At 41.2% G+C, this 144179-nt stretch overlaps 3 protein-coding genes across 5 annotated transcripts; 2 read left to right on the top strand and 1 right to left on the bottom strand.

Moving 5' to 3' along the window:
* Positions 1-17781: 17781 nt before the first annotated feature.
* Positions 17782-93083, bottom strand: LOC114665071 (zinc finger protein 329-like). 3 transcript variants are annotated; one of them, XM_051926450.1, is made up of 3 exons: positions 93010-93083; positions 85790-86289; positions 17782-21612 (listed from the first exon to the last, which is right to left on the bottom strand). In XM_051926450.1, exons 2-3 carry the CDS (start codon positions 86253-86255, stop codon positions 20729-20731), a joined length of 1350 nt encoding a protein of 449 aa, XP_051782410.1. In that variant the 5' UTR covers positions 86256-86289; positions 93010-93083; the 3' UTR covers positions 17782-20728. The 3 variants fall into 3 exon arrangements, with proteins under 3 accessions (XP_051782410.1, XP_051782406.1, XP_051782400.1); XM_051926446.1 differs by lacking the exon at positions 85790-86289 and adding an exon at positions 48610-49112 and having other exon boundaries at positions 93010-93073; XM_051926440.1 differs by lacking the exons at positions 85790-86289; positions 93010-93083 and adding exons at positions 48610-49112; positions 68617-68750.
* Positions 93084-126204: 33121 nt separating this feature from the next.
* LOC114669409 (gastrula zinc finger protein XlCGF17.1-like) lies at positions 126205-128278 on the top strand. The gene is made up of 2 exons (XM_051927133.1): positions 126205-126746; positions 127083-128278. The coding sequence occupies exons 1-2, from the start codon at positions 126305-126307 to the stop codon at positions 127700-127702; spliced, it is 1062 nt and encodes a 353-aa protein (XP_051783093.1). The 5' UTR covers positions 126205-126304; the 3' UTR covers positions 127703-128278.
* Positions 128279-129894: 1616 nt separating this feature from the next.
* Positions 129895-132188, top strand: LOC114669497 (piggyBac transposable element-derived protein 4-like). The gene is made up of 2 exons (XM_028825743.2): positions 129895-130319; positions 131489-132188. The coding sequence occupies exons 1-2, from the start codon at positions 129895-129897 to the stop codon at positions 132186-132188; spliced, it is 1125 nt and encodes a 374-aa protein (XP_028681576.2).
* Positions 132189-144179: the final 11991 nt, after the last annotated feature.

A 144179-nucleotide genomic window follows, 5' to 3' on the forward strand; every position in this document is an offset into this window, starting at 1 on the left:
TAATTGTGCCAATCCACCCAATGATCCAGGGACCACAGGGCACAATTTTAGCCATACATATTAATTTAGAGTGGACTTTACAAGGTCCTACAGAAGCTGCAGCTAATGACCACTTATACATGCTGACATCCATTAGTGCACCAGTATCTGAACTTATGAGAAATGTAGATCACCTATGGCAGATGGACACACTCCCCTACATGACTGAGAGACCTGCTACTCAATCGAACTTTGGCATAAAAACTGTAGAGCTGTTACAGCAAAAATTATGGAAGTGAGTTTCAAAGGAGTGCAATGCTATGCAACCCCATTATTGTGTAAGAAAGATGGGACCCATTTTAACGCTACAAAATAGCCAGTATTACACTTACAGTCTCTTTCTAGGAACCCAGAACTAATTAAGGTTTAAAATGAGCAAATCCAACAACTGGTAGATTCTGGTCATGTAAGTGTTCAGACTCAAGCAGAAATTGGAGCCACTAAAAAGTATTTGCCTCACCGTATTGTGCCTCATAGTAACAACTATAGGCTCATCTTTCATTGTTTATTTCAGCATGAAGGATTGGTGCTAAATAATCAATTAATGTCAGGCCCCATCTTTGTTGAGAGTGGTTCTCAGGCTTCAGGAGCATTCAGTGGCTATCTGTGGGGTCATTAAAGCAGTGTTCCATCAAGCTCGCTTTTTGGCTGAGGACCAAGCCCTACTCAGATTTATTTGGAGTAATATGAACAAAGACAAACCACCAGAGGTTTATGAATGCCAGATGTTATGATTCAGCATTACATGTAGTGCTACATTTGCCCTGCAGAAACATACACAGGACCATAAAGAAGGTAATGAAGATGTGTCTGAGTTGACTCCATTAGCATTCTATTTAGATGAGTGCTAACAGAGCTGACTATCAAAGTCTACATCCAAGCAGTTCATTTTTAGATTAAAGAAAATGCTTGGTGAAGTTGGCGAGGTTTCAGATAAGACAGTGGGCTAGTAATCGCCAAGAAATGATTGAGGAGCTGCCTCCAGGGGTTAAATCAGAACTGTGAATTATGGGTTTTTCAAGGGAAAGCAGACCCTCTGAAATCCACACTTGGATTGTGTCGGATCTGTAGTGTAGACTATTTAGATTACAAACATTGCACTATTGAGCCTACTTTACCAACTGAGACATATTTATAAAGTCCTTGATATTCAATGCAACCCTCTCGGATTCCTTGTTCCATACATTGCAAGAGCAAAGATACTCATTCGGGATCTTTGGAAGGCTAACTTGGAATGGGATGCCATTATTAAAATCTGAAGCCTTGCACAATAAAGTGTGTGTGAGAGAGTTAACTAATTGAATTGGAACAAATAATGTTGCCAAGATGTTACACAGCTTATTGTGCTGATGATTCAGAAGTTATGAGGAAACTTCACATTTTTTGTGATGCGTCTGAGCGAATTTATGGATTACTGGCATATCTTCACAATGTGGATGATCTAGGCCAGGGGTCCCCAACTCCAGTCCTGGAGGGCCACAGTGGCTGCAGGTTTTCATTCTAACCTTTTTCTTAATTAATGACCTGTTTTTGCTGCTAATTAACTTCTTTTGAATTAATTTTAATTGACTTGTTTTTTAAGATTTGTTTTCCTGAATTTTTTCATCACGCCTCTGAATTGCTTCATTTCTTTACTTAAATAGCACCCAAACAGAAATGAAATGTGAAGTGAGTGAGCCAACAGAAGGCCAACTAAGTCGGGGCCTCAAACTCCAACCAATTTCACTCCAACCAGTTGCTTAATTAGGCACCGATTCTTGTTGTTAATTAAACCCATTCTTTAATTCCATGGCTTGTTGCTGCTCTCATTGTGCAATAGCAGACATTTCTGAAATTGCTGATTTTCTGTTTCTTAAGACCACTGGTAAAATGTTTCCTGGACCTGAGCAGATTAGCATTCTTGACCTACACCTTTTTTTTTTTTTTAGATATTGTATGATGGACACAGTTTGCTGGTCATGTTTTGGTTTATTTTGTATCTCATTATTGTTTGGTTACTAATTAAGGAAAAGAAACAATTAAGGGGGCTTAGTCTTCAAGAGCAAATCGATTAAAAATGAATTCAAATTAAGTTAATTAGCACCAAAAACAGGTCACTAATTAAGAAGAGGGTTAGAATGAAAACATGCAGCCACTGGGGCCCTCCAGAACTGGAGTTGGGGACCCCTGATCTAGGCCATGCTCATGTTAAGATTCATAATGGCACATTCAAGTGTTGCCCCGAAACATCAAGTTTCCATGCCAAGACTAGAGCTTTGTGCAGCTCTCACTGGAGCTCAGCTTTCCCACCTGCTATTGTCTGAACTCACGCTGCGTATTAGAGAAGTGTGCCAATGATCAGTCAAACTGACCAATCAGATTGGCTGAGAAATCAAAGCAAAAGTGACTAATTAGACCAAAGCCAAACTGACCAATTAGATTGCTGAAAGGAGCCAGACACACTTACTGTAACTGAGTGTTTTATTATATAGCAGATAACACAAGAACGAGAACGTGTCTAACAATCTATAGCAGACTGACATTAGTCCAAAGTAAATTTCCATTCTGAATTTGTGTATTAAATGTTAATGGATTTGTAAAAATTACTAAATTTCTTTGGATCTATACAGCATGTCAGTCTTTAAACATCAAAACAATGAAGCATTCTGTAGCCATGTGAGGCTCATTTGGAGGCAAGTGAGAATTATGCACAAGAGCACACTTAAGAATCAGTAGAATATTCATTTATATTCAAACACATATTGTGCATTTAGCCACCTACAGGAAAGCTGAAGCTTCTGTCACTGGTGTGATGCCCCAATGTCACTCGTGCTGAAGGAGTTTGTCCTCCTCAGAATATCTGATTGCACAACACAACTGACCACAGATGTCAATGTCGTTTAAAAAGACTGACGTGTGCTTGGATGCCACGAGTGATTTCAAGTTTACCGAGTCATCTTCTCGTGAGCTGGGTGGTGCCGTTATTCACACACGTGCAGTCTACTGCACCTTTGAAACCGGTGTTTGGGAAACCTAAAGAACATTATCTAGTGTCACCGATATGTACACTTCAAATAGATTTACTTACTATAAAAAACAAAATCACATGAATGCAAACCATCCTATTTTTGATTTCCCAGCATCCCCAGTGACATCCCCTTCCTTACAGTCTGTTATTCAGTGTGGTCTGTGCTGCCAATGCCTTTGTGGTGCTTTCAAGTTTTATTTATTTTTCGCTTAGTCTTCAGCAGAGTAAACTGGCGATGTGTGTTTCTGTGGGTATAAACCTCCAGTGCCTCACTTCACCCATTTGTGCGCAGATCACCCTTCTGTGCAGCCATGATTATGCACTGATCCCCTGGTCTGAGCTCACCCCTTAGAAACCATCCACTGGCATTAGGACACTTCTACAACCAATGGGAGGCAGGGAGGCCTACAGACAAAAAAGACCCTCCCCTTAATCAGATCGCCAGAAAAACATCCATCCATTATCCAACCCGCTATATCCTAACTACAGGGTCACAGGGATCTGCTGGAGCCAATCCCAGCCAACACAGGGTGCAAGGCAGGAAACAAACCCCGGGCAGGGCGCCATCCCACCACAGCACAAAAACATTTAATTTTTTAAAACAAACATTTTGGGGGAAAGGTAGGCAACATAAAACAGTGAGAAATGGGTGTGTTGCATCTCGTGATATCACAGGCAACAGAAAGGTGGGCAAGATAAGCCTTGAAATCTGTTCAAGTTTATTGTATACCATCTAGGACTTCCACCATGCTAAAAGAAAGAAAATATCTAAGTGGTGCTCAAAAACACAATCACAAAAATGTAAGAAACAAGCCGTTGTCAAACTACCTAAGTTAACATCTCTGTTTAACAGGGAGATGTGACCAGTGTCATCGATGGACAAGATCACGTCAGGTTATTTTAGCATCAGCTTCTCCTTGTTTTCTCTGTCCACCTCTTCACATTACATACTGACTATGAGATTATTAATAGAAATGTGTAGCGTGACCTGCCAAACCCAAACCCAGATAGAAGTGACAATATGCAGTATTTGAACAGAAATATGTTGTAGAAGGGTACAGCCCGGACACAGACAGGCAGACACGTTGCAGTCCATCACCACACGTTTATTTACACTATTATTATACAAGTCACTAAGTGCACCTCACAAACCCCCACTGACTCCCAAAGTCCTGGCTTCTCCTCTAAGCCGTCTCTTCACTGCACACACACTCAGGGCCTCTCCTTGCCGCCTCCTCTGACCTCGTCCACCTCCTCACCCGACTCCAGCCTTGATTGTAGGGCAGCGGCTCGTTATATAGGCGCCTGATTGAGGGCCGCACCCGGCCACCTGCCACATGACTCCCCCGCTAGCTGAGACCTCTTGGGACCAGCGAACCATTCCGGGAGGACGGGAACCCCTCGGCGGCAAGCCGACACACTGTAGCCTAGGGCCCGATCCTGTTAATACAAAAAAAAAAACAAGGGCGGAGGCGTTGCCCTGACGCAGCCCCTCGGCTCGTCCTCAGCTGGGCCAACGCTCTCGGCCCCGATTGGCGCCCCGATGCTCCCTTTCTCGGCTTCCCAGCCCGAGCAGTCCGTGCTCCCCGCCACGGAATCACCAGTGGGATCACGCTCTGTTTCCACCTCTCCAGCTGCAGGATTCTCCTCTGCCTCCGCAGAGGACGGCCCTTTGCGAGACACGCGCACCCAGCAGCATGTCCTTGCTTATCGGAGGAACTGGCTTCCCCAAGCCGCTTCCTCCGTTTACTTTGTGACGCCACAGCGGTTCGGATCTGCCCATTGTAAGAGGGCAGACCCAGCCTCGCTGGCGTCCGGAGCTTAACGGGGTCGGTCTCCCTTACCTTCCCCGCTGTGCCTCTCCGTCCAGGAGCTCCTGCAGTGCGCCGATCCTCTTCTGCCTGCGGCTCTCGATCCGACGCCACTGCCATCCCTCCTGAGTCCAGCGTCTCCGCCCGGAGGGCACATCGCTCGGCCGGCGGCAACAGCACAAGGCACAGCTGTTTTTGCAGCTCCTGCAATATCACCGCCAAAGAGAGAGAAGCAGCCGGCGGTGGGCTTACCTTGCGAGTAGTTCCACTCACCGACTGCTCTCTGTGGGCGCTTCCCTGCGGCCCACTCGGGTTTCTGTGAAGCACGGGACGGACATTCCTTGCTCTCGCCTCCGACCACTCACTGGCGAGAGAACAGGACACGCTGCCCAATCCCGTGCCTGTAACGAGGAGGGACTTCCTGGCGGCCATCTCGCTCTCCTCTCTCTCAGGAGAGCGTCTCTCTGGGCAGCTCCACTGCTGCTGCGGCTTCCCCAGTTGCAGCAGCTCGTTCCCGGCAGCGCCTTTTGTTGCTGCCGCGTCCGTGAGCCGCCCCTGCAATACAAAGTCCAACACTGGACCGCTAACGGTCCGCGACACTGTATTCCCCTGCGGGGTTCGGTGCACGCCGCCCCTGCGGCACGTGGGTGAGCTCGCCTGCTGTGCCAGGCCTTCCATAGACAATTTGTTGAATGCAGGTCCACACCTTGTGCCAGGTGCAGCATCCTGCCGACTACGCCACTGTAGAAGGGTACAGCCCGGACACAGACAGGCAGACACGTTGCAGTCCATCACCACACATTTATTTCACAAGTCACTATTATATACAAGTCCTTACGTGCACCTCACAAACCCCCCCTGACTCCCAAAGTCCTGGCTTCTCCTCTAAGCCGTCTCTTCACTGCACACACACTCAGGGCCTCTCCTTGCCGCCTCCTCTGACCTCGTCCACCTCTAGCCTTGATTGTAGGGCGGCGGCTCGTTATATAGGCGGCTGATTGAGGGCCGCACCCGGCCACCTGCCACAATGTAAAGAAAAAACATGCAAGTCCCAAAATGTTTTATTTAAGAACACAAATGTTTTATGTTTGGAAAACATCTGGAATTAATGCACGTAGAAAACTATATAGATAACGTCTTTGCATCTTATGGACAATTACTCTTCAAACTTAACTTCCCATCAACACAACTTTCCACTACTTGCATATCAGAAACTTTGCTAAAAGGATCCTTCCCAATTTTCCACACCTCCCATTCATTTCTACTCCGGAAGAAATGCTGATCAGTCTTGAAGATCCCAGAGTACCATGGGGAAAGGATCTTTCACTTAACATCTATGGAAAGGAATGGGAAGCAGCCATACATAGAATACACTCTAGCTCCATATGTGCAAAGCATTCAACCAGTTAACTTAAAATCTTTTATCAATCAAATCTATCTTGTTTAAAATTGTCCAAAATGCATCCAGGGTAAGATCCAACCTGCGAGTATTACAATTGAGTTCCAGCCTCACTGGGCCACATGTTTGAGGAGTGCACCAAATTAACAACATTTTGAGCAAAGATCTTTGAGTGCTTACCAGACTGCCTTGGTGTCAAAATCACTCCAAACCCATTAACAGCTATGTGTGGTGGGCTCACAGATAGGCTTAAAGTGGAGAAGGGCAAACTGATTGTAATTACTGACACTACACTAGTAGCATGCACACTTATCTTACTCGGCTGAAAGAATCCCAGCCCACCTGTTATAAGTCAGTGGATAACTGATGTTATACTGTATGCTATTGGAAAAAGAAAAATCAAATTCTCACTTAGAGGATCTGTTCAAACCACTTATATCAGGGAAAATGAGATTCTCCCTTCTTTGTTGTTTTGTAAAGTTTTACTCTTGCTGTTGGCTCTCCTCTCTTTTTCTCAAGTGGGGGTTAAATTCTAGTTTTGTTAAGTTATTTTTTCATTGTGTAAGTTAAACTAGATCATATTGAATTTTTTTCTTCAAATAAAATGAGTAAAATTTACAAGCCACCACCAACCCCCCATACCCTACAACACACACACACACACAAAAAAAACAACCCTTCATACTCCCTTTCTTCGTTAACTTCTCAACAAAGGCTTGGTTTGTTTATTTTCCAGCCAGGAGTGAACCCCATTCTTGCGTCATTAAGTCATTATTGCACTGTCACTTTTGTTACCCCATCCTCCCATCCCACAACCCTGGTCTAGATAGGGCAGGTTAGAAGATGACATGACTTTTCTTATTCTTTTTTTTTCTTCTTGCATTGTCCAGACTGTGCCATCTTTCTCGTGTGAAATCTTATGTGTCTTTGAATAGGGAATCGTTTTCCACATTCAGAACAACCATATGGCTTTTATCCAAAGTGAATTTTACAATGATATTGAAGGCCATTGTTGGTGGAAAATAAATTTCCACATTCAGAACAATAATGTGGGTTCTTATCAGTGTGAGCTTGCATGTGTATTTGAAGAGAGCCACTGGTGGTGAATATTTTTCCACGTACATATGAGTTCTTGTGTGAGACTCAAGAAAACCATTTTGTGAAAATTGTTTACCACACTGAAAACAACAGTATGACTTCTCTCAGATTTTTCCAAATTTTTCTGGTGTGCTCACTATCAAAACACGAGTGAACCTCACTCTTTAGTCAAGATGGTCTAATTGTACTGCTTACTCTCACTCTCTTAAATTTGCTGCAAGGGCTCACCGTAGGACCTGCATTGTCCCTAATAAGGCTGCATTTTGCAGTTCATAAGGAGTTATTGTAACTGGTAGTACATCAAGATGGGCCTGAAAGTTTTTCTTTGTAAGTTGTCCTGTTAACCCTAGAACTATTTTTGTTTTTTTTTTTTTTGTTCCACATTTGGCATAATTCAAACTGCATTTCTTGGTACAGTCATCCCTCCTCGATCACTGGGGTTGCATTCCAGAACCCCCTGCGAAAGGTGAAAATCCACAAAGTAGAAACCATATGTTTATATGGTTATTTTTATATTGTCACGCTTGGGTCACAGATTTGCACAGAAACACAGGAGGTTGTAGAGAGACAGGAACTTTATTCAAACACTGCAAACAAACATTTGTCTCTTTTTCAAAAGTTTAAACTGTGCTCCATGACAAGACAGAGATGACAGTTCCGTCTCACAATTAAAAGAATAGAATCATATCTTCCTCTTCAAAGGAGTGCGTGTCAGGAGCAGAGAATGTCAGAGAGAGAGAGAGAGAGAAAAAAGCAAACAATCAAAAACTGATAGGTGCTATTCGAGCTTTTAAGTATGCGAAGCACCGTGCAGGAATTATGTCGCTTGATAAAGCAGCTGCAAGGAAACCCAGCAAGGAAGGGAGCAATTTGAAGATAATCTTTCAGCATTTTTAGACGAGCGTCCGTATCCTCTAGAGGTGCGAACAGCCCCCCTGCTCACACCCCCTCCGTCAGGAGCAGAGAATGTCAGAGCAAGAAAGAGAGAGAGAAAAGCAAACAATCAAAAATCAATACGTGCTGTTTGAGCTTTTTAAGTATGCAAAGCACCGTGTGGGAAGCATATCGTGCAACAAAGCAACCACAAGTAAGCCCAGGAAGGAAGGAAGCAATGTGAAGGTAATCTTTCAGCATTTTTTGAGGAGCAGCCGTATCTTCTAGGGGTGCGAACAGCCCCCCGCTCACAATATATTTGAGGAGTTTTATTTAATACGTAATACGCGCTCTGATTGGGTAGCTTCTCAGCCATCTGCCAATAGTGTCCCTTGTATGAAATCAACTGGGCAAACCAACTAAGGAAGCATGTACCAGAAATTAAAAGACCCATTGTCCACTGAAACTCATGAACCAGCGAAAAATCCGCGACATATATTTAAATATGCTTACATATAAAATCCGTGACAGAGTGAAGCCACGAAAGTCGAAGTGCGATATACCGAGGGATTACTGTATTTTGTTTTTTGTCTCTTCATTCTTAGAACTGAGTAACCACTAGGCATTCAGGCATCCTTAGACTGTTTTTCCTTGATGCTTATGTCAGGTTTTCAGGCCTTTATTTTTCTGTCCGTTGGTATTGGTGTGTCCCAAGTGAACAGCAGCTCTGCATTTTCCATTACTCTTATTTTTTTTTGCGTTGTTACTTTAGAGGTGTTGAGTTTTGCTGCACAATGCTGGATCCTGTTTATTGTAGTTGAGTCCATGTTGTTTTCTTGGTTCTGCTTTATTTCTAAAATTACCTTATTTACCTTACTTATTGTAGTTTGCGCAGTTAGGTTTTGTGGTATTCTTGGTAATCTCTCTTTTGTAGATTTCTGTGTACTTATCTGTGTCATTTAGGTCTAAGAGTTCCATTTTACTTTCCCAAATTCTTTGACCTCTAATGATGGTCTCATTTCTGTTCTTTCTTGACTGTTCTTATTAGCTTGTGTGCTCTTCTTGGAGTCTCGGCAGCTTTCTGTTGGCTTCTCCTTTTATTGTTTTTTCTCCCTCTATAATTGGGGATGAGTTTATTTTGGATTTTTGGGAATAAATTTTTGGATTTGGACTTTCATCTTTTCTCCTTTGTGAATAATTCTGTGGTCCTGAAGGCTATGGTTGGTGGTTTCCACATTCAGAGCACTGATATATTTTCTTTTGTATTTGACTTTGAATGACATTTTTGGAAATGGATTTGCTTTTAAACCTTTTCATCTGCTCCTGGTGGACTGTGGTCGAGTTGGAATTGTGTACTTGAAGTTCACTGGTGATGGTACCTACCGTCCTTAATTTCATCAGTGGCAGAGAATCTCCTGTAAAGAGGCTTGTATCACACTCTCTGACCCAGATAAAACATTATGAAGACTTACTTGTATGGAAGATAAAAATTTATATATTAGCATAAATAGCATAAATAGCCATAAAAGTAATTAACAGCTCCTAAAGCATTAGATTTAGCTTAATTTAGACATGACAAAATAAGATACAGCAAGCAAATAGTTAAATAAAGACATTAGTTATATTGCATTTTCTAGTTAAAGCTTGAAGGAAAATTACCAATATTGGGAAAGGAAGGATAGAACAGAAAGAGAATGACGTACAGAAACTACCCGAGGACAGAAGAAGGGAGAATATGGAAACCTGTGTTCGGAAGGTTAGGAAGCTGAGCAATGATACCAATGACATAATATAGAAAAATGGTTCTGGTAGGCATGTGAGAAGCCAGCTAGAATAGTGAATCAGCAGAAACAGCAGAAGGGACTGCTACTAACAAGGTCAGGATGATGTAATGCATAAAAAACAAAATTAGTATATTCATGTACTAGTATAAATAAATATAGAGAAATATATAAGCATTAACCTTAGTGTAGATATTACTGCAAGCCAGGCCTACCTACCTATGTGAATTTCCCCTTGGGATTAATAAACCTACCTACCTACCTACCTACCTACCTACCTACCTACCTAATAAAAGCACATGCCATATTTATTTTTAATTAAAGCTTAGCGTTGAGCCACCAAGTATAAACTAGCATGCCAGCCAAGGAAGGGGAAGTGATAAGAAAAAGCCCAAATATGGACGAAGGAACTTCTGCCCAGCCAAAGCCAATAGAAATGAGCAAAACAGAAAGTAAAATGAACAGTGAAAAATACTGGGGAGCCTGCTACAGGGAAAGTCAGGAGATAATAATGGTTCCCATGAGAACTCGAGGTATCGGCTGGGCAGGTGCAGAGGGGAGTCAGAGAAAAGAGCAAATGAGCTAATCTGAGCGAGGTCGGAATGATAAGAAATCTATATATATATATATATATAAAGGAGAGTTGAGATCCGTGTGACTGTGTTTGTGGAGGGACGGAGAGTTAAGGCGGGTGTTGGAGTCACGTGATCATCTCCCCTCCCATTCACCTCATTTCATTCACTTCATTTCGCTCCGAGCTGAGCTCCGCAGCTGACACGGTCTTGCTGTCCTTTCTCCTTTACTGTTTAGTAGACGCGGTACTTACTGAATAGTATTTTTTCTTATAGTGTTTCTTAGTGTTTAGTTGACGCGGTGTGCCGGTGTTCCCAGCGGTGTTGCGGTTTAGTGTTACTTTCTACTTCGTTTTTGTACTTTAGTGTTTAATAATAAATAATAATAATTAATTACAGCGCTTTTCTCAGTACTCAAAGCATTAAAATAGTGAGTGATACTTAGCTGATAGCAGTGTAGAAGCAGCACAGCACAGCACAACGCAGCCAGTAAGACAGGCGCGTGTGGTAGCGTAGGTGAGCGGCGATAGCAAGCAGCAGAAAGCACAACAGCAGGAGGAGGAAGCAGGATTTGGATGTTCCAATACACAGCTATAAACAGTAACGCTTGGTAATTTCAGGCGTGATCGCCCCGGAGTCATAAGCCATAAACCACGTTAGTATGAACATCAGATCAGTTCCCGGTCGTAGAGTACTGTAAGATGAAACGGGAGCAGATCAGCATAGTGAATATAATCACGGAGACAGATCATCCCGAGGTGCTAGATCGCCAGGTACAAAGAAATGTTCATAGGTCTCGTCCCGTGATCCACAGACTCAGCTGTTCTCAGTAAAGTGGAGTCCATAAAATCTGTAAATTTTAAGCCAAATCCATGCAATTCAAGTCAGCTGTATCCACAAACTATATGTACAATAAACGAAATAAAACAAGCAAAAGAAAATGCAGAATTAAGGCAAATTTTGCGAAAAGTTTTGTTAACAGGGAGGAGCGGCAACAACAAGCGTGCGCCAGCGTCCCCTCACCTGCTACAATAAAGCAGTTATAATAAAGAAGTTTAGTAGACTTTTACTTTATCTCATTTAGTGATCTTCTCGGCAGTGTTGCCGTTGTCACAGGTGACTGGGTGTGGTCGGCATTCGGCTGCCTATAAAAGGGTCAGCCTCCCGACAATCAAGGCTGGAGTCGGGTGAGGAGGTGGACGAGGTCGGAGAAGGAGGTGGGCGAAGAGAGGTCCTGTGTGAATAGTGTGCGGTGAAGAGAAGAGGCTAGTGAAGGAGCCTGGACATTGAGAGACTGTGGGGGGTGTTTGGTGGCGGTGCACTTAATGACTGTAAATACTAGGAATAAACGTGTGGTGATGACTAAACCCGTGTCCTCCTGTCTGTGTCCGGGCTGTACCCTTTCACACCGTTTTTTAGTGTTAGTGTCTACTTAGTGTTTGTGTTTAGTGTTATGGAAGGAGTGATCTTACCACTGTCAGATTTTACAATGAATGAGTTGGTAAATAATGATTATTTATCAACAGATCACATGAGCAAATTCAATGAAATTTTAGCTGCGCATACGATTTTCCAACCTCAAGAGGTTTTGCTAATGTGGACTCCTGACATACCTATAATGCCCATTCCACAAAATGCAAAACATATTCAAATATTACCTTCTGCAGCTACTGAACGAGTGACTCACTGGATGTGTACCTATTATGATGGTGCTGTAATTCATGTCTATGACAGTTTAAACGCTGATAAAAAATTCAACCTCACCGAAGAGCAGCTTCGTTTCCTTCATGCTTTGTTTCCTTACAAACCTCCCATAGTTTATGAAGACGCACAGCAACAATTAAATCATACAGATTCTGGTGTATTCTCAATTGCATTTGTTGTGTGTATTTCTTTAGGTATTGACCCAAGTGATCAAGTTTTTACTATTTCTTCAATGCGAAATCACTTACAAATAATTTTTGTTACTCGACAATTGCTTCCATTCCCTGTCGAAAGTAGCCGACGGGCGACACCAGTTACAAGTATTCAGTGCGTTCAAAGACCTGTACGAAGTACGGCCACTGACACAGTCACTCATAAAAGGGGAGATGACTCGGTGCAGGAAATGGGTATTGAAACTACCTTGGAAGACATGCAATCAACGAGGCGATTAAACGGATCTCTAGAGACGTCTTCTAGGTTGGAAAAAAAGCACTTGGCTGCCAAAACCATATATATACACATATATATATATATATATATATATACACACATCTATATAAATAAAAATGTAAATGTTCGTTTGTTCAAAACCTTAAATCTCCGAAAGTTCTTCATCGATTGCTTTGAAATTTTGACACAACATTGCATTCAAATACGCGCGTGTTTTTATATACTTATTATATAGATGTCACACCTGTGACATTTTGATGCCAAAAGTAAGGCATCTAAAAATAAAACAGGTTACTGCATATGAGACAACCATCATGGTACACACACAGCGCCTGCAAAGTGCTCTTCTGCCTCCCTGGCAAACAGGTCCCTGCCAAGCAACTCTCTATAAAATGTTTAATGTTCTTTTGCATAGAAACGGACAAACAGGGGAAGGTCGGGGGGTTTAAGAACTGCTGTTACTCTGTATTGTAAAGCACACTTTTGCCTACTTAACTTGCGCCCACAAAATACCTGCACTTTGTCAGTGATGACATAACAACACCAGCCAGTAATTCACATCACAGCTCAAGTGAGACGTCCGTACAGCGTGTTAGCATTCGTGTGTTCAATTTACAAGCAGGAATGAAACTAGCAGGCTTCCTTCTTTAGTGTTTGTGTATCAGTTATTTGGAAAACTGCATTACTGGCCATTTTATTTTCAGATCATTTTTGTTTAGCAGGTGAATTGAGTTTCCCAATGACTTTGAGAAAGTTCGTCCTCAATGATTAAGTTTTGGTTTTGTGTTATCTCCTCCTGCTTAGTGTTTTGTTTTGTTCTTGTACTGTACTTTGCATATTGCCGCTTTAAGAAAAAGCATTTTACATTGTTAAGCTTATAATGTTTCCCACATTGTTTGCAGCAGCTATAAAACTTAAGTGACTATAGAGTTTACGAATTATAACACAATTTTTCTAAAAGATGAGCTCATGTCTGTATGAGGTTTATCTTTTGTTATATATTCTCATTCTCATCTTTAAACACGGTATGTGGCAGCATTTGAGATACGCCATTTCTTCCAAATATTTTACTACATGGCCTGTTCTCATTAAAGTTGTGATGTTCTCATTAAGGCAGCTAAAAAAAATCCTATATATAAGGCAACGTATAACTGCCCGTGAGTGAATATCGTTTCTTTCTTTCTTTCTGCAAGAAATGTGTCTGTCAATAGCATTCATACAAATGAGAAATGATTTCCATCCATCCATCCATTATCCAACTATATCCTAACGACACTATATCCTAACTACAGGATCATGGCGGTCTGGGGCTGATCCCAACCAACGCAGGGCGCAAGGCAGGAAACAAACCCCAGGCAGGGCACCAGCTCACCGCAGAGAAATGATTTCTCTTGCGGGATTTCACTTTCACCAAACAACAAATCGCTTAATTCTCACAGATAGACCTCTTCATTGGGAAGAAACACTACTTTTTTTTTCCCTGGTGGCAACAAGAATTATATGATCTACAAGTCTCCAACTTAAAGTTTAAATCCAAACAATATAATTAATATCTTTTCGCTATTCCGTAATTTCACCGAGTAATAATTTCTGTTTGTTTACGCTAATGAGATCTTTACTATCCTTTTTTTGAGACTTTCAAATTTTCATACTCCCATTATCTCTGACCTGCTCAGCATGTGTACCGTGCCAACTTTTTGCATTCTTTACGACATTCTACTTTGTCATCTACTCTTTGTCTTTTATTTCCAGCCCCGGGCCTGGTTGAATCTCTTGGCACAAAGTCTCGTCTTGTGGGACGTGAGTTCTTGATATTTTTTAGTTTAGAATTTAAAAATGAAATAAGAATCTGAAAATCTAATAAGCATCACATTAAAGTTTGATAAATTCTGAAAAGAATGATACCAAACATATATATGTAGGTTTTAAAATAAGCCCGATTTAAAGCGTAACTAAAAAGTCACATAAAATCATTACACTTTTAGGCTTAGGATTTTATATGTAGAGTAGATTTATTATCACACTGTTACTTTCTTCCTACTTCCAGTATCATGTTTACATCTGTTCTTTCTATTAAGATCCTGTCACAACCTGCTACTTTTTTTTTTGTCCCTTTAGATATCATTATCATATCATATCAATGTATACTGGTCGGTGGTGCACTGCCTTCATTTGCACCACTGTCTGTCTTTGCATTGTCGTGCAGTGTTTGTAGATGCTTGCACACATGCACTTTACCTTAAAATGAGTAGTTTGTCTGTGGTCTTGTGTTCCATACAGTCCTGGAGGAACATTGTTGTGTTTCACTGTGCACTCTGCTAAATGCATATGGTTGAAATGACAATTAAAAAGCTACTACTACTATTACTACTATTGCTACTACTGCTGCTGCTGCTGGTTGCATTGTGCTTTTATTCTATTTATTTTATTTTATGTTTTATTGTAAAACACTACAGCATTTCCTGCGGTGGGTTGGCACCCTGCCCAGGATTGGTTCCTGCCTTGTGCCCTGTGTTGGCTGGGATTGGCTCCAGCAGACCCCCGTGACCCTGTGTTCGGATTCAGCGGGTTGGAAAATGGATGAATGGACTACAGCATTTCTGATATTGTTTTAAATGTGCTCTATAAATAAATTGACTGACATATTTGGATCTGAATTTAATAATGCACTGTTTAGTTTCCAGTAAGCTGTATTAGTTTTCTTTTTATTACTTGCTTTATTTAAAGTCAGTGGTATAGTACAATGATTTGATAAGGGAGAAGGTGCAATTCTCTGAATTCTCGATGTATGGAATCAAACAATCTGAGATTAAAGCACAAGTGAATCCCACTGTGGCCCCTGATTGTCTCTCATCCACTTCACTTTACTCGCTGAATCACATTTTTTACTTCAAAGCCCCCAGACACACTGCCGGCTCCCGTTCACTCCCTTCTGTTGTGTCCTCCTCGAGTCGCTGAACTCAAAGAGACGGCCATGCCACACGCACAGCACTTTGATTTCTGCCTTTCTTTCGCCTTTAATCAGTCTGTTCAGTTCAAATTATAAAATTAAATATATAAAAAAATTTTTTAAGTAAAATGATTGTATTGGGGTGGCACGATGGCGCAGTGGTAGCGCTGCTGCCTCGCAGTTAGGAGACCCGGGTTCGCTTCCCGGGTCCACCCTGCGTGGAGTTTGCATGTTCTCCCCGTGTCTGCGTGGGTTTCCTCCGGGCGCTCCGGTTTCCTCCCACAGTCCAAAGACATGCAGGTTAGGTGGATTGGCGATTCTAAATTGGCCCTAGTGTGTGCTTGGTGTGAGGGTGTGTTTGTGTGTGTCCTGCGGTGGGTTGGCACCATGCCCGGGATTGGTTCCTGCCTTGTGTGCTGTGTTGGCTGGAATTGGCTCCAGCAGACCCCCGTGACCCTGTGTTAGGATTCAGCGGGTTGGGAAATGGATGGATGGATAATTTTATTTACTTTAGTTATAAAGGCACTGGAAAGCCTTTAAAAATTTTTTTTTTAATTTTATTGTAATCATTCCATACAAATAGATAAATTTTTACAAAAAATAGGATTGAAAACAAATCAACCCCCACTCCTGAGAAATTTTCTTTACATACAATTTTCATGGTTATATGCAACTAAATAAAATTGTGGGGCGCACATAAATTGATTTAAACAATTTTTGAAACTTATTTAGCATGCTGGGGAATTAGAATGTTGTTTTTTTTTATATTTTATAAAGAAAGTAGCTATTAAATTAATTGATTGAATGAATTCATTTATGTGTGTTCCACGATTTTATTTAGTCGCATATAACCATGAAAAATGTGGTTATATAAATTTTTTTTTTGCTTTTTAGTGCATTTATAACTAATGTGTGAGCAGTTGATTTTACTGTTTTTAACTCTGTTTAGTTGTGTTTACTATGTTTTAATTAGTTTCATTTATTGTATTTTATTTACTTATTAATTTGTTTTTGTTTAAAATTTATTTTAGCCTATGTTCAGCACTTTGGTCAGCGGCTGTTGTATGTAAAGTACTTTATAAATAAAGTTGACTTGACTTGACTTGATAATGATTGAAGATTTGTGCTTAGAAATCACGAACAAAATTCTCAATCAATTAGGAATGCCATCACCGAATCAATCTGCTGCTGCTTCATTCGATGTAGAATTGCGTCGTGAACAAAATTACAACACGGGTGATCTTTTGTCATATGTGCAATCAAATATTCCTAAGCTAACGCTTCACCAAAAAGGCATTTACGATCAAATAATGCAAACTGTCAATAACGGGGTTGGAGAAATCTGGAAATTGGGAATGGAAAGGTGCCGGTTGATCTGACCTCAGGACGAATTTCATTGCCTCATAACTTCTGCAGTTTAGTGACGTCAAAAGAAGAATTGGTTGAAAAAGTATTTCCCAATATTCAAACCAATTATAAGAATCATGATTGGCTGAGTGAACGAGCTATTCTTGCGGCCAAAGACAAAGACGTCTACGAACTTAACTATTATTCAGGCTAACATTCTGCACAGACAATGGAACAACAAAAAATATTGTATACCCACAAGCATTGTGAAATTAAGCATATTAGAAATGTGCGCTTTCTCTTTTCTTTCTTTTCCATTTAACCAGATTGAGCCACATCAACGCGTGGCCGGGTACATATATATATATATATATATATATATATATACACACATACACATATACAGTATACATACACATATACATCTATACTAATAAAACGCAAAGCCCTCACTAACTCACTCATCACTAACTCTCCAACTTTCCGTGTAGGTAGAAGGCTGAAATTTGGCAGGCTCATTCCTTACAGCATACTTACAAAAGTTAAGCAGGTTGCACTGCTTAACATAACTACACGTAACGGTCATAATGGTCGACAACGTCTGCCATGTTAAACTTTCTTATTTATGGCCCCATCTTCATGAAATTTGGTAGGCGGCTTCCCTGCACTAACTGAAACCAATGTACGTACTTATTTCGGTGGTATGACACCACTGTCGGCCGCCATATTGAACTTTCCAACGGTCTTTGTTACTTAATGGGCCCATCTTCAAGAAATTTGTTACGCGGGTTCCCAACGCTAACTGAATCCTACTTACGTACATATATACGTCCATAGCCTGCAGCTCAGTCCACACTCTGCATCCTCCAGGCACTCCTGAGCATAATCTAATTTTGAAGGTTGGGGCACCAATAATGTTACTGAGAAACTTACAGCCACCAAAAGAACCTAATTGAGGCAACTATTTTTACTGGCGGTGGCTCAGGGGAGAGAGTTTTTATTCCTCGCATCCCCGTTATACCCTCTGATCTCCCATTTCAATTCAAACACCTCCAATTTCCAGTAAGGCTCTGCTTCACAATGACAATTAATAAGTCTCAGGGACAGACCCTACAAATGGTTGGCATTTTTTTGAGGCAAGATTGCTTTTCACATGGCCAACTATACATTGCATGCTCAAGAGTAAGCTCAGCGCACAGCTTGGTCATATTACAACCGGAGGGGCAAACTGACAACGTGGTATACAAAGAGATCCTTAACAAATAATTACTGGTACATTTTCCCTCAGTTTATTATTTAAAATTTTAAAGCAGTACTTCGCCGCTGCAAAGCGTAGGTATTTTGCTAGTAGTTGATAAATCCCGCATCATGAATGCAAATCTAAAAAACAAAGAGAAATGACACAGAACCAGTAGCACTGCTTTCACACTGGATGCCACCATTTTGTAAAACTGAGCAGAAAAGTGCGTATGCAAGGTGGTAGTCTGCCATTAAAATGTGCACGGCTTTACGCCAAGTTTAGTTTTTATACATTTTGACGTGAGTGTGAAAATGGGCATGCAGAACAGTTTTGTGCATATGCACCATTTATACATGAGGCACCAGGACTTTATAAGATTAAGTGCAGTAGCTGATGTGTATGCAGTAATTTTCTTGCTTTACATGTATGCTGTGCAGATTATTATTATTAATAACTTTTATTTGATTTTATACACTTTAATTCTCGAGGGGAAATTGTCTTTTCACATGACCTTATTATAGACATCATTTTGTGCCAGGTGTAGGATTTCAAGGCTTTATGGCAGGACATCAACTCTGAGTTGGTTTGCAGCTTGAATTAAAACAAATTAATTAAACTCTGAGGATCTATTTCATTCATCATTTGTACTCCTTAACAGCAGTGTGCCTTAGTGCCTTTCCTGGGGTTTATTTCTCTAGATGTTCTTGGTGTGCTTACTATCAAAACAGGAGTGAACATCACCCCTGAGTCAGGATAATCTAGTTGTATTGCTTTTTTTCTAACCCCCATAGATTTCCAGTAAGGGATCAATGTTAATCTTTGTTCCTAATAAGGCTTTTTTTGTAATTCATAATGCTTTATGGTAATATCCATTCTGTAATGTGATCATCTGTGGTACTGGCATTTTTGGCATATTGCTCAGTGCATATTTATTGTATCTTGTGTATATACACCTTCTGCCATCAGCACCTCACAGCCAGCAAACAGCTGAGTAACTATTTCCATCTCTGTTTGGCAGATTCAACACCTACTGTACCTCCTTATGTGTAGGCCGCGGTCTTGTTCAGCCATTGTTAGGCACTTACCTCTTAATTTTAACTTGCTTCATAGAAGCCATCCATGGGAAAGCTCTTGGTCTATGTGGGGCTGAAGCAAGCAAGTCTGCATATATTCCATTATATATGTGGTCTTTCCAATTGCACTTCCTCATTTGTATTCTTGATTTTGCTGTCTACACAGGTGCACTGCTGCTGTTTGCACATTAGATGGCCACATCTCTGTCATGTCTTTATTTCTTCTGAACACGATCAGCACAAGCAGCAGGGATCCTGCTATCACATCCCCCCGGCAATGCAGCTGAAGTTGTCCCACCTCAAGTCTCTTTATCTGGGTGTGAGGTGCCTGGAATTGGATAGGGTATATTATTATTTGCAATATATACAATTGACATGTGTTTTGTGTCTGCAGCAATCTTTGTAAATGTAAGATGACAGGAAATGCAAGGCAAGAAATGCTGTACACATACCTAAAACAGAAACTTTTTCCATGTTATACTAATAATGACATGAAGTGCATAATATGTGAAGACTTTAGTCCAAATATCAAATAAATACATACGGTTTTATTCAAGAATATAACATTTTCTACACCTTCCTTTGCTCCCAAATATTTGTAGGCTTCTTCTGGGTTCAGATCTTTAGTGACACACTCCTCGTGCAGTATGATGTTTTTGTTTTGTCCGATTTTTCCATTGATGAAGGTAGCCTTTGTGTTTACATATCCAGTCTGAATGTCATTTTAATGTCGTAGGATTTATTTTTTTTACCAGGTGAAGCTGTTCCCCTAATTGCCTGTTGCTGTGGCTGAATATCTTCAAATTATCAACAAACAGAAGGTGTGTGACAGTCTCTGGGTTTGGCTCATTCAGGGTGCTGATATTGACGTAGGTTAAGGGGGAGTAGTTTTATGGTTTGTAGTTTGGTCCAATTTTGAAATTTGGAGTTCCAGTAGTGAGGCAGTGTGGTGTCACCTGCGGGTGCTGCATTAACACATTTTTACATTTGGCTGTATCCTGGTGCAGTGTAGTCAGATGTTTGAACCTGAAGTTTGTTATGGCATCAGAGCCTGTTGTCATCTTCCAGTTGACAGCAGATTTAAGGGTGCTTTCAATGTCCTTAGAAGTTACCTCAGGCCATTCCATTCCCTTAATTTATTTGTTTTCAATGTGTTTCTGGATTTGTTGGATGGTTAGCCAGTCTGTTCTTTGATTGTGCTCTTGGGGATCCCAGTCTGTTCTTTGATTGTGCTCTTGGGGATCCACATATATGTTTCTCCAGAATGTTTAAATTTCTTTTTTCTCTGGTGGTGTACAGTGGTTACTTTCATGGTGCTTTTGCCTAACATTCTATAAAACTATTTTGGATTTTCCCTGAATAATCTGGTTTGCACCATTCCCTATCATTTTTGTTGGCATATTCTTAGTTTCTGAGCACATACCAGTGTAACACATATGTGGGTTTGAAGAGCACTCTTTAGTGAAAATCTTTTGCCACATGTAGAACACCCATATGGTTTCTCTCCTGTGTGAACTCTTGTGTGTATTTGAAGATAGCTACTGGAGGTGAATGCTTTGCCACATTCAGAACAACCATATGGCTTCTCTCCAGTGTGGGTTCTAGTGTGTGTCTGAAGAGCACTCTTTTGTGAAAATCGTTTGCCACATTCAGTACACTCATATGGCTTCTCTCCTGTGTGAATTCTTTTGTGTATTTGAAGATATTTACTGGAGGTGAATGCTTTGCCACAGTCAGAACAGCAATATGGCTTCTCTCCAGTGTGAATTCTTTTGTGTATTTGAAGATATTTACTGGAGGTGAATGCTTTGCCACATTCAGAACAGCAATACCGCTTATCTCCAGTGTGAATTCCTTTGTGTATTTGAAGATATTTACTGGAGATGAATGCTTTGCCACATTCAGAACAGCAATATCGCTTCTCTCCAGTGTGATTTCTTGTATGGATCTGGAGATTTCTCATTCGACTGTATTGTTTGCCACATTCAGAACACTTATACTTTTGTTGTATTTGATTCAGTTTACCATCTCTAGATTTAAATGTGCTCTGCTGTTGGTGGACTGTGACCGACTCTGAAATGTGCTTCTGAAGTTGACTGGCAAGTGCACCTGCTGGTGCCAACTTCATCACTGGTACAGAATCATCCTGCACATCTAATCCAGATGTTATTTTTGTGATGTTTTCATCATCTGCAGTCTGCTGAGCTCTGCGATGAAGAGAATTCTGAACTAATGATGAAAAGTCAAAGCTGTCATTGATTGGTAAAGCTGCAGAAAGAAAACACATGGAAATAAATGATGAGCTTTTAAAAAGTACTGAAAGAGAAAGTTGTTTGGTGTCAAAATTATTATTATACTTCATATTATTCATTCTGATGTGATTGCAACACTAGGTACAAAAGAAACAAAACACTGAAAACATTGAGTCATAAGTAATAAAGAAAATTGAAAAAAAACTGTTGCAGCTGTTAACTGCCTTTCTTTATTATATTTAAATAAGACTTACATCAAAAGCATTACCAAATTACTTCAATTGTCTGTGAAAAACATGACCAGGCAGAAGAACAAAGTAATATGTGAATGGTGTCGTAGCCATTTGAAGCTGATTATTAAAATGTTTAGAATAAATCTCAGCAGAGTATTCCATTCTCACAATGTCCAGCAAAACCCTAGCCACAAGGGCTGTTAGCACTGCTTCCGGACAGCCCAGAGACTTGGGTATGTGGCCTGCATGTTCTTTCAATGTTCTTCCTACTTATCCTTTTTCACCTTAAATCCACTCATTTCTAAAGTTGAGGTGTTGCTGTTTCAATTTAGAAAATCCTGGCAGTGGAGAGGGTATCCCGATATAGTGGATATTATTTTGATAGGACTGGTGAGCTATGTTGGGCTGAATAGCCTGTTCTTGTCTAGACTGTTCTTTTGTTCTAATGATTTTTTTGGGACACACCTGATTTGAGAACCTACATGTCTTACTAGCTGTTATCATGAATGGGAAAGACATGAAGAATTAGACGAGTTTATGTGAATGAAAGAAGTCTGCAGACATGGAGGAAAAGTGCCTCACCACAATTTACACGCCCAAAACACCCCCCTATTTTACTGTACAAGATGAAGCCCATCTATTGTGGAATTTGTTCAATTACTCAGACACTTGGTGTGGTTATTTTGGAAATGTTACAACAGGCTTGTTATGACTAGTAAAATGTATATTGTGGACTGTGCAAAGCTTCTGTAGTAGGGATGGCTGGGTTCTCCCTAATGTTATGAGCAGTATTCAATAATTATATAAAGATGATTTAAAGTTAATTTAACATTGGTACAAATCATAATGATGTTTACTGCACCCTAAAACTAGAACGGTGTCACCATAAAATGGATTAAAATAAATGTCTACCAGTAAGCACCATCCTCAATCATTCTTTTTCTTCCATATCCTAAACAGTGTCTGGGCATGTGTTAAAAAGTAATGTTTCATTTGTTTTCATTGAGCGCTTTGAGTAGTGAGAAAAGCGCTATATAAATGTAAAGAATTATTATTATTATTATTATTATTGTTGCTTATCTCTATTACACTTAGTAATGACAGGCATGGGTAGAGCAGCATTGGCTTTTTTTACAAATGTATGGCTTTACTTTGATAACAATTTTGTGTCATCAGTTAATTTTAGAGTTATTGTCAAGTCCACTCAGTGCAACCTAATTCCGGTCTTCACATTTGACCAACATGGCTGCCACTGTCCTAGTCCAGTGGCACATGTTACACTCCACAACTTTCGTAAAATATAACAGCATTAAATAGAACAGGTAGCAATGAGCAAAGCAGAGGAGTTTCCTTACACATACAGCTTTACAAAATCAGTGATTATATTTGTTTCATGTGTGATTTTCAAGCTCTTTAAAGAGAGTTTTGTTTAGAGAAATGGCAGTCTGACAGATCAGAAACAATCTTAGGCAGATGTGGATATGTCAGAGACAACTATCAGCTGTGAGCTGCGGAGCTGATCGCACCTCCAGAGAATACAGACACCCCTGGGAAAACCCCTGAAAAACATTGACAGACTACCTTCATTCCTCCTTACCTTTCTGGCGGCTCTGTTGCGTAATACAGTGGTGTGAAAAACTATTTGCCCCCTTCCTGATTTCTTATTCTTTTGCATGTTTGTCACACAAAATGTTTCTGATCATCAAACACATTTAACCATTAGTCAAATATAACACAAGTAAACACAAAATGCAGTTTTTAAATGATGGTGTTTATTATTTAGGGAGAAAAAAAATCCAAACCTACATGGCCCTGTGTGAAAAAGTAATTGCCCCCTTGTTAAAAAATAACCTAACTGTGGTGTATCACACCTGAGTTCAATTTCCGTAGTCACCCCCAGGCCTGATTACTGCCACACCTGTTTCAATCAAGAAATCACTTAAATAGGAGCTGCCTGACACAGAGAAGTAGACCAAAAGCACCTCAAAAGCTAGACATCATGCCAAGATCCAAAGAAATTCAGGAACAAATGAGAACAGAAGTAATTGAGATCTATCAGTCTGGTAAAGGTTATAAAGCCATTTCTAAAGCTTTGGGACTCCAGCGAACCACAGTGAGAGCCATTATCCACAAATGGCAAAAACATGGAACAGTGGTGAACCTTCCCAGGAGTGGCTGGCCGACCAAAATTAGCCCAAGAGCGCAGAGACGACTCATACGAGAGGTCACAAAAGACCCCAGGACAACGTCTAAAGAACTGCAGGCCTCACTTGCCTCAATTAAGGTCAGTGTTCACGACTCCACCAGAAGAAAGAGACTGGGCAAAAACGGCCTGCATGGCAGATTTCCAAGACGCAAACCACTGTTAAGCAAAAAGAACATTAGGGCTCGTCTCAATTTTGCTAAGAAACATCTCAATGATTGCCAAGACTTTTGGGAAAATACCTTGTGGACTGATGAGTCAAAAGTTGAACTTTTTGGAAGGCAAATGTCCCGTTACATCTGGCGTAAAAGGAACACAGCATTTCAGAAAAAGAACATCATACCAACAGTAAAATATGGTGGTGGTAGTGTGATGGTCTGGGGTTGTTTTGCTGCTTCAGGACCTGGAAGGCTTGCTGTGATAGATGGAACCATGAATTCTACTGTCTACCAAAAAATCCTGAAGGAGAATGTCCGGCCATCTGTTCGTCAACTCAAGCTGAAGCGATCTTGGGTGCTGCAACAGGACAATGACCCAAAACACACCAGCAAATCCACCTCTGAATGGCTGAAGAAAAACAAAATGAAGACTTTGGAGTGGCCTAGTCAAAGTCCTGACCTGAATCCAATTGAGATGCTATGGTATGACCTTAAAAAGGCGGTTCATGCTAGAAAACCCTCAAATAAAGCTGAATTACAACAATTTTGCAAAGATGAGTGGGCCAAAATTCCTCCAGAGCGCTGTAAAAGACTCATTGCAAGTTATCGCAAACGCTTGATTGCAGTTATTGCTGCTAAGGGCGGCCCAACCAGTTATTAGGTTCAGGGGGCAATTACTTTTTCACACAGGGCCATGTAGGTTTGGATTTTTTTTTCTCCCTAAATAATAAAAACCACCATTTACAAACTGCATTTTGTGTTTACTTGTGTTATATTTGACTAATGGTTAAATGTGTTTGATGATCAGAAACATTTTGTGTGACAAACATGCAAAAGAATAAGAAATCAGGAAGGGGGCAAATAGTTTTTCACACCACTGTATGCCTCTCGCGTGGTACTCCGCTTACTTAAAAAGCCCGTACGGGCTTCTTTTAGTTTGTTAAATTGATTGTTTGCTTCTCCTTCTCTCTCTCTCAGACTTCTCCTGCTCCTGGCACATATTCCTCCGAAGAAAAAGATCCCCGTGCTTACTTTTAATTGACAAACAGAGATGTCAACTCTTTCCTATCAAGGAACACGTTTGAAACCCTTTAAAAAGAGACAAATGTGTGTTTGCAGTGTTTGAATAAAATTCCAGTCTCTTCAACCTCCTCTGTTTTCTGTGCAATTCTGTGACCCAAGTGTGACAAGTGGTACCAGGAGTGGTTGCACAGATGGATGCACATTTGTATGCCGAATACATTTTTGAAATCGCCCAGAATGTTCCACTCCCTTACGATCCGAAGGATGAATTAATTCCCCAACAGAATATTCCACCTCCGCAAAATATTCGGCGAATCGTTCCACTGCCTCCGCTACCGAACAATGCTAAGGATGTGCTGACGAAGATGGATCCTTCTGATGACCCAGGGATGTTTCTTTCGGCTTTTGAGCAAGTGGCGACTTTGTTGGGATGGGACAAATGTCACTGGGCTGTTATCGTCACCCCTTTTTTGTCTGGTGACGCCTTACTTTCCTTATGAAATGTACCTGCTGATAAGCTTGGTGATTATTATTTTCTGAAGGAGCAAGTTCTTTTGCGTAAAACCACTACCTTTTTGTCTAAAGGTTTTGCACTTTACAACTGGAAACTGAATATGGACAGTTCCATCTGAGCATAAATACAAGATTTGATTCATAAAGTGCATTGCTGGTTTGAGGGGGACAAGATGGAGCGAGTCGTAGAAAAGGTTGTTATGAACATAGTACTGTTCGGGATACCTGCACTTCTCCGAGAGGAGTTTCTTCGTCATAATCTTGAATCACTGACGATTTTATGTCAACGGTTAGAAGGCTCGCAGACCGCTTGGAGAAAAAGAGGTGGGTTTGGTGCCCCGTATGCTGTGTTACAACCTCCGAGAGACCGCCCAGGGCATTCTCGTCACCTTGACCGTAGACCTGAACATCGTCAACTTTCAGCACCTGATCATCGGATTTCGTCGGGAAAGCCTCCAGGGAACGCAGTTACTAATGAGATGCCTGTTTCTGGAGAAAGCAGCCGTGGCCATCGCCGAGGATATTTCGGCAGTGGTGCTGAACGTTTCCGGTGCGACCAACCCGGTCACTTGGCAAAGGAATGTCGCCTTTCTCCAACTCAATCAATGGAAGTTGGTTTGGCGGAGGTTTCTTGCTCAAATATTCCAGATTCATCAAAAAAGAAAGATGGCTTATTGATAATCGGTGAAGTTTGAGGGCCGCAAGATGACAGCGTTGTTGGACTCGGGCAGTGACCTTTGTGTTGTCAGACGGTACTGTCTTGACGACAAATACCTTAGTAACACTGAAACTGTAAAGATACGTTGTGTACATGGAGATGTTAAAGACTATCAGACATTACTTCTTCCTTTAACTTATAAGGGTCGTCACTTTAAAGTTTGGTCTGCTGTTTTGGACTCATGCCCATGGCCTTTACTGATAGGCAGAAGAAATGCCCTTTTTCCTAGACAAATGGCTGAACATCGCTCACCAGTCATCAAGTCCCATATTGAGCTTAGTGGGAGGGGGGAAGAAGAAGGAGAACTAGTGGCGGTTGGGGAAAATCTAGAGCCCCAATTAGATATTGAACCCGATCTCTCCAGCGAGTCTAAGGGAGACACCCCCCACAATTTCCCAGAATGGCAGGGAGGCCCTTCTACATCCTCTCAGATTGCAAATGCCTCAGAAGTCAAACCGAGTACTAGCGAGCAGTCAGATTTTGTGCACTTGCAGCATGCTGATGGCTCATTAGAATATGCTTTTAAAACAGGCTCACACTGCTAGTGACTCCTATTACCAAGAGAGTGATACCGGGGGCTTGAAAACTCCACACTTTCTAGAAAAAGATGGTTGTCTTTTCAGAGTGGTTTCAGACCATTTAATGGGGGAATTTATTGAACAACTAGTTGTACCTGAAGTGCATAGGGAAATTCTTTTGCAGCTGGCCCACTCTCACATCTTGGGAGGGCACCTGGGGGCTGATAAGACCAGAGAGCGGTTATCAAAACGATTTTATTGGCTGAATATGGGAAAAGATGTTGAACGGTTTAACAAGACTTTAAAACAAATGATCAGACGAGTTGCTCATAATGATCCTACATCCTGGGACTCTGTCCTGCCTTTTGTTATGTTTGCGGTGCGGGAATCGCTGCAAGCATCCACTGGCTTGAGTCTGTTCGAGCTGTTATTTGGCAGGCGCCCAAGAGGCGTCCTGGATGTTGTATGGGAGGAATGGATAGGAAATGAGTGAACAGCTCTCGGGCTGAGCTTTGAAGATCGGGTAGTTTCGTTACAAGATAGAATTTTTAAACTTTCTTCTATTGCTGTGGAGCATCAACAACACGAGCAGGAAACACAGAAGCGTCTTTACGATAGGCGCAGTAAGCTTCAGAATTCAAACCCGGCGATCATGTTTTAGTACTGGTTCCGTCTGACCCGCATAAATTCCTAGCTAAATGGCAGGGCCTGGCTATTATCAAGGAGCGTATGGGACCAGTAAATTACAAAGTTAGAATACCAGGCCGGCGCAAACCATTCCATTCCAAATTTTACACGTTAATCTCTTAAAGAAATGGTATGATCGGCAGGGTGTTTACACTTCCTTAGCAGCTGTCTCTCAGACCGATGTTGCCATTGGTAACGATTTGACTGGCTCACAAAAGACAGAATTATTAACCTTGATTGAACAGAACGCTGATGTTTTTTCAGACTTGCCAGGCGTCACTAATTTAGCAGAACATAAAATCACTACTGAACCCGGTGTCCGGGTATAGATGTGGCCGTTTCGAATCCCGGAAGCACGAAGAAATATTGTGCGCGAAGAAGTCAAGATGATGCTGGAGCTAGGTGTAATTCGAGAAAGTAAAAGTGACTGGTGTAGTCTGGTTGTGTTAGTCCCAAAGCAAGACGGTTCGGTTCGCTTCTGTATCAATTTTAGGCGCTTGAATAAGGTCTCTAAATTTGATGCTTATCCAATGCCCCGTGTAGACGAGCTGTTGGAAAAACTGTGTCAGGCGACCTATATCTCCACCCTGACCTCACAAAGGGTTATTGGCAGGTGCCTCTAGAGGCTGACAGTTGTGGGAAAACAGCATTTGCGACTCCTGATGGACTTTATGAATTTACAAGACTCCGGTTTGGTCTTCATGGGGCCCCTCTAACGTTTCAGCGTATGATGGATCAGATATTGCGTCCACATTCTGAATATTCTGGGGCGTACCTTGATGAAGTGGTGATTTTCAGCAATTATTGGCATTCGCATTTAGAATGTCTTCAGGCTGTCCTTAACAGCCTGAAACAGGCTGGATTGACTGCTAACCCTAAGAAATGTAAACTAGGTATGTCTGAGACTCATTATCTAGGTTACTCCATGGGCAGGGGTTTACTTCGTCCACAATAAAGAAAAATAGAAGAGATGCTCGCTTACCCCCGTCCTAAAATGCAGAAACAGGTACGCGCTTTTCTGGGGCTTGCGGGTTATTACAGAAGATTCATCCCTGACTTTGCAAATAGGGCTGCTCCTCTCTCAGAGCTTACTAAAGGAAGAAAAAACCGTCCTATTTTATGGACAAAACCTTGCGAACGTTCCTTTTCAGATTTAAAAACCGCTTTGTCTTCTTATCCAGTGTTGCGAAATCCCGATTTCTCTAAAGATTTTGTACTACAGACGGACGCAAGTGCATTCGGAGTAGGCACGGTCCTGTCCCAGGTTTTCGTTGGGGGAGAACACCCTATCACATACTTGAGTAGGAAATTACTCCCCAGAGAACGTAATTATTCAACTATTGAGAAAGAATGTTTGGCGATTAAATGGGCTGTAGAAGCACTACGGTATTACTTATGGGGACGAAATTTCACATTAGTAACTGATCATGCTCCACTTCAATGGTTATACCGTCAAAAAGATACAAACTCCCGTGTCATGACATGGCTCTTGGGCTTATAACCTTAGTTTTATAGTCAGGCATCGATCTGGCTCTGAGCATGTTAATGCTGATGTCCTGTCACGTCTGTTTGAACCTGGTCTGGAGGATCGCTTGATTCACGGAAACGTGAGTAAAGCTGAGGGAGGGGGTGTGAGCTTCGGAGCTGATCTCACCTCCAGAGAACACAGACGCCCCTGGGAAAACCCCTGAAAAACATTGACAGACTACCTTCACATTCCTCCTTACCTTTCTGGCGGCTCTGTCGTGTAATATGCCTCTCGCGCGGTACTCCACTTACTTAAAAAGCCTGTATGGGCTTCTTTCAGTTTGTTAAATTGATTGTTTCCTTCTCCTACTCTCTTTCAGAAGTCTCCTGCTCCTGGCACATATTCCTCCGAAGAAGAAGATCCCCGTGCTTACTTTTGACAAATGGAGGTGTCAACTCTTTCCTATCAAGGAGCACATTTGAAACCCTTTAAAAGAGACAAATGTTTGTTTGCAGTGTTTGAATAAAATTCCAGTCTCTTCAACCTCCTCTGTTTTCTGTGCAATTCTGTGACCCAAGCGTGACACAGCAGAAGATTTCATGAACAGAAATACAGAGGCCACACTGGAAGATGTAAACCACTCGTTAACCATAAAAACAGGACGGCCAGATTACAGTTGGTGAAAGGGAATTCAAAGAGCCTGCAGAATTCTAGGAAAACATTTTGTGAACAGAGGAGACATAGATGAACCTGCATCAGAGTGAAGGCAACAGCACAAGTATGGAGACGAGAAAGAACTGCCAAAGATCTAAAGCGGGCCACATTATCTGTTAAACATTGTTGTGGGGTGTTATGGCTTGGGCAGGTATGGCTGTCATAGGTCCTGGAACACTTCTCTTCATTGATGATGGAACTGCTGACGACAGTGGCACAATGAATTCTGAGATGTGTAGAAACATATGACCTTCTCAAGTTACAGTAAATGCCTCCAAACTCATTGGACTGTATTTCATCCTACAACAAGAATGATCCAAGCATATTGCTAAGGCAACACAGGAGTTTGTCAAAGCTAAAAAAAAATGGTTCGTCTCGTCCGTTTATAGGATATGGACGTCTGAAGCAGAGCTCCGCTAGAAGCGGCTTTATTTTCCCACATATTTCATATTATTCACAGGTATCCTGTATTTACACCAACCAAAGAACTTCCACTACAATATACAAGCATGAGTAACAAAAAGAAAAGTCAGAAAGACCCGGAAAAGAAACTTAAAGCCGCTTCAAAGTCTGGACAGACATCCGCCCCGAGTGCAAGGTATGGCCTCTCGGAGACTGACCTGGAACAGGCAGACGAATGCGCAGATCTCCTGGGATCCCGCTCCATTGTATCGTCTCCAGTCGAGAGTGAAAATGGGAGCGAAGGTGCAAGTGATACAGGTCGCGATGGATCGCCGACTTCTGAGGATCATTCAAGACTAGAAAAGGCCCTGCAGGATGTGCTCTCATCTACTCATCACGAGCCCGCAGCACCTGCTGTAACAGGACCTGCATTTCCACTCGCGGAGCACGAAATCCGAAGCGAACTGTTCGAACTGAAAGAGATGATTGCTACACTGGCTGGAAAACGCATCTATTTAAACGTTTTGACGTGAACTTTAAAGGAGAAATTAGAGGAACACATCGAAGAAAATAGATCCAAACTGAAAATGCTTGCCGACCAGATTAATGACGCTACAGATCACCTGGATGACTTTAAGCAGGCATTCACAGCTCGAGTTGAAAAAGCGGAACAATTGGCGTCTAACGGCAATGATAAAGCCACAGCTGCGAATTCCAAATGCAAAAAACTCAGACAGACTTGTGGCCTTAGAAGATGGGTACAGAAGAAACAATATGAGAATTGAGGGTACACCTGAGAAATGAGAAACCTCAAGCCCAGTGAAATTTGCAGTAGAATTACTGTTTAAAATAATTGGAGATGATTTTAAACTCGACATTGAGATAGCAGCTACTTATCGCACATACAGGTCAAGTACCTTTAAACCTAGGTCTTTTATTATCCGTTTCAAGCGACTACGATGTAAGCTTGATGTGATGGCACTTCTCAGACACAAGCAAGACATTACATTTGAAAATAATCTTATTCGTATTTTCCCCGACTTCTCACCATTAACAGCTGTAAAACGTGCAGCCTACTTTGACATTAAAAAGTTGCTACAGAAAGCTGATATCAAATACAGCCTCCTGTATCCCGCCAAACTGAAAGTGGAAGTTCAAGATCAATATTATATTTATTCAAGCAAGGAAGAAGCTGAAAAGAAATTAAAGAAGTTGTTTCCGACCCTCTTTTGAAAATTAATAAGGAGCCATATTCTGTCATGGCATAGGAAGGACCTATCATCTGCTCTCGGATCCATTTTTAAAGAGACTGGTATTATAATTATACATCCTTTTCTTTATCTGGACATTATATGTTTATGTCTTAATTAGAGTTATAGACGTGAGTGTGGAAGTAATTCAAGTAGGATTTTTTTTTTTTTTTAAACTACCTTAAAGTAGACAGTTTAACATCATACTCTTGGTTTATTGCTATTTCTACTATTACATTAATACTATTACATTAGGAATTACCATGTTTATCCTAGACTACTTTTTAAAATCATTCCCAGGGTTCATTCTTTTTTTTTTATCTTAATATCTTAAAATTGCTTAAGATTATTTTAAGCTTAAAGACTGTTAATGATTATATTTTCAGCAGATAGTATTTAGAATTCAGCTGCAATAGATATCTCTTTGTTTTAATTCTCCAATGTCGCTGCGGGGTGGGGTTTGTTTTGTTTTGGACGTGCTATGTCTCTTCGTATGTCAGAGGACTGGGACATCGCGAAGTGGGATCAAGCCTCATGTGGGGAGGCAAAATGGGGGTGGGGTGGGGATATAAAGGGTGGAGAGAAGGAGAGCAGGCTATATCTAATCTATTCTTCTAATCCTTATAAGTATCAATGCAACAATAGGCTAAAATGCAATAACTCATGGGGACTCTTAAAACTAAGATTAAAACTGCCTCATTACCAGTTAACTTTGTGAGCTGGAATGTTAAAGGCCTGAATCACGAATTAAAGAGAAAGAAAGTATGCTCTCACCTAACAGGCTTAAACGCTAAAATAGTATTTTTACAGGAGACCCACTTACTAAGCAAGGATCAGTTCAGACTACAAAAAGACTGGACTGGCCAAATGTTCCATTCTAGCTTTATAAAGAAAACTAGAGGGGTGGGAATTGTCATACACAGTACAGTTCCATTTGTAGCATCAGATGTAGTATCGGACCCTGAAGGGAGATCTGTGATGGTCATGGGCAACTTATATAACAGTAAAATGATTTTGATAAATGTTTATGCACCCGATGTCAATGACAAGGAATTCATGCAAAATTGCATTCATTCCCAATGTGAACACTCATAAAATTATAATGGCTGGGGACTTTGTGTTTTAAATCCACTTTTAGATAGGACTCCTGTGACAGGGGGGACGACATCTAATACTGCAAAGACAATTACACAGTTTTTAAATGATCACAACTTATCAGACCCCTGGAGGTTTCTTAACCCAAACTCAAGAACATATTCGTTCTACTCACCAGTGCATTATAGCCACTCAAGAACGGATTATTTTTTTTATAGATAATAATTTCCTGCCTACAATAAAATCATAAAAATACGACACAATTGTTATCTCCGACCATGCCCCTCTAGTCTTGGAGCTAAAATCATTAAGCCCCTCACGCTCACCTCGCAGATGGCACCTTAACCCTCTTCTATTGGCAGACGAGAACTGCACAGAATTTATATCCAAACAAATCAGCTTCTTCCTAGAGACAAACATGCCCACAGAGGTTTCTGCAGGAACACTCTGGGAAACTCTAAAGGCCTTAAGAGGACAGATTACTTAATTTCTATCACAACTAGGGGGCTCCGACCCCTGATCGCTTCGCTCGCCAACCCCTGGTGTTGGGAATGAGAAAGAGCATGATGTATGAATGAGATATAGAATAGTGTGAAGGTGTAGATGATGCAAAAAGAAAGCAAACAATAAAGTGTGTGGCACAGTGTAAAGGTTTATTGGAAAATTTCTTTGCACACGCCGTTTAAGTGTAAAAGGTAATTCCAGGTCAGAACTTGTAAGGTCAATGAAGATGGTTATTGTCGTGATCAGAGTCAAGTTTGTCAGAGCTTAGAAAGAGTTGTGTCTCTCCAGGAAGTAATGCAATGACTTGGGTATTTATGTTTTCCACATTAATATTTTTTGGACATAATATAGTGCGTTGTGTTAAAAGGGGCATTTGGTCTAATGAGATTGCTGTTCCAAATCTGTCTGTAACTAAGTCGGCGCAGATAAAGGCTTGAGGAATTGTAATAATATCTGGGAGAAGTCTATCTGTATTGGTGAGTGTACCATCTCCCAGTTGTAATAACCAATTGTTATGATCTGGATGTGGACATCGCATGTTTTGTACTAACTATATCTTTTGAAAGCAATGCCAATTGTCTGCGTATTTTAAGGTGCACTGAACAATAGGTGAGCGCATGGCATGTGGAACAATAGCTAAGCACTGTCTAAAATCTCCTCGTAATAAAAGTACCTTTCCTCCAAAGGGAAGATTATTATTCATAAACGTTTGTAGAAGTTTATGAATGGTGTTGAGTAAGTGAGTGGATGCCATTGTACATTCATCAATAACAGTTTTGCAAGACGGATGTCATGTGCAGTGCCACTGTTCATGTTCATAGTGGATATCGATTTGTAGGATCTAATGCAGTTCATAAAGTTTTCACTTTCAGGTACATCGTTAGTTAGAAGCTTCTGTAGATATTCAGGATATGAATGTAAAGGAGGCAGTCCAATTTGACCGTTTTGATAACAACGTGTAAATTCATTACTTGTATTGCCAGTTGTTTCTTCAGGGAAGTTAAGTGAATGACAATGATTGTAAATGACATTCATTAATCCCAATGAATTTTCCTCAATAGTGGACTCATCATTGAACGCGTTGTCAGCCACCTTTATTTATTTTGTCCCTTCGCTGCCGTTTCTGTATGTCTGAGGTGGGAGGTGTTTCGTTTTGAATCCGTGCCTGTTTCGATGCAGCACTTTGAGACGCGCGCTGTATGCGTCTACGTTCAGTGTGTCTGTCCATACGCGCTCGTTTCTGATAATGTGTTAGTTGAGCTTTGCGTTTTTGGAGCCGAGACATTTTTTCTTCCGGAGGTTCAGAAGCGTGTTGTAAGCGCCGCCGTGTATTTTGTTTTTTCATGCGGGTTCGTGTGTTTGGTCCCGTTATCCGAGCCGTATCGTTTTGTACCTGTGATCGTGTATTTATGACTTGTTTGTTCTTCAGCGTGAGAAATATGGATAAGTAATAAGGAGGATCGCACTCACTGTTAATATGGAGCCTTTTCTGCAGTTGAACGGTTAATAGTGCTTCAGTGTAAGGAGATCCACCTATGCTGCATAGTGTGAAGGTGTTGAGATGACGTATGTTTAATACGGACGGGCACTCACTGTTAATATGGAGCCTTTTCTGCGGTTGAACGGTTAATAGTGCCTCATTGTAACGAGATCCACCTATGCTGCATAGTGTGAATTGTGTTTGGTCCCGTTATCCGAGCCGTATCATTTTGTACCCGTGATTGTGAATTTATGACTTGTTTGTTCTTGAGCGTGATAAATATGGATAAGTAATAAGGAGGATCGCACTCACTGTTAATATGGAGCCTTTTATGCGGTTGAACGGTTAATAGTGCCTTATTGTAATGAGATCCACCCATGCTGCATAGTGTGAACGTGTTGAGATGACGTATGTTTAATACGGACGGTTCATTTAGAAATGGGGCTGTGTGTGTAGATTTGTGCATATTTGCGTTGTTGATTTGTTTCAGGGTGCACCGTTCCAATGCAATGCAATATTTGTCCACATATGCGAAAGCAGTATGGGCCATTGCCTTTTGCTGGCCTAATATTTACTGCGGTAGATGCAAAAGCAAATGAACTATTGTAGGATCTAATGCAGTTCATAAAGTTTTTACTTTCAGGTACATCGTTAGTTAGAAGCTTCTGTAGATATTCAGGATATGAATGTAAAGGAGGCAGTCTAATCTGACCCTTTTGACAACAACGTGTAAATTCATTACTTGTATTGCCAGTTGTTTCTTCAGGGAAGTTAAGTGAATGACAATGATTGCAAATGACATTCATTAATCCCAATGAATTTTCCTCAATAGTGGACTCATTATTGAACACGTTGTCAGCTAAGTGGCGCAATCGTTTAGCAGGTGTCTGCGGACGGTTCCTTTAGAAATGGGGCTTTGGGTGTCACTTCTTATTGATGTTAGTGTGTTTGTGGGTCTGAATCGTCGTTGTTGTGAACGTTTCGTGTGCCATGTCCGTAGTCTGTCCCGTTTCGTCTCTAATGGGCTTGGTGTGGCGGTCACGGCTTCTTTTTTTTGGTGTGGTAGGAGCTTGTTGAATCCTCCTCTTTGTATGTGTCCCGTTTCGTGTGCAATGGGATTCGTGCGGCGCTGTGTGCTTTGCCGGCGTCTGGGGGGGATGTTGCTTGGAGGGGGTGGTGGGATTGGTGGGGCGCGAGCGTCTTCTTTCTTTTTGTGTGCCAGGGGCTTGTTGAATCGTCCTCTTTGTGTGTGTCCCGTCTGCTGCTTGTAGGGGGGAGGGGGGGCCCTTGGAGGTGGGTGTGGGATTTGTGGGGCGCGAGCGGCTTCTTTTTTTTTGTGTGCTAGTTTCGTGTGCAATGGCTTTTGTGCGGCGGTGTGTGCGTCGCCTGCATTTGACTCCTTTTTTCTGTGCTCACTCCTTTTTTCTGTGGTCGCGGCCGCCTCTCGCGGCGCCTCATTTCTTGGGGCGCCTGCGCAGTACGTCTTTTTGTGGCTACGGCCCATGGCCGGATGTCCCTACGTCCATCCGGTTTAGCATTCTCGGTTAGTAATGTGGATTCCTCCTAACCCATTAACAACTGTGTTCAGTGTTCTCCCAGACGAACTTGAAGTGGAGAAGGACAAGCAAACGGTGATTGCATTCACTACACTTTTGGCATGCGTCTTATTCTGTTAAATTGGAAGAATCCTAACTCTCCTCTGATAAGTCAGTGGGAAACCGATGTTTCATATTATTTGAAATTGGAAAAAATCAAATTCTCAGTTAGAGGATCTGTACAAAATTTTTTGAAAGCCTGGCAGGATCTAATCAATATAATGATAGATAGATAGATAGATACTTTATTAATCCCAAGGGGAAATTCACATTATCCAGCAGCAGCATACTGATACAATAAATAATATTAAATTAAAGATTGAAAATAATGCAGGTGAAAAACAGACAATAACTTTGTATAATGTTAAATGTTAACGTTTACCCCCCCCCGGGAGGAATTGAAGAGTCGCATAGTTTGGGGGAGGAACGATCTCCTCAATCTGTCAGTGGAGCAGGACAGTGACAGCAGTCTGTCGCTGAAGCTGCTCTTCTGTCTGGAGATGATACTATTTAGTGGATGCAGTGGATTCTCCATAATTGATAGGAGCCTGCTGAGCGCCCTTCACTCTGCCACAGATGTTAAACCGTCCAGCTCCATGCCAACAATAGAGCCTGCCTTCCTCACCAGTTTGTCCAGGCATGAGGCGTCTTTCTTCTTAATGCTGCCTCCCCAGCACACCACCGCGTAGAAGAGGGCGCTCGCCACAACTGTCTGATAAAACATCTGCAGCATCTTATTGCAGATGTTGAAGGATGCCAGCCTTCTAAGGAAGTATAGTCGGCTCTGTCCTTTCTTGCACAGAGCATCAGTATTGGCAGTCCAGTCTAATTTATCATCCAGCTGCACTCCCAGATATTTATAGGTCTGCACCATCTGTACACAGTCACCTCTGATGATCACGGGGTTCATGAGGGGTCTGGGCCTCCTAAAATCCACCAGCAGCTCCTTGGTTTTGCTGGTGTTCAGTTGTAGGTGGTTTGAGTCACACCATTTAACAAAGTCATTGATTAGGTCCCTATACTCCTCCTCCAGCCCATTCCTGATGCAGCCCACGATAGCAGTGTCATCAGTGAACTTTTGCACGTGGCAGGACTCCAAGTTGTATTGGAAGTCTGATGTATATAGGCTGAACAGGACCAGAGAAAGTACAGTCCCTTGTGGCGCTCCTGTGTTGCTGACCACAATGTCAGACGTGCAGTTCCCAAGACGCACATACTGAGGTCTGTCTTTAAGATAGTCCACGATCCATGCCACTAGGTATGAATCTACTCCCATCTCTGTCAGCTTGTCCCTAAGGAGCAGAGGTTGGATTGTGTTGAAGGCGCTAGAGAAGTCTAGAAACATAATTCTTACAGCACCACTGCCTCTGTCTAAGTGGGAGAGGGATCGGTGTAGCATATAGATGATGGCATCCTCCGCTCCCACCTTCTCCTGATATGCCAACTGCAGAGGGTCAAGGGCGTGTTGAACCTGTGGCCTAAGGTGGTGAAGCAGCAGCCTCTCCATTGTCTTCATCACGTGATGTCAGAGCAACAGGCCGAAAGTCATTCAGCTCACTAGGACGCGATACCTTTGGGACTGGGGTGATGCAAGATGTTTTCCAAAGCCTCGGGACTCTCCCCTGTTCCAGGCTCAGGTTGAAGATGCGCTGTAGAGGACCCCCCCAGCTCCGATGCACAGACCTTCAGCAGTCATGGCGATACTCCATCTGGACCCGCTGCTTTGCTGGCACGAAGTCTCCTCAGCTCACCTGCGCTGTTGTAATTATGGGTGGGGATGTCTCTCCTATGCTGGTATCAGCAGAAGGATGTGTGGAGGGTGCAGTACTCCAAGGTGAGTGTGAGAGTGGGTTAGGGTGGTCAAACCTGTTAAAGAAGATGTTCATTTGGTTTGCTCTCTTCACGTCTCTCTCGATGGTGGTACCCCGCTTCGAGCTGCAGCCAGTGATGATCTTCATCCCATCCCACACTTCCTTCATGCTGTTATTCTGCAACTTCTGCTCCAGCTTTCTCCTGTACTGCTCCTTCACCACCCTGAGCTGGACTCGGAGTTCCTTCTGTACGTCATGTGGTTGCAGGTAGGACCCTCACTTTTGGTTTGTAGTGAGGCTGAAGTAGAACCAGGTTATGATCTTATAACCAGGTTATAACCAGGTTATGATTTTAGAATAAGAGAAATAACTATTACCGCATTTAATTCCCTTCTCCATCTCTTATTTACCTCTATATTTATTTCTCCCTTTCTTTTATTTATTGTTGCCTTATTAAAAAGCCCTAAGCAATTCTCCTTTGGCTTAGCTCTCCTTCTCAGGGATGGGGTTTGATTTGTCTTCAATTTTGTTTGGTTATAAATTGATCTATTTGTATGGAATGATTACAATAAAACTTAATAAATAAAATTAAAAAAAAAAAAAGCTAAAAAAAATGGAAACTTCTTGAATGGCCAAGACAGTCACCCGATTTCAATCCAATTGAGAAGACCTTCCATATGCCAAAGAGACAATTTAAGCGGACAAACCCCCTAAGCAAGCAGGAGCTAAAGATAGCAACATTAGAAACTTGGGAGACCATCACCAGAGAAAATCCTCAGCCCCTGTTGATGTCTATGAATCGCAGACTTCAATCAGTTCATTGCATGTGAGGGATATGCGATAAAAGTCTAAAATAGGACAACAGCTTTAATAGACCAGACTTTGTTGTTTCCCAAACATTATGGTGCAGAAAAATGGGGGGACCTTGTAGAAAGTGTTGTAAGCATTAATTTATGCAAATCTTAAATGAGAAGCTGCAAAGTGCACTTTAATCATATCTGAAATTGTTTGATTACTGATTTTAAACTTTGGAGCAGAGGGTGAAATCAAGGAGAATTGTGTCTTTGTCCCAAAGGGCTTTGTATACACTTTACTAAAGGTACACTGTCCTCGGACGACTTTAGAACATTAGAACAACCTTGACGAGAACAGGCTATTCAGCCCAACGAAGCTTGCCAGTCCTAACCCCTTAATCCTTCTAAAATAACATCAAGTCGAGTTTTGAAGGTCTCTAAAATCCTACTGTTTACCACACTACTTGGTCACTTTTTCCAAGTGTCTGTGGTTCTCTGTGTGAAGAAAACCTTTCTGATGTTTGTGCAGAATTGACCCTTAAGAAGTTTCCAGCTGTGTTCTCATGTTATTGTTCTCTTCAACTTGTTATTGCAGGTCCTACTTTTAAGAAACTACTTAGCAGGAAAAGTAATGTAAAATCTAAAGTCCTTAATGACTCTACAGATCCCTATGTAGTTCTATTCATATAGTGCCATTATTTAAAATAATAATAACAACAACAGTAGTAGGATGAAGAATAATAGTATAGAAATCCCTCACTATATCGCGCTTCGACTTTCGCGGCTTCACTCTATCACGGATTTTATATGCAAGCATATTTAAATATATATCGCAGATTTTTTGCTGGTTCGCGGATTTCTGCAGACAATGAGTCTTTTAATTTCGGGTACATGCTTCCTCAGTTGGTTTGCCCAGTTAATTTCATACAAGGGACGCTATTGGCAGATGGCTGAGAAGCTACCCAACCAGAGCGCGTATTACGTATTAAATAAAACTCCTCAAATATATTGTGAACACGGGGGCTGTTCGTACCCCTAGAGGATACGGCCTCTCCTCAAAAAACGCTGAAAGATTACCTTCACATTGCTCCCTTCCTTGTTGGGCTTACATGTGGCTGCTTTGTCAAGCGATATGCTTCCCGCACGGTGCTTCGCATACTTAAAAGATCAAACAGCACATATTGATTTTTGATTGTTTGTCAGAGCAAGAGAGAGAGAGAGAAGCAAACAATCAAAAATCAATATGTGCTGTTTGATCTTTTAAGTATGCGAGGCACGGTGCGGGAAGCATGTCGCTTGACAAAGCAGCTGCAAGGAAGGGAGCAATGTGAAGATAATCTTTCAGCATTTTTAGATGAGCGTCCGTATCGTCTAGGGTGCGAACAGCCCCCCTGCTCACACCCCCTCTGTCAGGGGGGGCTGTTCGCACCCTAGACGATACGGACGCTCATCTAAAAATGCTGAAAGATTATCTTCACACTGCTCCCTTCCTTGCAGCTGCTTTGTCAAGCGACATGCTTCCCGCAAGGTGCTGGGCATACTTAAAAGCTCGAACAGCACGTATTGATTTTTGATTGTTTGGTTTTCTCTGTTTCTCTCACTCTCTCTGACATTCTCTGCTCCTGATGGAGGGGGTGTGAGCAGAGGGTCTGTTCGCACACTGGCCTAGAGGATACGGACGCTCCTCTAAAAAATGCTGAAAGACTACCTTCACATTTCTCCCTTCCTTACAGCTGTTTTGTCTAACATCCCTATTGATTTTTGATTGTTTGCTTTTTTCTCTCTCTCTGACATTCTCTGCTCCTGAAGCGCACTCCTTTGAAGAGGAAGATATGTTTGCATTCTTTGAATTGTGAGATGGAACTGTCATCTCTGTCTTGTCATGGAGCACGTTTAAACTTTTGAAAAAGAGACAAATGTTTGTTTGCAGTGTTTGAATAAAGTTCCTGTCTCTCTACAACCTTCTGTGTTTCTGTACAAATCTGTGACCCAAGCATGACAATATAAAAATAACCATATAAACATATGGTTTCTACTTCGCAGATTTTCACCTTTCGCGAGGGGGTTCTGGAACGCAACCCCCGCGATCGAGGAGGGATTACTGTACATGAAAAGTTCATATTCTCTTGTTTTAAATCTTTGTGGTTTTGAATGCCCAAGAAGTGATGCAGACACATCGGTCCGGATGTATCTGGGTGAAGCAATCTGCACGGTGCACCCAAGGAAGCAAAAGAAGCTAGAAGGCCACTCTGCCTTCCAGGTTCTACAGAGATGGGTGTAGAGACTGGGTTTCAACTACAGTAAGTGATTCCTCGCATGAACAATAGGTGTTCTTTGAAATCAGATTACCACATTCCCATGTTTCACCTGTCCTGCTTGGTCCTTCCTGCTGTGTCTGGCGGGGCATCTGGATGCCTTAAGCAAGGGTGGCTCCCCTGCACAAAGCGAGGAGTTAACTTTAAGGTTCTTGTGTGCCCGTGTCTGAAAGGCTGCACTCCTCAACCTGCGATATCTGTTCTGATGGTGGCCTTGTTGAACTCAAGATCCATCACAAATAAGATATTTTAAATGATTTTATCAGATCTCATGGCTTGGATTTTTTCTTCCTATGCAGGAACTGGGTTAGTGCAGGTGAGCGGGGTGTTTTAAATTGGCTTGTTCCGGAGGAATTGCTTTTGTTTAAAAAACCTTTATAGCGGTTGCTTAATGCCTGCAGAATCTTATAAGAGCTGATCAAAGTTGGAATTCATGAGCCACTACTCTGTGCTGTACTATACGGTCCTCCTACAGCAAGCATATAAGATTTTTCAGACTTTCTTGATATGACTGTGCACAAATGGGATAGGGTTTTAATTGTGGGGTGTTTGAATATTCATATTTGCTGTCCTGACAAGCTGCTTGTGATGGAAGCTTTTAATCTGACTCAAGTCTGTTTTTAGCAGAACGCATGAACGTGGCCACACGTTGGATCTGGTTTTATTATATGGCTTTAATATCAGTGACTTGTAAATATGTGCCCCCTGTATTTCAGACCATATGCCTACTGTGCCAACATCCTGGGTTCTGTTGGGAAGTGTCGTCCTCCACCCTGTTACTCGCGAATTATCAATAATTTCACTTTGACCCAGTTTGGAGAACTTTTACTGTTCTCCCTTCCATAATGACCACAGTAAATCCATTTAAAAATTCTACTATGGATGAGTTGGTGAACATTTTTAATCAAAAACAATCCTGGACTTAGTGGTCCCTTTAAGCATAGGTAATCCAGAGCAAAGTTTCAACCATGGCTCAATAAAACCACTAGAGCGCTCAGACAAGACTTTAGAAGGGCAGAAAGAAAGTGTAAGAAATAAACTAAAATATTTTTTAGATGTTTTCTAAGAGGATGTTAAGTCAGCTAGAGAAATACATTTTTTTGACTTGTTTTGACTATGGTGGCCCCAAAGGGCAAGCAACAAAAAATGTAAAGAAGATGTGAAGCACAGAATTAAATGTGGCTCCCACAATTAAACAAGGTGACACGCACATTCAAACGAGGAGACATGCAAAATTAAATGTGGTGCAGCGCAAAGTTAGAGATGACACACTCACAATCAGAGGGGTGATAACAAGTAAAACTGTATGGAATGGGTAAGAAATAGATGTCCGCATGTTGATGTACACTTTCGTGTGCATACACCGGAAACTATGATCACCAACAATTTAGTTGAAAAAAGATTGCTATATTAACTTTCCCTCACTCAGCACAACACTTAACTGGAAACTTTCCCTGTGGACTGACAGGCAAACCTTGCCACCAATCAGTGTTGTCCTTTTGTTTTGCCATGGAACCTACCCTTTCCGCACTCTTTTACTTGTCGTCACCTCTCCGATTGTGAGCGTGCCATCTCTAATTTTGCGTGGCACCACATTTAATTGTGTGCATCACCTTGTTTACACCTTTAAATTTTTTGTCAGTTGCCCTTCAGGGACACTGTACTTTTCAACACATTAAGCACTTTGACAAACACACCCGACAGTGACAATGGTAAGATATCCTTACTGAGTTGTGATATGTTCCTGAATTTCTTTGTTAAGATATCTGCATTGATGTATGTTCTAGTGGTACACTAGTAGTAGTTACTCCAGCATGCACCCCCCCCCCCCCCCCCCCACTTAAATAACATTCAGCCTATTTCACTCTCTTACTTATGTAAAGTCGTCTCAGATTTCAAACCCTCCACACATCCATTAGACCCTATTCCTTTTTGGGCATAGGTCCTTTTCTGTAAATTATAAATAGTTCTGTTACTTCAGGACAAGTACCAGCGTTTTTTTTTTTTTTTTTTAAAACATGCAGTTTTGCACCCTCTCTGCGAAAAGGCAGGTCTTGACTCTACCGATTCGAGTAACTATAGGCCAATTTTGAAACTTCCATTCCTTTCCAAAATACTGGAAAAAGCTGTTTTTCAGCAACTGTGGCTTTTTTTTTTTAAATGAATATATTTGATATTTTCAATCTGGTTTCTGTACAAAACATAGTACAGAGTCTGCACTTATTAAAGTAACAAATGATCTGAGGCTGTCAGTAGATTCTAAAAAGACTGCAGTATTAATGTTGTTAGATCTCAGTGCTACTTTTGAAATTGTAGATCACCACATTCTTCTAGAGTGCCTGGAAAACTGGACCAACATTTCATGCTCTGCTCTCAAATGGTTCACTTCTTTTTTGGAAATTAGAACTTTCTCAGTTTCTTTTAATGGATCATCATCTGACACTGCCCCCCTCTTGTATGGGGTTCCACAAGGGTCAGTGCTTAGCTGTTTTTTTATTTTCATTGTGTATGTTACCCCTAAGCCACATTGTAATAAAGCATGACAGTTGTATTTCCCTTTGAGATCTGGCAGCTGGGATGCACTAAAATGCCAGTTCGACTACCTAAATAACATTATGCAATGGATGGCAGGTAGTTTTTTAAAAAAATGAATGACAGCAAGGTGGAAAGTTTAATTTTTGAATCTACGAGTCTTGTTAATAACAATCTGTGATCTAGGGTCACGTTCCGTTATGTTAAAACCCTATGTGAAAAATTCTGGTATCGTTTAATGCCGACATTAAATTTGATAAGCAAATAAAGTTGTTAATGACTCTTTTTATCAACTGAGAGTATATAAAAAAGGCCCATTTTTTTACAAGATTTTGAGACATTAATCCATGCTGCTATTTGTTCACATCTGTGAAATTTAGAGTCAATTTTAAAATTGAAGTTTTGCACAGGTTAGCTCCAGCTTACCTCACTGACCTCATACACCCGACTGTCCTCATGGAGTTCTGAGGTCAGCCAATATGCTGCTGCTGCTTTTTGTGCCAAGCAGTCATTTGAGGTGTAAAGGTGGAGTAGTCTTCCTCGCCATGTTCGATCAACCCCCACCACTGAGTGTTTCAAATCCAGGCTAAAAACTAATTTGTGTACTCAGGATTTTTAGGTGTCTTAGAAGTGTGTTTATTTGTATTTTTGTTTTTATATTACCCATTTCTTGTTGTATGTTTTCTTTATTTTTTATGAGTTTAAAGTTGGAAAGTACTTTGGTCAACCACTGGTTGTTTTAACATTATGCCTTATAAATACATAAACTAAACTAATAATAATACATTTTATTTATATAACTCCTGCATCAAGGCAGATGGGACCATGCAGAGCTTCTCATCTCATGCAGCTTCATAAAACCAGTAGTCACAACAAAGCTTGAGGGTGTCTGGAAAGTGAAGTTAAATTTCAGCTTTCAATGTTGATGAAACAAATCTGCAGGAGGGCTGACGAATGAGACAAAAATGAAAAGTTGACCGCTCACAATAATATACTACATGTATGTTTGCGATTTGTGTGTATATTTCTTTTTTTGGCAGACTCGAAATGTAATCTGCATCTCGCGTGGTGCGTCGAACATTTAAAAGCCTGTACAGCAGCTGTCTTTGTCATCTACTCTGTCTTTTATTTCCAGCCCTCGGTTGTAGTTAAATTTCTTGGCACAAAGTCTCGTCTCTTGGGACGCAAGTTCTTGATATTTTTTAATTTATAATTTAAAAATGAAATAAGAATCTGAAAATCTAACAAGATCACATTAAAGCTCGATAAATTCTGAAAAGAATGATACCAAATATATATGTCGGTTTTAAAATAAGCCCAATTTTAAAGCATGCCAAAAAAGGTGACAAAAACGTAACATAGAATCGTTGCACTTTTAGGCTTAGGAATTTATATATAGAGAGGAGATTTGTACTCTGCATTAAACGAAGAGCTAACGAGTCAAGGACACGTATGAAGGTTTTGCCTATGAAAGGGACAACAAGAGGGGAGGATTTATTCAAGTCTTTCACTGAGCTCGCTAAAGAAAAAAATCTACCGATGGATAAACTTATTTCGGTGTGTACTGATGGTGCTCTGTGCATGGTGGGGAAAAACAGAAGATTTGTAGCACTTCTTCGTGAACATGAAAAGAGACCCATCCTAAGTTTTCACTGCATCCTACATCAGGAGGTGCTCTGTGCTCAGATGTGTGGCGAGCAGCTTGGTGAGGTGATGTTGCTGGTCATTCGGGTGGTCAACTTTATTGTTGCCCGAGCTTTAAATGATTGCCAATTTAAAACACTGCTGGATGAAGTTGGGAATAATTATCCTGGTCTGCTTCTGCACAGCAATGTGCATTGGTTGTCAAGAGGGAAGGTGCTCAGCCGTTTCGCGGCTTGTCTGAGCGAAATCCGGACTTTTCTTGAAATGAAAAATGTCAAGCATCCTGAGTTAGTAGAACTTCAGGAGCCACTCAGTGTTAGCTATCTCGTGGACATGACTGAACATCTGAACCAGCTCAATGTGAAAATGCAAGGCGTTGGAAATACAGTCTTATCCCTTCAACAAGCCGTGTTTGCATTTGAAAACAAGCTAGAACTCTTCATCGCCGACATTGAAACAGGTCGTTTACTACACTTTGAAAAACTGGGAGAGTTTAAAGATGCATGCACAGCAAGTGACCCTGCTCAACATCTTGATCTTCAGCAGCTAGCGGGCTTCACATCTAATCTCCAGCAGTCATTCAAAGCGCGCTTTGGAGAATTTCGTGAGAGCACTCATCTTTTTAAGTTCATCACCCATCCACACGAGTATGCAGTGGACAGCGCCGACCTGAGTTACATCCCCGGTGTCTCCGTCAGAGATTTTGAGCTACAAACTGCTGACCTGAAGGCCTCAGACATGTGGGTGAATAAGTTCAAGTCACTGAATGAAGATTTGGAAAGACTTGCACGACAGCAAGCAGAGTTGGCGAGAAAACACAAGTGGGGAGAAATGAAAAAACCTTGTCAAAACTTGGAATGCGCTTCCCGTCACATACCACACACTGCAGCGTGTGAGTATTGCTGTACTGACAATGTTTGGCTCTACGTATGCATGTGAGCAGTCTCTTTCACATCTAAAGAACATTAAGACCAACCTACGATCACGTTTAACGGATGGAAGTCTCAACGCCTGCATGAAGCTTAACCTCACCACGTATCAACCAGACTACAAAGCCATCAGCAAAACCATGCAGCACCAGAAGTCGCATTAATGGTAAGAAGTACTTTATTCATCATTGGTTAGCAACAGCATAACAACGTTATTAAAAAGAATTCAGAGACTTATTGTACTTTAAAAGTGTTGGTCTTACATAAAGTGCACACATTTACTTGTATTTAGTTTTAAACACATTGTATGGCTCTAACGGAATTACATTTTAAAATATGTGGCGTTCATGGCTCTCTCAGCCAAAAAGGTTTCCGACCCCTGATCTATCATAATACATGGACTCTTGTACATTGTTCATCTATCCTGCAAATGCAAATGTCACTAGGAATACATACAAAGGTATTTGTAGAGAAAAGATCCAGGAGAATTTCATATTTGCTCTATGAGAATTTGACTCCTCGTCAAACCTTTTTGAATCCTCAATTAAATGATGGTACATTACATGACTTTATTATTGGCAGAAATCGTTAGGTGACATTAGCCAGGTTTCCATCCAAGGAGTTTTTGCGAAAAAATATTTAGCGCTTCAAATTTTTTTACCGATATTGCTGATGGAAATGCTAATTATCGATAAAATGTTGTACATGTCGACATAATATTTTTCCGTTTAACTTTAACGCATAAATTCCATATCGATACTTCAGATGTCGCAAAAACTACATTGGAAACACTTTTTGTCGGAAAAAAGGGCTTTAGCGCAAATAAATGTGTCACATTTTCATCACGTGCAATCAAAACGAGAATGGCGGAGCGGTTCTCATGGTCTGATGAAGAGAGGTTTTTTTTTTGATTAAACATCGTTATTTTGTATTAATTCAAATTTCAGTTTAAATTAAAAACCTTAAGGGAAGCAGGTTAATTCAGTTGTTATCGCACTGAGAAGGGATGTTGAAAGGTAGGCTCACCCTTACAGATCCGATGCTGCAAACACAGCTGCATCATGGGCACTTCCAGGAGTGCCAACGCAAATGTCTCGTATCATGCACCTGTCATCAACAAGGGCCTGGAGAACAATAGATGGCCACCCTTTGCGATTAATGTAATCGCGGTAGCCTTCCATCGGGGGAAGAATAGGCACATGCGTGCCATCCAGCGCACCGTAAATCTGTGGCACAAGATGCACCAAGGAATTGCGGTATGCAATTTCATTGGCCCCCGCTACAGTCGGAAGTCTGATATAACGCCGCATTAATTTTTCTTTAATAGCGGTGCACACAGCATATACACATTGATGGACGGTAGTTTTACTAACCCCGAAAGTTTCTCTAACTACTCTATACTCGGCGCAGGTTGCCAGCTTGTAAAGGGCGATGGCAATCTGCTTTTGGGTTGGAACCAGTGGTCGGTGGCAACCTGTGATGGGTGCAACATCAGGACTGATGAATCCACACAACATCTCAAACGTCGGCTGTGTCATTATAAAATGTTGCAGCCAGAGATTTTCTGTTAAGTGTCTCTCCACCACCTCCTCCCAGAAGGTCTTATTCCGTCGTCTCTCCCATACCCATGGGTTTCGTCGCACTGGGGTACTTTCTTCGAGCTCTAGGGTTATCAGACAAGCAACTGCTTCATTCTGCTGTCGTCTTCGGATATTATGTACAATTCCAATTATTTGTGAAACTGAAATAACAGTAAGCTGGCAAATTTCAAAAAACTGTCTGAATAATCTCTCCATTTCTTTGTTTCTTTGTTTAGTGGAGGGGGTGTAACGTGGAAAACAAAAGGTAGATAATTTGCGACATACACAAAATTATGTATGGAAACGGCTCAAGGGCAGATTTTTTTCGCGATACAACAAAAGTTATGCGACAGTTCGTTTTGCGGGGGGATGACGTCATCACGCATACCATTTTATCGATAAAAAGCCAGTTTGATGGAAACAGGCTGGAGACAGCAAATTTCGCACATTTTTTTTTACGTATATTCTGTTTGTCGATAACAAAACGTCGCAAAAAACTGGATGGAAACTTAGCTACTGACATTTTACCTCACTGCTCTGATTGCGGACTTGTTTTATCAACATCTGCATGCTGCCCACCTGACCCCACTCCTGTTGACATTTTTACTATGCTTAATGCTGGTCAATGCCAGCCATGCTAGTTTTTAAGCAAAGTAAAGGCGATGAATTCTGCTGCCATAAATGAGTTTGTTCAATACAAAAATGAACGGTTCAACTTAATAGCACAAAATGCACAGAACACAATAAGACTACAATTCTGAGTCAAGTGATAAAAGAAAGGCCATGCATGTCGGGTCAATCCCGTCAGTCCACAGCCTCAAGGTAAGTCTTGTATTTGAGCACCTACCTTCTTGAGAAGGTCTTGAACCTGATGCTTTGGCAGTTATCTTCATGAATATTTCCTGATTTACCTGGACAGAAGGATGCTGTATGGCGGCAGGAGCCTCTTCATCTGGATTAAAACTCTGCCAGTCAGATTCATGCTTGAGGTCCTCTTTCTTTGTAACACTAACAGTTTCCTTTTTTTGTACATTAGTATAATAAGACATTTGTTCAAAGTCTACCGTAAAGTCTAGAGGTCCACAATCACAGTCATCCTCCTCCTCCTTGTTCATGCAGACACTCTCCTGTTCAAGATGTCCAGACCTCCATTTACAGTGCTCTTCATCAACTTCTATGCCATTCATCATAAGGAGGCCCCAGTGCAGTGTGGGATCTGTCTCCTCCTTTACATTGCACACTTCTTCTAAGATGCCTTCGTCATATTTGTGCTGCAAATATTGAGGTTCCTGGACAGCTGGGAATACCTTCTCCATATTGGACAATGTGAGATAGAAGCCTCCTTGTTATCTGTAGAGAGAGAAGACTAGAATTGAGAACTTCAACCAAAAAAAAAAAAAATCATAGTTTATTCTTCAAGTCATTCCTCACACTCATTACAGAGATATTCTTCTTAAGAACTGGTGCTGTTGGCGGAATAGTTCTGATGTATGGGGTCTTGTGGACTTGGGAGAGAGATAGAATGGGAGAGATAAAGACACTGTCAGAGGAGTTGGGGTGGGGTGGGCTTGAGATAGAGAGACCATCAAAAGGAGGATGGATCCCAATTTGGATCTTCACAGTTCTTGAAAACGAATGCACATCGTGTGATCCCCAAATGAGTGATGTGAGGTAGAGTGAGTATATAAGCAATGGGCATGGATTATGGGAGCTGCATGGAATGGAGCGGTGGAAGAAATGAGCAGCCACTGAGGAATGAGACAACCTCCAGTAAATCTTTCATGATAGATGGATAGAGAGACACTGCATTTGACAGTGTTAGGCTGCCAGCATCAGTAATGATAAAATATCAGCCAAATTATGATATGAAGAAATTGTATATACACAGACACTCACTTTTTTTAACATCTCTTGAACTTCTGTAAAGTTTTAATTTCCCACTGGGGACAAATGATTTCTATCTAATCTAATCAAGTGTAATCTAAAAGGTAGCCCCTGCCTCAATCACACCACCTTGCAAGTTCAGTGTTTCATGGCCACTGTTCTAAAAAACCAAAACATAAAATCACAAGGAATGACATTAGAGAGTATGTCTCACATCTTGGACTAACATGGACTCAGCCTGCTCCAGTCTCCATATGGAGAAAATGCAAGACAACACAAATTAGATGGGGAAAAGCAGTAGATAAACCACACAATGCTGGAAGGCAGCACGTTCACAGCAGACCCGGCGATGTATGAAAAATACGCCAAAACACAGTTGATTTCTTTTGCTTGATACAAAGAAGATATCCAAGCGGAACCTACAGCAAGGCAATGGACATGCAGATAAGTCAGGTGTGGGCCTGTGGAAAATTGAAAACTTCTCTGTCGCAATTAGCAGGCAAGAGGAGAGGAAATGTAGCCTCGCCTTAAGAAAAATAGTACTAAAAATCTGTAATCAACTTCTATTTTACTTTTGTTGCCACAAGCAAGCTTCAGAAACGGAAAGCACTACTTCCTTATTCAAAACCTTTGCTTCTTCAAAGTGGAAGCCACAAAGTGGTTCAGGTTTCGACTCCTGCCCCTTCACTTTCATTTTAAAATGCAAGATCTGGCCAGGTCATGTCATTTTTTTAACCTACTTAATCCTGAGCAGGGTCAGGGAGGGGACCAGAGTTTATCCTAGCTAGCTTGGGGTGCAAGGCAGGAACAATCATTCATCGGTATGTCATCGTGACCCTAAAGAGGGTGGGTGTCATTTAATTACAGTGGTGTGAAAAACTATTTGCCCCCTTCCTGATTTCTTATTCTTTTGCATGTTTGTCACACAAAATGTTTCTGATCATCAAACACATTTAACCATTAGTCAAATATAACACAAGTAAACACAAAATGCAGTTTTTAAATGATGGTTTTTATTATTTAGGGAGAAAAAAAAATCCAAACCTACATGGCCCTGTGTGAAAAAGTAATTGCCCCCTTGTTAAAAAATAACCTAACTGTGGTGTATCACACCTGAGTTCAATTTCCGTAGTCACCCCCAGGCCTGATTACTGCCACACCTGTTTCAATCAAGAAATCACTTAAATAGGAGCTGCCTGACACAGAGAAGTAGACCAAAAGCACCTCAAAAGCTAGACATCATGCCAAGATCCAAAGAAATTCAGGAACAAATGAGAACAGAAGTAATTGAGATCTATCAGTCTGGTAAAGGTTATAAAGCCATTTCTAAAGCTTTGGGACTCCAGCGAACCACAGTGAGAGGCATTATACACAAATGGCAAAAACATGGAACAGTGGTGAACCTTCCCAGGAGTGGCCGGCCGACCAAAATTACCCCAAGAGCGCAGAGACGACTCATCCGAGAGGTCACAAAAGACCCCAGGACAACGTCTAAAGAACTGCAGGCCTCACTTGCCTCAATTAAGGTCAGTGTTCACGACTCCACCATAAGAAAGAGACTGGGCAAAAACAGCCTGCGTGGCAGATTTCTAAGACGCAAACCACTGTTAAGCAAAAAGAACATTAGGGCTCGTCTCAATTTTGCTAAAAAACATCTCAATGATTGCCAAGACTTTTGGGAAAATACCTTGTGGACTGATGAGTCAAAAGTTGAACTTTTTGGAAGGCAAATGTCCCGTTACATCTGGCGTAAAAGGAACACAGCATTTCAGAAAAAGAACATCATACCAACAGTAAAATATGGTGGTGGTAGTGTGATGGTCTGGGGTTGTTTTGCTGCTTCAGGACCTGGAAGGCTTGCTGTGATAGATGGAACCATGAATTCTACTGTCTACCAAAAAATCCTGAAGGAGAATGTCCGGCCATCTGTTCGTCAACTCAAGCTGAAGCGATCTTGGGTGCTGCAACAGGACAATGACCCAAAACAAACCAGCAAATCCACCTCTGAATGGCTGAAGAAAAACAAAATGAAGACTTTGGAGTGGCCCAGTCAAAGTCCTGACCTGAATCCAATTGAGATGCTATGGCATGACCTTAAAAAGGCGGTTCATGCTAGAAAACCCTCAAATAAAGCTGAATTACAACAATTTTGCAAAGATGAGTGGGCCAAAATTCCTCCAGAGCGCTGTAAAAGACTCATTGCAAGTTATCGCAAACGCTTGATTGCAGTTATTGCTGCTAAGGGTGGCCCAACCAGTTATTAGGTTCAGGGGGCAATTACTTTTTCATACAGGGCCATGTAGGTTTGGATTTTTTTTTCTCCCTAAATAATCAAAACCACCATTTACAAACTGCATTTTGTGTTTACTTGTGTTATATTTGACTAATGGTTAAATGTGTTTGATGATCAGAAACATTTTGTGTGACAAACATGCAAAAGAATAAGAAATCAGGAAGGGGGCAAATAGTTTTTCACACCACTGTACACCCTGCGGTGGGTTGGCACCCTGCCCAGGCTTGTTTCCTGCCTTGTGCCCTGTGTTGGCTGGGATTGGCTCCAGCAGACCCCCGTGACCCTGTGTTCGGATTCAGCGGGTTGGAAAATGGATGGATGGACCACTGTACACCACATGTAGGAATTAACAGATTTTGTCAACTAAGAGTCCTTAATGAAACCAATTTAAATGTCCATCTGTAAAACAGGTCATCATTTACACACACTCGGTCCATATACACACAGGGAGAACATGCAAACTCCATACAGACCCCGAGCAGGGTGATCATCACACCTGAGCTCATGGCTCTATGTGACAGGAACACATGCTGTGCCCCCACCGCACTGCCCACATCAGTGCTAAATGACCTGAATAAAACTAAATGTGTACGTGTAACATCAGGTCAGTCAATTGCACCAATATCATAAGTACGTGTCTGCTTAACCTTAGGCCGTATGTTATTGGGATTAATAAAGTATCTATCTATCGAAATAAAGCCAATTCCACCCAGAGTGTCAGCAGTAAGTGTCTGCAGCATTATGTTTGCATAAATGGTGGGTGCAGGCCGGTGATGGTGAGTGCTGCAATTCCCCCCACATTTGGCACACAAACATAACCCCCCCCCCCCAATTGCCATTACTGACTGAATATTAAAGCCAGGTGGACACTTGAGCCATTAGACAAATTCTCCATGGTTCTCATTTTCAAACTGGTGATATATTTTAAGTGCCATTCCCCCCAATGACGTTTGGTAAAAACTGACAACTTAGCAGGACATCAACAGTATAAGTCACTAGAAAGTAATGAGGCTTCAGTCTCAGTTCTAGAAGGGAAGGCAGACTTAAGACGTTCACCCATCAGCCCCCGAGCACTCCTGCTACCTGATGGGAACTGTAGTCCCCACATCAGGACTGGCATTTGGGTTGCTCCCACCTACCTGAAACCCCCCTTTCTCCTACCGTTAAAACCCCTCTCTTCAATATGCCATATAGTCGGCACATTAAGTTGGACTAATGACAACATGTGCAAAATTTAAAACTGTTTGCCAACTCATCACTTGTAGTGCCTTTCATATATTCTCACAGGTGGCGCAGTGGTAGTGCTGCTGCTTTGCAGTAAGGGATTGTGGGTTCGCTTCCTGTGTCCTCCCTGTGTGGAGAGTGCTTTGAGTAGTGAGAAAAGCACTATATAAAATGTAAAGAAGTATTATTATTATATATCTCTGATCATGGGGACATGCTGCATGTTTATTAGCATCTGTAAGCGAGAATTCCACTACACTCTGGACAATAAAGACCCCATAAAAGTGTCATATGAAGGTTATAAAACAGCATATCTAATCATCCATCCATCCATCCATTTTCCAACCCGCTGAATCCGAACACAGGGTCACGGGGGTCTGCTGGAGCCAATCCCAGCCAACACATGTAAATGTCAAAGTGCAAAGGGCCCTGTCTAGAGAGACACCAGAGCAGGTCATGTGGTTTAATGGTTTGTCTATTTATTCAGAGTCCTTGGATATCAAGTGATATCTTATTACAAGCCCTCCTGTCCCCCACACTAGTCAGTCACTTAGTCCACGCGTCTGTGCTTTCTCAGCGTAAACACAAACTTTTTAAAGCGTGTGTGAAGTCCGCCCTTGACACGTCACTCTCATTGTCCTTGTAGAGGAATTTCTAGTGCAGTCTAAACCAATGACACTTCCGTCCATTCTCTCAGTTAACGTTTAGCATGCCGAGGTCAGCCACACTCCTACTGGACATCGGAGCACGTCGCCAACAAACAAGTGACAGAACTGAACAGATTCTACACCATTTTCACAAATGTCTCTGACATTTTCCAGTGACATGTATAGCCCTCTCGACCACATCGACGCGAAGACACTGAGGAGCAGAGATGGGAAAGTGATACCGAATCGTCGAAGCTTGCGTCAGTCAATCTGAAGCGTACCGAGTCGAATCACTGTGTCTGAGCCCGAGTCGAAACACGGCTGTCACGTGACCCTAGTGATGGGCCGCTCGATACTGAGGTTTTGACACTGTGTCGAGCTTTTGAAGCACTGGAGCTCGCCGCTTCAAGGCTTGTTTCAAATGCGCCCGTCACATGATTTTGAGTCAGCTTCGAACGTCATCAGTGCTTCACAGCGCGCTTCATTGGTTTGACAGCTTTGGCGCTACATTAACAGATAGCCTATATAAAATGCATCACTTATTCAACAGTGTTGGGTTGTTTGGAGAGAGAGAGAGATTTGGAGAGCTTTGGTGACAGATGGAGACTAACAGCGGAAAACAGCGTTCAAAAGTTAAATAGTATAAATGGATGAGGACCTTCGCAGAATAAAATGACCACAGACTTTTCTGACCTTTTACCGGTGACATGAGGCTGAAACAGTGAGTGCAGCTTCGAGTAGCATCCACTTGCAGAGCCACGGCACCATACGTCACTGCAGTTGTAGACCCGCAGTTACAGACCCGTAAGGGACGTCTCCGTCGTTTCAGGACCGACTTTGTAAATTGACTTTTAGAAGGTTTCAGCAAAGCCCGGAAGGTAACATCGGGTCAAAGACTCATTCAGAAACCAAATAATGCTTTTTTTGAAAACACAGCACCATCTGTTGGACGTAAAAGCAACACACGCTATACTAAATATTTTACGATTCTATTTCAATGTTTCGATCAAATACATTTGTAAGTACGTGAATAAAGGCAGCGACATGGCAGTTTTTGGCGTGCAACCAGAAAGAAGTGATAGGAATAGGGTGATACATATCGATGAAATCACACAGTATTAGGCTGGAAGATAGATAAGCAGCAATGAAGCTGTATGGCGAAGTCTTTCATTTCCCATACATGAACGAAGTCCAGATGTTGTTCACTTAGCAGTACATCTAGAAAATGGACAACGCGTTTATTTCACAGCTGCAAATGTGCAACAAATTACCCTGAATCCACCGACTACAACATTAACTGCTTTCTTTACGTTATGTCAAAATGATGTGTTTGTGAAAACACTGCTGTATTCGGAAGTCCCTACGTATTACACATGGAATGCGAGTAGAAGATCATTTGAACAACGCAAGCGAGGAGAGCGAGTCAACGGACAACCTGGCATATTCAAAGAAACTACGATAGACAGACTGTACACCGTGCATCCCAATCAAGATGAATGCTTCTTTGTTCACATGCTGTTGGTAAATGTGCCCGGTCCAACGTCTTTCCAGCAATTGAGAATTGTCAACGGCGTTACACATGCCACTTTCCGAAATACATGTCAAGCTCAGAATTTATTGGAGAACGGCCGACACTGTGATGTATAAATTAATGACGTGTGGAACACGTCACATGCAAATCAAATTCGTGCATTGTTTGCAATCATATTGACCACCTGCTCTCCTTCATCTCCAACAGTTATGGGAGAAATATAAATCGCACATGGCATGACATTTTCCGTCGAATACGCAAGTAAAATTCAAATATAAACATGGATTTCACAGCAGAAATCTACAAATAAGCGTTGATAATGATTGAAGTTTTGTGCTTAGAAATCGCGAACAAAGTTCTCAATCAATTGGGAATGCCATCACCGAATCGATCTGCTGCTGCTTCGTTCGATGTAGAATTGCGTTGTGAACAAAATTACAACACGGGTGATCTTTTGTCGTATGTGCAATCAAATATTCCTAAGCTAACGCTTCAGCAAAAAGGCATTTACGATCAAATAATGCAAACTGTCAATAACGGGGTTGGAGAAATCTGGAAATTGGGAACGGAAAGGTGCCGATTGATCCGACCTCAGGACGAATTTCATTGCCTCATAACTTCTGCAATTTAGTGACATCAAAAGAAGAATTGGTTGAAAAAATATTTCCCAATATTCAAACCAATTGTAAGAATCACGACTGGCTGAGTGAAAGAGCTATTCTTGCGGCCAAAAACAAAGACATCTACGAACTTAACAATATTATTCAGTCTAACATTCTGCACAGACAATGGAACAACAAAAAATATTGTATACCCACAAGCACTGTGAAATTAAGCATATTAGAAACGTGCGCTCTTTTCTTTCTTTTCCATTTAACCAGACTGAACCACAGCAAAGCTATCTATATAGATATACTAGCAAAATAACTGCGCTTTGCAGCGGTGAAGTACTGCTTTAAAATTTTAAATAATAAACTGAGAGAAAATGTACCAATAATTATTTGTTAAGGATCTCTTTGTATACCACAATGTCAGTTTGCCCCTCCGGTTGTAATATGACCAAGCTGTGCGCTGAGCTTACTCTTGAGCATGCAATGTATAGTTGGCCATGTGAAAAGCAAATCCACAATCGGTTTCGTATTCTGTTTCGTACCTTATCAATTGTGTTATTTGTTTTTTGAACAGGATTGATTCATCGAAGTGATCACTCCTGCTGCGTTCAGTCACTTCACGTGAGCCACTGTCTTGTGTGATGTTGCGATGTCCATGGGTTTATTTAATGACCCGGCAGTTAAAAGTTTCTTGCTACAGCAATTTGAACTCTGTTACGAAGTGATCCAAACTGTCATTTATACCTCGTGTCTTCTCATTAAACTTGTATCTCGCGAATATGGCATTGCAAACGGCAGCGGGTCAGTTCATGTGCTTACGTGGGAGGCGTGATGATGCGATATATTTTGATATATATCAAAATACCTGCGCTTCGCAGCAGCGAAATACTGCTTTATAAATTTTATTAAGAAGAAAAGTAAACCTTTCTAAATTGAGGGAAAATGAATCAATAATTATTTGTTAAGGATCTCTTTGTATAGCACGTTGTCAGTTCTCCCCTCTGGTTGTAATATGACCAACCTGTGTGCTGAGCTTACTCTTGAGCATGCAACGTACAGTTTGCTATGTGAAAATCAGTCTTGCCTCAAATCAATGCCAACCTTTTGTAGGGTCTGTCCCTGAGACTTATTAATTGTCATTGCGAAGCAGAGCCTTAGTGGAAATTGGAGGCGTTTGAATTGAAATGGGAGATCAGAGTGTATAATGGGGATGCGAGGAATAAAAACTCTCTCCCCTGAGCCACCGCCAGTAAAAATAGTTGCCTGAATGAGGTTCTTTTGCAGACACGTGACCTGAAGTCTCGTGCCGTCACAAAGTTTCAGTGGCTGTACGCAAATCCACAATCGGTTTCATATTGTTTTCGTACCTTATCAATTGTGTAATGTGTTTTTTGAACAGGTTTGATTCATCGAAGTGATCACTCCTGCTGCGTTCAGTCACTTCACGTGAGCTGATCTCTTGTGTGATGTTGCAATGTCCAGGGGTTTATTTAATGCTAGCTAAGATCCGGCAGTTAAAAGTTTCTCGCTACGGCAATTTTAACTCTGGCACAAAGTGATCCAAACTGTCGTTTATACCTCGGGTCTTCTCATTAAACTTGTATCTCGCGAATATGGCATTACAAACGGCAGCGGGTCAGTTCACGTGCTTACATGGGAGGCGTGATGACGCGATATATTTTGATATATATCATAATACCCGCGCTTCGCAGCGGCGAAGTACTGCTTTAAAATTTTTATTAAGAAGAAAAGTAAACTTTTTAAACTGAGGGAAAATGAATCAATAATTATTTCTTAAGGATCTCTTTGTATACCACGTTGTCAGTTCGCCCTTCCGGTTGTAATATGACCAAGCTGTGTGCTGAGCTTACTCTTGAGCATGACATCTAATGTGGTTTGTGCCCTTCAGAATGAAAACAGTTTGCATTCACCTTTTTAATAAAAGGCGAGCTTTTAAGCCTGAGAAATCACCCCGTAAATGCACACGTTTAATTGCACATGTGTTAATATGTATGCTTACACAGTATTAAAAGACACTCAACAACGTCATTTACCTTTGTTCCCGCGTTTGATAAAAGGCGAGCTTTTAAGCCTTAGAAATCACCCCGTAAATGCACACGTTTAATTGCACGTGTTAATATGTATGCTTACACAGTATTAAAAGACACTCAAAAATTAACGTCATTTACCTTCGTTCCCACGTTTGACTCGTGCTGTAAATCTCTTCCTTGTTTTTAGTTCACGTGATTACGTAGGAGGCGTGATGACGCCTCCTCCATTAGAGTATATGGACAAAAAACAGGTTCCAGTTATGACCATTACGTGTAGAATTTCGAAATGAAACCTGCCTAACTTTTGTAAGTAAGCTGTAAGGAATGAGCCTGCCAAATTTCAGCCTTCTACCTACACGGGAAGTTGGAGAATTAGTGATGAGTCAGTCAGTGAGGGCTTTGCCTTTTATTAGTATAGATATATATGTATATATACATATATACATATACATATATACACGGCATTTGTAGTCTGAATCACAATCTGAATGTATGGGTGGTTACCTACCAGGTAACGCTTGTGGTTGGCCAGCAAGTCAGCTAACATCCACCACTGTGCCCTCAGTTGTGAGAAGCAGATCATAGAATGTTTGAAAATAGTTTACTGTCAAATAATGCAAAGAGTACGCGACACGTGTTTCGCCCTAATTCTGGGCTCATCAGGCATACACACTCACTGCACACCCTTACGGGAATCGAACCTCGGACGTCAGCGCTAGAGGCGAAGCCCCTAACATTACGCCACGGCGTGTGGTTCATTTATTTGACAGCATGTAGATCGGGGTAATTACATTCACGGCATTCGTAGTCTGAATCACAATCTGATTGTATGGGTGGTTACCTACCAGGTAACGCTTGTGGTTGTCCAGCAAGTCAGCTAACATCCGCCACGGTGCCCTCAGTTGTGAGAAGCAGATCATAGAATGGTTGAAAATAGTTTACTGTCAAATAATGCAGAGTACGCGACACGTGTTTCGTCCTTATTCTGGGCTCATCAGGTGTACACACTCACTGCATATAGCCAAATTCCCACGCTTCGCAGCGGTGAAGTATTGCTTTTAAATTTTAAAGAAAAGAAAACCTTTTTAAATTGAGGGAAAATATACCAATAACAATTTGTTAAGGATCTGTTTTTTTGTGAAGCTGCCATGACACAGCCTGTCCGCTGTTTTATAAACGAACGCCATATAAGGCCGTCCTTTCTCCTTGCTTAGCGGTTCTGTATTGTTTTATTGTTCATTTATTACAATTGTTATAGCTATTGTGTAGGTATTTGAGACTCACTTTTCTGTTCAGGTACCCATTTCCTTTATGTAATCCGCAGATTCTCCACTATTTTGTGTTCGTTTATTACGATTATAGTTATTTATTGATTCCCTTCTTTAGCTGACTGCCTGCTCATATAAGGCGCTCTGCTGTTTTTTTGTGAAGCAGTCTTTACACAGCTTCTCTGCTGTTTTATAAACGAATGCCATATAAGGCCATCCTTTTTCCTTGCTTCGCCAAGGAAGCAGCCTTTTTATTTAATCCACGGGTTCTCCGCTGTTTTATTCTTCGTTTATTACGATTGTTATAGTTCTCTTTGTATACCACGTTGTCAGTTCAGCACTCCGGTTGTAATATGACCAAGTTGTGCAAGCTTACTGTTGAGAATGCAACGTATAGTTGTACAGGAGAAAAGCAATCTTGCCAAACTTAATTTAAACTTACGGTTTACACCGTGCTTTGTTTCCGCCGTTGCTGCACTTATGAATATGCTTGTATGCGTCACTCGCTCTCTTCTTATTGTTTCGCTGCCTTCTCAATTGTGTAATGAGTGATCACATGTGCTGCGTTCAGTCATGGTATTGCAAACGGCAGCGGGAGCGTTTCTATAAACTTAATTTAAACTTACGGTTTACACCGTGCTTTGTTTCCGCAGTAGCTGCACTTACGAATATGCTTGTATGCGTCACTCGCTCGCTTCTTATTGTTTCACTGCCTTCTCAATTGTGTAATGAATGTTTTCTTCAGTGCTCTTTGGGGCTCTTCCTTGTTTTCTACATACTGCATTCACAGTCAGTTCACGTGATTACGTGGGAGGCGTGATGATGCGATACGCAACTCCGCCTCCCACGGCCAGCGAGCTGCAGTCCATTACAGTATATGGACAAAAAAGAGGTTCCAGTTATGACCGTTATGCTTTGAATTTCGAAATGAAACCTACCTAACTTTTGTAAGTAAGCTGTAAGGAATGAGCCTGCCAAATTTCAGCCTTCCACCTACACGGGGAGTTGGAGAATTAGTGATGAGTGAGTCAGTGAGGGCTTTGCCTTTTATTAGTATAGATTTATATATATCTGCATATAAATATCTCATCTATATATATATATATATATATATATATATGTATATGTATATAGATAGATATATATAGATATATTTATATGCAGATATATATAAATCTATACTAATAAAAGGCAAAGCCCTCACTGACTCACTCATCACTAACTCTTCAAATTCCCATGTAGGTAGAAGGCTGACATTTCGCAGGCTCATTCCTTACAGCTTACTTACAAAAGTTAAGCAGGCTGTATTTCGAAATTCTACACGTAACGGTCATAACGGTCGACAACGTCCGCCATGTTAAACTTTCTTATTTATGGCCCCATCTTCACGAAATTTGGTAGGCGGCTTCCCTGCGCTAACTGAAACCGATGTACGTACTTATTTCGGTGGTATGACACCACTGTCGGCCACCATATTGAACTTTCCAACGGTCTTTGTTACTTAATGGGCCCATCTTCAAGAAATTTAGTACACGGGTTCGCAACGATAACTGAATCTTACTTACGTACATATATACGTCCATAGCCTGCAGCTCGGTCCACACTCTGAATCTTCCAGGCACTCCTGAGCATAATCTAATTTTGAAGGTTGGGGCTGAGAAACTTACAGCCACCGAAACTTTGTAATGTCATGAGACTTCAGGTCACATGCCTGCAAAAGAACCTAATTGAGGCAACTATTTTTACTGGCAGTGGCCTAGGGGAGAGAGTTTTTATTCCTCGCATCCCCGTTATACCCTCTGATCTCACATTTCAATTCAAACGCCTCCAATTTCCACTAAGGCTCTGCTTCGCAATGACAATTAATAAGTCTCAGAGACAGACCCTACAAAAGGTTGGCATTGATTTGAGGCAAGATTGCTTTTCACATGGCCAACTATACGTTGCATGCTCAAGAGTAAACTCAGCGCACAGCTTGGTTATATTACAACCGGAGGGGCGATACAAAAGAGATCCTTAACAAATAATTATTGGTACATTTTCCCACAGTTTATTACTTAAAATTTTAAAGCAGTACTTCGCCGCTGCGAAGCGCGGGTATTTTGCTAGTATGTATATAAAAAGACGCGCGTATTTGAATGCAACGTTGTCTGAAAATTTCAAAGCAATCGGTGAAGAACTTTTTAAGGTTTTGAACAAACGAACATTTGGTTTTGGCAGCCAAGCGCTTTTTTTCCCCAACCTAGAAGACCTCTCTTGAGATCCGTTTAATCTTCCAAGGTAGTTTCAATACCCATTTCCTGCACCGAGTCATCTCCCCTTTTATGAGTGACTGTGTTAGTGGCCGTACTTCGTACAAGTCTTTGAATCCACTGAATACTTGTAACTGGTGTCGCCCATCGGCTACTTTCGACAGGGAATGGAAGCAATTGTCGAGTAACAAAAATAATTTGTAAGTGATTTTGCATTGAAGAAATAGTAAAAACTGGATCACTTAATAATAATAATAATTCATTACATTTATATAGCGCTTTTCTCAGTACTCAAAGCGCTATCCACACAGGGAGGAACCGGGAAGCGAACCCACAATCTTCCACAGTCTCCTTACTGCAAAGCAGCAGCACTACCACTGCGCCAATACCTAAAGAAATACACACAGCAAATGCAATTGAGAATACACCAGAATCTGTACGATTTAATTGTTGCTGTGCGTCTTCATAAACTATGGGAGGTTTGTAAGGAAACAAAGCTGCTCTTCGGTGAGGTTAAATTTTTTTTAGCAGTGTTTAAACTGTCATAGACATGAATTACAGCACCATCATAATAGGTACACACCCAGTGAGTCACTCGTTCAGTAGCTGCTGAAGGTAATATTTGAATGTGTTTTGCATTTTGTGGAATGGGCATTACAGGTATGTCAGGAGTCCACATTAGCAAAACCTTTTGAGGTTGGAAAATTGTATGCGCAGCTAAAATTTCGTTGAATTTGCTCATGTGATCTGTTGATAAAAAAATCATTATTTACCAACTCATTCATTGCAAAATCTGACAGTGGTAAGATCACTCCTTCCATAACACTAAACACAAACACTAAGTAGACACTAACACTAAAAAAACAGCAACACCACCGGGAAGAACACTAAAGGAGATAAAGTAAAAGTCTACTAAACTTCTTTATTATAACTGCTTTATTGTAGCAGGTGAGGGGACGCTGGAGCACGCTTGTTGTTGCCGCTCCTCCCTGTTAACAACACTTTTCGCAAAATTCGCCTTAATTCTGCACTTTCTTATGCTTGTTTTATTTCATTTATTGTAGTTCGTGGATACAGCTGACTTGATTTGCATGGATTTGGCTTAATATTTACAGATTTTATGGACTCCACTTTACTGGGAACAGCTGAGTCTGTGGATCACGGGACGAGACCTAAGAACATTTCTTTGTACCTGGAGAGAGAGAGAGAGAGAGAGAGAGAGAGAGAGAGAGAGAGAGAGAGAGAGACTTTATTAATCCCAGGGGGAAATTCACAATCTAGCACCTCGGGATGATCTGTCTCCATGATTATATTCACTATGCTGACCTGCTCCCATTTCATCTTACAGGGAACTGATCTGATGTTCATACAAACCTGGCTTATGGCTCAGGGGCTATCACGCCTGAAATTAACAAGTGTTACTATTTATGGCTGTGTATTGGAACATCCAAATCTTGCTTCCTCCTGCTGCTGTGCTTTCTGCTGCTTGCTATCGCCACTCACGTACGCTACCACACCCGCCTGTCCTACCGGCTCCGTTGTGCTGTGCTGCTTCTACACTGCTATCAGCTAAGTATCACTCACTATTTTAGCGCTTCGAGTACTGAGAAAAGCGCTATATAAATGTAATGAATTATTATTATTTATTATTAAACACTAAAGTACAAAACAAAGTAGAAAGTAACACTAAACCGCAACACCGCCGGGAACACCGGCTCACCGCGTCTACTAAACACTAAGAAACACTAAGTAGAAACACTAAAGGAAAAAAATACTATTCAGTAAGCACCGCGTCTACTAAACAGTAAATCAGTAAAGGAGAAAGGACGGCAAGACCGCGTCAGCTGCACAGCTCAGCTCAGAGCGAAATGAAGTGAATGAAATGAGGTGAATGGGAGGGGAGAGGATCACATGACTCCAACTCCCGCCTTAACTCTCTGTCCCTCCACATACACACAAACACAGTCACACGGATCCCAACTCTCCTTTATATATAAAGATTTTTTTTTTTTTTTTTTTTTAAATCAGAAGGTCACTTTATTTTAACAAGCAATGTAAATAACCTGTTTACTCTTTACCCTCAGATCACATTCTATTTGTTGCAGAACTGAATATTTTCGTTTTCTACACAATACTGTAACATCTGTACAGTTCCGCAGGCTAAAATAACACAGTGAGATACACAAACGCACTCACTATGCATACATACTACAGGTACCGTCACAGGTACCCTGTGGACTGGGCTGTACATGCTAGGGTCTTTGGCACATGTCGTCCCAGTAGCATGTGAGGTGTCACCAATGGTTTACCCTGCTCCTCAAGATGGCTCTTTCTCCTTCTCTCTGTTCTAGTCTCAGTTCAAGGTTTTCCAGATGGCAAAAGTATTTTTTTCTGAGATGTTCAATATTTTGAAAAAATTGCCTATGGCCAGCATCCAGCGTAATGTTTTGTCTAAATTCTCCACTGCTCTTTTTGTAGCATTATAGTCCATTATTGTTTCTATCCCTATGCAGGTCACATTGTGAACCAAGGATGTGTTATTTGTTTAGAACAACTTTAATGTTTTCACTGGCCTATTCTGTGTGGCCAGCAGTTGACATGGGAGCTCTGGCTTATTTTTCCTTATTGTGCTAAGCATCGTTCCCTTCCTCTTGAGGAGCTACTGTCCCAGTTTGTGTAAAAATAAGTTATTGCATGTGGCGTTGTGTCCATGCAGCTTATGTCTTGTCCAGGGCAACCCTCATGCCTTAATTTCTCACAGGAGTTCCTTCATCTGACTTCCCTTTGTTAATGAAATGACATCCTCTGCTCTTCTGTATCTCTATGCTTCCCCTTGAGCAAGTTTTTCATAGCTTTGGACTGGCTTATCTTTTTATGCAGATGATGCTTATTTCAGTGATCTGTTTCAGTGTTAAAAGTGACACTTCATCACAGCTTTCTCAGCTCACAACTTGCCTCAGTGAAATTAAATTAAAACCTGAACAGAGTAAAACCTTTTTAAAATTAAATTGCAACATAACTGAACTCCTGCAAAGTGGCACTAAAGTGCAACTAAAGAAAACAAGCTCCTCTTCAACCATTCATCAGACCTTCTTTTACTGCAAAGAATCTCGGTGTCACTTTGATTCCTCCTTTTCTTATTTCACCCATGTAAGCCAAATTAAGAAACTTCCACCTGTGTCACATTCCTTATGATTGCTCATTCCTCTCCTGCTGTTCTAATGCTGAGAAACTTGTCCCTGCTTTTATCACATCCCACATTGATTATTGTAAGTCACTACTGGCAGGTGCCATTTCTAATCATATATCACAGCTCCAGCGGATTCAAAACTCAACTGCAAGAGTCCAGACACAAACCAACAACAGCGAGCACATCACAGCCATCCTGCTGCACCTTCACTGCTCCCTGTGTCTTACAGGGCTGAATATCAAATTCTGTTATTAACCTGACCACTAAAGGTCCTCTGATTCTGTGCCCCTCACTAACCCGCACTCTGTGGGTGACAGCACGGCCTTCAGCTGTATAGCACCCTGACTGTGGAATGACTTCCCGACATTACTGACATCAGCTGACTCCATTCATTTGTTTAGGAAGACATTAAACAAACCTGACATTCTGCCCCTTATTTCAGTTTACCCCCTCTGTCTGTTACTCATGTACTCAGGGTTTGCATTTTTGTCACAAGTTATGTTATTTGTTCAAGACTTTTTTTCTTTTAATGGCCCATCGTTTATAATAAGTGACCAAAACTAGAGTACTTCAATATAATGCAATTAATAAATAGCATAATTCAGTGTAGAATATGTATTGCCGTTTTCTTCACATACATGTTTAAATATATTAGATTGGCTTAAATGTTAATTCTAAATTGGTTTAGAACAATATTGCGCACATGCATACAATATTTTAAAAAACGTAATCACTTTTATTATTAACATCCCCTGACCATCACTGAATTGTACTGTATACTTCACTTCATTTCATGAATGTAAACAAAAAACTGTTTTCAATTAACACAGATCTTCATGATTTTAATTTTGTCGACATGTTAAATGGTTCCCACAGACCCGAAAACGTAAAATATTAACATTTCAAAGAAACGATCTGTATAGTTTAGTTTGATGTATGACACGACGTGATGGCAGAAACCCTGTGAACTGCACAATGATGCGTATTATTTGGTTTGATGTACTTTTTTATTCCTTCTCATTTTTATCGCTTAATTTCTGAACGGTCCTTCACCCAATGTTACTTTCCGGGCTTTGCCAAGACCTGCCGAAACCTTCCAAAAGTAATTTGTCAGTCCTGAAACGACAGAGACGTCACTTCCAGGTCTACAACCATAGACATAGAATTACTAGACGCCGCATGACCAGCAGCATCGTATGTCAACATCGCCGCCATATTGCGAGTGGCACTGCTGTGGCGTGAAGTAAAGAATAATGTGCTGCATGGGATTGTACAAACCGCTGTACGCTCCAAACTAGATCCCGGGGGATTATATTTCATAGGTAAGGCTGAACAATTGTTTTGGTTATATTTGGCCATTAGAAAATCCAGTTTTATAATCTTAGCACTCAAGGTCACCTTACAATAAAATTAAACAACATTTGTAAAATGAAAACAAGAGAATGATAAATCAAAAAGCAATAATTAGCAAACAAACAAAGATAACTGGCAGTAGCAGTGCAAAATCCAAAATTGGTATGCCAGTTTGAAAAGATTTTTGAGTGCAGTTTTAAAATGTGTTATTGAATCGAGCTGACGAATATGAGAGGGAAGAGAATTCCAGAGTTGAGGAGCACTATGAGAAACGCTCGAGCTTCCATAGCACAGAGTTTGACGTGTGTTACAGAAAGTAGAGCTGCAGATGTGGATCCGAGTCAGTGAGAGGAGTGTACAGTAAGTCTGTAGGAGATCAGTGGGGTTGTGGAGAGCTTTAAATGTTAAGAGCGGTATTTAGTATTGTATTCTGTAGTTAACAGGGATCCAGTGAAGTTGAGAGAGAATAGGTATAATATGTTCAGTGGATTTAGAACAGCAGGTTATTATCCTGTCAGCAGAATTTTGAAGAAGTTGTAAGCGATTGATAAGTTTTTGTGGGATGCCAGATACAATAGCATTACAGTAATCTATACGTGAGGTGAATAGAGCATTAACCAATACTTCAGTACTGTGTTGCACAAGAATAGGACATCTAGAAATGTTTTGTAGATGGAAGAAGGCAGTCTGAGAAATGTTACTTATATGGGAGGAATTTAATTATAATTATTATTTAATAATTGCCATTATTAGTGTATAAATGGATATAAAATAATTACATGTAAACGATTCGCCAAAATCAGTTGTATGTAAACGATACGGTTTTAAACATTGTTTTTTCATCAGAAAACCCCGTTTCCACGTCTACCTGTATTAGTTTAAATGGCACTTTTGCCACTCGCAATAGGGTGTACGTGCTGATGTATCGTGTCGACTGGACAACACAGTGAATGCGGTGTCTATGTCTATGTCTACAACCGCGGTGACGTATGGTGCTGTGGCTCTGCAAGTGGATAGTATTGGCAGCTTCACTTGCGCTCTTGAGAGTTTGCCTTGACCTCCGTTAAACATCAGATGTCGCTGTTCATTCTGGGGCTGAGGCTTCAAAGCTTCGAATCTTTTTCGGCACAAGTAGAAAGAAAGCATCAAAACTTCACGAGGCTTTATTTTCCCATCACTACTAATAAGCTGAGACAGCTGACCTAACGACGACGCTGTCCACAAAGCACGCACATCGCCAACGGGCACGACTACGTGAGCCATGGCGCATACGTGAAATCAAATGGCAAAGTTAACGAGTTCAGAAATAACGTTGACTTTTGACCTATTGTCAACAATACGAAATAAAAAAAGAATAATCCATTAAGCCATAAATGACATATCTGTGGTCTAATTGCATTTGGAGAGATCGCGAGCCACGTTATTTTTATTGGTTGTTCTTTATTTTCATGAAGAAAAACTCTGACTTCTTTTTGTGGGCGCTAAGTAAAAAAAATCAACAGCCGCTCCGCGTTTCTCTCCAAACGAAATTTCACGTGATCCATCATGGCGGGTTCCGAAGGCGTGTGCACACACCACCTACAGCAGGGGGTGTCGAACTCCAGACCTTGAGGGCCGCAGTGGCTACAGGTTTTCATTCTAACCCTTTTACTAATCAGCGAGTAGTTTTCACTGCAAATTAACTAATTTTCCATTCATTTCAATAGCCCTGTTTTTAAGGATTCAGTCCTCTGAATTTGTTTCTTCATTAAATGGCAGCCAAACAAATGAGACGTGAAACGAGCCAACAGATGACCAGCTAAACTGGGATTTCAAACTCCAACCAGTCTCTTAATGAGAAGCTGATTCTTGCTGTTAATTAAGCCCATTATTTAATTCAATGGCTTGTTGCTGCTCTCATTCTGCCACAGCAGACATTTCCAAATCTGTTGCTTTTTCTGTCATATGGTAGCTTGTTGTCTCATTATTGTTTAGCTACTAATTAAGGAAAGAGACAATTAAGGGGCCCGAGTCAAGTTAATTAAAACTAAAGCAAAATAAGTTAATTAGTAAAAACGGCTCACTAATGAAGATGAAGGTTAGAATGAAAACATGCTGCCACTGCGGCCTTCGAGGACTGGAGTTCGATACCTGTGACCTACAGGCTGGCAAGTGAGAGACACGGGAGGCTTAGTCAGTCTGGGTGACGTGCACAAGGTTAAGGTTACGGGCAGACAGGGGGCGAATGAAAACGGCAGTGGGTGGGCACAATTTCGGTCACTAGCGAAGCTCTAAAGCCAAGGAAGGCACCACGGATTAACGAGAAAGAAAAGAAACCCCGAGCTGCAGCGAACGTAAATCTTTAAGAAAGCAGACAGCGCTATTACCGCAGATGTGCAGCCATAATGCAGAAAACCACGAAATAGAAAGGAACAGAAGCTGCGCGAAGTGTGCGGACATTTATAAAGTTTGAAACGGGGGTGTGAGGAGCAGTGCGGAAACACCTATGAGGGTTTCTAAGGACTGGCTGCCCAGTCCTCGCGTCTTCTCGTTTATGGCGCAAATACGTACCTGCCCGGGTATCTCAATCCGCGTCTTCCACTCGACTAATGATGGGCCGTTCGATACCGAGGTTTCGACACTGTGTCGAGTTTTAGAAGCACTTGTGCTCGGAAGGTCGCTTCTACGCTTGTTGCAAATGCGCCCATCACGTGATTTTTGAGGCACGCTAGCGTGATGACGTCATTGATATATGTGCCATAGACATAGAATTACAAGACGCCGCATGACCAGCAGCATCGAACGTCAACGTTGCCACCATATTGCGAGTGGCACTGCTGTGGAGTGAAGTAATGAATAATGTGCTGCTTGGGATTGTACAAACCGCTGTACGCTCCAAACCAGATAATGGGGGATTACATTTCATAGGTAAGGCTGAACAATTATTTTAGTTATATTTGGCCATTAGAAAATCCCATTTTATAATCTTAGCACTCAAGGTCACCTCACAATAGATAGATAGATTTCACATAAAATTAAAACAAACCTCCATCCATCCATTTTCCAACCCGCTGAATCCGAACACAGGGTCACGGGGGTCTGCTGGAGCCAATCCCAGCCAACACAGGGCACAAAGCAGGAACCAATCCCGGGCAGGGTGCCAACCCACCGCAGGACACACACAAACACACCAAGCACACACTAGGGCCAATTTAGAATCGCCAATCCACCTAACTAGCATGTCTTTGGACTGTGGGAGGAAACCGGAGCGCCTGGAGGAAACCCACGCAGACACGGGGAGAACATGCAAACTCCACGCAGGGGGGACCCGGGAATCGAACCCAGGTGTCCCAACTGCGAGGCAGCAGCGCTACCCACTGCACCACCGTGCCGCTAAAACAAACATTAAAATTAAATAAAATAAATAAATAAAATTAAACAACATTAGTAAAATTAAAACGAGAATGATGTCCTGCGGTGGGTTGGCACCCTGCCCAGGATTGGTTCCTGCCTTGTGCCCTGTGTTGGCTGGGATTGGCTCCAGCAGACCCCCGTGACCCTGTGTTCGGATTCAGCGGGTTGGAAAATGGATGGATGGAAAACGAGAATGATAAATCAAAAAGCAATAATTAGCAAACAAAGATAACTAGCAGTAACAGTGCAAAATTCACAGTTGGTATGCCAATTTGAAAAGATAAGTTTTGAGGGCAGTTTTAAAATGTGTTATTGAATCGAGCTGACGTATATGAGAGGGAAGAGAATTTCAGAGTTGAGGAGCACAATGAGAGACGCTCAAGCTCCCATAGAACAGAGTTTGATGTGCGGTACAGAAAGTAAAGCTGCAGATGAGGATCTGAAGGAGCGAGAGGAGTGTAAGTCTGGAGGAGATCAGTGGGTTTGTGGAGAGCTTTAAATGTTAAGAGCGGTATTGTGTATTGTATTCTGTAGTTAACAGGGAGCCAGTGAAGTTGAGAGAGAAGAGGTGTAATATGTTCAGTGGATTTAGAACAGCAGGTTATTATCCTGGCAGCAGAATTTTGAAGAAGTTGTAAGCGATTGATAAGTTTTTGTGGGATGCCAGATAGAATAGCATTACAGTAATCTATACGCGAGGTGAATAGAGCATTAACCAATACTTCAGTACTGTGTTGCGCAAGAACAGGACGTCTAGAAATGTTTCGGAGATGGAAGCAGGCAGTCCGAGAAATGTTACTTATATGGGAGGAATTATTTAATAATAATAATAATAATTTATTATTATTATTATTTAATAATTGGCATTATTAGTGTATAAATGGATATAAATAATTTCATGTAAACTATTCGCCAAAATCTGTTGTATGTAAACGATACTATTTTAAACGTTATTGTTTTTTCATCAGAAAACCCGGTTTCCGCGTCTACCTGTATTAGTTTAAGTGGCACTTTTGCCACTCGCAATAGAGCGGACGCGCTGACGTATCGTGTCGACTGGGCAACACAGTGAATGCGGCGTCTATCTATATATGTCTATGATCTGCGCAGTCAGCAGCCGATTTGGTCACTCATTCGTCTGCTGAACTTCTTTGGCTCAAAGCATAAAAGCAGTTGTCCCTGCTGTAGCAGTAAGGTGTGCTGATGTGAGTTCAAATTGTAATTGGGACTCACGTATCGTTCTTGCCTAAAGTTAAAATAAGGACTTTGTAAAAAAAAAAAAAAAAAAAGGTTCTGTAGTACGTGTCTAAGTTAACAAATATATTTTGGAGACATTATGAACAATTTACATGGGCCACCTTTTTCCTTGGTGTGGAATCGTGTCCACCTACAATCTATAACAAACTGATGAGCATATTTTGCGTAAGGTAGCACGTATTATACCAATGCAGAATCTACTCTACCCCATGTCGATCATATCAGAGAGGCTAAGAAACGATTCACTAAAGCTGACGTTGTCATTACACTAGTAAATGCGCAAGACACTCTCGTTAAACGTGTTTACTATTCAGTGATTCACAGATCTGTAGCTGATATGTATTATTGATTTCCAAAAAGCAATGTGAGTAAAAGCATGCGCTGCATAACTAATCACAACTGTCTTTAAAACAGAATCAGCGCCATCAGCAGTGTCTTCTGCAAGTTTAGGAAAGCCTAGGGATTTCTGCGTTAATGAGACAAAAAAGTTGTAAAGAAACTTTGCGAATTCATCCAGAGGTGGACATAAAGATCACTCAAGTACTGACAAGAATGAACTGGATAAGCACATCTGGAGCCAAACTTTCAAAAAAGCTCCTGACTTTGTCAGCAACATCCTTTCCTTGTGAATGCATCTTATCAAAGGCTGCGCTGGGGGGGTTAAATAATTAATCTTCCGAACTACAGCACAACAGAGTAAATCATTGATGTAAATAGAATTATTGAAAGACTAAGCTTTTGTCGTTTCTGTATTCTTAAACCATCTTCCAGTTCCACAATCCCCCGCAGTCACTGTCACATTTAACGTTCCCTGCTCCTTACCTGTCTTGTTACCCAAAGCATCAACACTCAGTTTCATTCAAGGCTTTATCGTCTTTCCTTTCATACACATAAAATAAAACACATATTTCCTCCACATACTTGTCCAATAATAATAGTAAACTGGTAGGTGCCTTGTCTCCCATTACATTAGCTCGTCTGCCACCCCTCAGTTGCAATGGCACACGTTACACTCTGGGGCAAATGCAATGGAGAATACCGACAATGTACACCTTCAGAAGTGGAATAAATCGAGTATATAAGTAGCACATTTCAGATAAACGATGAGTTTTGTTAATCATAAACAATGCAACATAACTATTATATGTGTTATATTTATTCTCATCAAACGTTACATATCTAAATAGGAAATGAACATGGGTATTATGTTTATAATCGTTCTCATTAAAATACACTGTCAAAATATTTTATTGAGCAAATTGAGACACATTGGCCATTAGGAAATATAAAAAAGCGTGTGCACTGTCATTTAGGACAGAATGCATTGTTAACATCATGCACTCTCTACTGACACGATGTCACAAAAAAAGAAACAGCACAGTCCATGCAAACTCATATCCTCTTTGATTTTTGACCTTATGATTAATTGTCAATCTATAATAATAAAAGGCAAAGTCCTCACTGACTGACTCACTCACTCACTCACCGACTGACTCATCACTAATTCTCCAACTTCCCGTGTAGGTGGAAGGCTGAAATTTGGCAGGCTCATTCCTTACAGCTTACTTACAAAAGTTAGGCAGGTTTCATTTCGAAATTCAAAGCGTAATGGTCATAACTGGAACATATTTTTTGTCCATACACTGTAATGGAGGAGGCGGAGTCACGTATCGCGTCCTCACGCCTCCTACGTAATCACGTGAACTAAAAACAAGGAAGACATTTACAGCATGAGTCACACGCGGGAACGAAGGTAAATTACGTTAATTTTTGACTGTCTTTTAATACTGTGTGAGCATACATATTAACACATGTGCAATTAAACGTGTGCATTTACGGGGTGATTTCTCAGGCTTAAAAGCTCACCTTTTATCAAACGCGGGAAGAAAGGTAACTGACGTTGTTCACTGTCTTTTAATACTGTGTAACCATACATATTAACACATGTCCAATTAAACGTGTGCATTTACGGGGTGATTTCTCAGGCTTAAAAGCTCGCCTTTTACTAAAAAGGTAAATGCAAAACTATTTTCAATCAGTTTATTGAAACGCTCCCGTTAAGGATTGCAATAACATATTCGCGAGATAAAAGAACGAAGTAGGGGGAAATGGAGGAACAGCCGCAAACAGCGAAGAGCAAAAAATTAATTAAACAATTGAGAACGGAGCGAGTTAAGCATACAAGCATGTTCATAAGGGAAACAAAGCACGGTGTAAAACGTAAGTTTAAATTAAGTTTATAGAAACGCTCCCGCTGCGGATTGCAATAACATATTCGCGAGATAAAAGTTTAATGAGAAGACACGAGGTATAAACGAAGCACACGCCGTGGCGCAACGTTAGGGGCAACAGTTTCAACCATTCTATGATCTGCTTCTCGCAACTGAAAGACGGCACATGGCGGATGTTAGCCGACTTGCTGACCGCAACGTTAGGGGCTTCAACTATGGCGCTGACGCCATATCTCAGTGCCAACACTTTGCAGACTGTACTTAAAAGACACGCCCTCCTCACTGGACAGTTAAAAACACCAATCAAACTAACGATGACATCAAGTATTACCCAATCAAAAGTAGGAAAGGAGGCATCTTCATAAAATGCGTGTGGGATGATTTGCATGAGACGCTGCTTTAAAAAAAAAATTATAAAAAAAATACGGCATAAATCCCGTCCAGTATTGATTCAAAACGGGACGCACAATTTCATTCTCAAACGCGGCACGATTCCGTATTTTAAAGGACGGGTGGCAACCCTACAGTGCCAGGTAACCACCCATACAATCAGATTGTGATTCAGACTAGGAATGCAATGAATGTAATTACCCCGATCTACATACAAGGCGAAAGTCTTGCAACATTCAAAGATGATGGTTTGGGATAATTTGTACTTATTAAGTACAACATTGAACATAAAAGAGCTTATGAAGCCTTGAACCGAAAAAAGCAAGATCTGAGAGATCGTAAAAAAAAAAAAGGAGGTAATGTCGTTTTACTCGCTGTAGATTTTACTCAAACATTACCAGTTATTCCACGAGGGAGACCAGCAGATGAACACAACGCGTGTTTAAAATCCATGCTTCTCCCACGGTCGGTTATATGTCGCGTGTTCTCGGGTAGGTACACCAAAAAATGTATACATTTAAGCATGTAATGGGCAAAGAAAAAATGAGGTATACCCGAAGGTACTGCAGTAGTACTCAATGTAACTTTACTTCTTAAATGTTAATGTTTTACTGTTTAATAATTTATACGCTTCTTATATATTGTTCAAATTCTTTTATGAAAATACCAGTGACAGTGCAATGCACGATAACATGGAGTGAATACACCATACGCATCTGCCCACGGCCGCCCTGGTGTGCGCAGATAGGAGTTGATTCTAAAATAAAATAAACATAAAAAGAGTAATACAATCATCACCCATAAAGCGGATAGCAGACGTGATGTATTATATGTGTACCAGATTTCAAGTCAATACGTGAAACAGTTTGCAAGCTACATGTGATTTAAAATCCTGGACAGACCAACGAAAAGCCACGGTAGCAAATTATTGAAGAAGATTTTACTGTTTAATAATTTATATTTATATGAAATGTGCTTCTTATATATTACTTCATATTCTCATATGATAATGATGTTAATGTTGTTTATATTGATTTCTATGTTATTGTAAGTGCATCTATGTGTGTATATGTATGTATGTATGTGTATATATATATATATATATATATATATATATATATATATATATATATATATATAAAAAATATATATATAAAAAATATATGTGTATATGTATATATAATATATCTGTATATGTGTGTATATGTGTGTGTATATGTATATATATATGACAGCAACACTCATAACAATGACAACACAATTACATTGACAATCATGTTACGTTATTTTTAAAATGTTTCCTTTACTTTTTCATAACCTCTTTAACACACTACTTCTCCGCTGCGAAGCGCGGGTATTTTGCTAGTATCAAATAAATAAAGCAATTTTAAGCAGATGACAAGTCTGCTATAGTCAGTTCAATTAACGCACCTTTTAAAAAGGTTGCATATAAAACAGAATCTCAATAATGCAGGATTCACAAGTAGTAACAAATAATATGTGACACTGAGAAATTATAATTCCTAATAATGGGAACAAGTAAAAACTATGACTTCCTGAAATGGACACTGTAAACGTAAGCATTTCAATAAATAATTTAGGAGGCTTGTGTGTGCATTTCAATATCGATTTAAGAACTAGGTAGGCCACCTGTTGTACTATAAACAGTAGCTCAAGCAGCACTTAACAGTAAATCGTCCAACAACTAAATATAAGTGAATGAAACAAAGAAGCCGCGCCGCTGACAATGAAGGTTCACACTGTCATTCTGCATGTTTAGAAGGCGCTGATTGGCTGAAACTGTTTATAGCGAATTGTCCCAAGTTGGAAGTGCCGTATAGCGATCAGAAACGAAAAGACACATTTAGGCATGTTGGACAGTAGTTTGTTTTTCTACAATACAAATTCAGTACGACAGCAGGGTCTCCAAACACACTAATATTAAGTTTATTATGTTTTACAGTGAAACTCTTTACATACACAATATAATTAGGGACGTGTACCCTCTGGCCGACTGGTGGCCCAACCTTCCCTCGATAGCTCGATTCGTTTGCTATCTGTCTAAGTCGGAAATTTTTGTTAAATGGAGGAATTGGAAAAAAAAAAACTTTTCACAAGAATAGGATCAATGACTCGAATCTCTGGTGTTTTTACTGAGAGACAGTTACAATACCATTGAGCCACCTAATCTGGGTACTTAACGAGCTCTGCACAACTGAACTACTACTACTGTTCTTACACAGCTGAGGTAGACAATATAGCCTATGTTGTTTGACATATGCACGTTAAATTGGTTTAATTGACACGAGAGTATCATTGTTGTATTCTCCTAATGAAGACGAAAAAAATATATTTATAGATGTATACTATATGACGTATGGTTTTGAAGAAAATTAATCGTTGCATAAAAAGGATGCACAAATTACCTAATCCTTTTATATATATATATATATTATATATATATATATATATATATATATAAGTTGATACAGTATATGACAATATACAGTATCTTTGACACTATGTATCAGACAAAGTAAATCACAGCAATCCACAATAACAATAATGAATTCTCAGAAACTACCTGAATTGTCGCTTCAGGCCGTCACTTAACTATATCAACTGAAGTGTGCAGTGTCAATACAAATTACAAAACTTTAACAAGAGAGTTAAGTGTCAGATAGACTCTCAAAAATATAGTGGTCAATGCCTTTGAGTGTGTTGAGGCTTCACAAAGCCTCCTTTAACTGCTCATGTCTGCTCAGTGCTTCGACCGCCTTGACGATTCAGTAACCAGTGTGCATGTCTGCTTGGTGCTCCAAACTGCGTGTCATGATGCAATCTCAGTGCGCATGTCTGTTCGATGCTTCGAACTGCGTATCAACCCAGTACGCATGTCTGCTCGGTGCTACAAAGTGTGTGTCATGATGCAATCCCAGTACGCATGTCTGCTCGATGCTTCGAACCGCGTATCAACCCAGTACGCATGTCTGCTCGGTGCTACGAAGTGCGTGTCATGATGCAACGCCAGTGCGCATGTCTGCTCGATGCTTCGAACTGCATGTCAACCCAGTATGCATGTCTCCTCAGTGCTTCAAAGCGCGTGTCATGATGCAATCCCAGTGCGCATGTCTGCTCAATGCTTCGAACCACGAGTCAACCCAGTACGCATGTCTGCTCAGTGCTTCGAACCGAGTGTCAACCCAGTACGAATGTCTGCTCGGTTGCTTCTGTGAGCGCTGAAGTCAGAAAACGACGAGAAAAAACATCAATTTAAAATTAAAAGCAATTTCTTTATTCTTGGTGAGAGATTGTGAGACTGCCCCCCACTCCCCAGCTCAGCTCACTGATTTGAGTTTTGGGCAGATTGAAAAAAGAAAAAACTGTTCACCCTTTTATCACCTAGCTTGTTCATTAGCCAAAGAGAGAACATAAAAAAATATAACAGTTCAATTTGAGGTCATCCATAAATATTAGGGGACATCTTAATTTATGACATAGGAATACAGTAAAACAAAACACTACCAGGTGCCTACATTATCTAAAGAATGTAACCTTCTCAGTACCCACATAAACCCATTTTAAGCAGTTTTCTTAAAGTTCATTGCATTAGTTATAAAGAGATTACATTCTTATAATTTTAATATCTTCACTAGATTATATTTGTTTGATAGATTAATAATCCTTATTTATTAATTCATAAGTGACTTGTTTTCTTATAATATTAAATAAGAGTAAAGAAAGATCACATTGATTTATAATATCACAGGGTGTTCTGTTAATATCAAGAGGTTAGCATTTTCACATAGAAGAATATAAATCAGTCTCATATTCTGTGCATAAACATAATTCCTTTCCTGCCTAAATGCAGATAAAATTATATAGAAGTATAAAATAATATAGTTCTCTGCAGCATGATTAATGCAAAATACAGTCATTGGTATTTTGTGAGTTAAATACTTATCATCTGTGGTGGGTTAGCTCCCTGTCTGGGGTCTGCTTCCTGCCTTGGCCCTGTGTTGGCTGAGATTGGCTCTAGCAGACTCCCACAACCCAGCTGTTAGGATATAGGATGGATAGATGGATACTTATAAACATTACAGTTAATGTTTTTTCTGCGTTCTCACTTCCAAGTGTGTTTCACGATGCAATCCCAGTGCACATGTCTGCTCGGTGCTTCGAACCAAGCTTGATGATTCTAGTGCGCATGTCTGCTTAGTGGTTCGAATCATTATTCATCGAGCTCCTGTTTGAAGTACATATGGCATCAGCAGAGTTCAAAAACTCGACAGAATTGCCAGGCAAAATAAATGTTTGTGGATGATCAATACATGATTGTGATAAATAGACTGATCAATAAATGATTGTGCCTGATAATACTTAGTGGCAAAAATAAAACTACAAATTATGCATCATACAAGTGCTGACTTGTGCATAATGCTGCAAAGAAGAGCTTTAGTAATACAGGTGACGACACCTCTCTCACTATAATACTCTCATAAATATCCATTCTTTGCCTCGTGCAACGTTTTCATGCAACACTGAACATACGTCATATAGTATACATCTATATATAATTGTTTTCGTCTTCATTACATACATACATACATAAAAGAACATACATTATATACATCCATTCTGCTAAAATCAGTAGTGGTGCAGTGGTAGCATTGCCGCCACATAATAAGGCATGCATGAGTATGGGTACCACGTCCACCAAGTGTGAATTGTTACCCAAAATAATCTGTTTTTCTTTTTTTTTTAATTTAACAGCAGATTCCACCGTGGACTGATAGAGAGCAAGGAGAGTTATCAAAGTGGGTTTGGATTGCCATAGGCAGCCAAGTTGCACATACCCCTAAGTAGTATTATGTCAGGGTCATTCTGTCAAAATGTCGATCAAAGATGACTGACGACCCCGCCCCCTTTCCTCTGATTGGTGGTTTTAAATGATGCGCCCCACCCCCTTTCGGTTGATTGGTGAATTACAACCTGTCCCCTCCCTAACCCCGCCTTAACACCACCCCTCCACCTAATTGGTTAGGCAATGTGTCAAGAGCAGTTTGATGGGTGTCGGTCCCACCCAGACTCCCAACCCATCCACCTGATTGGTTAGGCATTGTGTCAAGAGCAGCTTGACAGATGCTGCCTCTACATTATCCCCCAGCCTGTCAACACCTGTTTGTTGACTGGCCCCCCCCACCTCCCTGACCCTTCTCCTGAGGTCCTTTATATCAAAAGAACGACCTTGCCTTGAGCCCGAGGCCTGATCTACATGTCCAGACATGAATTGCCCACCTCTGAGAGGTGAAAAAAACACAATCAAATAAGTCCCCTCCCTTCTGAAAGTTGTGTATAAAGAGCAGTTCATCTTCTTCGACTCTAAAAAAATTGAATCTATTACCAATGCCCCAGTGAAGCGTCGGATCCATAGGGTCTATCTGAATGACCACCTGAAAGGTGTTAAAAGACATTTTTTGCCCGAGTTTCTTGAAGCTGAAGTGGCAGACAAGGATCAGACTAAGTCATGCGAAACACTTGCAGAATCAGGCGATGATGAAAAGGAAAACTACCCGCCGCAGCCTTTAGTATTCAAGGCACGCTTTTCTGAAATTTGAAGCAGCGGATGAGTAATGGACTAAGTTGTCTGAAACATCGACAGATTCCAGCGATGACGAAATGGAAACCCCACCTTTATTCTATGCCACGCTCCTCCCTTTTACCATAAATACTCAGCCTGCTATCAACCGGACCCAGATCAAGGACCCAACAATTTTAGAACTCGTCGAAGCTTTTAAAGCTCTCCGCATATCGGCAGCTACAGACTCTGAAATGACGGAGGTCAGCGTAACAATCTCAGGGGGGCTGCCTGAGGCTCCAAAGCCTGAATCTTACCAACTCTATAACTCGGACAGGGAGTTCGAGATTGACTGCATTTAAGACAACCAAGAATCTGACCCACTGTTTTTTAGTGTACGGCCTGATTACAGTCTCTGGTCTAGAGACATTGAGGCAGACAGTCTATTCCAGTCTCCAGGACCGGTGATGTCTAACCCCGTCTCCGCTAATGGTGCTCAGACAGATACCACTTACCTAGCTCCAGGATAGCCGTGGGTGAACAGACGTTCCACAGGAACCAATGTCGATCGGACTTTCTGAGACAGATATGTATTGCCCTGATGGTGTGCTGCCTGAAACCTGGAAAAAGGCCCAGCAACTTGTTAAAGGGCTGATGACGTCTCTGCTGGACATTATTGTCTACCGCGACCAGAAAAAAGAATGTCAAGGCTGCGAGATAGACCATCCCAGCCAGACAAGACATACCTGCCACTTTGAACCTGAAAGCGCCTACCGCGTAGGATGCTTTCAGAAGATTCTGGAGATTTTCTGCAAGTCTTGGCTGAAATGACTGGTGGTAAAAGTTCTGGGGTATTATGATATTTTACTGCCATTTCACAAAATACACATAGTGATTGAAAAGACTGTTGATAAACTTGAAAATACCTACTCTATTCATGATGCTGTAATTCAGTCATTTTATGAAATGGATGAACACTCCTACTCTGTAACCCGCCGTATGGCAAATGAGTTTTGTAAGCGTAACCTCGATCATGAGGGTTGTATGAACCCCTGGGGTGAATATGACCTGGAATATGCTGATGTGGCAGAACTTGTTGGTAATTCTGAACCTTAAGCCATACCAGTCTGAATATCTCAGACTACTAAATAAATGTTTTCTAAGTTGATAAGTTGTGTCAGTGTCTGTTTTATCACCGGCAATGGAGCAGGTCTTGGAGAAAATATATTATAACTCTGAGAACGCAGAGTCCTTGGGGGGTAAAGAATCCTTGAAAAGAGCTCTCTTGCAATCGGGTCACAATATTAGGGACCAAGAGGTGTCTGAGTGGTTATCGGGGCAATACACCTACACGATACATAAACCGGCCAGAATACATTTTAAAAGGAATAAGGTGTATGTTTCCAATATAGATGAGCAATGGCAGATCAATCTTGCGGATATGACAAACCTGGCCAACTATAACCAAGGTTACAAGTATTTATTGACTTGTATAGATATTCTTTCTAAATATGCCTGGGTCAGGGTTCTGAAAAACAAAATGAGTAAAGAAGTAATGAGGGCTTTTCAAGAATTTTTGGAGAAAGGTAGAGTTCCCGTCAAACTTCAGACCGATAGCAGTAAAGAGTTTCTCAATCGACACGGGATAAAACATTTTACCACCACTAATGAATTAAAGGCTTCGGGGGTTGAGAGATTCAACCGAACTCTGAAGTCCAAAATGTGGCGTTATTTCAGCTCCCGGAATAAGTGGTCCTATCTGCAAGTGCTATAGGATTTGGTGAAATCTTATAATCTGAGCTATCACCGAGGCATAAAAATGGCCCCTGCCAAGGTGAATAGCTCCTGGAAAGTCTTTAAAACATTATACGACCTAACTAAACCCAAAATAACCCCAAAATATAAATTCAAAGTCGGAGATATGATGAGAGTATCAAAATCCCGGAATCCTTTTACAAAGGGATATGGACAAACATTTTCAGACAAGGTATTTACTGTTTTTGAACTAGTCCCAAGGGATCCGCCTGTCTACAAGCTCAAAGATTATGACAGCGAAGACATTATAGGGTCCTTTTACGACGTGGAGTTACAAAAGATTCGAGGTACAGACGTCTTCAGGATTGAAAAAAATTTGGCGAAAAAAAATATCAATAGAAAAAAGCATATTTTGGTTAAATGGCTAGGATGGCCCGAAAAGTTTAACAGTTGGATCCCTGAAAGCTATGCGCAAGACGTTAAATACTGAGAATCAAATATAGCATTTCATTAACTGTGTGTTTACAATGGAGAGAAAAAGCTTTTACGTTGTTCTTCCCAGCGATTCTTCCAGGGATGTTTTCCCTAATAATACTATCATGAATTTTACCATCAAATTAGCCGCCCTAATCGAACTATAGGGCAACTGGGAAGTTGGACTGGTCGAAATTCAGTATCCGCACACCTGGAACACCCTAGACAAACCGGATAATGACTTTATTGTTGTGTCCCCGCGAATAACCAGATTTTATACTATTCCTGCAGGCTATTACTCTAGGATCGAGAAAGTTACATCCAAGATGAATGAAGGTGTGACAAAAGAACCAAAAGCCGTCGAGGCCAGTAAAGCAGTCATTACGATACCGGAAAACACTGTGTGATTCCACTACAGCGCTCTGGAGCGAAGATTCTACATTCTAAACACTGTGAAGGATGAAACTCTTCATGTCAGGGAGCAGTTGGGGATGATTCTAGGAGCTCATTCGGACATGACCATAGGCCTTGTGAATGAGACTCCTTACCCCGCGGATATCAGAGTGGGGTTTTATACCTTGTACGTCTACAGCGACATTGTGTCTCACCAAAGAATTGGAGACAGCTACGTCCCTCTCTTGCGATGCGTACATATTGAGGATGAGACAAATAAGATTAGCACAATCACCTATGACAAGCCACAGTATGTTCTAGTCAGCAAGACTCAGTTTGATACTTTGACCATTGAAATAAAGACGGATCAGAACAAAGCAGTTCCATTTCAGTTTGGCAAGGTCATAGTCAAGTTACATTTCAGACCCTCTAAGCGGTGTATACACGACTAATACAGATATGAGATCTTACCTGGACCCTAGCCCTTACGTGCATTATTATGAATCGTAAGCAGGCAACGGCCTCCCCGAGTTCTCTCGGGCACCCATGATGTATGGTTCTGGGATTGACGGAATATTTCGCAGTCTGTTTAGAAGAGTGTTGCCTCTCTTGAAAAGAGGATTCAAAATTGTCAAATCACACATTAAATCAGCTGCTAAGAATATTGTCAAGATCTGGTGGCTGGGGCCATGTCCGGAGCTGTGACTCGAGGAAGCGAAGAAAATCAAGGGGGATCGGGTCTGATGGTGATGAGGAAAACTAAGCGTAAGAGACCTCCCGGGTCACGCGCAGGCACAATCATTAAAAAGACGCACCGTTCAGCTTTTACATCATTTTCTTCTCTCCACCACAAGGATAAGTCCGGTGCCCGCAGAAAAAAGAAATCGAAAAACATTTTTTAACTCAAAATGTCTTTCATTCATCGAATGTCTCAAGAGTGTGTGAAATCCAAACTGGGTTTGTTTACGGTGCCCTATACTCAGACTAGCGTAGAAAAAAGCATCTACGTCGAGGTTCCTCCTCTCTCAGCTCTATCCGAAGTCTCCCGGTTAGAGTTTCTGATTACTGGGAATGGTGAAGACTACTTGGACCTGAATAACACGCTTTTACACGTCAGATGCAAAATCGTCAAGGCCGATGGAACTAATCCGGCCCCTGTGGCCAAGGTAGCCTTTGTTAATTATCCAATGGCCGGTTTATTTTCACAAGTGGATGTAACCCTGGGAGATCGCTTAATATCACAGAGTTCCAGCCTTTACCCGTACAGGGCCATTTTCGAGGGACTGCTAAATTACAGCAATGTAACTCTCAAGTCCCAATTTGGAGTGGGTCTTTTTTACAAAGACACAGCCAACGAACACGAAAACACAGCCTTGGATGGGCTGAATGAGGGATTCAAAAAAAGAAACGGTTATTCAGCCCAGGGTAAAACAGTAGAACTCCTTGGACATATTCATTCTTACCTATTTTTTCAAGAAAAATTAATTCTAAAATTAATTATAATTAGATTTGTTTTGTCACAGGATTATATATATTTATATATATAGTTTTCTCCATTACAGCATCACTGGACCTGCCATCAGGTGCTTAAGAGTACTACTTCTTGGGCAGATCCTACCATGGAGACATGTCAAGGGTTTACCAGATGGGCATGGCGGTGCCTCAAGGATTGGTGTGGGGTCCTGTTCTCTTCTACCTATACACCTCTTCACTAGGCCCAGGCATCCAGTACCATGGGTTGTCTTATCAGCACAATGCTGATGATACACAGCTATGCATGTCAGTTCCTCCAGGCAACCACACAGTATCAGCTAGAATCTCTACATGTCTTACTGATATTGAAATCTGGATGAAGAAACACCATCTCCAGGACAATCTGGCAAAGACGGACCTTCCTGTCATTCCAGCTCAGCCATTATCACTATCACCTGCTTTCCTTCAAGGATCATGTGGCTATGGTATCTTGGTCTTGCAGATTCACTCTGTACAATATCAGAACATATCTGAGAGAACATACAGCACAATCCCTGGTCCAGGCTGTGGCCTTGTCACATCTGTACTACCCTAACTCTCTGCTGGCAGGAGAATTGGCATTTGTCACAGAGCCACTGTAGAGAATTCAAAATGCAGGGTTATGTTTGGTGTTCAACCAGCTGAGGTGGGCACATGTCACTCCTCTCTTCAGATCACTATACTGGCTTCCTGCAGTGGCCTATATTAATTTCAAATCTTTGATGTTTGATTACAGAGTAGTCAGTAGGTCTGCACCTCTATAAATGGAGACACTTGAGGGCCTAGGCTGCTTCTTTGCCACTCGGGTCTTCTAGTCAGTGCTGCACTGTCCTGTAATGTTTGCACATGCACTTTACGTAATAATGTTTGTTTCTTCTGTAGTCCTGTGTTCTGTGTAGCACCATGAACCTGGAGGAACGTTGTTTCATTTCACTATGTACTGTACTAACTGTATATGGTTAAAATGACAATAAAAAGCTACTTGAGGTGACTTGTTGGATGGCGCCTAGTGATGCCACCTCTGTGTGCTATCAAATCTCAATCCTTAGTCTTCATGTGTAGCTCCTGTCTAACGGAACGAGATGTCCATCACCAGTTGAAACTCTGAGACCCCCAATATGTTTGAGAACTGATGTTTAACTGATTTTAGCTATTAAGGTTTTGCAAATCTGGAAATTTGAATGTTAAAAATGCCTTTAAATGCAAACCTGTGGCACCACTTGGCAGATCTGAGCACAATCCGATAGTAATCCATCTTACTCTCACCTTCATGCCTGTTATCAGACGGCCACAGCTGTCATTATCAGCCATGCCAGTGTTTCTTGTGTGTGCCTGAAGGGGGTTGTTGTTATTTTTTTCTACTGTATATTTCTCAAGCTTTTGAGAAGTCTTGATTTCATTTTGTGGACAAATAAAGTACAAGCTATCATAAATAAATAAAATTCATAAATAAAGAACTATCTATCATAATACATGGACTCTTATACGTTATTCATCTATCCTGTAAATGCAAATGTCACTAGGAATGCATACAAAATTGTGTTGTTTCCTTAAGAGGCATTAGCTCTCTGGAAATGTGTTCTTTTCAATTGCGGCGTTTTAATTAACCTGAATTTAAATAATAAAAAGGTATTATCCCCCTCCAGCATGCAATAAGACGGTTACAAGATTTACACGAGAAGTATAAAGGATAATCTAGCTTTGTATTGACGGGTTCACGCGGTATTACAAACAGGAAGCTTATGACAGACATATCAAGCATGTGGGAGACTCGACCTACGCCGTCTGCCATCTTTCGTCGCCACGCTGAAAGGATTTTAACCGGACAGAAGACATAATCTTCTATCCGGCCTCGGACAGAAGACATACTCTTCCGCCCGGCAGTTTCAAAGTGTTGGCCGTAGATCCATCCTTATATTCGGGTTGCTCCATGTGCAGGTTCTTGGCTCCGGATCTAAACAAGGATAGGAAAGGACTCAAACCCCACCTTCAAAAATACAGGAATAGCTCAATGCCTACATACAGTTCTCATTCTCCCAACAAGGCAAGAGAATGGTGTGCTGACAGAAGACAGAAATATACTAGTCTGTCTTTAGGCTGACTATTCGATTGTCCAGTTGTCCTTTGGCTCTCTAGTCCTGTGCTTGGCTCGGCAATTCTAAATACTGATGCTGTGCCCCTGTGTGCCATACTTGGTTGGCCTGTATGAATGAGTCCATAACAGTGGGCACAGAGAACAGTGACATTAAACTTAATAAAACATAGTATAACATGTGTGTAGAGAAAAGATCCAAGAGAGTTTCATATTTGCTCTATTAGAATTTGACTCCTGGTCAAACCTTTTTGACTCCTCATTTAAATGGTGGCACATTACATGACTTCATTATTGGCATAAATCGTTAGGTGACATTGACATTTTACCTCACTGCTCTGATTTCTGACTTGTTTTATCAACATCTGCATGCTGCCCACCTGACCCCACTCCTGTTGACATTTTTACTATGCTTAATGCTGGTCAATGCCAGCCATGCTAGTTTTTAAGCGAAGTAAAGGTGATGAATTCTGCTGCCATAAATGAGTTTGTTCAATACAAAAATGAACGGTTTAACTTAACAGCACAAAATGCACAGAACACAATAAGACTACAGTTCTGAGTTCAGTGATAAAAGAAAGGCCATGCATGTCGGGTCAATCCCGTCAGCCCAGAGCCTCAAGGTAAGTCTTGTATTTGAGCACCTACCTTCTTGAGAAGGTCTTGAACCTGATGCTTTGGCAGTTATCTTCATGAATATTTCCTGCTTCACCTGGACAGAAGGATGCTGTATAGAGGCAGGAGCCTCTTCATCTGGATTAAAACTCTGCCAGTCAGATTCATGCTTGAGGTCCTCTTCCTTTGTAACGCTGACAGTTTGCTTTTTTTGTACATTAGTATAATAAGACATTAGCTCAAAGTCTACCGTAAAGTCTAGAGGTCCACAATCAAAGTCCTCCTCCTCCTTGTTCATGCAGACACTCTCCTGTTCAAGATATCCAGACCTCCATTTACAGTGCTCTTCATCAACTTCTATGACATTAATCATAAGGAAGCCCCAGTGCAGTGTGGGATCTGTCTCCTCCTTTACATTGCACACTTCTTCTGAGATGCCTTCCTTATATTTGTGCTGCAAATATTGAGGTTCTTGGACAGCTGGAAATACCTTCTCCATATTGGACAATGTGAGATAGAAGCCTCCTTGTTATCTGTAGAGAGAGAAGACTAGAATTGAGAACTTCAACAAAAAAAAAAACCAAAACACATAGTTTATTCTTCAAGTCATTCCTCACACCTGATTACAGAGATACTGTATTCTTCTTAAGAACTGGTGCTGTTGGCAGAATAATTCTGATGTATGAGGTCTTGTGGACCTGGGAGAGAGATAGAATGGGAGAGATAAAGACACTATCAGAGGGGTGGGCTTGAGAGACAGAGAGAGAGACCATCACAGGGAGGATGGATCCTGATTTGGATCTTCAGAGTTCTTGAAAACGAATGCATATCGTGTGATCCCCAAATGAGTAATGTGAGGTAGAGCTGGTAGTGCGAGTATACAAGCAATGGACATGGAAAAGAAAAGATTATTGGAGCTGCATGGAATGGAGTGGTGGAAGAAATGAACAGACACTGAGGAATTAGACAACCTCCAGTAAATCTTGCATGATAGATGGATGGGGGCGGCACGGTGGCGCAGTGGGTAGCGCTGCTGCCTCGCAGTTACGAGACCTGGGGACCTGCGTTCGCTTCCCGGGTCCTCCCTGTGTGGAGTTTGCATGTTCTCCCCGTGTCTGCGTGGGTTTCCTCTGGGCGCTCCGGTTTCCTCCCACAGTCCAAAGTTAGGTGGATTGGTGATTCTAAATTGGCCCTAGTGTGTGCTTGGTGTGTGGGTGTGTTTGTGTATGTCCTGCGGTGGGTTGGCACCCTGCCCAGGATTGGTTCCTGCCTTGTGCCCTGTGTTGGCTGGGATTGGCTCCAGCAGACCCCCGTGACCCTGTGTTTGGATTCAGTGGGTTGGAAAATGGATGGATGGATAGATGGATGGAGAGACACTGCATTTGACAGTGTTAGGCTGCCAGCATCAGTAATGATAAAATATCAGCTAAATTATGGTACAAAGAAACTTGTATATACACAGACACTCACTTTATTTAACATCTCTAGAAGTTCTGTAAAGTTTTAATTTCCCACTGGGGACAAATAAATTCTATCTAATCTAATCAAGTGTAATCTAAAGGCAGCTCCTGCTTCAATCACTCCACCTTGCAAGTTCAGTGTTTCATGACCACTGTTCTAAAAAACCAAAACATAAAATCACAAGGAATGACATTAGAGAGTATGTCACACATCTTGGACTAATATGGACACAGCCTGCTCCAGTCTCCATACGGAGAAAAAGCAAGACAACACAAAGTAGATGGGGAAAAGCAGTAGGTAAACCGCACAATGCTGGAAGGCAGCACGTTCACGGCAGACCCGGCGATGTATGAAAAATACGCCAAAACACAGTTGATTTCTTTTGCTTGATACAAAGAAGATATCCAAGCTGAACCTACAGCAAGGCAATGGACATGCAGATAAGTAAGGTGTGTGCCTATGGAGAATTGAAAACTTCTCTGTCGCAGTGAGCAGGCAAGAGGAGAGGAAATGTAGCCTCGCCTTAAGAAAAATAGTACTAAAAAATCTGTAATCAACTTCTATTTTACTTTTGTTATCACAAGCAAGCTTCAGAAACAGAGAAAGCACTATTTCCTTATTCAAAACCTTTGCTTCTTCAAAGTGGAAGCCACAAAGTGGTTCAGGTTTCGACTCCTGCCCCTTCACTTTCATTTTTAAAATGAAAGATCTGGCCAGGTCATGTCATTTTTTAACCTACTTAATCCTGAGCAGGGTCATGGAGGGAACCAGAGTTTATCCTAGCTAGCATGGGGTGCAAGGCAGGAACAATCCCTGGTCAGGGAGCCAGTCCATCACAGGGTGAAGACACTCACACACACACTAGGAACAATTTAACCTGCATGTCTTTGTACTGTAGGAGGAAACCCACACAGATATAGGGAGAGCAAGTGTCCATGAGATACACTTTAACCCCTGAGGTTCTTTCTACATTGGTGGACAAGTTAATACAGGAAATGCCTAAACTGTTAGCCTTGACTTGCACATACAGTACATCCGACAGAACTTACCTATTTAATATTATCTCAGCACAGATAAGTTCAAATATAAAGCAAAACTACCTCAATGCTGGTCGAGGCTGGCTACCTCAACTCCAATACCTTACCACGGAATAGAAGCTACAGTGATACCTCGCTATATCGCACTTCGCCTTACACGGCTTCACTCTATCGCGGATTTTATATGTAAGCATATTTAAATATATATCGTAGATTTTTTGCTGGTTCGCGGATTTCTGAGGACAATGGGTCTTTTAATTTCTGGTACATGCTTCCTCAGTTGGTTTGCCCAGTTGATTTCATACAAGGGATGCTATTGGCAGATGGCTAAGAAGCTACCCAACTTAGTTTCTCTCTCTGTCTCTCTTGCGCTGACTTTCTCTGATCCTGACGTAGGGGGTGTGAGCAGGGGGGCTGTTCGCACACCTAGACGATATGGATGCTCGTCTAAAAATGCTGAAAGATTATCTTCACGTTGCTGCCTTCTGTGCAGCTGCTTCGTGAAGCGACATGCTGCACGGTGCGTCGCATACTTAAAAGCTCGAAGGGCACGTATTGATTTTTGATTGTTTTTCTCTGTCTCTATCTCTCTCTCTTTCTCTACTCCTGACGGAGGGGGTGTGAGCTGCCGCCTTCAACAGCTTTGTGCCGCAGTGCTTCGCATACTTAAAAGCTAAACAGCCCTATTGATTTTTGACTGTTTGCTTTTTTCTCTCTCTCTCTCTCTCTGACGCGCACTCCTTTGAAGGGGAAGATATGTTTGCATTCTTTTAATTGTGAGACGGAACCGTCATCTCTGTCTTGTCATGGAGCACAGTTTAAACTTTTGAAAAAGAGACAAATGTTTGTTTGCAGTGTTTGAATAAAGTTCTTGTCTCTCTACAACCTCCTGTGTTTCTGTGCAAATCTGTGACCCAAGAATGACAATATAAAAATAACCATATAAACATATGGTTTCTACTTCGCAGATTTTTACCTTTCGCGGGGGGTTCTGGAATGCAACCCCCGCGATGGAGGAGGGATTACTGTACTTTGCTTACGAGGCATCCCTGCTGGCTTTGTTTACATGTCAATTAGTCTTCAGATTGCTTCGACTGAAAGGGCTACACTTCAGAACACTTTAGCAAAAGCTAGAAGCCGCTATTCCAGGCGGATTTTTGGATCCCGTTGACTACCATTGGAAAGGCTATGCAATTTAACAGAAACCATGGGCTAATCACTTCTCTGACAGTACATAACCTAAACGGACATTACTTGTTTCATTAAAAGTCATCAGTCATTGCCAAATGTCAGTAAACAACAGGACAAATTCAGCAAAGCAACACTCAGACTATTTCAATCATTACTTATGTTTACTTGAAGGAGAAACCTTTATGAGTATGAATGATCTAATGAGGTAATTTGTACCTGCCTGCTATTTCAGCTACAGAACATTTCCCACATGAAGTTCGAGTCCACAAGGTAAGAGTCATTATCTACATAAGTCTGAAATAAAACCATACTGAAATAAAAAACTCACAAATTAAATATTATAAGTCGTACTTATACATAATGTAAAAGTGCAATATTTCAACAGCATTACAACAACAACAACATTTATTTATAAAGCACATTTTCATACAAAAAGTAGCTCAAAGTGCTTTACATAATGAAGAAAAGAAAAATAAAAGACAAAATAAGAAATTAAAATAAGGCAACATTAGTTAACATAGAAAAGGAGTAGGTCCGATGGCCAGGGTGGACAGAAAAAACAAAAAACTTCAGAAAGCTGGAGAAAAAAATAAAATCTGTAGGGGTTCCAGGCCACGAGACCACCCAGTCCCCTCTGGGCATTCTACCTAACATAAATGAAATAGTCCTCTTTGTAGTTAGGGTTCTCACAGAGTCCCTTGATGCTGATGGTCATACAGACTTCTGGCTTTTAATCCATCCATCATTTTTGGAACATCATGGTACTTAGAGTAGAGGGTGGTGGCGCAATCCACCACCAAAAGGACACCGGAAAAGGAAACAGAAGAGAGAATAGGGGTTAGTACAAATTTTAGAGCCACCATGAATGGTTATTATAATGAATTGGATATACAGAGTATCAGGATTAAATTACAGTGAACTTATGAGAAGGCCATATTAAAGTAATGTGTTTTCAGCAGTTTTTTTAAAGTGCTCCACTGTATTAGCCTGGCGAATTCCTACTGGCAGGCTATTCCAGATTTTAGGTGCATAACAGCAGAAGGCCGACTCACCACTTCTTTTAAGTTTTGCTCTTGGAATTCTAAGGAGACACTCAGTTGAGGATCTGAGGTTTATGATTTGGAATATAAGGTATCAGACATTCCGATATATAGGATGGGGCGAGATTATTTAAGGCTTTATAAACCATAAGCAAAATTTTAAAGTCAATCCTGAATGACACAGGTAACCAGTGTAGTGACATCAAAACTGGAGAGATGTGCTCGGATTTTCTTTTCCTGGTAAGGATTCTAGCAGCTGCATTCTGCACTAGTTGCAAACGATTTATGTCTTTTTTGGGTAGTCCTGAGAGGAGTGCGTTACAGTAATCTAGTCGACTGAAAACAAACGCATGAACTAATTTCTCAGCATCATTCAATGATATAAGAGGTCTAACTTTTGCTATGTTTCTTAAGTGAAAAAATGCTGTCCTAGTGATCTGATTAATATGCGATTTAAAATTTAGATTACAGTCAACAGTTGGCCCTAGTGTGTGCTTGGTGTGTGGGTGTGTTTGTGTGTGTCCTGCGGTGGGTTGGCACCCTGCCCGGGATTGGTTCCTGCCTTGTGCCCTGTGTTGGCTGGGATTGGCTCCAGCAGACCCCCGTGACCCTGTATTCGGATTCAGCGGGTTAGAAAATGGATGGATGGGCTTCAAAGCTTCGAATCTTTTTCTGCATAAATAGAAAGAAATAATACAATAATACATTTTATTTATATAGTGCCTTTCCCATGCTCAAGGCACTTACAGAATATAAGAAGAATGGCAGGGTCTACAGTATATAGCATTGTACAAACCAGATAAATAAATAAAGAAGATTACGACAATGAATTCAGAGAGAAAAAAAACGCCTAAGAGACAACATGATTGATGGTCTAGCACACACACACACACACAGGGTACATGAGCATCTTGACAGAGATGTCATAAAATCTAGTAGAGCTAAACGCCTTCCTAAACAGATGAGTTTTGAGATGTTTTTTTAAAAGGACTCATGGAGTCAGTTGATCTAATTAATTTTGGTAGGTCATTCCAGAGTCTGGGCGCTATACAGCTTGAAGGCCTTGTCACCCATGGAGTGTAGATTAGTGTGGGGCAAAACAAAATTGCCAGAATCAGAGGACCTTAGTGGGCGGACAGGCACATAGTGATGGAGAAGGTCACTGATGTAGTTTGGCGCGAGGGAATTTAAGGCTTTGTAGGTTATTAGTAGGATTTTATATTCAATTCTGTAAGACACAGGGAGCCAGTGAAGACGGAGCAGGATGGGTGTGATGTGCTCGCTGCTGCTGGTACGAGTTAGGACTCTTGCAGCTGAGTTTTGAATAAGCTGGAGCTGTGATATAAGATTAGAAGGGGCACCTGCCAGTAGGGAATTATAATAATCGATGCGGGATGTGATAAAAGCATGGACAAGTTTCTCAGCATTAGAGAAGGAGAGGAAGGAGCGAACACGGGATATGTTACGGAGGTGAAAGTAAAAAAGTTTCTTAATGTGATTTATGTGGGCGGAATAAGAGAAGGAGGAATCAAAAATAACACCAAGATTCTTTACAGTAGAGGCAGCTGATGAGATCACCGCCAAGATGGACTGGGAAGGAGCTCATTTTATTAAGTTGCATTTTAGTCCCAATTTGCAGGAGTTCAGTTTTGTTGCAATTTAATTTTAAAGAGTTCTGCTCCATCCAGGCTCCATCAAAGCTTCACGAGGCTTCATTTCCCATCACTACTGATAAGCTGAGACAGCTGACCTAACGACGACGCCGTCCACAAAGCTTGCACATCGCCGACGGGCACGACTACATGAGCCATGGCGCATACGTGAAATCAAAAGGCAAAGTTAGCGAGTTGAGAAGTAACGTTGACTTTTGACCCATTGTTAATAATACGAAATACAAAAGAATAATCCATTAAGCCATAAATGACGCATGGAGAGATCGCGAGCCACGTCATTTTTGTTGGTTGTTCTTTATTTTCACGAAGGAAAACTCTTTGATTTCTTTTCGTGCTCGCTAAGTAAAAAATCAACGGCACCTCACGTTTCTCTCCAAATTCCAACAGAAATTTTACGTGAACCATCATGATGGGTTCCGAAGGCGCGTGCACGCACCACCGACAGGCTGAAAAGAAAGAGACACGGGAGGCTTGGTCAGTCTGGGTGACGTGCACAAGGTTAAGGTTACGGGCAGACAGGGGGCGAATAAAAACGGCAGTGGGTGGGCACAATTTCGGTCACTGGCGAAGCTCTAAAGCCAAGGAAGGCACCGCGGATTAACGAGAAAGAAAAGAAATCCCGAGCTGCAGCGAACTTAAATCTTTAAGAAAGCAGACCGCGCTATTACCGCAGATGTGCAGCCATCATGCAGAAAATCACGAAATAGAAAGGAACAGAACAGTGCGAAGTGTGCGGACATTCATAAAGTTAGAAACCAGGAAGTGAGGAGCAGAGCGGACACACCGATGAGAGTTTCTAACGACTGGCTGGCCAGTACTCGCTTCTTCTCGTTTATGGCGCAAATACGTACCTGCCCGGGTGTCTCAATCCGCGTCTTCCACTCCACTGATCAGCATATCTGTGTGACCCTGCTGACAGTGGCGTAGCTAGGGGTGGGCGGAAGGGGCGGTCCGCTCCGGGCGACACATTTTTGGGGGCAGCATTATTGGCCAAAAGCACAGTACAATTCGTGTGTAAGCAGTAGGGTTTGGAAAAATATCACTCATGAATGAAAAAAGTAAAATTCTCTGATTTTTATCCACAAATGCTTCAAAAATAATTTTCAGACTGTTCTTCTGTGATGGCATCAGAAACAGCAGTTGAAATTTATGAGGAAATATTAAAAATAAACATGAACATTACACCGGTAATAATTTCTAGGAAGATAAACAACTACTTTACAATTTAGAATTTCATTTCGTTATCAATCCGAATGCGTAATTATATTAAACTAATAATCAGAACATGGCTTATCAGTGCGTCTATACTATATTCTTGTCTAGTTAATGCTTATAAATAATTATGTGAAAAATTATTGCTGTTTCTCTATATATGAATAAATCTATGCAAAATGTATCTTAATTTTTCTGTATACGTCATTTTAATTTTCTATTTAAATAGGTTAAGATACTCAGATATGTTGGAGGGCGGTAACTTGAAGCACGTACTGCTCCGAGCGGCACGAATTCTAGCTACGCCACTGCCTGCTGATGGTCTCTCTCTACGTGATTGCCGGTGGTCTCAAATCAGCCTGACGGATGTAACCAGCTGAGCGGATCAAATCAGCGCTTCTCTCCAAGAGGCTTCGTTCTCATCCTCCACCTGTCTCTGTCTGTCACACGGTAGCTTTACTGCCACTTCAAGTATCCCAAGCAGAAAACGTGCTAATTAACTCACACTATTAAAATAAACGAAAGTAAAGAAAAACGTAAGTCCAGGGGAGAATAATAGCATAATAATACAAAAATTTCCATCCATTTACTAAATCTACGTGGTTTTGCTGGGCAGCTGGAGACAATTTTAGCAATCATTGAGCACAGAATAGGAACAACACCTGGACACACACACAAGCCACATTATCAATTCACCAGTCCTGAATATCTTTGGACTGCGGGAGAAAACGTATCCATCTGGAGGAAACCAACAAATTACATGAGGAGAACAAACTCCACGAAGAGAGAGCTCCAATCCCAGTCTCATTGTTGTGAGGTAAAATTGCCTTGCCCTTATGCAGATGTATAAATATTCACATATACATTAGCATAACTGTGCAATTAACTATAGATAAGAATATATGAAAAAAAAATACAAAACATCCCTCTGGTGGCACTCGGGGACAACAACAAGGCTGTTCTTTAGAACTACATCTGCAATACAACCCTGCAGGTGTCCAAACTGGGATCACTGCAGAGAAGCACTGCCACCCATGGTACTGTATGATAATTTGTGTTATGTAGGTGAACTCCCCCAGTCCCTCCATTAGGCGTTGTCCCAAACTGGGATCAGAATTAGAGATCATCAGGGCCTGGGTGTATCTCCATCAGTGCTGCCCTTTTGTTATGGTCTCTCAGGTGGGTAAAATATTAATCTTCATCCCAATCGAAATGCCTCTCTATCTATTATGTCATCTACAATAGATAGATAGATAGATAGATAGATAGATAGATAGATAGATAGATAGATAGATAGATATTTTATAGCACATTCACACACACACACATTACAATATACAGGTTATCAGTTTTAGTTCAGAAATACTAAGATGGAGACAAATAACATTAAAAAACAAATCCAGTTTACTTGTTTTTATGTCAGCTGATCTTCAGCCTTCAGTAATGTTTGCCTCTTAAAGTGATTGTTCGTTCCTTGATTCCAAAATAAGAACAAGCAGTAGATAAACGTGGACTCCCTTCTCTCCTAACCCAGTCAGACATTTCTTAGCGGCCCAGTGGCCCATCACCACCTATCGACGGTTACCACTCATGGAGCACATTGGCATCTGTTAGCTGCAGCCTGTTAACGGCCCCCTTGATCTGCACCATCTGTCTCACTTTATCTCTCTGTCTCTTTCTGTCTGTCAGTCCATTTCAGTTGTTTAAGATGTGTCTATTTATGGCCTTAGTCACCAAATTTCGATGGTATATCCATCCATCCATTTTCCAACCCGCTGAATCCGAACACAGGGTCACGGGGGTCTGCTGGAGCCAATCCCAGCCAACACAGGGCACAAGGCAGGAAACAATCCTGGGCAGGGTGCCAACCCACCGCAGTCGATGGTATATGAAGTATAAAATAATGTAAAGTTAAATGAAATTCACAGGTAGCAGAAACACATTCCAAACCTTTGGCTACAAACCCCCAAGAGAATCGTTGTCCAGTCAAATGACGGAAGATTCTGGGTGTTGCCCTTGGACAGAAGATGCTGTGTTGGCAGTGGAGGAGCTGCAGTGAGAACCCCAAGTATTAATGGAAGAGAGAGAACTGAAAAGGACATTTTCCAGCAAGAAAATGAGAGACTTTCAGGTTTGGCTCAGGGTGTGTTGATGGAACCTTGTAAAGAGAAAGTGGCTTCTGTTCGGAAAGAAAATAAATGTGGGAATTTTTCTGGACAAGCAAATCCTAATTCTTTATCGCTGTATGAAAGGAGGGATGAAATTGAAAATGTTGTGAGTGCTTTTCGGATGACCCCTTCAGAACAAGCAGATTTCATTTATGAACAATTTTAGAAAGACTGACACCTGGAAAGATAAAATATGGGAAAGGTGCTATATAAATAAAATGCATCATCATCATTATCATTATTATTATTATTATTATTATTATTATTATTATTATTATATCACTCATGTGTAGAATGTAATAATCTGTGAAAAAAATGTACAATATTGTAAATGTTTTTTGGGGTTCATTTTTGTTTGCAAGGTTACAGAAATGTTTTTTTTTCACTGTAGACAATTGGAGAGTGAATCACTAAGAGAATATTTTCATGGATTAATGTCATTATTGGAGGCAGTAATTCAATGTAAACCGGGGCTTGCTGTTGATAAAGATGCCGTGTTAAGGGTTCATGCATTCAGTCATTTTCCACCTCTTATCCAAAGCTGTGTTGCAGGAGTAACAGTTTCAGCAGTGAAGCCCAAAAGTACTTTGTCCCCAGCCACACTTGCCAACTCATACTGTGGGATCCCAAGTTGTTCTCACGCCATTTGGGAGTTATAATCTACACAGCAGGCCCTGGGTCTTCTCTGGGGTCTTATTCCAGCTGGTTGTGCCCATAAAATATCCAGAGGGAGACATCCAGGATGCATCCATATCAGATGGCTCGTCTTGATGCGGAGAGTCAGCAGCTTTACGCCGAGCCTCTCTCAGATGTCACTGCTTCTCACCCTATCTTTACAGGAGAGCCCAGCCACCCTTTGGAGAAAGTTAATTTTGGCCACCTGCACCCGCAATCTCATTCTTTTGTTCATTCCCCAAGGCTCATGGCCACAGGTGAGGGTAGGGACATAGATTAACTGGTTAAATAAACTTCACCTTTTGATTCAGCTCCTTCTTCAGCATTACAGATCAGTAGAGTGACCATATAACTGCACTCGCTGCTCCAGTCCATCTGTTGATCTCTCACCATCCCTTTTTCTCTCACTTGTGGTATTTAAACTCCTCCATTTGAGGCAGTAACTCATCTCCACCTCGAAAAGGATAGACCACCTTCTTTCTATTGAGGACCATGTCCTTAGATTTGGAGGTGCTGATACTTATCCTTTCTGCTTCACACTTGGTCGCAAACTATGCCAATGCATGTTGGAGTTCAAAGCCTGATGATGCCAACAGGACCACATCTTTTGCAAAATGCAGTGATGCGATTCTAAGGCCACCGAACTGGAACCGCTCCCCACTCTGGTTGCTCCTTTGTGTCCTGTCCATGACAAATACAAACAGGATGGGAGACAAAGCACAGGCCTGGTGGAGTCCCACACCCACTGGAAATGGTGCTAATGTTTTTCCGAGTATGTGGACACAGATCTCACTCTGACTATACAAGGACCAAATAGCCCTTATTAGGGGCCCCAGAACCCTATGTTCTCCAAGCACCCCTTACAGAATCCCGTGAGGAATGCAGTTATATGCCTTCTCTAAGTCCACAAAACACATATAGACTGAATGGGTGTACTCCCATGCCCTCCTCAGGAATCCCAATGATGGTAAAGAGATTGCCTGCTGTTCCATGGCCTGGATGGAATCCACATTGCTCATTGTGGATCTGAGGGTCCACAGCTGATCGGAGTCTATAGATCTCTGGCAGAAGATTTTCCAAGGATGCTAAGGAGTGTGATTCCCTGATAGTTGAAGCACACCCTCTTGTTTCCCTTTTAAAAATGGGGACCACAATCCTGGTCTGCCACTCTAGAGGCACAGCTCCTGCATGACCACACTATATTGAAAAGGCATGTCAGCCATGACAGCCCAACAATGTCCAGAGCTTTCAACATTTCGAGGCGGATCTTATACACTCCCAGGACTTTGCCACTGTGGTGTTGCTTAACTAACTCACTAACATCTCTCAGGGAAATGGGCATTAATTCCCTTTAAGCTTCCTGCTCTGCCTCCTCTACAGACGGCATGTTCATTAGGTTCAGGAGCTCCTCAAAGTGTTCCTTCCATCCCCAGACAGCATCCTCAGTTCATGTCAACACTTCTCCACCCTTGCTGACAGCAGTCAGTCAGTCAGCCATTTGCTAATCTGCTTAATCCTGAACAGGGTCATGGGGGTCTGCTGGAGCCTGTCCCAGCTAGCATAGGGCACAAGGAAGGACCAAACCCTGGACAGGACCTCCGTCCATTGCAGAGTAAACACACACACACACACACCAAGAAAAAAAAAGCAAGTAAATGTGGAAATAAAAATTAGATACAAATTGCATATCCTAATATTTAAAAAATAAAGGAAAAACACATATGTTTTTTTCTTTTAATATTGCTCATAAAGGTATTACGTAAAATTTTTAAGCTGCTTTTTGCGGTCTTTTGCAATAGTCGATGCAGCTATTATGTCCTCCATGGTCCAAAGATCCTCATCTAAAATTAGAGCTGCAGCTGAAACAACAGCCTGGGTGTTTCCATGCCTTCCTTTTCAGAGTCGCTTGATGGTTTGCCAGAATCTCTTTGGGCCTTGTTGATAGGGATCATTAAGAGATCACTTTGCCCAAAATGTCCCTGATAGTGTCCTGTACCAGGAGCTTAAAAATCGGTACAGCAGAAACCAGATATCTCTTCTTTTGATTTCAGAGCAGAGGCTATTCACTGGACTGAAGAAGGGGAGAGGGGGTATCCTGGGCACAAATAGTTTTTGTACTGGAATGGTGTGTTTAGATGCAATTCCATCGATCCATCCATCCATTTTCCTACCCGCTGAATCTGAACACAGGGCCATGGGGGTCTGCTGGAGCCAATCCCAGCCAAAACAGGGCACAAGGCAGGAACCAGTCCCGGGCAGGGTGCCAACCCACCGCAGGACACACACAAACACACCCACACACCAAGCACACACTAGTGCCAATTTAGAATCGCCAATCCACCTAACCTGCATGTCTTTGGACTGTGGGAGGGAACCGGAGCACCCAGAGGAAACCCATGCAGACATGGGGAGAACGTGCAAACTCCACGCAGGGAGGTCCCAGGATAGATGCATTTCTTTAAGTGAAAAATCAGAAAATAATAGTTTTAAGTGAAATGCTTGAAATGGCAAAATCTAAGCAAGAACAGTTGAAAGGTGCAGTACCAATGTCCAAGTCAATGAGGTAGTGCCAACCTGCTTGTAATATAAATTTGTTATCTATTCATTTTAATTCTGCGCAAAGTGGGCATCTCACCCATAACTTCAGGAAGAATATGCTGGTTAAAGTACAAGAGGTAACAAAGGTGAACAATCAGGATAAAGAGACCATCACTGCATCAGCAGAAATGAACCACTCCTGTTGTTCAGAGCCATGCAATGGGAAGTCTTCTGCCAAGCTCATCCCAAGAGAATCAGAATTGAACTAAACTGTGGAGACAATTTGTATAACAAAATCCTGCAGTGAATTTAATAATGAGAGGGGTACTGTAGTATGTTACCTTGATACTGGATCCAAGGTAACAATGACTACAGAAAGTTTCTTGAAAGAGAATTTTGAACCTAGGAGTGTGGAATTCTTTAATGATTCAACTTAAAGCAGCTAATGGGCTAGAGCTTCTATACGTGAGTTATTTTGAAATTGATATAAACTGCTCAACAAAATTAAACGAACACTTTGAAAACACATCAGATCTCAATGGGAAAAAAATGCTGCTGGGTATCTATACTGATATAGACTGGGTAATGTATTAGGAAGGAAAGGATGCCACATTGTTTGATGGAAATAAAAATGATCAACATAAAAAGGGCTAAAGTCAAAGACACCCCAAAAATCAAAGTGAAAAAATGATGCAGCAGGTGAGTCAATTTTGCCGAAATTTCACTGCAGCAACTCCAAATCATACTCAGTAGTTTCTATGGGCCCCACATGCTTGTAATGAATGCCTGACAATGTCACACTACTAATGAGGTGACAGATGGTGCCCTGGTGGATCTCCTCCCAGATCTGGATCAGGGCATCACTGAGCTCCTGGACAGTCTGAGGTGTAACCGTCGCATGGACCAGGCGAGCATGGGGGCCAGTGAATGGTTTAAATTCCTTCATCCTCCAGGAACTGCCTGCATACTCTCGCCACATGAGGCTAGACATTGTTGTGCACCAGGAGGAACTCAGGACCCACCGCACCAGCATAGGGTCTGACAATGGGTCCAAGAATTTCATCCCGATACCTAATGGCAGTCAAGGTGTCATTGTCCAGCCTGTAGAGGTCTGTGCGTCCCTCCATGGATATGCCTCCCCAGATATACCATCACTGACCCACCACCAAACCAGTCATGCTGAACAATGTTACAGGCAGCATAACGTTCTCCAAGGCTTCTCCAGACCCTTTCACGTCTGTCACATGTGCTCAGGGTGAACCTGCTCTCATCTGTGAAAGCACAGGGCACCAGTGGTGGACATGCCAATTCTGGTATTCTATGGCAAATGCCAATTGAGCTCCATGGTGCCAGGCGGGCAGTGAGCACAGGGCCGACTAGAGGATGCCGGGCCCTCAGGCCACCCTCATTAAGTCTGTTTCTAATTGTTTGGTCAGAGACATTCACACCATTGGCCTGCTGGAGGTCATTTTGTAGGGCTCTGGGGGTGCTCATCCTGTTCCTCCTTGCCCAAAGCAGCAGATAGCTCACTTCGCTCGCCCACCCCTGGGTTTGGTTAACTGGATATACAATTTAAAGAGATCATTATTTTCATGGGGATTGTTACATACTCTTTCGATTCTATGCAGCATCACTTCTCCGTGATCATAAATATACACCTGACCGAATTGTGGTTTCTTCGAAATTAAACTTGTCATAGCTTTAATTGTTGCGGGACCACAGATTCTCATAGCGTATGGTCTATTATTGTGTAAATCTATGTTTTGAGCATTGAATAATGCGATCACGAAAAGTTTATTGTACACTTGGATATTTTGCCTGTAGTGTTTGTGGATTTCACTTTCACCAAACAACAAATCTTTGAATTCTTGCGGAAACGCCTCTTCATTGTGAGGTAACACTACTTTTCCCTGATGGCAACATGAATTAGATGATCTACAAGTCTCCGACTTAAACTTTAAAGCCTTACAATATCTACATGCTTCTGACAGATAACCTATGTCCATATATTCGATCTCTTTTTGCTGTTCCATTATATCACCGAGTAATAATTTCCATTTCTTTGTGATAATGCAATCTTTACTTTCTTTTTTTTTGATACTTTCTAATTTTACTACTTTTATATTCTTTAATTTGCTATGCATGTGTATTGCACCTTTTTATTTTTGAGCCTTTCGAATTCCACTGCTTTCATAATCTCTAAACTGCTCTGCATGTGTATCGCGCCATTGTTTTTGAACGTCTTTATGAAGTCTTTTATTTCTGAACCCGATTGGACCTATGAGGTTTTCAATTCCATTTGTTTCAGGCTGATTATTACTTTCCTTATTTTCTGAATTTGCATATCATTGTTCTTTTGTGCATTCTTTTTTGCCTTCTTTTCTCTCCAATGCTTTTGTGTCTCTTTTCGATGTGCCGCTCTTTCTTCTTTGCTTAGTCGTTGACGTGCCATCTAGAATGTATAAACTTTTTAAGAGCTGGGTGCTCATGAATTGTATCTGCCATTTTCATTCCAACAACTGTGAGGTTAGATGTTTGTAATCTTGTTTTAAATTGTTTGTAAGTAGGACGTGATGTCCAAAAGTCACTTCTCACGGGTCTTGCTCCCAAAGGTTGTAAAGTCCAGTCTCACGGGACGTCAAAGTGTCTTTCTGAGAAGATCACGTCTCGACCCAAGATTTTGTAATTATAATAGAGATATCTTATATATATATATATATATATATATATATATATATATATATATATATATATATATATATATATATATATATATCCATCCATTTTCCAACCCACTGAATCTGAACACAGGGTCACGGGGGTCTGCTGGAGCCAATCCCAGCCAACACAGGGCACAAGGCAGGAACCAATCCCAGGCAGGGTGCCTACCCACCGCAGATATATATATAGTGAGAAATAGCCCGGACACAGACAGACGGACATCGTTATGTCACCCAACACATGTTTCTTCTATACAGTATTTACAATGTTCAATGCACAACCCAGTGCCTCAGCACCAATCACCCCTTAAAGTCCTGGCCAATACACACAATGCCTTTCACTCTTTTGAACGCCTCCACTCCTCTCCTCCTAGCTGCATCCACTTCCACCTGACTCCAGCCTCGAATGGAGGGAGGCGGTCACTTTTATGCACACCTGGATGGGCTCCAGGTGCTTCCCGACACTACTCCGTCGACACTCCCCAGTGTGGCAGAAGTGCCGGCTGCACACCTGGAAAGATTCCAGGTGTTCCTGATCCTCTTCCCCCCAGCACTTCCGGGTGTGGTGGAAGTGCTGAGTTCCAGGGCTCCCAAGGCATCGGGGCGCCCCTGGCGGTGACCACGGGCCCCTACAGGGTTGAGCTTCCCAGCTCTGTACCCATGGCCCCCAACACAACCAGGGTGGTCACCCCCTCATGGTCTGGAAGAGGCACAAGCCCTCCTCCGGTCATCCTGGGCATCCCAGCTGGGTACCACCCCCAGCCGCGTGCCACAATATATATATACTGTATATATGAAAATCTATACATATAAAGGAGAGTTGGGATCCGTGTGGCTGTGTTTGTGTGTTTGTGGAGGGACGGAGAGTTAAGGTGGGTGTTGGAGTCACGTGATCATCTCTCCTCCCATTCACCTCATTTCATTCACTTCATTTCGCTCCGAGCTGAGCTCCGCAGCTGACGCGGTCTTGCCGTCCTTTCTCCTTTACTGATTTACTGTTTAGTAGACGCGGTGCTTACCCAATAGTATTTTTTCCTTTAGTGTTTCTACTTAGTGTTTCTTAGTGTTTAGTAGACGCGGTGTGCGAAAGGAGAGTTGGGATCCGAGAGACTATGTTTGTGGAGAGTTAAGGCAGGTGGGGGAGTCACGTGATCATCTCCCCTCCCATTCACCTCATTTCATTCACTTCATTTCGCTCCTAGCTGAGCTCCGCAGTTGACGCGGTTAGTTCTTTCTCCTTTACTGATTTACTGTTTAGTAGACGCGGTACTTACTGATTAGTATTTGTTCCTTTAGTGTTTCTTAGTGTTTAGTAGACGCGGTGTGCCTGTGTTCCCGGCAGTGTTGCGGTTTAGTGTTACTTTCTACTTCGTTTTTGTACTTTAGTGTTTAATAATAAATAATAATAATTCATTTCATTTATATAGCGCTTTTCTCAGTACTCAAAGCGCTAAATTAATGAGTGATATTTAGCTGATAGCAGTGTAGAAGCAGCACAGCACAACGCAGCTGGTAGGACAGGCGGGTGTGGTAGTGTAGGTGAGCGGCGATAGCAAGCAGCAGGAGGAGGAGGAAGCAGGATTTGGATGTTCCAATACACAGCCATAAACAGTAACGCTTGGTAATTTCAGGCGTGATCGCCCCGAAGCCATAAACCAGGTTAATATGAACATCAGATCAGTTCCCAGTCGTAGAGTACTGTAAGATGAAACGGGAGCAGATCAGCATAGCGAATATAAACGCGGAGACAGATCATCCCGAGGTGCTAGATCACCAGGTACAAAGAAATGTTCGTAGGTCTCGTCCCGTGATACACAGACTCGGATGTTCCCAGTAAAGTGGAGTCCATAAAATCTGTAAATATTAAACCAAATCCAAGCAATTCGAGTCAGCTGTTTCCACGAACTATACGTACAATAAACGAAATAAAACAAGCATAAGAAAGTGCAGAATTAAGGCGAATTTTGCGAAACGTGTTGTTAACAGGGAGGAGCGGCAACAACAAGCGTGTGCCAGCGTCCCCTCACCTGCTACAATAAAGCAGTTATAATAAAGAAGTTTAGTAGACTTTTACTTTATCTCATTTAGTGTTCTTCCCGGCGGTGTTGCCGTTTTTTAGTGTTAGTGTCTACTTAGTGTTTGTGTTTAGTTTTATGGAAGGAGTGATCTTACCACTGTCAGATTTTGCAATGAATGAGTTGGTAAGGATTATTTATCAACAGATCACATGAGCAAATTCAACGAAATTTTAGCTGCGCATACATTTTCCATCCTCAAAAGGTTTTGCTAATGTGGACTCCTGACATACCTATAATGCTCATTCCACAAAATGCAAAACATATTCAAATATTACCTTCTGCAGCTACTGAACGAGTGACTCACTGGGTGTGTACCTATTATGATGGTGCTGTAATTCATGTCTATGACAGTTTAAACGCTGATAAAAAAATTCAACCTCACCGAAGAGCAGCTTCGTTTCCTTCATGCTTTGTTTCCTTACAAACCTCCCATAGTTTATGAAAACGCACAGCAACAATTAAATCATACAGATTCTGGTGTATTCTCAATTGCATTTGCTATGTGTATTTCTTTAGGTATTGACCCAAGTGATCAAGTTTTTACTATTTCTTCAATGCGAAATCACTTACAAATAATTTTTGTTACTCGACAATTGCTTTCATTCCCTGTCGAAAGTAGCCGACGGGCGACACCAGTTACAAGTATTCAGTGCGTTCAAAGACCTGTACGAAGTACGGCCACTGACACAGTCACTCATAAAAGGGGAGATGACTTGGTGCAGGAAATGGGTATTGAAACTACCTTGGAAGACATGCAATCAACGAGGCGATTAAATGGATCTCAAGAGACGTCTTCTAGATTGGAAAAAAGCACTTGGCTGCCAAAACCATATATATACAGTACATATATATACGTATAAACATCTATATAAATAAAAATGTAAATGTTCGTTTGTTCAAAACCTTAAATCTCCGAAAGTGCTTCACCGATTGCTTTGAAATTTTGACACAACGTTGCATTCGAATACGCGCGTGTTTTTATATACATATTATATAGATGTCACACCTGTGACAGGTAAAAACATGCTTTTTTTGAAAACACAGCGCCATCTGTCGGACGTAAAAGCAACACACGCTATACTAAATATTTTACGATTCTATTTCAATGTTTCGATCAAATACATTTGTAAGTACGTGAATAAAGGCAGCGACATGGCAGTTTTTGGCGTGCAACCAGAAAGAAGTGATAGGAATGCGGTCATACATATCGATGAAATCGCACAGTATTAGCCTGGAAGATACATAAGCAGCAATGAAGCTGTATGGCGAAGTCTTTCATTTCCCATACATGAACGAAGTCCAGATGTTGTTCACTTAGCAGTACATCTAGAAAATGGACAACGCGTTTATTTCACAGCTGCAAATGTGCAACAGATAGCCCTGAATCCACCGACTACAACGTTAACTGCTTTCTTTACGTTATGTCAAAATGACGTGTTTTGCGAAAACACTGCTGTACTCGGAAGTGCCTACTTATTACACATGGAATGCGAGTAGAAAATCATTTGAACAACGCAAGCGAGGAGAGCGAGTCAACGGACAACCTGGCATATTCAAAGAAACTACGATAGGCAGACTGTACACCGTGCATCCCAATCAAGATGAATGCTTCTTTGTTCACATGCTGTTGGTAAATGTGCCCGGTCCAACGTCTTTCCAGCAATTGAGAATTGTCAACGGCGTTACACATGCCACTTTCCGAAGTACATGTCAAGCTCTGAATTTTGGAGAACGACCGACACTGGGATGTATACATTAATGACGCGTGCAACACGTCACATCCAAATCAAATTCGTGCATTGTTTGCAATCATATTGACCGCCTGCTCTCCTTCATCTCCAACACAGTTATGGGAGAAATTTAAATCGCACATGGCTGAAGATATTTTCCGTCGAATACGCAAGTAAAATTCAAATATAAACATGGATTTCACAGCAGAAATCAACAACTAAGCGTTGATAATGATTGAAGATTTGTGCTTAGAAATCGCGAACAAAGTTCTCAATCAATTGGGAATGCCATCACCGAATCGATCTGCTGCTGCTTCGTTCGATGTAGAATTGCGTCGTGAACAAAATTACAACACGGGTGATCTTTTGTCGTACGTGCAATCAAATATTCCTAAGCTAACGCTTCAGCAAAAAGGCATTTACGATCAAATAATGCAAACTGTCAATAACGGGGTTGGAGAAATCTGGAAATTGGGAACGGAAAGGTGCCGGTTGATGTGACCTCAAGACGAATTTCATTGCCTCATAACTTCTGCAATTTAGTGACGTCAAAAGAAGAATTGGTTGAAAAAGTATTTCCCAATATTCAAACCAATTATAAGAATCACGATTGGCTGAGTGAAAGAGCTATTCTTGCGGCCAAAAACAAAGACGTCTACGAACTTAACAATATTATTCAGTCTAACATTCTGCACAGACAATGGAACAACAAAAAATATTGTATACCCACAAGCATTGTGAAATTAAGCATATTAGAAATGTGCACTTTCTCTTTTCTTTCTTTTCCATTTAACCAGACTGAGCCACAGCAACGCTTGGCCGGGTACGGCTATATATATAATATATATGTATGTGTGTATGTATATATATATGTATGAGGGACCTTAGAGACACATTGTTGATACACCAAATCATATTTCATGCTCTCTCAGTGAAGCACATCAAAAGTAAATGCAGAGTACAGAAAAGTGTGTTGAATTGCATGTTTATTAATCTATACTAATAAAAGGCAAAGCCCTCACTGACTCACTCATCACTAACTCTCCAACTTCCCGTGTAGGTAGAAGGCTGAAATTTGGCAGGCTCATTCCTTACAGCTTACTTCAAAAGTTAAGCAGGTTGCATTTCGAAATTCTACACATAACGGTCATAACGGTCGACAACGTCCGCCATGTTAAACTTTTTTATTTATGGCCCATTCTTCACGAAATCTGGTAGGCGGCTTCCCTGCGCTAACCGAAACCGATGTACGTACTTATTTCGGTGGTATGACACCACTGTCGGCCACTATATTGAACTTTCCAACGGTCTTTGTTACTTAATGGGCCCATCTTCAAGAAATTTGGTACGCGGGTTCCCAACGCTAACTGAATCCTACTTACGTACATATATATGTCCATAGCCTGCAGCTCGGTCCACACTCTGAATCTTCCAGGCACTCCTGAGCATAATCTAATTTTGAAGGTTGGGGCTGAGAAACTTATAGCCACCAAAACTTTGTAATAGCATGAGACTTCAGGTCACATGCCTGCAAAAGAACCTAATTGAGGCAACTATTTTTACTGGCGGTGGCTCAGGGGAGAGTTTTTATTCCTCGCATCCCCGTTATACCCTCTGATCTCCCATTTCAATTCAAACGCCTAAAATTTCCAGTAAGGCTCTGCTTCGCAATGACAATTAATAAGTCTCAGGGACAGACCCTACAAAAGGTTGGCATTGATTTGAGGCAAGATTGCTTTTCACATGGCCAACTATACGTTGCATGCTCATGAGTAAGCTCAGCGCACAGCTTGGTCATTTTACAATCAGGGGGCGAACTGACAACGTGGTATACAAAGAGATCCTTAACAAATAATTATTGGTACATTTTCCCTCAGTATATTATTTAAAATTTTAAAGCAGTACTTCGCCGCTGCGAAGCGCGGGTATTTTGCTAGTATATAATGTAAGAAAGGCTCTATATTGCGCCTGACCTGACACAGATTTACACGGAGGCATGTGTAAAAACAAATAAACTATTTATTTTTCTTCAGCTGGAGGGCACATCTTCCCTGTAATCCCTCCAGCCACAACACAGTCCCAAAGCAGAGTACAGTCACCAAGCACTACCACAAAATCACTCCTTCTTCCACCACCACTCCTCTGCAAGCTTTGTCCACGTCCACCCGACTCTGGCCGCTGAGTGGTTGTTGCTGGCTCCCTTTTATTTGGTACCCAGAAGTGCTCCAGGTGGGTGATTGCCGACATCCGGCTGCACTTCCGGGTAAGGAGACGCCAGTGCCCAAAAGGGGCCAGCAGCTCCTGTTGCAGCACCCCCTGGTGGCGCCTGTGGAACCCCACAGAGCTGCATAGAACTCCAAGTCCAATGTAGGGCTCTGCAGCTCCCCCTGGCACCCCCATTAAACCCAACAGTGCTGTGCCAAACTCCATCTCCCAGTCTGCCCTGTGGGAATCCATGGTGCCACAGTCACCCAGGAGGGCTGCTCTCTAGTTTCCCAGGGGAGGTAGTGCCTTGCAGATGCTCTCTCCCCTGGTCCTTCCATCCAGCTGGCGCCCTGGCCTGGTAATGGCCGTGGCCGCCCGTCACAGTATTTACATACTGGGAACAAGACGTCGGTTCCTAGGGCACTGTCACTTTTAAAAGTTCTCAGCAAGAAAAAGTGAAAGTGAATCGGATTTTTCCAGAGGGAGCTGCGGTGGTCGGCCTCTCATTTCTCGCTTTTTCAACGTGTCCCTCCTCCCATCTCCAGCCACACCCCTGCCCGTCAGGCTGGTTCACCCACACTGTCCGGCATGACGTCATTTGGCCCCCGTGTGCTGAGATCATGAATATTCAGAGTGGAGGAATATACCAGAGGAGCTAATCACAGCGGCGATCTGCAGCACGAGGTTGACGTGGTGTACTAACTCGTACAGCTTCACACTAACAGCACGATTGAGCGTTTTAAAAGGTAGGCATTGATTTGCGTCATGAAACTTGCATGGCTGTAATTTGGAAAAGAAATGTTCCACACGCGATTGTTTCTGCATGTTACCGACGAATTACCTGGCGCATTTAACGGGCCGTGTTTTAAACTCGGTTGGCCACATTTATTAGCTGGTGTGATAGACCGCCTGCTAAGTGCCACAGTTAATACACAATATGAAAATGTGGAAAGTTTGCCAGTGAATTTGAGCAAAATCGTAAAGAGTTGGGTGCTGTCACCGCCATTCCCAGACCTCGATGCGTGGCAGTGACAGCTGTGTCAGATGAAACAGCGGCGCTCCAGTGAGAGAATGTGATTGAAGTGACAACTGCGCTAAAGCCACAAGTCAGCGTTTTGAGTGGAGTCTTCAAAAGTCACCGAGGGCTCGTAACCAGGGTTCAGAAACAACTATGCGAAGTTGTGATCTGTGAGTAAATAAATGCTGTACTTATTATGCATGCAGGCACATTTCTACTGTTTAAGACGTTAAAGATTTTTTTTCCAGGCGAAGTGAGGACTGTAGAATGGCACGTTGGATTTTAATGATGAGAGCATCGATGTTCACAGATAATGCAAGAATGCGCTTTATTAGAGGAATAGACTTTAATCTGTACACGGCATTGGCCAGCAAACTGGTTAATCGCGCACTGCAGGCACTAAAATGGCATCAATTCACACACATAGCATAATAAACACTAAAGATTGTATTGGTTCCCTGCCTTGTGCCCTGAGTTGGCTGGGATTGGCTCCAGCAGATCCCCGTGACCCTGTGTTCGGATTCAGCGGGTTGGAAAATGGATGGATGGATGGATTGTATTTTGTCCACATATTAGAAATATTTTCCAAGCACAAAGACAGAATCTCATGTGCAAAGACCATCCATGGAATTAAATGTCAGTTGGTCGAGCAAAAGCTCAGCGAGCAACCACACGTCCCAGCAAAGACCCACTACAGGAGCAGATGCAAAGTCTTTTCGATTTTGGATGATCTCTGGCCTTTGGTGAATGAGATTTTGTCTTCACTATTTTAATATTTTCCTTTGTAACGCTGAGTTGCACCGGTTGTTTGTTTGGTTTTTGTTGTGGCATCTCCTTTAACTCAGGGAAGTCTCACTTCTCTTAATTCTTTCGCACGTCGTACTTTCACGTCGTGTACTGAACTTTTTCATGAGTTACCTTTGCTCTCCTTGCCCATTTGGAGCTCTGGGCGGGGTGTTCATGGCGGCCAGTCCGTTCTGTACTCGGTGTCCGGAGAGCGCGCCCCATCAGCAACATGAACGGAGCCCTCTGTGTGCACACCGCGGAATATGCGGGTTTCTTTGCGTCCAGATACTGAGAGCAGACAGAATGATCAGACTTCGACATCCGGGCGGGCGCGCCCCTTTAATTACATAACAGCGCCCTTCTTTGTGCACTCAGCGCACTCACCGCGCACATTAATTTTCCTACTTTATTTTTTCTTTTTTTGCTTTGTTCGGGCTCCTGCCAGTGTCGCCCATATTTAAATCTGCCACTGTCCTTGTGTCTTCCACTTTGCCTTTTGCTGTTCAGGTGATTCGCTTCTCCATTTGCACTGCTTTTTCACAGATCTTTCTTCATATGTGACCTCACTGATTGTTTAAATATGTCTAACGATTTGTTCGCAGTGCGCATTTGAAAGCGAATTCCCTTGAACTTCAGGAGCACAAGTGTTAGCTGGAAGCGAGCTTCCTTTATTCGTACCTTAGAGTTTATCCAAAGGATGACAATGGAAAACGGTATGAGCAGCTGTTATTTAAAAGCACCAAAAATGTAACGAAGAAAATATTTGGGTGCAATTTTTAAGATGTATACATTTCACTGTATTACAAAATTTACATCAAACGGAATCAAGTATCCTTAAAATAAGCCTTTTTTATACATTTAAAGTGATTTAGATACTGTTTAAGGGAAATAGTCATATACAGCATAATACCTTAAAAAGACAGGTTGTACTTAATGTGATTTATTTTAACTTGGAAAGGTTCAAGTATGCTAATTTTATTACAGTTTTTTTATTTAAATAAACATGTAAGTCTCTTTTGTAAAATTTACATGTTCTAATTTAATAACAAATATCTGCTAAAGTGCATAGTGTAATCTTAAAATACATTTTTCTCTGTAATCCAATGGCTAACTCTGCGCTCTGACCCCCAAAGGTCAAAAAAGACAATTTCCCCTAGGGGATTAATACAGTGACAATTAGACTGAAAAAATGAGTTTTTTTTTTTGTGTATGGTTGGCACTGGAGACCCCGTAACAGTAGGGCGGTACCAACAGGTCAAATAAGCTGTGGCCTTGGTGGTTAGGGAAGCTAAAACCAGGGTGTAGGAGAAGTTCGGAGTGACCATGGAAAACGACTATCGATCAGGCTCAAAGAGGTTCTGGCAAACCATCATGCAGGGATTCACCCAGGATGATCTCAGCAAGGGTGGAGAAGTGCTGATCCAGACTGAAGATGTTGTCTGGCAGTGGAGGGAACACTTTGAGGAGCTCCTGAACCTGACAGACATGCCATCTGTGGAGAGGCGGTGCCAGAAGTTGATGGGGGATCAATACCCATTTCTCTGAGGGAGGTCACTGAGGTAGTTAAGCAACTCTATGGTGACAAAGCCTTGTGGTGGATGAGATCTGCCCAGAAATGTTAAAGGCGCTGGACATTGTTGGGATGTCATGGCTGACATGCCTTTTCAATGTTGTGTGGTCATGCAGGAGCTGTGCCTCTGGAGTGGCAGACCCGGATTGTGGTCCCCATTTTTAAAAAAGGGGACAAGAGGGTGTACTCCATCTATCGGGGAATCACACTCCTCAGCCTCCCTGGAAAAGCTTATACCAAGGTACTAGAAATGAGACCCTACCCAGTTGTGCAACCTCAGATCCAGGAGGAGCATTGTAGATTCTGTGCAGGCTGTGGAACAGTGGACCAGCTATTTACCCTCATGAGGATTCTGGAGGGGGCATTGGAATATGACCAGTTGGCAAACATGTATTTTGTGGACTTAAAGAAGGTGTATGACTGTGATCTTCGAAGGATTCTGCAGGGTGTGCCGAGAGATTATGGGATTCCGGGGCCCCTAATATGAGCTCTTTGGTCTCTGTGTAATCACAGTGAGAGCTGTGTCTACATACTTGGAAAATGTCAACACTATTTCCAGTGGGTGTTGGACTCTGCCAAGGTGGTGCTTTGTCTCCAATGATGTTTGTGGTTTTCATGGATAGGATATTGAAGTCCAGGTGGGGGGGGGGTGTCCAGTTCTGTGGCCTTAGAATCGCATCACTGCTATTTGCAGATGACGTGGTCCTGTTGGCATTATCAGGCTGTTTACTCCAGTATACATTGGCATGGTTTGCAACTGAGTGTAAAAGTGGCAGGGATGAAGAACAGCACCTCCAAATCCAAGGCAATGGTCCTCAGTAGGAAAAAGTTGGACTGTCCTCTTCGAGTGGGAGGTGAGTTACTGCCGCAATTGGAGGAGTTTAAGTACTTCAGGGTCTTGTTCACGAGTGAGGGGAAAAGGGATGGTGAGAGATCAACAGATGGATTGGCACAGTAAGTGAAGTTATGCGGTCATTATACCGATATGTAGTTGTGAAGATGGAGCTACATCAGAAGGTGAAGCTCTCGATTTACTAGTCGATCTACATCTCTACCCTCACCTATGGTCAAGAGCTTTAAGTAATGAGCAAAATAATGAGATCGCGGGTGCAAGTGGCTGAAATGAGCTTTCTCCACAGGGTGGCTGGGCTCTCCCTTAGAGATAAGGTGAGAAGTGCAGATATCCGGAAGAGGCTTGGAGTAGAGCTGCTGACCTTCCAGACCGAAAGAAGCCAATAAAGGTGGTTCAATCATCTGCTACGGATGCCTTCTGGATGCTCCCTGTGGAGGTTTTTTGGGGACGACCAGCTGGAACGAGACTCTGGGGAAGATCCAGGGCCTGCTGTGAGGATATCTCTTAGATAGCCTGCGAATGCTTTTGGATCCATTAGTATGAGTTGGCAAGTTTGGCTTGGGAAAGGGACGTATGTGGTTCACTGCTAAGACTGTTGTACCCGTGACCCAGCTTCAGATGAGTGGTGGAATTTGAATGAATGGATGGGTAGATTAATACAGTGTACCAAATACCAAAAAAATGTATATAATTGAAATTCTTTAGATACAATAATTTAAAAAAAGGCTTATATAAATAACTAGCTGCATAAGCCCGTGCCGTAAAAAGCCCAGGGTCCTAGAAACTATTGAAATAGTCAGGAAAAAAAATTGAAATGTAGAGATGTCAGGTAATTGAAAGAAACTACTCTGGACATCTCTCTCCTAGGAGGTTTCGTGTTGCCGACGTGCTCGCATTGTATGTGCATTAGCGGCTAAGTGACCGTCTGTCTTTGGAGGTTTCCTTTTGCTGGCATGCTCACCTTGCTTGTGTATTAACAGCGGGAGGAAAGTAAAAGGGATGCCATTTGCCGATGTGCTTGCCTCGCTTCTGTATTAGCGGCTAAGTGAGAAACTCTTTCTTCAGAGGTTTCGCTTTGCTGCAGTGCTGGCCTCGCTTCTGTATCCTAGGAGGTGGAGCCCTTACCCCAATTCCACCTCTCACTTCTGGGCCGGACAGACACACATACTTCCACATGTAGATGTTTATATATAAGGTAGTAAGCTCAAAATATCTAACATTAAAAGAACATGTATGAAATTTGCTGCACATTTCCATTCAATAAATAATATTCAAGTGATTGTTTAAACTGCAATAGTACAAGCAGTGAAGTATGGAAGGCCATTCAGTTTTCCATTTATTTAGGATAATTGCACTTTCTGGGAAATTTTAATATTGCCTACTCTGTAAAACAGGAGACAAAGATTTAGGTGCTTTTGTGATGTAAGGTGGGCAACACATTTGACAGTCCATTAAAAATAATTAAATAAATAAATACATCTCTCTATTATAATAAAAAATCTTGAGAAGAGAGATGAGACATGACTTTCTACAAAAATTCGAAAGTCTCAAAAAAAGGATAGTAAAGATTGCATTAGCACAAACAAATGCAAATTATTACTCTGTGAAATAACGGAACAGTAAAAAGAGATTGAATATATTGTTTGGATTTAAACTTTAAGTCAGAGACTTGTAGATCATCTAATTCGTGTTGCCATCAGGGAAATGTAGTGTATCTTCACAATGAAGAGGCGTATCCGTGAGAATTAAAAGATTTGTTGTTTGTTGAAAGTGAAATCCCACAAGAGAAAATTTCAAGCCTCACAAGACAAGACTTTATGCAAAGAGATTTGGAAAAGTCCTGCCCACATTAAAAAAACATTTACAACCACGCACACGGTTCAGTCATTTCTCATTTCTGTGAATTCTATTGTCAGACACAGTTTGTGTAGAGAGAAAGAAATGATATTCACTCACGGGCAGTTATATGTTATGTTGTCACGGTGTAATACCAAACACGGAATCAAAATTCAATGTGATATTGACGAAAAGGTAAAAGTGAAAAGAGATCGAATATATGGACATTGGTGATATGACAGATGTATGTAGATATTGTTTGGCTTTAAACTTTAAGTCGGAGACTTGTAGATCGTCTAATTCGTGTTGCCATCAGGGAAAAGTAGTGTTTCTTCCCAATGAAGAGGCATATCCATGAGAACTAAAAGTTTTTTTGTTTGGTGAAAGTGAAATCTACATACGCCAGCGGCAGAGACGCAAAGTGGCTGGTGAGTAGCATAGGCAGGGGGGTTGGCTAACGAAGTGAGCAGGGGGCAAAGCCCCCTAGTAAATGAATAAATAAATAAACCAGTTTCTACAACCATATAAAATCCTCGGAATTCCAAAAAGAAGAAGAAAAAAAAACTGGTAAAATTCTTTAACTTTGTTTCCACATGTATAAAGATGCGAGGTTCCATAAGGCCATAAAGCAACAAAAGGGGTGGATCTTTATGCACATATAGGATAGTCACGTACAGAAACTTTGTTTATTCAAAATTAAATCATCTTAATTGAGCTGTGTATGGTGAAGATGGGCATACCATGTTTTGAGTATTTAAAAAAAGTGTTAAGTTTCAGTAAGATTAACTTAAAAAAGGTTAGTAAAGACAACAATCCCTGAGGCTGATTGCTCTTCTATTAAAATAAATAATTTATGGTTTTATTTATCTAATCTAATCTAATTTCAACATAATTTAATTGTGTTAATGTGGCGTCTAAGATAATTATGTCACTGTAACTAGAAAAGTTACATGATGTCAACAAACATGTTTATTTAGAGTTATATTAATGTAAATTACATACATAAAGTGAACAACTAGATACATAGAGGTTAAAGGCACTATATTATAGATAGATAGATAGATAGATAGATAGATAGATAGATAGATAGATAGATAGATAGATAGATAGATAGATAGATAGATAGATAGATAGATAGATAGATAGATAGATAGATTATACTTTATTTGTTCCCAAGGGGATTTTTTTTTGGAGTGTCACTATTTGATTATTCCAGTTAAATCTTGTGAGCACTAGAAGAATACTTCAGACCTCTTTGAAATTATTTATTTATTTATTTGTTTGTTTATTTATTTATTTAATTTTTCTAAATTACATTACTTGGACCAAACACTTTATTGTTTGCCCATTTTCACTTACATTTAATTTTTATGTACAGTGTGTCACCTGTTCACCACACACAGAGTCTGGTCTGATTGAGGCTCCACTGCCAACCATCACCATTTTTTTTTTTAAAATGACGTGCCACACTCATTAGTGTGAAGGAAATATCTGCAGTTATTTTCTGTCATGACTAAGTCCCAACTCAATGTTTACAAAATGTCTGCGCCACATAGTGACCTGCCACCATGGATTTGAGTGTCCGAATATGCATACACTAAAAAAAAATACATTTTTAAAACCTGGCATAAGTCCATGTCTATGCAATTTACCCTTTATAAATCACAATCACCTTATAAATATGCATATATGAATGTACCTGAAACACCGCCCTGAAATATCATATAAGCAGCCAGCTAATCAACCTCATACATTCTGCATACAGGGTTGTCCAGATCTAATTATGCAGATCCAGATTGTCTGGATGACTTTGATTTATGCGGGGATGATTCCAGTTCGGCGCAAAGACGATTCTTCATGTCATCAATTCGCACACTTCTCGATGGTCCAGGATTTTTCAGGTGATTTTCTATGTAATAAACTTAATAAGTTATAGCTTAATGAAAATTGCATAGTTAGATCTGGACCACCCTATATAATAACAATGCTGGGGAATTTCATTGGCTGGTAGAGCAGCCTCCCATTTGACGTATGGAGACCGTACCCTCTGCATTGAAGCGTAAGTGTCTGTGCTTATGTGCTCCACAACTGAGAGCACCAGATTACATGCAGCATTATAGCTCCTTTTCCCTGTGTTCTGGGCATCTTGGAAGGTGTAAGGTTTTAGACTCTGCCACTATCATCTGGCACATGTAATAATATGATTGCTGTTACGATGAATAGTAACACTGGGGGATCAGCCAGTTACTTTAACAACAAGCCGTTCACCACATACAGCACCGTCACGTCTGCTAAAGCTACATAAAAAAAATATAATCACAGGTTGACCCATCCTACTGAATCACAATGTTTGTCTGCCACATCTTGGAAATACCAGATGACTTGTGGATTAATAAAAATGTCACAGCTTACGGTTAACTAAAGCAACTTTATTCTCACTAGGTACCCTTATTGCAATGTAAGTTCAGTAAATTGCTCTGATTATGTTAGGAGAGCTGGACACTGATTCAAAATGCCCTTTTTATGAGAATAGAGGTGAGGTGACATTTTAATGAATACAGTATATATATTTGTACGCGACACATGTTTCGTCCTAATTCTGGGCTCATCAGGCGTACACACTCACTGCACCCCCTCTACTCTTTGCATTATTTGACAGTAAAACTATTTCAACCATTCTATGATCTGCTTCTCGCAACTGAAAGAGGGCACCGTGGCGGATGTTAGCCGACTTGCTGACCAACCACAAGCGTTACCTGGTAGGTAACCACCCATACAATCAGATTGTGATTCAGACTACGAATGCCATGAATATATATATAAATATAATATATATATATATATATATATATATATATATATATATATATATATATATATATATATATATATATATATATATATATATATATACACAGTATATGTGTGATAAAGTTAGATTAAAAATCGGCAGCAAGCAGTTCAGGCAACTTAATGAGAGTGTTCTGCTCCATACAAGTGTTCCTAGTTATTTATACAGGTGATCTGTTAATGCGATCTTCATGCAAAGTCATCTTGTATCTTTGTGTTTCAGCAAATCTTCTTCTAGTGACGTCACACATTCACAGTTATTTTACTGGTCGCAAAATGCAACTTAATGTGGGAGATTACAGCCTTTAAGATGCATGTCAGAAATCAACCCTGTACTGGGAGCCAGCTTGCTGCATGCAGATTAGGTCAGTCAGAGTGTAAGTGTGTGTGTTTACAGTGCGTTAGTGTGTGCTTGAGGATAGACTGTGCTCTGTCCAGAGTTGGGTCTGATCCTATAATTTATTTTATGGGAAAGACTCAACCACACACACACGCACGCATGCATGCACACACACACACACGCACACACACACACACACACACACACACTGTATTGTGCACAACTTGTTTCAGAAATCATGTTCGTAATATATGCATTATAACTTGGCTAGAGCCCTTTAATCTTCCACCCTGCATAAATAAGTATCATGGCTGCAAGAACGCATTCTGGTAGTATCAAGCTTGGATTAAGACATCAACTAACCCTTGATAGAACACCACACCATCACAGGGCACAAACACCCAAAAGACATCACCTATGAAGTTTCTGGTCAAAATTATACCACAGGTTAGGAACAGCAATGGACAGATCACCGTTTGTACTTATGAATTTGTTAAATTGTAAATGTTGTATATAAGGAGGCAATCATTTTAAATGTTGAGTTAAGTCGGATGTGTACACAATATGTAGATTGCAGAAATTGTTGCTGCCATCTTTGCAATTTGTATTTTTTTAATTGTTTAGTACAAGGTTTTAAAAACTTGTGTCCATCCTAAATGGTTGAAGAAACTACAAATAATATCTCTTTTTATATATTGGATGGTATTTTATGTCCATCATTTTGTGTCTGAATTTATATATACTTTTTAATTGTATATTATATCTTAGTCTAAAGTTGTTCTTAAGATGCACAGTTATATATACAAAATATATATTTTTAAATAAGAAATACTCTGTTTCATTTTCTGTACTTCTCTGTTATTCTCTAATGGAGATGCTGCAGTTCGTATTGCTTGATTGCTGATATAAGAATACTAAATGATAATACAGAACATTGTTTAATGCTCTGTCACATTCAAAGTTTTATTTTTTTACCTAATATCAGAATGAGTTAATTATTTCAGGTATTGTTCATTATTTGATTTTACAGAAACTTGAGGCCCGGCATTTAGGTTATTGGTGGATAAATTATTGCAATAAAACTGACATACTATATGTGCATAATGCTCTTCATTCAATATAAAATAGATTTTTCTCTATTTTATGGATATTCAGCATTTCTTATTCCATTTTATAAAGGCTATACAAATTAGATCTTTAAGTCTGTTCATTCTAGATCTTTACCAAAAGGGAAATTTTGTCCTGGTGTCTACTAACCTCATGTGTATGTATGTGTAAATATTGTTGCTGGGTACGAATAGTTGGGATGCCAACTGGGTCTTCTCATTTAGTAACAGTCTCAGATAAACAAAGGTTCACAAATTGTAAAAGAAATGCTCACCAATCTAATGCTATCAAGACTACCTCTGCGTAGCGTGTAGCTTTTCAAGAAACAATCGGGAGGTGTATCTTGCAAAGCTCTCTTGGATTGAATGCGAACTTCTCCCTGGGCAGCCAGTCTTATTATCACAATGGACTTTGGAAGGGACAGGGTTAAGTGCCCTTAATACACAGCTTCTTAGAGCTGCCGGAAGAGAAGGAGAAAAGAAGGTCAATGACAGCACCCCCTTCCATTGCAGCAGATTAACAAGTATCTTATCCAAGCCTATGAGAAGGTTCTCACACATGCACGCATGACATGACTCCTGCTTTAGTTTGCCCCTAAGGGAACGAGCAGATCTGGCCATGAAGTTGTGGACCCAGGAGAGGGCTGGAGCGTTGTTCTGGGAGGTACCCTTTGGTGGAGTATCATGAGTTTGTAAGGCAGTAACCAGCGTGTGACACGGGCTTGTCTCCTGTAAAGTAAATTCTGCCTCGGAGGTAATATTACTGGCTGACAGCCCATTTGATGGCAAGTGCCTCCTGCTCCATTGCTGCATATCTTATCTCCCACTCCAGCAGTTTCTGGCTCAGATATAGGATGAGGGGTTTGATCCCATCAATAACCTGGCTTAACACAGTGCCAAAGCTGGTGTTTCAGGTGTTGATTTGGAGGAGAAATGGAATAGAAAAGTCAAGGGTAAGTCATGGAATAGAAAAGTCAAGGGTAAGTCATACTGGATTTAAAGTTAGAGTTGTTTAAACTCACAAAATGTAATTTCTGCCAAGGGATTCCATGTTACCATATTTCATGTCTTCTTTGTCAATGCTGTGAGTGGTGCAGTCCTTTCCAAGAACCAGGGAACAAACTGTCTGTAATATCCCACAAGTGCGAGAAAAGCTTGTGCCTGCCTCTTGGTTCGCGCCCAGGGTTAGTCACATATGGTGGTAATTTAGCTGTAAAAAAAAGTCCACTGTGGTCTGACACATCCCCAGCCCACCATGTAGCCCAGGTATTTAGTCTCAGTCAACCCGAAATGGCAGGGCCAGGCCGAAATGGCAGGGCCGGATTTTCCTATAGGCTAACTAGGATTCAGCCTAGGGCCTCAAGATCAAGAGGGGCCTACATTCAAATTGTTAGCAAAATTAAAATTACACTACTCTAAAAACAGTGAACACTAAAACACTGAACCAAAAATAAGGAGAAATTCTACGCATATGACTAATAAACAAACATAAAAATGTATTGGTTAATCACAGTAATGATGTATTTTATTATCTCTCATGTAATTTACAAACTTAAAAATGTGAAAGGGCCTCATAAGTGGAATAGCCTAGGGCCTCTTTTCATATAAATCCGGCCCTGCTTGTGAGGGTAAATCCAGAGGCCAGCATCATGGATGCATTGGAGGACATATGAAACATGGAGTTAGATGTTCTTCCCAGGATTCTGGAATAGATGACCACATCATCCAGATAGGCAGTATTATAGGTGTTATGGGGCTGGAGCAGTCTGTCCACCAGACATGGGAGGTCGTGGGGGCTATGTGTAGCCCAAAGGGTAGAACAAGGTATTACCAGTGGCCACTAGAGGTGCTGAGAACTGTTCTCTTTTGCCACATCTGTCACAGGAATTTGCCAATAGTCTTTTGTTATGTTGAGGGTGGATAGATGCTCAGCATGGGATAGACATTGAACCAAGAGACCTGGCTAAGCCAGCAGAACTCATTAGAAAGTGCCAACTTCTGTCCGGTTCAGGGACCAATACAATGGGACTACACCAGGGACTCTAACTGTGTTCAATAACTTCAAGGTCCAGCATTCTCTGTATTTTTAGTTCTACTTCTGCCTTCATTGCTTCCAGGTTGCAGTAGGGTCATTCACGAATCACTACCCCAGGTTCGTTCACAATCTCGTGGATGATCAAGTCAGTGCGGTCTGGCTTTGTATCTGCAATCCCAGGGAAGGTGGATATAACACTCCCAAGTTCCTCATTCTGTTGGGGTTTGAGGGGATCCCTGGTGTTTACTCATGTACCATCCATTACGAGTGATAATGCGGTAGCAACCATGATGTCACTAGGCACTGTAGAAGCATTCCTTTGGATGCTGATTAGGTTGATACCAAGGTTATTATAGTTAAAGAAAACTAAAATCAAAATGGAAACTATTAATGAAAAAACATTTTCAAAAACTGAAATAAAATAATTAACAAAACCAAAATGAAAAGCTAAAACTAAACTATTAAAGTAGCTGAAAAGACTGACTGAAATAAAATAATGATTTACTAAAAATATTGTTAGCTTTTGCCACAACCAGACTTATGCCAGGGCTAACCTCGGCTGCAAATTAATCAAAATATATTAATAAGAATTTCATATTTGGTTTTTGAATAAATGTTCCTGCTGCTAGTTTTTAAACCTTGTAACTTTTACAACTGAAACAGAAAGTCATCCACCAGGAGCCACCCATATCTGTTCATCTAGTGAACAGCAGCTGGTGATGGAGGGAGGGTGTTGACACATCCATCATGTGCAGTGACAGAGCAAGCTGAATACGAGTGTGTAAAGCATGTGAAGAAGAAAGTGATTTACTGTGTGATAACAGTGACAGTTCTTCAGGAGCTGATAGTGACAGCATGATAAATTCTGGTCTAAGTGTTACTGAAGCATACCAAGGTGATGATTTTGTGTTGAATGTGCTCATCAGCTTTAAAAGCTGCCATTCAGTGGAACTCTGGGGCTCAAGAGAATAGTATTAGATACAGATAATCCCTTACAGAACTTCAATCTGTTCATAAATAATGGCAGGTTAGCTAAAATTCTGACTGAGCCCAAGATTCAGTATGCACACAGTAACTTATACAGTAGGACACTAAGCCAAATTCCAGGCTACATATGAGTCTGATGTCAATTATGATGAACTGCCTCATTTATTTGTTCTTCTTGTATTTAAAGATGTAATTGAAATGTGTGAAGTCAGAATGTGCTGTTCAACAAAACCTTTATTGTATGGACAGAAAAATCATGAGTAAGTAAAATTTCAGTTTATTTCTCAGGTATCTGTGTTTTGTTGACAATGATTCACCTGCCACTTTACACAGGGGAAATCCTTTTTGAAAATAAAATGGCACTGATCAAGAGACTGACAAGGTCAACATACAAGATCAGCATATTGTTGCTGACCAGTCACTTTGTTTTAAAAAGGTAATTTAACAATGAAGCGATACAAACCTTGTAAAATTCCTGAGTTGGCAATGTCTCTACTGAACTACAGGTGGGTAGGTGAGGAGAGTTTGCCAACTGGTGAAAAACTAAAGCTACTAATGTATTTTTGTAATGTGATTTTTTTTTTTAGTTTTACATTCACAGCTCAAAATATCTGATATTATGAAAATGATCTGATGGCAGAATTATGTGTTAAAATATTCGTCCCACATCATTCAATCTCTCTCTCTCTCACTCTCGCTCTCTCTCTCTCTCAAAATACAGAGTTGAAATTTCATGATCTTTTTGTTTTTAACATCCATCATGTCATACATATTGCATATATATAGTATTGTTGCAATAGGTTGCCACCCTGTTCCGGGATTCCTCCTGCATTGCATCCAAAGCTGCTGGTACAAGCCTCGGGTTTCCTGTGATCCTGCTTTGGAGTGGGTATAAAACATGTATATATTGCTCCTAATCTGAGGTGCTGTTTCTGTCATTTTGTGGCTGCCTATACTCTTATTACCTGCTCTTACTCTGATCATTAAAGGTTTACTGTTCTTATACATGGGCTTTTCAAGTCTCACTACCCCTAACCTTGACACTACATGCTTGTTTTTCTTTTGTTTCCCTCAATACAGCTAGGTGGGGTCAGCACACTGATTCAATCCTAACAGCCTGTTCTTCCTAATCCCTCATGATTTTCATGATCACACCTATCAGAACACAGAATTTATTTTCTGATTTTTGACATCTCTTCAGGTGGAAAAATTCTGCCTAGAAATACATTTGGTCCCAGTCCCTTCAGTTGGTCTGGATCACCTTTCCTAACATCTGTTTGAGTGCATGGTTAAAACGCTAAACCAGGCCATTTATCTGAGGGTGATAGATAGACATCTTAAGGTCCGGAGCTTTTAGCCAACTCTCTGAAGGTATGCTGTGTTAAAGGGGTCCTCTGCTCCATTAGGAGCTCCTCGGGGATGCCACCTCATGACAAAACCCCTACGATACTTATGTCCTTCATATATATATATAGAGTGAATTTTTTGAAACCCTGACAATCCCCAACTGCGCTGTACACCAAAACTCTGTTAATGGAGGCAGGGATTTGTTGTCTGCCGCCGATGCAATTGAAAGTTACTGCTGCTTGCTGTGTTTGTGTGTACTGAAGGGACAGCTGCCATTTGGATAAATGCTTTGAGAATGTTCCTCTCTTGACAACAATAAAGCTATTTTTCAGAGACCTGGGCTCACCTCCTTCTCTCTTGTGCAAGTCTTTGACCGACACACACACACACACACATATATATAAGTGATATCCATTTCTTGTATATTGACCCTGCTAGGATCTAATTCAGGTAAAATCATTTGCCCTCACTTCATCCAACTCAGATCCAAGCCAGGATCCTTACCCTTCTAACAGCCTTTCTCTTCCCTTTCTCTGCTCATTAAGGTTTTGTTGAACTTCTTAATTCTCTTCTTCTCTATTTACAGATAGCCAGGAAGTCACTACCTCCAGATGTCTAATATGGAGAATATAGATCACCAGGGACCTCAATATGTGAATTACAAATGTGAAGAGGGCATCTCGGAAGAAGTGTGTAATGGCTGGGAGGAGACCAATCCCACTCTGCACTGGGGCCTCCTTTTGATGAATGGCATAGAAGTTGATGAAGAACACTGTAAATGGAGGTCTGGACATCTTGAACAGGAGAGTGCCTGTATGAACAAGGAGGAGGATTGTGATAGTGGACCTATGGACCTTACAGTAGACCCTGCACTAATGTATTACTTCAGTGATGCACAGAAAATCAAAACTGAAAACAGTGTGAAGGTAGAAGACCTCAGGTGCGAGTATGACTTTCAGTGTTTCTCTCCAGAGGAAAAGGATCCTGGATTAGGACTCACTCAGAGTGGATACTGCTCCCTACAGCATCATTATGTCCATGTGAAGCTAGAGGAAGAGGGGAAGGGGACTGACAAAGCATCAGGTTCAAATCGTTCGGGAGAAGGTAGGTCATAAAATACAATATTTAACCTGTGGTTTGGGCTGATGGGATTGACTCAATGAGCATGGCCTTATGTTTTTCATTGAGCTCAGAACTGCAGGTTTGATTTGGTCTGTGTATTTTATGCCAATACATTACACCATTCATTTCAATTTCTGTATTGAAAAACTCATTTATGGCAGCAGAATTCATCACTTTTATGTCTCTTATACACTAATATGGCTAACATTGACCAGCGTTAGGTCCCGTAAAATTTTCAGCAACAGTGCAGTCAGATGAACAGAACACAGATAATAGAAAACCTTGTTAGAGTTGTGGAACGAGCCCCGGACACAGACAGGCAGACATGTTTAAATTCACCACCACACGTTTATTAACACTAATATTTACAAGTTAAGTGCACCACAAACCCCAATCTTCCCCAAAGTCCAGGCCATACCACACTGCCTCTTCTTCGGACCGCCTCCTTCTCTTTCTTCACTGACCTTGTCTGTCTTCCACCTGACTCCAGCCCTTGACTGAATGGAGGCGGCCCCTTTTATCTGCACCCGGATGTGCTCCAGGTGTGTTCCGGCAATCTCCCACAAACATGCCCCAGTGTGGCGGAAGTGCCGGCTGTGTACCCGGAAGCACTCCAGGTGTCCCCACTCGTCTTCCCCCCAGCACTTCCTGGTGTGGCGGAAGTGCTGGGGTCCAGGGTTCTCCAGGCATGGGGGCGCCCCCGGCGGTGACCACGGGCCCCTACAAGGTTGAGCTTCCCAGCTCTGTACCCGTGGCCCCCAAAGGAACCAGGGCGGTTGCCCCCTCGTGGTCTGGAGGAGGCATGAGCCTTCCTCCTGTCTTCCTGGGCATCCCGGCTGGGTGCCACCCCCAGCCGCGTGCCACAGAGCAAATTGGTGATCAGAACTGGGTAACAGGGTAATGAGTACCACAATTTTCTTGAAACTCAGCCCACTCATTCTTTAAAAAAATTTGTTCAGTTTTTGTTGAGATTTCTTGAAGAGATCGTGTCATAGAAAGTTTAAAATTTCAAAATTTTTCCATTGAAAAGAATCATCCAATCTGTAAACTCATCTGTTTAAATCGGAGAAACATTCTGTGTATCTTCAACAACAAATTAGCTTACTGTTTCAATTTTTCTGTGACCACAGTTACACCAACAGTTACACCAACTCGGACATATTCTTTGTTAATTAGTATTGCCTAATGTTATTTTTATATTTTTTCTTTTTACTTTCTTTATCTTGAAAAGCACTTTGAGCTACATCATTTGTATGAAAATGTGCTATAGAAATAGATGTTGTTGTTATTGTTGTATATTTTCCTTTATTAAAGTGGTAATTCCACATTAAATGTATTTAAACATCCATCCATCCATTATCCAACCTGCTACATCCTAACTGCAGGGTCACAGGGGTCTGCTGGAGCCAATCCCAGCCAACACAGGGCACAAGGCAGGCACACACACACACCAAGCACACACTAGGGACAATTTAGGACCGCCAATGCACCTAACCTTCATGTCTTTGGTAATGTATTTAAACATTCAAAGCAAAACGATGAAATTAAGCAATGTTAATAGGAATGTTTTTGGCATGTAAATTGTGGTGAGGCCATGGCAGAATTTTCCTTTGTGCATGCAGATTTCTCTTTTTCATGTGAACTCACTGGTCATTTCTGCCTGTGACTGGCTAGATGTGTGAGCACACACGTCATTTGTATCACACAGAATCATTCTGACAATGGGAGGCTGGTTCTTGGTATCAATCAGTTGACATCAGCAGATTATGATGCCTTATGACATCCTCATTTTCTGACAAAACAATACACTTAAACATCAAGTAAAGTAAAATCCATGCAACCACCTGCTGTGAGGAAAATCTATTGGATATGAACTGCCTCAATGGAGAGAAAACACCTCAAGCATAGAATCAAGCTTTTGAGGTGAACAATGAGTAGTCACAAAAACCTGAAAAGAACACAAAGGCTACACACCCCACATGACTCTCCAGTAGCAGTGCTAATCACCGTGTGGCCAGGGGTTTAGTGGACAGCATGAGGACAGTAAATAATTAAGATAGATAGATAGATAGATAGATAGATAGATAGATAGATAGATAGATAGATAGATAGATAGATAGATAGATAGATAGATAGATAGATAGATAGATAGATAGATAGATAGATCCTATCTATCTATCTATCTATCTATCTATCTATCTATCTATCTATCTATCTATCTATCTATCTATCTATCTATCTATCTATCTATCTATCTATCTATCTATCTATCTATCTATCTATCTATCTATCTATCTATCTATCTATCTATCTATCTATCTATCTGTTCTTTCTGCACCTGGACTCGGCTGAGGTGAGGTTTGCTCTAACTATTTTACTAATAAGCTTGTCTTGGTCACTTAATTTATTACTAATTTTGCACATTATCTGCTTGTTCGGCACCAGAGTGTCCCTTAATACAGAAACACCACCAATTGTATCACTAACTGCTGTGTCTGTGATCCTATGGATCTTCCTTTCTCTCCTCCTTGACTGCATGAATGGTTCCCATTCTATGAGACATTATAACACACAAAGTGAAATTCACACAATGGGAGACTCTTCACATTCGACTTTGTTCTTCTTCCTGTCTGTGTTTTTCACATAACAGATGCATCATCAAGTTAGTTAAATATATTAATGGAAGGTGTCTAACAACTAAAACAATTTCTTTCCATCTTAAATATTACTCCTCTATGACACCATGTTTTCAATATTATTTTATTTTGCACTTAAGATTGTAATGAAAACAGAATCTATAAAATGACAGTTAATTTTGACAGTGTGCATATCCTGGAAGATCTCTTTCAATGCTTCCCAAAAGATCACCTTTATTTCCATAGTTATTATTTTGCAGATTTACAAGGCAATGGCAGCTTCTTCTTATCCTTATTGGCTCAGACCTCACTTCCATGCAGATCCCAGCAGAAAATGAACAATGGAAATATGACGAACGTGACATCTGGATTAGAGAGTGTGACACCAGCCTCTTTACAGGATGATCCTCTGCTGACTATGAAACCAATCACCAGTAAATCTCAGATGCACTTTTCAAACTCTGCCACTGTCCCACCCAAGAAAAGTTTAAAAAGCACATTTAAATCCAGAGGTGGTAATCTAAGTCAAACACAACCAAAAGTGTATCAGTGTTCTGAATGTGGCAAACAATTCCCAGGAATGGGCACTCTTCAGATCCATACAAGATTTCACACTTTAGAGAAGCAATATTGCTGTTCAGAATGTGGAAAAGTATTTGCCTCCAATAGCCACCTTGAGATTCACAGAAGAGTTCACACAGAATTTAATCCATGTTGTTGTTCTGACTGTGGAAAGCTATATTCACAAAAGGGTTCTCTTCCGATCCACACAATTGGTCATTCTGGAGAGAAGCCACATTGCTTTTCAGAATATGGAAAAGTACTTGCCTCCAGTAGCCACCTTGAGGTTGACAGAAGATTTCACACAGAATTGAATCCATGTTGTTGTTCTGACTGTGGAAAGCTATATTCACAAAAGGGTGCTCTTCCTATCCACAAAAAAGGTCATTCTGCAGAGAAGCCATATTGCTGTTCAGAATATGGAAAAGTACTTGCCTCCAGTAGCCACCTTGAGGTTGGCAGAAGAGTTCACACAAAAGAGAAGCCATGTTGTTGTTCTGACTGTGGAAAGCTATATTCACAAAAGGGTGCCACTCCGATCTACACAATAGGTCATTCTGCAGAGAAGCCATATTGCTGTTCAGAATATGGAAAAGTACTTGCCTCCAGTAGCCACCTTGAGGTTGACAGAAGAGTTCACACTAAAAAGAAGCCATGTTGTTGTTCTGACTGTGGAAAACTATATTCACAAAAGGGTGCCCCTCCGATCCACACAATCGGGCATTCTGGAGAGAAGCCATATTGCTGTTCAGAATATGGAAAAGTACTTGCCTCCAGTAGCCACCTTGAGGTTGACAGAAGAGTTCACACTAAAAAGAAGCTATGTTGTTGTTCTGACTGTGGAAAGCTATATTCACAAAAGGGTGCTCTTCCGGTCCACACAAAAGGTCATTCTGCAGAGAAGCCATATTGCTGTTCAGAATATGGAAAATTTACCTGGTTTAATCACAAAAGAATTCACAATGTAGAGAAACCATATTGCTGTTCAGAATGTGGAAGAAGATTTACCCAGTTAAACAGTCTTGAGACCCACAAAAGAATTCACACTGTAGAGAAGCCATATATTTGTCCTGAATGTAACAAACGATTCATCAGTGCCACAAATCTTCGCATCCACAGAAAAATTCACACGAAAGAGACGCTATATTATTCTTCTGGACATAGAAAATGACTCACCCTTCATTACAACAGAAGAACTCACATGGGACTGATAAACTACTAATAAACTGTTGACAAAGAGTACATCTGTAAAAATAACAGGATCTTCTGGAGTTAATTAAAAGCATGCAATAAAATCCAATCTCCTAATTTTCTGTAAGCTTTTCTAAGACTGTTTATATCCAGACTTTGCTATGTATTTTATTTTCTATTATACTTTCTTCTATTTGGTTCTGTTATACATTAAGAAATGCCATGTTGCTTTTACATTTTCTATACTTTGCTTTAATCTAGAATGATTGAAATAATAAGTGGTACCAAGCATGGTGAAGATTGTTACTTTCTCATGCGCAGGGGTCATTAAGGCTTCAATAATTAGAACACCTTTGTTAAAAGTAAGACATTGTTTGGTTGGTAAGTGGCACATAACCAAAAGAGTTTCTGTGTGATGCTGTTTGTTAGTGCTGGTGATAGTGAATCCCTATATAGAGAATCTTATGCAGAATATTGTGGAGTGGCTTTTATCTGGACAGGATTGCGATGTGTGTGCGTTTTTGTGTGTTAGAAAAGGATGTTCAGTCTTCAACGGTAGGAGTAGATGAACTTAAAAAATGTACTTGGTAAGTCTCACAAACGTCACAATAATGCAACACCTTTTTTAATTTTGCTCAAATGAACTGTGATGAACTATAAAGGACAATTTGCAATGGAAAATTACCTAATAACAATAACTTTTATGTCTATGGCACACTCTCATGCACATAATGTAAATCAATGTGCTTTACACAATGTCAAAGAAATAGTTACATACAAAGTAAAAGAAATTGAAATTAAACAAGAATAATAATGAATTAATAGTTTCCAAAAATAATGCACACTAACATAAGATAGATATATAATTAAGAGAAGTTTAGCCCTTAATTACAAATCTGATGATAAGGTCAGTTGGATAGGGTAGACAAAAAAAATCCTTATTTTTTTTTATGTTGTGGGTAAAATTGACCCATTTTAAAGTTAAACAGTTCTAAAAAAAAACAAAGTATTTTTTCAGTAAGAAACTTCTTCTGCTTGGCTTAATAAGTGTAATCTATATACAGTATATAAAAGCCAAATACAACTGACTCACTCATCACAAAATTTCTCGAACCATGAGGACCTGGGTATTGAAATTTGGAAAGTAGGTTACCATTGGCCCATAGGTGCTCGCTAAGAAACAGTTTTAATAATTCCGTGGTCAAAGCACGTTCTGTCTGTATGTCTGTCCGCTTTTCACAAGAGAATTACTTAACGTATTTACATCTGGTTGTTTTCTATAATTTCCTTGAACTTTCCGGTTGATTTTGTGACATCTCTCATTGCGCTAAGTACCATAGTTCGCTTGCGGTACCGATGTATTTATGCAAATCCAAGAGAGTGGCTGTGGGCCGACAGCAGGGGGGCGGGGCCTTCCTCATTCACTTGCCAGCCTCTGTTCGAGTTGGCCTATGTCTCACCATGTGTTGGAGTGCACCTTGCCTCCACTTAGTTAGCGATGCCTGTTTGTTCAGCTGACATTATCATCTACAGATTGTTAAGGAGTAATATTTGATGTTTTTGAGAGACAGATCAGAGTTCCATCTGTTTTAGAGGGTAGCTGCTGATTGCCAGAGATATCACGGCCATGTGCTTTTCTCCCCATGCGGGGAACGCTCTCGTGTCAGAGCTTAACACAATCAAATACAGTGCCAACGTCTATTGATTTTTAAAGTTTGTCCTGTTTCATTACTATGTGGATGCAGCCACGGTGTACAGCTAGTCAACATATAAAATGAAAATGGTTCATTTCACATATTTGCAAACCCCCCTGCATGTTTATATTACATAGATTATGTTCAGGTCAATTTGACCCGACAGTCAAAGTGGAGGTTAAAGGGGTCAGAAGTGTCAAATACTATTGGTTTCTTTGCAACTGTGAGACATATTTCACCCCAATCACACACACACCCTCTCTCTATTCTATTGACCTCATCTATAAAGTGCGAGAATGCAGGTGTTGTTATGACTTTTGACAGGAACTTTTTCTGTTCCCATGGGCAAACTCCATGCATATTAAGTGAACACTCAGCAGGGGAGGAACAAAACATATTAAGATTCTCTGCAAGGGAGTCCTACCAACATCACACTCTGAAGCTACATATGATATCCTCTTTGTCAGAGCTTTACAAAATGAGCAGCAGAAGTAAACAGGTGACAGCCCTGGAGGCTCTGGGACTCATCTTTGATCATGACAGTAAAATAGAGGAGGATGTATCTGAAGATGAAGACCATCTTGAGGTCAATTCTGAGTCTAATGATTCTGATTATGAACCATATGAGGAAACTGCTAATAATATTCCTCCAAGCAAGACATTCACATCAAAAAATGGCGAAATACAGTGGTCTTCATCCCCAAATATACGTCAGGCAAAACTATCTGCAGAAAACATAATAGAGACAGTGCCAGGGCCTACTAGGATGGCAATGACTTGTGTGACAGACATCAAGTCAGCTTTTCAGCTGGTCATGCCCAACTTGATACAGAAAATCATAATCGAAATGACTAATCTGGAAGGAAGTCATGTTTTGCGGGAGAAGTGGAAGGAGCACTCAGTTCATTCAGCTTAAAACTTTCACATCCCAACCCACCGCTATTACTTCTGGTGTGCCCCAGGGCTGTGTCCTGGGGCCTCTTCTTTTTATTATTTACCTTCTTCCCCTTGGCAATATCTATCGTACAGTAAATTTAACATTAATTTTCATTGTTATGCTGATGACACCCAGCTCTACCTTGCTACTACACCTCTTCTTTTCCACCATCTTCGCTTATTGACTGCATTGCTGAAATTAAATCCTGGTTTTCTTCAAATTATCTTAAATTAAACAAAAACTGAGGTTCTCCTCATTAGTACAAAATCATCATTATCCAAAGCCGATAATCTTTCACTTGCAATTGATAACTCTTTTGTTTCCCCTTCACCTCAGGTCAAGAGTCTGTGTGTCATCCTTGACAGTACTCTATCTTTCCATTCTCACATTAATAACATCAGCCGGTCTGCTTACTTCCACCTACGTAATATTAATCGCATCCGCCCCTCCATCACTCCCCATACCACAGCCATTCTTGTTCACAGTCTTGTTACTTCTTGTGTGGACTATTGCAGTTCACTCCTCTTTGGTCTCTGTAGTAATTCTCTCCATAAGCTTCAGCTAGTCCAGAATTCTGCTGCTCGCATCATTACTCGAACCCTGTCTATTCACCATATTACTCCGGTCTTGCAGCAGCTTCATTGGCTCCCAATTAAGTTTCGAATTGATTTTAAAATTCTGCTGTTAACATTTAAGGCCATTCATAACCTCGCCCCTCCATATCTGTTCAACCTTCTGCATGTTGCCATTCCATCCCGTAACCTTATATCCTCTTCCTCCATCCATCTGACCGTCCCTCTCTCCCATCTACCACCATGAGGAGCGGAGCATTCAGCCGTTCTGCTCCCAATCTCTGGAACTCACTATACCTGTTGAGCTTAGAAATATCAAATCATTTTCAACCTTCAAATGTAAACTTAAAACCCATCTGTTTAAAATTTTTGATTAAAAAAAAATTTTAAATTTAAATTTTTTTAACTTTTATATTTTCTTTATTTTCTGATGTTTTAAGTTTTGTTTATAATGTGTTTTTTATTTATTGTTTGTTCAGTGTCCTTGAGTGCTTAGAAAGGTGCCTTGTATAAATAAAATGTATTAATAATAATAATTATAATAATAATAATAATATTATTAAAATGCATTTATGTGCATATTTGGGGGTCCTCATCCTGCCTGGTGTCTATAAGTCAAAGGATGAATCAATAGCCAGTCTGTGGGACATAGAGACAGGTAGGGCTATATTTCATGCCAAAATGTCTCTGGAGACTTTTCATATTTTCTCCTTAGTAATTAGATTTGATAATCGAGAGACAAGAGCTGTCAGATGGGAGGGAGACAAGCTGGCAGCTATTAGGACAGTGTGGGACAAGTGGGTAGAGCAAATGCCACTTCTCTATAACCTAGGCCCTAATGTCACAGTGGATGAAAGGCTAGTGGCATTCAGAGGTCGCTACCCATTTAGGCAATATATGCCTTGCAAACCAGCTAAATACGACATAAAACTCTGGGCAGCATGTGATGCAAACACCAGCTATGCAATGAACATGCAGGTTTACACTGGAAAGCCGGTAGGAGGAGCCCCGGAGAAGAATCAGGGTACGAGGGTCATGTTTGATATGGCACAAGGTCTCAGAGGGCACAACATAACCTGTGACAATCTTTTCACAAGCTACAACTTGGGTCAGGAGCTTCTGAAGAGAAAGTTCAGAATGTTCAGAACTGTCCAAAAGAACAGGGCTGAACTCCCTGCTGAACTGCTGGTAACCAAGAACAGGGTCCCTCAGTCTTCCATGTTTGCCTTCACAGACACCACAGCCCTGGGGCCTCATGTATAAATGTTGCATACAAATGTTTCCACGCTCAAATCGCGATGTATAAAACCTAAACTTGGCGTAAAGCCACGCACATTTCCACGGTAACTCATACCTTGGCATACGCAATTTCTCCTCTCGGTTTTGCAGACTGGCGGCACCCAGCGTCAAAGCAGTGCTACTGTTCCTGTGTGGTCTTTCTTAGATCCACATTCCTGACGCGGCTTTATAAATCCACTGAAACTAACTGCATATTGTTTATTAGTGTAATGCATCTGATTGTAATTAACCTGCAGCAATATAATGTTCCAGGGAATAGCCATAGTATTACAAATACCATAACTGCTTTAGCGTTGTTACTCTCACTGCACTTCTTCTTTTTTCAGCTGCTCCCGTTAAGGGTTGCCACAGCAGATCATCTTTTTCCATATTACTCTCACTGCACCACTCGGAGTATTTATATCACTGTTTCTGAGTGGGGAATCACAGCAGTAGGTGATCGGAAAGAGAAATATCGGTACACAGCATGAAGCAGACGCTGACTCAGCCATGGCAAAACACTTTAGAGACTTCCCAGTAAGGACTTCGCGGTTTAGAAACAGTTTCATCCCAAGAACTCTAAACGCACTCAATCAGTCCATCAAGTGCTCCTTGTAGAACTGTTTACTTATAAGTACAATCACCTCACTGTAAACTTGCACTACAGTTATAATATTGCACAACCTGCGCCACTTTATAAAGCGCGTATTTACATACATATGATGACGATATCATTTTTAAGATGAAATGCAGCAAAATATGTTGATTATATTATACAGATCAAACTTTAACTTCATTTAAATAATCAGTATTGTTAATAATTAAACATGTGAGGACACGGTGCCGCAGCGCTAGCTAGTTCACAGATAGCTCCTGCCTTGCGCTGTATTATTGCTGGTGCTGATGCGACACTGGAAGGATAGACGGATAGAATAATTAAACATGTACTATGAAGATATTTCAATGTTCTTTAAAAGTTCTGAAAATCGGCGTTCTAAGCTTACAGATGGCTTCACGTCTATTACAGAGCTGATTGTGTGGCGATTGGGTATTTGGAGAGAGAAAAGTAAGGACAGGAATTGGGGGTAAGTACGTTTGAAAGAGACAGTACTTCTGTGATAAATTATTTCATTGAAGGTTGCACATGGCGCAGCAAGCCTCTTGCGTGAGACATGAACAATCACTGTGCCACCGTGTTCCCATGTTTAATAACATGCTTTCATTCCTATCATCATGAAAAAGATATCACGTATACATCTCAGTATTTTAATTATTCCGAGAGCTGTAATATCGTCACGAATGCAATGGATTCTGTGTCCTGTCGGAGAAAGAGAAAGAACGGAAGCACGTAGTGATTCACACACATAGAACACATAGAAGATCAAATACAGAACAAAGCATTTAACGTGCTACTTGAGAAACTAGTAAAATAAACGATTTTAAGATGAAGTTTATGATGTTCTACTTTAATGGCAAAATAAACTACGTGATTAAAGTGGAAATTTCGAGATTAAAGTTGACATTTCGTGCTTTTTTCCCACTGTGTGCCTATTTTTTTCTCTGTACCCTAATAAGCTTTCATATGACACTCAGACGGTGGGCTACGACTTGCCTTTTCACGGCGACTTTGATATGTGATTTCTTTTTTATTTCGGGCACTGTGCGACTTTGTGAACTTGAGCTTTTGAGTTTCTCCGACACTCTGTCACTCGATCAGCTTCCTTTTGTTGATTATACCACTGTTTAAACCAACAAATAGTACGTTTTTCCTTTGCCTCCACTTGGTATTCGCTGAAATTCTTATATTTTCCCCCGTGCTTTTCCCATTGTCTTTTCACAGAAGGCTATTTATATTGATTTGCATATTCAAAGAGGCGTAATTCTGGGAGGAGTTGGGGCGGGACAGAAGGCGCGTGCACGTGCGTTACTTTTCACGCTGATCGGGATTTATGTAGTGGAAGAACGTGAAAGTATGCGTGCGCACAGATTCCTGCATCTGGATTTTTCTGTGCGTACACACAATTCCGCTTTTGTGCTTACGCCATGTTATAGTGTGAGTTCTACGCACGGCGTTATACATGAGGCCCCTGGTGTCTAACTGCCCCAAAGAGGGGAAAAATGTTGTGCTCATGAGCACTTTGCACAAAAATGCAGAAATCAGCACACGAGAGGACCAGAAACCAACTATAATCCTAGACCACAAGGCCACCAAAGGAGGGGTGGACAACTTGGACAAAGTCATGGGGTCCTACAGCACCAATCGCATGACTGCACGCTGGTTGATGGTCATCTTTTACAATATGATCGATGTATCGGCCTACAACGCATTTGTCATTTGAATGGAGATCTTTCCTGAGTGGAATGTGTCAAAGCTGTACAAGAGGCGCATATTCCTTGACGAGCTGGGGAAGGTGACTGTGGTACCGCATATAGAACGGAGGCAGCAGATGCCAAGGACCCCAGCTGACTGCAGCTACAGTGAGGGAGATACAGGAGAGGATGTCACCGAGTACACCAGTGTGTGAGGTAAGTAAGTGTGTGTATGTGTGTGTGTTTGTGCAGTTGTTCTTCTAGTCGCCTGCTGATATAACTGTAAAGCTTTATTAACAAATAACATATAACTCTTTGAGAGCTCAGAGCTGATGTTGAACCCATGGCTGAGGTTATTAAGGAGTGGTTAGTGGAATTAATGCTATACACAACAAGAATGGTGAAAACAGGTCTAATCTGAATATTCCTCTTCTTATTTTTACATTTGTGATTTTGACCCAGGCTTTGTTAAACATCAAGGCTGTTTACCAGTGGTACAGGATGATTGTAATGAAATTTAGGATGACAGAGTAGGTTTTAAAGACTTTTAAAAAACTCCATTTGGGGATTCACGTACAAGGTATACTAACACAAATCTTTATTATTATTCTTGATCCAGGCCAAACTCAGGTATTGGCCCTTCTTTCAGAACTCCATGATTACTCCATTTAACAATGAATTCTGTTTGGGTTTAATGGTACTCTTTGTCTTTGCTCCGTGGTCCTTTGTCCATGATGTGGGATTGCCTTACTCAGCTGCTAGGCTCCTTGCTGCATCCTCTACAACATCATAGGGGAAAGCAGAATGTCACCGATGAGCTAGACAGTGAGGCAATAACAATGAACAAGGGGATGATGTAACAAATGTGCAAAGTGCTTTTATTCAAAATAAATCAACACAGTGTTCAAAGTAAAGTGCAGCAGTGCATTCAAAAGTCTTCATTAAATAAATAATCCATAAAAAGAAACGTGTGGAGGTTAAAATACACAAAAACAAAACAATCCTTTAAAACGAGGTTAAAACGTTCTTTCAGGAAGCAGTCTTAAAAAAAACAAATGACAAGCCCAATGCTCCTTTTCTGTTAGCGTTAGCGTCTCACCTGCTTCTCCCACGCGGGCCCTGCAACAGGCGAGATGCTCGTAACGCAGCTGACCTTCTGCCTACTTCTACTGTTACTGTCAGTTGCCTTTCCGATCCTTGGCTCCGGTCGGCTCCCCCTGACAGTGACCTGGGAATTCCTCCAACGGCCAAGGCTCTCACGTGGAGGACACCACATTCCCAAGTCCTGACTCCCGTGGCCACCCGTGGAGAATCATCCGCCTTCCAGTCACTCCCATTCTTCATAAAACTCTGCGGGAGCGACAACAACTACTACGCCCGGGGTGTCGGCCTAACACCCAGGTTGCCTACTCAGCTTCTGCGAGCCTGTTCACGCTCGCTCACTCACTCGCATCGGCGCACTCGCTGTCTCTCTCCCTTCCTTGCATGCTTGCTTCCTTCCTTCCGTAACCTTCGTCTTTCTTTCTTCCTTTCTTTTACTTTCGTCCTTCTAACCGGCTCGCGCTTCCCTTTATACCGAGGGACATAGCAGCTGCAGTGCTCAGCATAAATGAGTACACCCCACTACATTTGTCAGAAAACCTTTAGTTTCCTTTCAGTATCAACATTGTCTATGAGATACTGTACTACAAAATACTCCCACAAATGTGGGCCATTGATTGCAAACAAGATTTGTTAATTTGCACACACAAACAAATTCATTCAAGCCCATGTAGCAAAAATGAGTACACCCCAATTATAGTCTTAGGAGAAAAGCCACACTTAAGTCTACAAAAGTCCCATTAACAGGCATTCAACCACAGGTGAGTCTAATGATTCATTTAAGAGGTGTCCAGCAGACAGGTGACTATAAAAGGGCATTACTTAACAAAGAAAAGCCCTTCCCATTTCATGCTGTCAGCAATGGCTCCACATGGAAGAGAAATGTCAAAAAATCTGAGAAAGGAAATCATATACTTTACACAAAAAAGGTGAGGGCTACAAGAAGATCAGCAAAGCTTTACATATCAGTCAAAATACTGTAGCAAAAGTGATCCAAAAATTTAAGACAGATGGAAGTGCAACCATCTTACAGAGACATCCAGGCTGTCCACGGAAGTTAACTTCTCGACAGGAGAGTCTTCTGATGAGAACGGTTGAAGAAAATCGCCATGCAAGTTCACTGCAGTTAGCTAAAGCAGTAGAAAGCCAAACTGGAGTGACCGTTTCCCGTGACACAATACGGCGCACACTGCAGAGGAATGGCATGCATGGGTATCGTCCACGAAGGAAGCCTCTCCTAAAGCCCATGCACAAAAAAGCACGCCTAGAATTTGCTAAGGCCCATGCTGAAAAAGATGAAGACTACTGGGACTCTATACTCTGGAGTGATGAGACAAAGATCACTGTTTTTGGAACTAATGGTTTCAAAACTGTATGGCGTCGTAGGTGAGGATTTCAAAGAAAAATGCATGGTGCCTACAGTGAAACATGGTGGTGGCAGTGTCCTTATGTAGGGCTGCATGAGTGCTGCTGGTGTTGGGGAGCTGCATTTCATTGATGGTATCATGAACTCAACAATGTACTGCTCGATACTGAAGGAGAAGATGCTGCCATCACTCCGTGCATTTGGTCGTCGTGCACTTTTCCAACACGACAATGATCCAAAACACACATCTAAAGCTACTGTTGCATTTCTGAAGAAGAACAGGGTGAAGGTGATTGAATGGCCAAGTATGTCTCCTGATCTGAACCCAATCGAACACCTGTGGGGAATTCTGAAGCGACAAGTTGAGCATCACTCTCCATCCAGCATCCAGGCTCTAAAAGAGGTTATTCTTGAAGAATGGAAAAAGATAGATGTTGCAATATGTCGCCAACTTGTTCATTCCATGCCTAGAAGACTTGGTGCTGTCCTTAAGAATCACGGTGGTCATACAAAATACTAGATGTAGTAGTTTTTGTTGCGGGGTGTATTCATTTTTGCTTCAACCAATTTGTGTGAAACTGAAGATTTTGTGATCTAAGTTATATTATTAACTTTAATTTCATGTTATGGAGTTTAACAAGTGTTCAGTAAAACTCAGCCTTGTGCAAATTTTGGACATTGTTCTTTTGTTCATTGAGCTACTGATTAAATTCGTACTTTTTAAAGGGGGTGTACTCATTTATGCTGAGCACTGTAGCAGCTGCAGCACATTAGCCACAGGAACAATCACGGATGTTGGCAGTCCCTCACCTGTGCACTTAGGTGAGAAACACCCACACCACAGATCGCCCTTTGGCTCGCTACAGCCACCACGCCCCCTCCTAAGCCGCAAGCGCGGCGATTATTTATTTTAAACAAACTGACCTTTGCTGGAAAAGCTGTGGACCCATAACACCACAGTGACAATGCTTTACCAATTGCGTTTGTTCGTATTTGTGAGTTTCTTGCTCGATTTCATTTCAATTATGGTGGCTTCTTCTTATTACTTAGTATGGTTCTAATGATTTTGTGTTTTGATGAATGGACTTTACCCATTCTAGTTTCACTGGTTTTGGCCTTTTGTCCTGCATTGTTTGCAGACAACCCCTGAAATTCATGGGGTTACATTCCTAGAGCACCCGCAAATTGTGAAAAACTGCAAATTTTGGATATGGTCAAAAAAATGCCTATAAATGCCCATTTTTATAGTTTAAACCCTAAATATGCCCCCAAAACATTTCAAACTTAGTTTAATACATTACCCTAAAAAAAGAATGTAAAGGTACTGCTATGTCTCCTGCAGTGCTAGAATGTAAAATACCGATGTTACCCCTACATGTACTGTAATTCATGAAAGTGCGTTTTCTTTGGTATGCACTGTCGTTTTCTTTGGTATAAGTAGGGTAAATATGTAATAATTTAATTTAATTTAATTTAATTTAATTTACTAAAAATACAGTAAAATATATGGGTACTCACCAATAATGAATGATATTGATTGAAGAGGATGATGATGATGAATTAGCTGTGCAGTACTATGAAGGTATGTAATGAAGATAATGACTGCACAGAAAAGCAGAGGATTTACAGCTGCTTCGGGTGGCTACTGTGGCATAACTTTTTAGTTCCCAGAACAAATCCAGTGGTTCAAGCTTTTCCTGCAGTGTCTTAAACTTCTTCAGGTGCTTAGGTTCATTGCCAGAAGCCTTAGAAGGTGGAGGGCATTTAGGTGGCATCTTAGGGCTTTAAGAAGAACAAAATGAAAAACACGAGAACACTTGGCAAAACAGTCAAGATAGCTACTGTTGTGATACGGGAATACTGGGCTGCACCTGCCAGAGATGTGTCACAGGGCAGCAACCAATAAGCTGCAAGGAGAAATGAATAACGCTCTCGGATTGGCTACTTTCACCATCCCAAGATGTGTTTTCCTCTGCTGCTTTGTGTTCTCTCTACAGTACGGTATTGCCATGAAAAAAGTCATAAAAAAAAATTGCACAGGATATTTGCAGTTTCCGCTAACAATTATTAGTTAGATTCTAAGGAAAAAAACGCGAATGACTAAGGCCGCGAACTCTGAACCGTGACTTCATGGGGGTCTACTGTAATCTCTTACAGTTTCTGTAGCTATTCAGATCACTCTTGTCTTTCCTTCTTTCTTTTTTTCAAACTAGAGCTCTTAGGTTTGCATTGGTTATCTTACTTAATTTGGATGTAGGGATTATGTTTCCAGATTGAAGTTTTATGCAAGCACTGTTGGCATTTCCTTTAGTTGACAATTCTAGATTTGCTCAATAAAAGTAGCAGTTCATTATTAATCTCCTGTTTATCTTCAACTGACTACTGGACTGTATCCAGTCCTCTTAATTTCTTACTCAAGTTGCAGTTTTATAGTTTCTTCCAATGTCGTGGAGTCAGCAACACTGTCTCAATGGTAAAATATTTGTAATCGTCGTCTTTTCTTCTGAAGATTTTGCACTTTTGCTCCTGCCATCACCTACCTGAGTGCTGAGGCAGAAGGTAGACACTTTTAATCGTGAGCAGCCAGGATTAATTACTATTTTGGATCTTTATCATACTGTAAGAGTAGTTTTGCCTTGATGAGATTTGGTTTTGATCTTTCTCACCTGCCATCTTACTCCATCAGGGTTTTCTCCTTCTCTTCTGTGTGAACTGTAGAATGCCTCTTAAAACGACCCATACGAACAAGTTGTCTGACATATTGAAGGCAGTTTCTTTTATGTCGGTGGTTTTGCTTTCGTGACAGAATCGCTTTCTTTGAGCTTCATGCTGTAGCCTTGCCGGACAGACATACAGACAGACATAAGTAGTTCTCACATGAAAAGCGGACAGACATACAAACAGACAGACAGACAGACATTGGATTTTATATATACAGAGATGTACTGCATATTTGTGAGTGTGAGTGTGAATGTATCTATTATTAATACTATTAAGTCGACTATAATAATAATAATAATAATAATAATAATAATAATAATAATAATAATTTGATAAATAACATGATGGACATTTTCATATAACTGGACAGGATTTTCCTGGTTTAAGTTTATTAAGTTTAAAATTACCTGAATCTTTTTGATCAACAGCATATGAGTTTAGCAAAATTACACTTGACGTTTCATTTTTTTCCCTCTCTCTTTACTGTTTCGGGTTTCAGAATACTCAAGTGTTCACTGAACTGCCCGGTTCAAGTCACCATCATTGTGTTCCTACCAGAAGATGATGCTTTATAAAAAATGCCATGCTTGCATTCAACAGCGGGGTGTCTGCCCACTTCATTGTTTAAAGTCTGATCAACTCTCTGTTAATAAACTCTGTTCATTAAGTCACCCAAGGGCGTGTGGAGGTCTTAATCGGGCCTTTGTTACCGCACTGGGTAACGCCAACCTAGTGAATTTATTGGTTGTTATGCCTGTATGGCTACTTTGAATCAAATTGTATTGACACTGGCTGTCTGAAGGGGCAGGGCTATCCTGAGATGTCCTGTAGAGGGTGTGTCAGTCAGAGGTCGTGAATGACTTGGGGCCTCATGTATAACACCATGCGTAGAATTCACACTAAAACTACAGACAAAAGCAGAAATGTGAGTATGCACAAAAAAATGCATATGCACAAAACCATGCATAAGCCAACTTCCATGCACTTCTGCTCCATAACTCCTGGTCAGCGTGAATTGTAATGCATGAGCCTGCCATCCCACCTCAACTCCTCCCAGAATTTTGTATAGTTTAATATGCAAACCAATATAAACAACTCCTTCCATTCAGTGTTTGTTTAAAAGACAGTGGCAAAAACACATGAAAAGGAAGAATTTCAGTGAATGCAAAGTGAAGGCAAAGAAAAACATATTATTTGTTGGCTTAAGCAGTGTTATAAACAAAAAAATGTGTGGTGGAACAATTGGAAGTTCAAGTTCAGAAAGTCACACAATGTCTGAAATGAAAATCTTGCATATTGTAATCTTTCTGATTAGCCAAAAAAATGTGTCATTTGGCTTAACTTTTCACTACATCCATAATGGCTATAACGGTACAACACCATAGTACTACAGAAATTATTGCAAAAACTGACCCCCGTGTCGATGACATTATGGTGCTGCTGTGTCAAGTACATCTTCAGGTGCTGGCTGCTCACACACTTCTGCCTCGGAAACTGCTGGGAGGCCATCTAGTTGTGTGCTGACGGATGCTGTTCTAGAGTCACAAAATGCAAAACATGCTGTAAGAGTTGTGATAAGGAATATAAGGGCTGTACTATGTGATACTGACCACAAATTAAATGAATTGGTTAAAAAATAAATGCTATATATGATGTAATGTCAGCTCATTCTTTCGGTGATTCATCCCTGGCTGATGTAACTTGTCCGGAGCCATTGCAATAGCAATATGCGTGCAGCTGACCCCTCTGATTACATTTGGAAAACCAGACATTGCTGCAAATTGCGCTTTGATGTTTTGCACTCAACCCGCCACTGGGGGTTACTAAGGGAGACGTGGAAATGACTAAGGAGGAATCATCAATCCACTCCACCGAGAAATTTTAGCCCTCACAATACCACCGAAACTACGATGAACTTTCACAATCTGCTCAGTGACCACAAAGTCACTATGATCAGAAATGCTAGTTGTGGTCAATGAGCAGGTTGTGAAGGCTCAGTGCAGTGAGCTCATTGTAGTGCTTTAACCCAGCCATGGGGATTGCACAATACCAGTATGTTTCTTCGTGCCAGTCCCAAGTCCAGAAAAATAGGGAGGGTTATGTCAGGAAAGGCATCCAGTGTAAAATTTAGCCAGATCAATATATGGACAACAATACAGATTTCCATACTGGATCAGTCGAGGCCCAGGTTAACAATAGCTGCCACCAGTACTTTTAGCCAAAAAGATGCTGAGGTAAATGGCGTCTGGGGGGTGTATGTGGGTAGATGGTTCCTTGTCAAGAGGTAGGAGGAGAGGAGGACTGTTAGGAAAGTGTAAGTGGGGGTAGGAACTTTGAAGGCTGGCAGTATGAATGGTAAAGGGAGATAGATAGCTGATATGTTGGAGAAAAGGAAGGCTAATATATTGTGCATTCAAGAGAGTAGATGGAAGGGGAGTAAGGCCAGCTTTATCAGAGGTGGGTTTAAATCCTTCTACCATGTTGTGGATTGGAGAAGAAATTTGGTAGGGGAAATCCTGAAAGAACAGGATGTCAAGAGTGATTTGGAGATGAAAAGTGTGTCAGACAGAGTGATGATTATGAAGGTGGAAACTGAACGTATGATGATGAATGTTGTTAGTGCATATGCCCTGCAAGTTGGGTGTGTGATGGATGAGAAAGAAGATTTCTGGAGTGAGATGGATGAAGTGGTGGAGAGTGTACCCAAGGGAAAGAAAGTGGTGGTTGAAGTGGATTTCAGTGGACATGTTGGTGAAGGGAACAAAGGGGATGAGGAGGTGATGGGCAGGTATGGTATCAAGGAGAGAAATGAAGAAGGTCTGATGGTAGTGGATTTTGCTAAAAGGATGGACATGGCTGTGGTGAATATGTATTTTAAGGAGAGGGAGGAACAAGAGTGGAGAAAAATGCACACAGATACAGTAGATTATATTCTGTGGAGGAGGGCCAATCTGAAGGAGATTGAGGACTGCAAAGTGGTGGCAGGGGAAAGCATAGTTAGTCAGTACAGGGTGGTGGTCTGTATGATGAGGTTGGAGATCAAGAAGAGGAGGAGAGTGAGGGAATATCCAAGGATCAAATGGTATATGAAAGGGTGTATGTCAAAGGGTGGGCACTGCAGCCCATCTTTGTTCACATGCATTGACACCAAACAGCAGCTAGCTCCACTGAGGTATTTCAGACATCTGCGTGTGCCATGACTGTACATGATATAACTTTGGGTGGTGGTTCCCAACTATACTTTAGGAAGCAGAAGGTGACACATCCTTTCATTTACAATTTGATTTTATAACAGAATTACCAAAACATAGGAGAAGGATTCAGAACATGTGATCAGTGTGACATTGGGTACCACATGAGACCTGGTAGTGACAATTAAAACTGACAAAAAAATAGAAAATCAAGGAGATGTCCACACACCACTGGTGGGATATTTCCCTAAATGGTTAGTATCTGCTGGTTGTGTGTAGCTATACGTCCAGTCATGTCATTAACTGTAGTTATTTTCGCTGTTTTAAATGTTTATTTACACTTCTGTATTGAAAGAATTTGATCTGCAGTACACTCTACTGCTCTGTAAGTGTTTTTGTTGAGCATTCTGTAGTATGAGGGGGGATCGGGTGCCTCCTGCTCTATGGAGAAGGACCGCTCAGAAACCCACAGTGTCATTAAGGGGGGGTTGTTGCCAAACGTTTGAAGTGTGTCACTGTGACCTGTGAATTTCATTTTACATTATATTATTTTATACTTTAAATATTGTAAAGATTTGGTGACTGAGGGCATAAACAGACATAGATAAAACAATTGAAATGGACTAGCAGATGGAGAGAGATGGAGAGATAAAGTGCGACAGATGGAGCAGATAAAGGGGGCCATTAACAGGCTGCAGTTAACAGGTGCTGATGTGCTCCATGAGTGGTAACCATTGACGTGTGGTGAGGGGCCACTGGGCTGATGAGAAAAGTCTGACTGAATTAGTAATTATCTACTGCTTGTTCTTATTTTGGAACCAAGAAATTAAAGATCAGTTTAAGTGAGCTGGCAAATGTAACTGATGGTGGAAGCTCAGCCAAAGTCAAAACAAGCAAAGTGGAGTCTTTCTTTAATGTTATTTGTCTCCATCTTAGTATTTCTGAAATAAAACTGCTGACATATATTTAAGGTGTGTGTGTGTGTGTTTATACAATATGTGAAAGTGCTATAAAAATAAAATATTTTTTATCTATCTATCTATCTATCTATCTATCTATCTATCTATCTATCTATCTATCTATCTATCTATCTATCTATCTATCTATCTATCTATCTATCTATCTATCTAATACTGTCTTCTATATCTGTTTATCTAGCCATTTATGTAATTGTACCCTGTAGATGCTCTAATCTAATGGATGCACAGACATCTTGACTGAGATGAATAGCAAAATCTTACCTGGCCAGGAGACCACAATGGAAGCACAGCATGGATAGACTTACAG

This window comes from Erpetoichthys calabaricus, chromosome 1 (genome assembly GCF_900747795.2).
Source record: "Erpetoichthys calabaricus chromosome 1, fErpCal1.3, whole genome shotgun sequence".
Taxonomy (NCBI): Eukaryota; Metazoa; Chordata; class Cladistia; order Polypteriformes; family Polypteridae; genus Erpetoichthys; species Erpetoichthys calabaricus.

What these genes read in the sequence shown, in the direction of transcription:
- LOC114665071 (XM_051926446.1), bottom strand. Translation starts at nt 49,078, where the DNA reads ATGGAGAAGGTATTCCCAGCTGTCCAGGAACCTCAATATTTGCAGCAC. An exon ending in TTCAAGACCTTCTCAAGAAG is followed by an intron (nt 21,613 to 48,609) that starts GTAGGTGCTCAA and finishes TTCTTTCTGCAG; the next exon opens with CTTTACCAATCAATGACAGC.
- LOC114669409 (XM_051927133.1), top strand. Translation starts at nt 126,305, where the DNA reads ATGAACAATGGAAATATGACGAACGTGACATCTGGATTAGAGAGTGTG. An exon ending in TCTTCCGATCCACACAATTG is followed by an intron (nt 126,747 to 127,082) that starts GTCATTCTGGAG and finishes TCTACACAATAG; the next exon opens with GTCATTCTGCAGAGAAGCCA.
- LOC114669497 (XM_028825743.2), top strand. Translation starts at nt 129,895, where the DNA reads ATGAGCAGCAGAAGTAAACAGGTGACAGCCCTGGAGGCTCTGGGACTC. An exon ending in AAGTGGAAGGAGCACTCAGT is followed by an intron (nt 130,320 to 131,488) that starts TCATTCAGCTTA and finishes TAATATTATTAA; the next exon opens with AATGCATTTATGTGCATATT.